We start from the raw sequence: 144179 nt of genomic DNA, 5'->3' as shown, positions 1-144179 counted from the left end.
TCACAATCTATGGGCGAGGCAGGCTGCAGCTTGTGCTCCACTGGGTGGCATTTATATAATACTTTATCACTAAGATATATGGCGATGCAGTGTTAGACCTTCTCAGGGTATTACCTTTGTTGATGTACAAAAATGAAAAGAATTAGTTAGACGTGCAGGAGGGATAATGATGACGGCAAATCATCCAAGAGTGTGGACGTCTTTTGGATAAACGGGGTGTGTTTTCTTCATGAAATAATAATGTTTAATGCCCTTTAACGCAAATGCAAACATGGTAAAGGTACCTAGATGTCTTCACCTTGAAAATGTAATTGTGGATTGGTTTTAGACGAGGTCAATGTTTAAAATTTAGACTCAAATAAAAGGAGTACGAAGCGATGCCCTACATTCTGTTGACCTCCTCGTGCTGTGAACTAAAACCCCACACAATCTTCACCTCCACTCCCAATGCACACAAGTAATAATTCCAATAGAAAAGTCTGCCAATTTCCCAGTTGTTCATCCTCTCTGGCTCATAATGTAGCTCAGTTATGAAAATATATTATATCATGTGAGCAGTGTTATGTAGGCAGGGATGGGTATGGTTCAAATTATTTAAAAGGTACTACTCTTTTTATTGATACTGCTGATTCAGTAGATCTGGCACTTTAACAGTATTGGTTCTTTCTGCTCCTGCTAACATAAAATATCTGAGTTGGAGGGGACACACACAATGAATGCCTGAATGTGATGCACTTCAAAGTAAATGTTTGATAAGATTAGCACCTTTAGAAGCAAAGGTTTTTGCTGCACTTGAACTAATGACTATTATCAGCTACAATCCTGGTGAAATATAACCAGACTTTAGAATTCAGAGGTGGACTGAGTCTCCATATGAAGCTCAGTCCCACCCCCCAGGCTACAGCCAGACATTATTGGTAGTCTCTTTCACTCTGCAAGATTAGGAGCAGCAAACATCCATCATAAACAAATGGCTTCCTTTTGTCCCAATATGGTTACCAGTGCCGTTAAAACATCAGCGCCTATTGATACTGTGGCTCACAGCCAAGAGGAAAGGAATTGGGGCTTGTAACTGGAAGGTCACACGATTCAAATTCAGGGACATGGGGTCAAGGTCTGGTGTTGCCCCTGAGCAAGGCACAGATAAAAGTGCTGCTCCTGCACTGGTTTTGTACGTGAATGGGTTAAATGTAGAGGTCAAATTCACCCGCACGAATTGGTGTAATTCTCATTAAAACTTTAGCCCTGGGTCGATAATGCGATTCCTACAGTTAACTGTGTTAACTATTATTATTATTATTGTTATTTCCCTAATCACATTTAATTAATTTCTGCAGAAACGTATCATAACACCCAACCCGTAGTGAAGAGATAAACAGTAAAATATCAATCAAGACAAAATGCCTGGTATCTCATTTGCACAGGAGCCGATGATCTTACACGGAGTCATTTTCCTCTGTTTTAATGAAGATTGAGGAGAAAACATTGACGTTAATTAGTTGTCTTATTTCCAAATTGATATAGTTTGCGCAGAAACAGGTCTTGAAAACACAAACTAACCAAAAAGTCCTTACACCAGGACAGGGATGGGGATGAGGTTCTTGAATTCAATCAAGCAAATCTGTTTAAAAGAGCTGATCCACGCAGAGAGCAGGGGTGATTAAAGTAGTAGTGCTGTTCAAACAATGATGGAAGTACAGTAGGTATTGATTTTTGGTTATCCAAAAGGTGTGAGGGCATCTCCTGCTGTGGGGGCTAACGCTGACGAGGCAGAGATGACTTTTTCTTGGCCACACCAAAGGGACAATCGCTTTCCCCGAGCAATTTGGCACTAAGCGGCCTTGTGCAAATGTAAGTAATCGCCTCATGTCTGGCACCCAGTTATGCCATAAGCATTTTGTCGGGACGGCGTTTTCCTGGAGCGGACTCAACATTTTAACCACAGTCGTGAAATAATTAAGTTGAAAATGCAAATTTCAGGAACCATGAACCAAAATAAAAAACATAACCTTAATCACTTTCATTCACAACATTTGTATGACTCATTCATTGAGACACTAGTTCACAATATACTGACTTGGAATGTGTTATTTCACAGATAGCAGAGTCCATTTAATAAAAGTTCCTTTTTGTTTGGTTTGCAATTTGGGTTTTTTGGTTATGAATAAACTAATTGTGTGTTTTACAGCAGTTGGCATTGGTGAATCATTTCTTGCCTTTCATGCATGTATTAAATTACTTTTAATCAATTTCCTGGCCGCTTTATTTCCTCATTCATTCACTTTACTGTGTCCATAATGCGAGGCGACATATGCACATAATTCTACTTTTTAAACAAACCATAAGTGCACTCCAGGATCAAGGTTTTTTTGTCAGAGGATTGATTGCAGGTTGGCATGAGGTATAAAAGGTGCATTTGTCATTGATGAAGAGAGCGCTGATTCAGCAATAATTCAGAAGGATAAGATGACTCAGTTCTAATGGTACCAATGAGTGTTTTATTGCTATAAGTTTTAAAGACCATAAAATTAATGGATGCAGTGAACTGCAGTGCATTGTTTAGAGGCCAAATGTTATACAACTGCAAATGATTACAAAATTGTTTTGTAATCATTTGCAGTTGTATAACATTTAGCTTTTCTTTTAGAATACATGATTGTTGTGGTTTAATTTTGGAACCATTGCACCAACAGTGCACAGTCCAGCCTCTTTAGAAGGCGACAGTATATGACCCATATCACTGCTGTCAAACGAGTGACCTCATTCATCGGTTGCAATAAAACCCGTGGAGGATGGCTTTTATGATGTCAGCAATTTTACATAAAACATTGCACCACAGTTTCCCCGACAAAACTTTTGGAAAGTTTACACTGATTGACAACAAGGACGCCTCATGTCAATTTTAAGCATTTTTTTAACCAGATAAAAGACCCACTGAGGGTGACCTGGTCAAGAAATGCAGCAGTACATTGTCATAGTTCACAAAAACGGGGCATTAACAGCTACAAAACAAAGGCTGAAATATAAAAGTTAAAGCATGAAAGAGTATAAAGGATTCCCGTCATCAGGTCTTTTAATGATGGATGAAGCGCTGTCCGTGGTGCTGAAACAACACCCGCTCAATACAGTGTATAGAATAGAGTCAAGAGTTTGTGTAACAAATGAGGACTATATGAGATGCACTTCTGCTTCTGAATAACTGTCCCCTTTACTGACCACGTCTACTTGCCAACGTGGAGACCAAAACCTGGTCCTGAAACCATGTGTACTTGTAAAATGTTGCCATTCTTCAGCCTTCCATCCGTCTCGAATGGTTTTCCCTTGCTCGGCTGGTTCAACTTGAGCCCTGTGGGTGTCAAGTTTTATCGATCCTGGCCGGAGAAGCAGATTGAAAGCTGCCAGTGACACCGTGCGACACAGACTGTGCAGCTTAAGCCTCTTTGTCAGCGCCTTCCTTTTTGTGGACAAGCTGTCTGATGAGCGTACAATTAAAGTAACATATGTCGGAAGTTAGGAGAGGAAAAATAAAAGGCTGGGACCAAGGAATGGTGAGGTAGATGTTAGGGGATACGATTAGGGTTTGTTGGATCTGTCATTTCATCACAGCACAATAGTGAGGGGAAACAGTGCTGGGCTTCTGCACTGCAATACTGACTTCATAGAGGACACTGTTGAAATTATTCATAATGAGTAAGTAATTGTTTCTTTCCTTTTAATTTCTCAGTCTGCTGAGCATGCATGCCATTTTTGACAAATGGCTGTTTTCTGTGTCCTGTGTTTTCCCTCAGTCTCAGTCAAGTTCTCCCTCCTCCCTCTCTGGTTCTGCCTTCCCACTGCTCTTTAATGTTCTGCCATGCATCTTCTCTGTGATTTTCCTCTCCCCACTTTCTGTGCCTTTCAACTCCCACCATAACTTGTTCCCAAACACATTTCCTTATTTGAATATTCAAACAATTATCTGCAGACGTTTGCCCCTTGATTACAGTATATTGTTGAATTTAGATGTTTATTGTAGTATAATCTAAATGTGGTTCTTTTTAGAGCTAAATTATGTTGGAAAATTCCTTTTTTAATTATTATTCTACAATGCCTGAAAGCTTACAATGGCTACCAAGTACCAAATAGTCTTGACATGAACCTGAGCTGTGCACAGGGAATGATTTGCTTTACGGAGCCAGAGAACACACAGCACAGCATCAACGCTGCACTTGTAAAACAGGAATGAAAACAACAATAAGTGCCAAAAATAAAAGTTCTACTTCTTAAAGAAACTTGGATGTTCATCAGTGTGATGTGAACACTTCTTTCAAGTGTTCTATCGAGGAGAAACACCGGCAGTGTTTCGGTAATTACTCCAAAAAAATGTATTTCCTCAGAGGCCGAGAGAATTTACGCTGCTTCTGATTTCACTGCTCATTTGCTCTGCCAAATATTGAAATCACCTGTTGCAAGTGTTCATTTGGATGAGTGCCAGCGTTATAAAACGCCGCTACGTCTCAGTAATGTGGGTAACTTTCACAGCACAGAAGCAAACCAGTACCCATGTTTATCCACCCAACGGCACCACTGAGAGTTCACCAAAACAACGATGTTCTGTTTTACACGCGTAACAAACTCATTAACTTGAGACAAACGCCGTTTCATCACATCAGAATGGATAACAAACATTCTGCTAACGGCCGGTGTGGGAGAACAGATGTATTATAATTCTGCAGATTCAGCTCTTTCTACCATCTCCTGAGGTTTGAGGGTTTTTTTTCCATCGATCACGATGAGTGCGGCCATTTTCTTCCACTTTCAATTACCTGATCCAATAACCGAGGAAAGGTTATCTTTCCAACACACAGATCTGCCATACATGTCCTGAGGGTAAAGGGAAGGACACCACTTAGCAAACACGAGGTTCCACTCAGGAGGTTCCCCCTGGAGCAGCAGTGAATAAGCAGCAAAGGAAATCTAGCTACAGAGGAGTAAATATACTACTCAAAACCTAATTGAAACATCTTTAGGTTATTTTTGCTCAATATCTGCTCTTGTTTTTTGTCAAACACTACACATGAATAGCTTAGGAAAATATAAATTACTTTCCTTCCAACACTAATAGGATGAATGCTGGGTCAGTTGTTCATAATATCTGGAGGATTTGTCTCCTGGCCATTTCGTTTGTAGTTGTGCCCCCTTGGCAAAAAAAAAAAAAAAAAAAAAGGTTTTAGCATCTGGTCTGCAGAGAGCTGCAGTGGTGATAAGACAGAGCAGCCATTAGATGTGGTTAAATTCACCCACAACAACAAAACATTCAGCCAGAGTCGAGTTCATCTATAGGTGGACCCACAGGGCCTATATTCTCCCCCACTTTCTGGTCCAGAAGTGAAAACTCTATCCAACAATAGTGAAAAATATAAAAAGGACGGGGAAGCTGTAGGGGGCTGCAAGATTTCACTGGATATAATAACATGAAACTCGATGAATGTTGGCCTTCAAACAGTCTTGAAACTTCTGTTGCTTGATATGATAAGGGGAAAGTGCTTTCCTGTTTTCTTAAAAATCAAAAACCATTCATATGAGTTAAAGAAATTAGTAAGCAAGGTAAATGTCCAACAGAACCTCCACCAATGTCGTGTCCTATTGAACCAGTCAGTGTCTAATAAAAATAACCAACAACGATGAAACAACGACAAAAGCTAAAATAAGCTAAAAGGGCACAGAATCCAAACAGGGGTTTTGTGTATTAACATCTGCAGAATTTATGAAATGATTGAATATATCCAGAATGAACAGAAACTGTAAAAATCAGGTTGAACCTCATTCACTTTCCCCACTGTTCGATCACAGCCATTACTGAGGGATAATCACAGTCCACTTGTGCTGCAGAGATCAATGTGGGATCAGTGGAACACTTGGCTCATGCCCCCAAGATGAACACTTATATGAATATCGAGCTGCTCTGTTTTTTTTCTCATTAAAAAATTTAAAAAAGGGGTAGAGGGAGAGTTGAAAGCAAAGTGCTGCTTTGAATTCTCTTTCCATGCATTCTTAAGTTTGCAGGATTCAGCACCCCGGGTGAAATCATGCACTCGAGGCCAGTTTGTAAGAGCTGTGCTGCTGATGAGGTTGCATTATTGCATACCCATGCATGCTTTCGAGACTTCCAAGGATGAGCCGCTGCTTATGTGGGAAACTCAGGGTCAAACCTCTCCCACAGACATCACACACACACACACACACTGTCCAAAGCTACCTTTGAAAGTGGATTCCACAAACCGCGTTCACCTGAATGCAGGTGACTAAAAACAGGCGCCCACGCACCAACCTTCCCTGATTAAAATTTGACACCTTGCTTACTGCTCTCCTCTTCTTCTTTTTTCACCGTGCCCCTGTCCATTGATTTCCCTGGCCTAATCTAATCCTTCATTCATTTCACATATAACTGAGCATTAATTAAAAAGGAAGAAAGAGCAGGAGAGAGAGTAAGTAGTAGACGCAGTATTTTCCAAGGCTTTGAAAGTGCAGGTTCAAAGTTAGATCAAGGGCCAGTTGATAGAAAAAGATGCACAGAATCAAGTCACTTTCTCTTCCTCACTCTGCCCCCTCCTGATTTTCCTGTCGGGGGGTTTGGACCTAAAGTGACATTATCTCTCACTCTGGAGTCTCTCTGGCAAAAGCTCTCTGGTAAGAGTCTCCTTCTGCCTTTATGTTAACTTGATTGAAGAGAGTTGAAAGAACCCCGACTGCTGTCTTGGGGAAAGATGGGGGAGGATGAGCCCCTGAGTTCCACACCACTCACAGTAAAAGGGAAAAACCCACGCCCATCTATTTTGCCATTGCTGCGTGTGGCTTTGCCTCCATCTACTGGGCGGAGGCAACACTGCAGGGAAGGGCGGGAAGGGGAGGGTCAGACGGATCTCACGTCGCTTATTTATCATGCATCAGTGCTGGTCTATTTCAAATCAGCGCCGAGGATCATTGTAATGAGCGAGTAACTTGTGACAATTACAAACAAGCGAGCCCATCTGTCTGCTCATCATCTTTCACTTCCTGCACTGGGACTCACTCACAACAAAGTTTGCTGAACTCGGTCTCGTTTATTCTGAGGATTTCAAATTTAAATCACAATTTGAAAACGCAATTAGCAAAGGGCATTTTATGCAGTATATCTGATGAAGGGTTTATTCCCTAATAACGGTTTCGGAAACTGTCATCTTTAAGTCTTCACGCTTCCATTAGTATATAGAGTAGATAATGGTTAGATGGTATCTCACGTGGTAATGCTTCACAAAGTTTTAAATCCATTACCAAGTGAATTTTGAACTGAAAAAGAAAATCGTAAATGAGATCGCAATAGCCCGTCGTTTCTTCTTCTTCTTCTCCTCGCTGTGGCTAATGCTCCCCCTCCACTGCCCAAATCACCACTCTAATGAATCTTAATTGGAGCAAAGACAATAATTCCATAACTGTGATGAGAACATCACGACAAATCGCAGCGCTGTTAGCTCCACTGCTACACGACTTGTAAATAAAACGCTTTAGACAAGAAATGAATTCGCCCATTTGCGCTCATTACAATGAGAGTAAATTGCTAAGTGTGGCGTTGTTGGCTGCCCATGGGCAAAAAAAAAAAATAGAAGAGTTTCACATGGATTTTCTGGTTGGCAGCAGCTGTCTTCTGCCAATTAGACACATTTGTGCGCGTGTCTGTATGTGTGCACTTATTCATCTCCAGACAAATGCATTGCAGCTCGCCTTAGCTCGCGGGCAAATGCTGCATGAGCCTTGGCATCCCCTGCTGACAGTGCACACACACACTTGCATCAGATGCCCCCGTTTCCCCCTCCCCACAAGGCCCAGACTCAAACACACACACACACACCAACTCACCCTCTAATCAATTCACATCTAAATATGGAACAAATTGTGGTGCAAAAGAAAAGGGGGAGAGAACAAAAGGGCAGGATGTGATTGAAAATGAAAGACCAGGCAGACACAGAATGATATTTCGCATGTGATGAAACACAGTAGGAACATGAACATCCGCTCACACTCACTCTGAGAAATCACTCACTGGAAACTGGATCTTTTAAACAATTCCAATACTGACATAAAAACATTATGTTAATAACCCGACGCTCCGGCGTTGTGATGTCGCGTCTATCTGCATCACATCGAGCACATCATCACACCAACAGCTGTTTATGTCGTATATAGCACTCCCTCTGCCTTTTCTACATCGCTCTCTCGTTGACTGTTCGTTCACTTTGAATTAGAGCCTTGAGCGACCACATAAAACCAAAGCAAAAAGACTGATAAAACATGAGCTTTTTCTTCTTTTTCTTTTTTTTTTTTGCTCCCTCGTCTATGATCTTCTCTGCTTCATTTCAGTATCAGCGGGACACTGAGATATATATGGTACAACTGTGGCAGTCGGAGTTCTGTGTACTGCAGGAGACGGAGATGTGTGAAACTATGGCAGGTCAAATGACTTATTATTGATGTTTACGACTAAGCAACACGCATTATAAAGCTTAATATTAGACAGACATCTTTAAAATCTACTCTATATCGTCGTCTTTCCTCGTGCAATACGATAAACGGGCAAATATTGAAGTTTTAATGAATAAATTAAGGCTAAAACATCGTTACTTGTCATCTTCCCACGGCAGTTACCTGGCCAAAGAAGACGTGAGTTTACTGTGGGATAACGGCGGAGAAAGCTACGTTAAAAGATGCTCTATCCACGTACTTTATGCACTTTGTTCTCCATGTCGTGAATAAATAGAGAAATCCTGCACTTTTAACTTTTCACAGAGGTTTTGTTTTTGTCAGACATCGTGATGTATCGCTATATGATTGTCGTGCAATGTATTGAATATCACAAAATCACTGTATCGTGGATCATGTATCGCGTATCGTGAGGTTTATAAACCATTCAAAAGAGACATTTGAGTTTAAATTATCATCATTTTTTTCTGTCTCCGGCCTGCACAGAAAGAAAAAAAACAACCATTTTTAAGTCTCAAGAAGAAATAATGGATAGGTGGATAAAAGCTTGAGTGCTCCGAGGTTCCAGTGTGAGCACACAACCTGATTACCATAAGGTGAGTCAAAAGAAAAACCTCACACAAGCAAACATCTGTGCACCAGTAAGTACTAATAAGAATGGTGTGCCAGTTTTGACAGCTGTGCTCGTGTTAAACCTTTGGGCATTGAGACCTTAACCAGGCTGCCTGCCCATCCCAGCTGTGAGCCTGGCTCATCCTGACGCCACACACTCACAAAAAACACACACACTGGCAAATTAAGTACACATTTTACAAGTAACCTCCTGCTCTCAACGACACACTAAAACTGAACATGAAATCATGAACTTTTCTCCCACTTTAAAACACACGATTATTGCCTACAAATAGAAAAACCATCCACCATCTCACATGACAAAAAGGGACCAGAAAATGACAGGAATCTCCTGGAAGGTCACAGCCAATGGTGCACTATATTTCCATTTGAGCTTTTTGGCAAGACGATCTGCTATGATAATGGCTGCCCAGAGGGGGGAACTCGCTGGATGGATGGAGCCATTTTAATCTCAAAATGGCAGACCTCTGTGACCTTGTCAGGAGGTGTCCTACGTCTGGGTGACTGACGAGATTCCCCACAGGCGCATGCACATAGCTGGGGGCACATCGCGCCTCTGATGCAGTGGAGAGTGGTGGCCAGAAAAAGATGAGATGGTGGTGGTGGAGGAGAGGGGGGAGCAGGCCGAGCTCTGATACAAGGAGAAAATAAAGCAGCGGAATAGAAAAAAAGTCTCGCATAGCACAACAGGAATGAGTCAGAGGTACAGAGCGACTCGCATCTCCAAAGTGAGGCGCGAGTCAGAGCTTAAAAGGCGGCAATTAGGGCTGAGCGCGGCTGACATCTGCTGCAGGACTTGCAACAGGTTGTTCACAAAGTGGAAGGTCGGTCGTGAAATCACCAGCTTCTATGTGGTTGATGAAAGCAGAAAAGCACTCTGACGTTTTATCAGCCACTGATGAGTTGATTGAGAACAGACAGTGGTTCTCAGAAAGTTATTTTTTAAAAATAAACAGGCACTTCTTGGAGCTACACGATGTAATTTCTGCCTATTTCGACCTCTGCAAGTGACAAGTCCAAATAAATCAATGGGACTTATTTACAAAAGTTAAAGCCTTTCTCTCTCTCACACAATACAGTTCATCGACTACGACAAGGAAGAAAAACATCATCTTATTCTACCTGGGCTTTAATATACATATACTTTGGTCATTGGAAACACACTGGGGGTGTCACGGTATGAAAATTGAACCTCACGGTTATTGTGACCAAAATTATCGCGGTTTACTGTATTATCGCGGTATTTTTTAAAAAGTGTGTGAATATGTTCAGAAAGCATTGATAGTCCTAAAAGCTATGCATTTTTAATATGCTGGCGGTGGGCGCTGCAGCTGAACTATCATGTTAACATTATTGACACAGTATTGTGGTTCTTAAAACCATAAACTTTGTGTTTGAATTAAGGTTGTTTTATTGCTGTGAATCACTCCTAGTTTGGGTGTGGTGATCTCACATTCCAGAGCTTTTGTTGCTTTTTCAGCCAATCAGCTGACGATCACGGAGAATACACATGGCTAATTAATATGCACGCAGAGAGAGCGAGAGAGAGGGGAGGGGAGAGATAGTGCCTGGAACTTTCCTGTGCTTATGTGTGCAGTGTGTGTGTGTGTGTGTGTGTGTGTGTGTGTGTGTGTGTGTGTGTGTGTGTGTGTGTGTGTGTGTGTGTGTGTGTGTGTGTGTTTGCAGTGAGAAATTAAAGCGTGATTGTCATCAAAGCAGTCATCAACAAAAGCTTTGTTTGACAAAGGAAGGCAAGGAGAACATGACACTAATTGTCTGAGGCTGAACATCTTCACATGGACAGAGAAAGCACAGAGACTGCTGGTGTGTGGACTGTTAGCATTTTAAGCTAGCGAGCTTTATGCTAACGTGTTAGCAGACTTCATCGTCACAAAAACAACAAACGGATGGATTATTCAGCGGCTGAAAGAGAGCAGGACACACACGGTAGTTGTCTGAGATGATGACGTGACGCCAGCACCGCGCTATACTGTTATGGGTGAGTTTTCATATACGTATTATGTCCTGAGGGCTGTCGTCTCCTCCTTCGGCCATGATTCCAGCTTCGATAAAGTTTGAACATCAGGTTGTAGGCTACAGAGTGCGCCTGCGCGGCAACTTCAGCAGACGGAGACGCTGGAAAGGCTCACGGTGTCTACACCGCGGGTGCGGTTATTCACCGAGATAATAATTTTTTTTTAAATGAAGACGGTAATTATTATCGTCAAAAATGTTCTCGCGGTTTACCGTTACACCGTTAACCGTGAATCCCTAAAACACACACACACACATTTCTGGACCAAGACTTTGCCCCGTGCAGTTCTTAAGCAATGTCTGTCTGGTAATCTGGCGACTGTCAGCAAACACAGCGTGGTGACAAGAGCAATGTTCCAGCCATTCAACCGAGCCCTTGTGGTTTGGGCTCCCGGGGCTTTCATTAGAAAATGAGAAAAGGACTCGGTGGATATTATGGAATGCCAAATGGATGGAAAGGTCAGTTATTAAAATGTTTGACTGATGGCTGTGGTAAACAAGAACACATTTTGTCATTCTGTGCGAGTGGACGGGTAAGTATAAGCAAAAATTAAGGACGCGACGACTCAAAATTCCCTGTAGCACAAGTTTTCTGGGGTTCTTTCCCCCCGTGCTGCATTTGTCACCTGGCACAGCTGTTGCGCGAAGGTGCTGCCAATTTAGAGGTTGGGCTGTGTGTGTTGTCACCATCTCCCACCTGTGTCTACGCTGGCGTGCTGCGTTTGGCACAGAACGCGAGACACTCTCCGGCTTCATGTTTCACACCTTGAAAATCCTGCCTCATTTGAGAGGAATGATTGTTCCAACTGTGCAGACTGAGCAATATATGGCAGATAATTTTAGAACAGCGCAAGTGCAACATATGAGCCAAGTTTTGTACATCAGTGTCATGAAGAATCTACATTTATTGAATCAACAAACATTTTTAACCTAAAAAAACAATGAAGAATCGTCCTTAATCCAATTAATCAACCTATAACCAGTTGGAAATCAACCCACACACGCACAGGTTTTTCCTTTAGACAAAGGCCACTACATCCAGTTCCAATCATTAGGACAACCTAAACAAACCTTAAACCTTAGCTAATGACAAACCCTTACCTTAAAATCTTAGCCTTGCACTGATCCATTTCTTCAGAAATGAGATCCTGCCTTGTTAAGAACAGGCTTGGGTTTCCGTGAGGACAAGAAGAAGTGAAGTGAAGAAGACCCTAAAGAAGTAAAAAAGAAATCAATACTGTTAAACCTCTAGCCACTGATGAACACATCCTAACAAAAATCCTACACCGTCCACCTGCCGACCCTGATCCAGAGGCTGCTGGATGACAACAACAACAACAACAACTCCTGCTGAAAACCAAGGACACAAAGAATAAACACTGCATTTGTGTAGCACAATGTATTTTCACGCATTCATGATTTAGACTTCAGAGAAGACTTGGAAACAATCCGTTCATGTTATTTCCAGTGTCAAACTTTAGCACACATGCTTTATATAATCGACTTACCTTTTACTGATTTATATAGAGTTCTCACGATACAACATTTTAAATATGCCAGAATGGACACAGCAAAAATGACACATATGACAGTGGAACTCACTTTTGCTCGCTTGATCGTTTACAGGCCGACCGCTCAACATTTGCTGCAGTCATCTGAGATGTATCATCAACAAGCCTTTCTCGTTACACATAAGCAAGATACCAACGTCTGGAGAATCTTATCACATGCTTAACAAATACCCAAACATATAAGAGTCAGAGTCAAGAGGCAGAGTCAACTCATATCAATGAGATTTCCCAAAATCACAAAGCAAAGTGGAATTGAAGCGATGGCAGCGCCTTCCTCTTCCTTACCTCCATGAGTATCCTCTTCCACCCCCATCATCCTCCATCCCAGCTGCCCACAGTACAGTATTTATCACGTTGAGGAACTGGTCTGCATGTTGAGGAATGCAAATGAACCAAAACGCAGCCATTTTTAATTTAATTCATCATCTGCACCAAAAAGGCACCGAGCGAGGCCATCCATCAGTACACAGTGACTCTATACATAAACATCACATGGAGACGTGGATAATTTTCCCTGAACAGTACAAAACCCTTCATGTTTATGCAAACACGTGGCACAGTTCCATATCTGTACATCATGTACATGCAGAACCTTTCCCTGCTCTGCTCTGTGTGTGCTGCTCAATAATCCAATCCCATTAATTCTGCTCAAGGTTAATTGTTTGCTCGGGCAGACAAAAACGGACTTGTAAGTAAGATGTTTGAACATGTGTGTGTGTGTGTGTGGGGGGGGGGGGGGGTGGGTGTGTGTGTGTGTGTGTGTGTGTGTGTGTGTGTGTGTGTGTATGTGTGTGTGTGCGTATCTACCTCTGACACAGTAAATCAGCATCACAATTAATGTCAAGATGTAAATATAACAGGCGTCGGTATATTTATCCACATACACAGCATTTGTAGTGAGGACACACCCAGTCCAAAGCCCCTTACCTTTACCACTACTAAATACTAAACCCTAAAACCAGGTCTTAACCCCTAAAAACACTTTTAAGGGGTGCGAGAATGACATTTTCTGGTCCTTACAAAGACACCCTTACAAGAACACACACACAGACACACATACAATGTGTTGGCAAACACTCAGCAGTGTTTTTGCATGAATAAACATTCAGTCTATGTCAATCAGTCAAATGCAGAGACCCACCAGGAAGAGATGAAACGAATAAACAGCATATACATCGAATAAATTACCATCAGCAGTGATTTGGCAAAAGGAAATCAAGTGTCAGTGAAATGCTAAATAGCAGCAGATCTGTGTTTAAATGCATTTAAAACCTCAAAACCTAATAAATACAAAGAGACGTTAGAGTCAAAGAACAAAATCTAACCCGGTGACGTCCACTACGCAACCAAACCAGCACATTACATAATATACGTGTTTATTTACTTCACAATCACACAGAAGCAGCATAAGCTAAGGTGTAGCTTGTTTTTTGACTGCTGAGTTCCAGATTTAACAAATACTTTAAGTATAAACATGTTTCCTTTCACTTCAACCTGTCTAGGCAGATATAGGCTATATGAATAATAATAATATTACTATCTTAGTATAATAATTGCTATATGTATTATTATAATAATAATATGATATATATGATATTAGTATAATCATATTATTATACAAATAGCCATCTGCCTAGACAGGTTGAGGTGAAAGGAAACATTTTTATACTTAAAGTATTTGTTAAATGTGGCACTCAGCAGTAAAAAACAAGAAGAAAAAACAAGTAAATAAACATTTACTTGCTTTTGTTAGAATATGATAAGGTGTAGCTCATTTTCAGGTAAACTGTATTGTTTGTGTTGACTGCTGAGCGCCAGATTTAAACAAATAAACAAGCCCAAACTCAGGCAAGCGTGCACATACACACACACGACCACACGAGCATGTCAGTTATGACAGCCATGCTAGGCGGCAAACCACTTCAGACTCTTTCACCACATAAATCACACTGCCCTTTAAAGCCATTTAGTCCTGGAATTAACTCCCTGCTCGCTCTCTTCCGTACCTCGCTCCATCACCGACTTCATTCTCTTTGCCACCACTCATTTAATTTTATGACAGCATTTTTCTCGTCGCCTCGCCTTCCCCACTTCATTCCCGTCAGTTCTGGGCATTTAGCAAAAAAGCCTATTTGGGCCCATTGTCTTTCAAAGAGCAATGGCCGGTCCAAGCGGCACGGACTAATCAGAGAGCAGGGAATTCCTCACAATCGTTGGGGGAAGAGAGAGAGAAAGAGTTGTTGTTTCTTTTTCCTCATGCTGTTCAAGAAGCAAAAAAACACATAGATCAACTAAAGAGCTCCGCAGAGAGAAGGATTCAAGGAGCAGCACACTCCCACAGGCATATAAATTCAACTGCCACGCTTCCACAAGCAGCAATCAATCATGTTTAAGCTTTCCGAGCATCGCAAAGCAATTGTTCTTAAATTGCTTAATGATATGCTGGTGAGAGCCGGAAGCCAAGCAGGAGGCAAAATGAGGAAGTAACAAAAAGTCTAAATTTGGGAACAAACAGGTAACTAAATTAAAGAGAAACAGACAGGAAATTCAGCATGTTTGTGAACCATGAACCATCATTCCTTAATTCAGTCATAGAGACAGCCACTAAAACAACTTGTTAAATCTAAATATCTAAAGGGGGAGCTGAGTGACACAGCACTTTGTCTTTGTTTTAATTACAGGATGCCAAATTATTTTTCATTACAAACGTAATTTGCTCTCGAATTTCATTAAAGTGAGCTTTGAACCAGAGAATGGAAACCTTTTTTTTGTTTAATCGTCTGGAAAACACAAATACTTTTTAGATTTTGTGAAAGACCCGGAGGAGCTGAACTTCTTCTTGTTGTTGGCTTTTACGCCAAGAAGTTTCAAGAAAAAGGTAAATTATGAAGCTACGCAAGGAATAGAAATGATCACATAGGCTCAACCAAACACAACCAAGATGCAGTATCCGGCTCAATCCATGTAGGAATTATGTTTTATGGATTACAATGTAAAGTAATAACTGGTTGTCAATGCCGACATGCATTTTGACACATGAATGATCCATGATATGGATCTGTAGTCCATTGGTAGAGTCCATTATATCAGACATTTTAGTCGATCACACTGATTCAGTTTAAATTTCCCACATGGCAGCAGCCAAAAAAAATCATATTAATTGTAGTAAGTGTTTCTTTTAACTCATGGAATAGCATTTTACAAGTTGAAGCTTGATTTAAAATTATACATTTCCAAGTTATCTTATCTGATATAGAGTCCTAAGTCATTTTAGCACACCATGACAACTCAGTTGTTTGTTTACTGAAAAGCATTGTTTGAAAATACAAGTGTTGTTTATTTCCAAAAAAAGTGTAGTGTGTGAATTCACACATGGAAGATGAACGCAGTGTCCATCCTGCTTTATGTGAATATTAGCTGCACAGCTGATAATAATCAACTTAATTAGCATGTATTTTAGCTCTGATTTAAACTGATTAATTATAATAATAATAAAATTAATTAATATCACTTAAAAGGCACAAAATAAGTGACTAATGATGAAGCAGAATACAACTAAAACTGAGGGAATTCAGGGAAAATGAAGAACAGTGAGAGTATTCATCTGAAACCACCAAAAGTATCAAAATATTTCAACTTAAACTACTTTATAACATTAATTTGTTCATTTAAATTCCCACTACATGGTCAGTACACATTTCAACAGCCATACAAATGCAGAAATACAACAAAATAAAAAAAGAAGAAGCACGTCCAACAGAGGCTCAAAAGTTTGTTTGCTAGCATACAGGACAAGCACATCATGTAGCACATTATGCTAGCCTGCTAATAGGTGACAAACCTGTGAGCAGAGGCAGAGAAATACTTACAGGTGTTCTTCAGTGAAGTGAAGCAGGTGAAGCACAGTTTAAAATCTTCGTTTGACAGACGTTTGGGTCCAGATGAGAGTGATTAGCTGGGTTAGCTAGGTTATCTGGTGAGCTGGGTTAGCTGCTGAGCTAGGTTAGCTGGGTTAGCTGCTGAGCACCTGTGGAGGCCCCTAATTGCTCTTCCTCATTCCACTTGCAGTTGGTAATCAATGTGAATGGTGAATTGCGCCCCCTTGTGCTTCGGGGGTGAACCAGAGATTACATCCACACTTTAATATTTAAAACCCACAATCTTCCTCAGTTATTATTCAATGTTTATATATTTTCTGGTGTTTTATTATGCTTCTGCCTGCTCCTTCTCAAATGCATAGTTTTTCTTTATTTTCTTTATATTATTTTGCTTGACAGAATTGATTAATCTGCTATATTTCTGTTTGTTTTGTGTATTATTTTCTGTCACAGTATGTCTAGTGTTAAATAAATAATAATAATTATTATTATTATTCACTTTATTCATAACTTAGTTTGTGAAAAAAAAAATGTTATAGCAATTAATACTGTGGTTGAAATTTGGATCAGGATCTAAAGTAATGAAAATCAGACATTAAAGAAAAGTTTGATTTATTTACGTATCTACCATGGTGATGGTGATGATGCTTTTGTGTTGCTTTTTTTTATTTTTATTTATTTATTTTAATTATCTTCTCCTTTATTCGTCAAATTCAGACTCAGAATAAACACTAAAATGTTCTTTCTATCACATTTGACTATTTAGTCTTGTATATGTTGTTACAACTGCACAGCCTCATATATATCTGAGGGCTCCTTAAATGTGTTTTTAAAGTTGTGTTAAAGGTTTTTGTAAAGGTTTATTGTGTTGCGTGGGAGCTGCAATTTATATATTAAATATTAAATGGAGTGGCTATTATTTAAGTGCTATTTTGTGAGGATCATATTAGAATATGAAAAAGTAATAAAAACAAACAACAGTAAAATGAAATTAGTGGAAGAACACAGGCATTTTTTCATTATTTTTGTAAAAACGAGATTACTGAAAACTCTGTTTCCTTCCACGTTGACTGACTTATTCAAACATCGTGCACAAACATCTAACAAGTTAGACCATGTCTTGTTTTTACCTCTGCCGAGTCACTCATTCATCATTTAGGCCACAATAGAGAGGTCGAATTAGTTCAGAAACAAAAATGTCTCCATCCGCACTTGGAAAGGATTTGTTTGAGTATATAGTACATAGTACACGATGTGAGCCTGTAAAACAGATGCACGTAAAGCCTTAAGGCTGCACATGTGATCCATACAGAGTGGGAGATGTGAACTCTTGACACCTGCGTGGACACTGGAAACTTTCTGTGTGCAAACTGAAAAGAAACCTCGACAGGGTTTTGTCCAAAGGGCACAAAGAAGACGATACGAGTGCGATCAATAATCAATAAAGAAGAGGGAGGTGAAAGGTTTATAACTCCACTCGGCGTGCACATGGCGATGACTGGCGTCTTTCCGCAGTGTGCATACTAATGAGCCCATTTCTCATTTATGAAGTGGAGTCATGCCTCAGGCAAACACATCACGAAGCACATTATTCCTCATGTGGGGACTGACTGTGTTGCGGTGATTCAGTGGGAAAAGGGCAGAGCGTTAAATGCTGCAGAGGTTGTTTTTTTCGACAGCGAGGGGAGAGAGAGTGACACGACCGGCGCTCTGATGTGAAAGGAACATGAAGAGCGATGACGCAGGTGAGCGACGCGGGAGCGTTAATTGTGCCATGCAAAGTCATATTTGACTCACTTTGGAACACGAAGGCAAACTAAGGATAAATAAAACATAGTAAACGCCCTGCAGGAATACAGTAGATCTAGACGGAACAGAGTATGTCACTATATCAAATAGTGTAAGCTCTGTTGTTGAGGAAGAAATAGGGAAACCATATGCTCACTTATCGAATCCACCCACGTAATCATCTTTACATTGAAGTGGAAAGATATTATAGAAAACCTCCTCTCAGATTGCTTCATTTGAGAAATGTGCTTCCCCACAAAACATTGCTGTTCACACAGTAAAATGTCCTTAAGCACAATCATAATTAGGGTCACAGGAGGGATTAAGATTGGACAAATTACTCTTTTAATGCATCAAACTTCAGACTTTATTGCCTCTCGTCTCATTTATGCACGTATCATGTCTTACTTATGTGCAAAAAAGTGGAGTTTTCACTCATCTTCTATCGCTTTATCCTCCACATGAGGCGTCGTGGCGGGGGACGCTGGTGCCAATCCCAGCTACTTACTTATTCATGATCAGTGCTAAAAAAGTCCCCACACCAAATAATCCTGAACTTATTCCAACAGTACAAGGACTGAGATAGCGTTATGCACTATGGTTGAGTTCCTAAAAATGTTTCTTGGCCCCCCCCGGGGAAATTTCTTGTGGTGAACCCCAGTTAAAAAGCAAAAGGCAAAGAGAGAGAGAAAATATTATCATATTTGTTTTAGATATTCGAGCCCTGTGGCCAGATGTGTTCATGAGACAGTAGAGTAAGCAGCTCTAGAGCTTCTCGGGGGACACTCAGCCTTTTCTCACTCGTCTTGCTCACCATCCTCATCTCAACCTACAGGGTTAAGTCTCTGTTTTTGATGTTTCTGCCTCCGTGTGGGTGTTTTGTGGACGTGAGTGGGCTGAACCACCTGCAGCGTTCACACCGCAAAGGTTGCAGTGGACTCTCAGAGGACGAGCGCTTCCTTATTTTCCGTGCATTTGTCCGATACAGATGTAGAGGTGGTTGAACTACAAACTACCAAGACGTGCAATGCCTCTCCTGTAGGTGTTTCTGAATAAACACACAAACACCTGTAGCAACAGTAGTGAACCAGCATGAAGCACCAGTCAACGCCACAGGAGACCTTCCCTTCCCAGTGGCCATCAGCAGCTCCATCAGAAGGGTTGTTGAACATGAATCATGTGATGTGGGATAAGTGGACGGGGAAAATTGGTGCAGGATGTCGGCTGCAGGGAGGGAAGGCGAGGTTCTAACGTGGTTTCTGTGATTGGCAGGTTTCCCTGTGAGAAAACGGGGTTGAAGAAACAAGAAGAAACATGCCGTGCCGTTTCGTGCCTTGCTGTGCCCTACAGTGCCGTGCTGTGCCGTACAGTGCCGTGCTGTGCCGTACAGTGCCGTGCTGTGCTGTGTTGTGCCGTGTAGTGCCGTGTTGTGCCGTACAGTGCCGTTACGTTCCAATCCGTGTCGTGCCATGCAGTGGCTTTCCGTTTCGTGCCTTGTCGTGCAGTGGAGTTCTGTGTCGTGTCGTGTCGTGCCGCGTCGTGCCGCGTCGTGCCGCGTCGTGCCGTGTCGTGCCGTGCCGTGCCGTGCCGTGCCGTGCCGTGTCATGCGGTGGCTTTCCATGCCGTGCCGTTCTGTGCCTTGTGGTGCAGTGGAGTTTTGTGCCGTTTTGTGCCGTGCCGTGCCTCGTCTTGTCTTGCCTTGCCTTTGCCGTACAGTGCCGTTCTGTGCCGTGCCGCTACACCCTGTTCCGTGCCATGACGTGCCAAGCTACGACCATAGTGGAAAATGGCCCAAAAAAGCACCTGAGAGAACAGTCTTTCTCTCGTTCTTTTCTGTTTCATTAATGTGTTGCACAGTTTGCATGATGCATTGTTTTATGTCTTTATTTTCTTTTTTATATCCTCTGTGTGGCACCGAAACTGAAGCTTCATAATGAATGTGATCACCTTCAGATTTGCTGGTTTGACCCTTTTAGAAGCCGTCACTGCACGACTGAGCATCGCAGACAAACGCAAATTTCAGCAAATTCACAAATAACAATAACTGGTTCGAGTCAAATCACGTCCCTGAAAACTCAGTCCCACTGTGATCTGTTAAAGGAATAAAAACCTGCAGTTCAGAATCCATGTTGCAGTCATGAGGCTGGAGGCTGTGAGCTTTCCGTGGTGTTGAGACGATATTGAGGATGATGCAGTGCTATGCAAATTTAAACAGGTCATGTTTAATCAAAGCAGCCAAAGGGGGCCGCCAATCTTCAGATTAGCTTCACGCTTATTTTTAGGCCCGCCGCTGTTTTTGCAGCTTCCAATTTCTGGTAAATGCAGAGTGCGGAATTGTGTCTGCGACGTGTTTTTCATTAAAATAAATTAAGTCAAAATACGGGAAAACAACGCAACGTGGTAAAAACCTGACTTGACAGATTATGGCGTTCATAAATCACGGCGCAGTAGTAAAAGGCTGTCCTTAAACATTCGGGGCATTTCTGTCCTGCTGCTTTTTAAATTTACAGACATTTATTACGTTTCAAGGACGTTTTTTTTTCCTTCACGCTTCATTAGTTTTGGGCTGTCAGCCATGGAGCAAACTTCCCCTCCTCCTGAGCAGGTCTCTGGTGTCTCACTCAAAGCATCTTTATAGTAATGTGATATGGAAAACTTTCTCTTCTCCCCAAGGTTTGAGACTCTCTCACACACACACACACACACACAGTTCTTTGTCATTATTTATTCAAAGGAGATCATTGTTTAATATTCGAAGAAGTCGCCTCGACACCTCCTGACTTCTTATTTGCCGGGTTTAATAATGGCGGCGTTGGCAGGTAATGATTTCAAACAAACACTGTTATGATTGCTTTCTTCTCTCACTCTCACATTTATCCCAGGTGAGTCATTTTCCGTGTATGTCTTCCTTTTAAATGGTTCTGTCAGGTCATTTTGAAACATAGTGCGCCGATTCGCAGAGTCATGAATACAAATGGCAGCTGCAGACAAACGGAAACATGCCGGTCAAATGCTGATCGGAGACAAACGGAGAATTCAATTCCAGTTTGGACGAAACACAAAAGCACAAACGCGGCGAAAACTACAGCGAGCTCTACAAGCTCGGATTTTTTACGATTACGGCTCGCTTTTTAAAAAAAACTCATGTCGTGTTTTCATTAAACGGTGTTGTTTCTGGAGAAAACAGACGCTTTAGAAATCACACGGCGTCTCTGCAGATACTTCACAGTGACCATGGAAACAGCAGCAGCAGCAGCACTACTTTAAATCATGGATCACAGGACGCTGTGGCTGGAGCTGGAGCTGCACGGCCTGCTGGATGTTCTCTAAATCCTGAGCGTGACGGACACACAGAAAGAATGAGAATGAGTGAATACTGAGTGTGTCTGCGTCTGTAATTAAGAATCCTCATTTATGTTATCAGGCCAAACTTGTAATAACTTGTCTTTCAACCTCATATCCCAAAAGTCATCGTGTTTTTGGGTGAGATTCAGTCGAAAAAGAAAGAGATCTATTTGACGATTTATCTGCTCCAGAAGTCATGAAATATTGAGATTTTGCAGATTAATAAACTCGCACTTTTACTTGACTTAATCCATGACCACTCACAACACAAGATGGACGCCGCGCATGGACGACCGCAGATGTGTCACACCGTCGCTAACTGGCGACCACTAAGTGAATTAATCATCAAACAGGATGAGACACCACTGGCATGAAACGCAGTTTAGCCGCTGATGATGATGAATAATGTATTCTGAAATTAAAATGATGTTGACCAGTCGTATTTTTCTCAGCATGAACTTTGACCTTGGCAGTATTTTCATCCTCCACTCTGATTCATCCTCCACTCCACTGTTGTTTTAAGGGAAAATGCCACCGTTTCATCAATTACAGGCACCAGAAACGACCTTCTCCTGTCCAGTAGCATCAGAATTTTAGGTCTGCGCGATGCATGATTGACATCATAGTAATACTACAACATAAAATATTGATTATAGCCACTCTACCACCTTTCTGCTGACTACAAAATAATCCATGAATGATCCAGGAAGCAAAACCTAGTAAGGAAATACAAATGTCTGTCTTGGGCTGACCTCCCTCACATCCTCGCACAGGCTCTCCTGAACAAACTGTGCTCATTTTATTGGATCGCCTTGGAAAATTCTGCACAAATCGAATCAGTAATAAAGAATTATTTCTTCTATAACAGGAGAAACACAGCGAGAGGTGAAGGTGGAAGCAGAATAGTGGGTCATCTGAGAACATAAGTTATTTTCCCACTCACCTCACATGGGGTTCGTGTGAGCGAACAGGAGGTGAGTTAATGGGCTGGAGGGGGAGTCACTGTGAGTTTATTTGCATTTTCCTTGAGCCAAAGGATGAATTAAGCTTTAAACCAGAAGGGATGAGCACGTTTTCAACCGAATCAGTGACGTACGAGTCGTACTGAGTCGCTGTTTTGATGATTAACAAACAAAGTCTTCCTCAAATGTGACCTACAGCCAAAAAACGTGACGATTTCAGTAAAAAATCTAATTTCCACTGAGCGACAAGCACCATTAACACAGGTATAAATGAATTATGATACAAGCCCAACTTTTTGCTGCTCAGGAAAAGCTCACAGACAGAAAACTAAGACTTCTTGACACGCTGTCACTGAGAACTTTCTGTTTCCGTCTCACACATCCCTATTTTTGCCCGCGGGAAACATGGAAGCCTCACACACACACACACACACACACACACACACACACACACACACACACACAACTTTCCACCTAGAGTCAGGAGAATGAATCATTAGTCATCACCTCTTCCGCTCATTTTGGTCAAGTTCACGCCTCTGCATTTGTTCTCCATTTGCGACGACTTGTCTACATCTCGTCATAAATGTGGAGAGGTGAAGAAAAGTCGTGTTTTTGAGCTGCATCGCAGACAAATGCACACTCTGGACTGATGACTTCACACTTCTTATTCCTTTATTCCTGTTAACTTATGACTCGTTCATGTATGAATGAGTGTTTCTGCAAAACAGAGGCTGATTTTCAAACTCTAATTTTCCCCATCTTTGAACCAAGTGTTGCCTCATTGATTCATATTTATTTATTTCACTTTACATCACTTTGATGGTATAGAGCCGTTAAATCTTTAATTTCAGAGCCATTAAACAGTAATGCCAGTCTCTTTTAATTCTAACGCACACGTTATGAAACAGGCTGCGTGTGCGGATATTCTGCAATATTCTGGTGGCCTGGTTTCCTTGATTTCTCTGTTGTTTTATCTACCTCTTCTTAGTAATCCCTGCAGATTAGAAGTATAGAATCAGTAGTCAGGGACAGTTGTGTTTACCTGGATTTACCTCATTAGTCAAGTTTGTTTAAGACGGGGGAAAAAAAGAAAGAAGGCAGGGTATAGGAAGCACTGTAGGCTTATATGTGATTAACCTACTTTTCTTTATAACACGGAGTAAATGGGATTACAATTGAAAGTAATTGATGACATTGCTGTTACAGTACTTTTATAGACTGTATATAAAAAGAAGAAAAGCCGCTTAGAGTCAACTGCTACTTCTATTCTTCTTTCTGGGCTTCATTTTTCAAACTTTAAAGTTATGTAAACTCTTACAAACAGGCGACAGATACTTTGCCTGTTGCTTGTTGTGGAGGTTTTTGACCTCTGCCCAAAAAAGCGCATGTTTCTGCAAATGTTCACGTCGCAAAAGTCGCAGATTTACAAAAAAAACAACCTCATATCAGAGATGACTGATTAAATATAGCACAAACTCAACCGTGTTAAAACCCCTTAAAGCTCCCATAGAGTGCTCCTATCGCACATATATGCTTACATACATTAACTTGTTTTTATGGTCAAAAACCTCTTGATTGCTGGAAACGAGCCGATAGAAATCTCTCCTCACTGAAGCTCTCAACTGTGTTGTGATTGGCCAGCCAACGACAGCTTTCCCAACTGTCTTGTGATTGGCCAATACGTAATCAGAAGTGACGTAATAAGCACACCAGCTCTCAGAAGCGCAGCTCCCCCTTCTGGATCGGTGGATGCACTGCTACTCATTATCAAAACAGTGTTTAAAAATGGCTTTCGTCACGTCCCCACGCCGCAGTGCCTTTTACGACCTTTGACCCGGAGTCGGAAGACACTTTCGCAAGCGAAACACCTCCCCAACGCACGTTCTTCTTCTTCTGCGGTACAATGTACGCAACCGGATGTGCCCGGACTAGTGCCCGGCCTAGTGCCCGGACTAGTGCCCGGACTAGTGGGATCCGCTGTTCAGGAGAAATGCTGTTTACGTAACCGGACCAGGTTTTTTCAGAGATCTCGCTGAGCCCGAGATTACAATAAAACACAAAGTTCTCAGCAATGGCTGAACTTTTTGTTTGGAAACTTCAGGGCTTATTAAACGAGGTCATGGCGCAGATACACACCAAACAAACATCGTTAATTGGAACTTCCGGTCCAGGTCCGCTTTAATGTCCCTTAATTGTCTTGTGCCTCTCTCTCTGTGTGTGTGTGTGTTCTCAATCCTCCAGGTAATAACATCTGCAGTTTCCACTGTTCGCCAGTGAATTCCCCAGCAGCCCATGTGACCACATCAAACACATGTCCCATTACTTCCCCATTAGCCTCGTTCACTCTCAGTCCCATGTCTCTCTCTCTGTCTCTGACAACACATCGTCTTTTCTATTTATGGATCTCAGACTTTTTCCTCTGTTGTCCATCACGTCCTGCAGCTCAGACTCTGAGCTTCAGCGTCTCAGAGGCATCAGCTGCAGTTTAACGATTCTGTTTATGGAATAATATTGTGATAAAAAGAAACCTTTGTAAGCATTACAAACGGCGACAGTGAAATCAGTATTGTAAAATCTATAATCTGTATTGTTTTATGGTTCGCTTCGAAGGCATCAGCTGGCTCGCGAGCGTGGAAATCGTTGTTTGGTAATTGCTGATCCGACAGCGCTGTAAAATGATGCGATGACATTATTTTACATTATACATTTATTTTAACAGCGGTTTAATGAAACGACAAAAATGTTATGATACTGCATATCAAAATGGTTTAGTTTAAACACCCTTGAAAGGGGCAGTGTCCTATACGGTTTGAATTATTGGGATTATTATTCAGGGATTTAATTCCTATAACTACCGGAGAATAATCTGTCTTTAGGAGAGTTTATAGAAGACACGGTTGATAGCTTCCTTAAAACCAACGTGATAATTAAAGGTCTTTGTTGTGTCTCATCATGCATAGATCTGCCGGGGCAGGTGTGAGTCGACAGCTGCGTAAAAACCTGTCCTCGTTTTTCAAAAAATAGGGCAATAATTATTTAAGCTGCTGGAGTAAATAAAGCAGAAAGGGCCCGTGAGTGTAGATGAGAGTGTGTTTTTCTCTCTCTCTGTGTGTGGTTGTGTGTGTCTGTCATTGCATTAATGAGCACCTTGAAGGCAGGTTGCTGCGATGACAACTGGTGCTCTCCTCTCCACAGAGAGAGGAGAAACAGTGGTGGCAGCCAAAAGTCTAATTATAAAGTGGGTCTAACAAAGCAGGCCTGGATTTTCCTCTACTTTTATTGTTGATTTTGTTGTCTTTTCTCGCAGCTGAGTTAAAGAAGGAAAGATGACGGCTGTTGTTCCTCCTCCTCTTCTTCTTCTTCCACCCTCCTACGCTCTGGCCGCTCTCTTTCATGCCTGATATCTTCTCCCCCGTTTTTCCAAGAAGTAATGACATCACCGATGGGGTTGTCATGGTTATTAAAGTGTAGACTCAATCCTTTCCTTTCCTTAAAGTGTGTTCTAAGGAAACTCGAGCAAGAACTTTAAAGGACGACAATGTAGAATGTTTGCTTTCATTCACCAGCTCCGCCCACTCATATCTGCATAGCGAGCCGCTAAATAACCTTGTTTCCCCGGCAGGTTTTTAGTAGAGGTGAGTTACCCCAGAAGTGAAATTGGCTTTTCGGTGGCCAGGGAGTTGTGAGATGATTGGTTTTCAGGCTGGTGCAACCTCGTGATGAAACAATCCCTTTAACCTGTGCTGTAGGTTTACCCAGGGTCATCGTAAGAGAGAGGAACTCGGCCTCAACAACTCAGTAAATACCAACTGAAACCGGTTTCTACAGTGTTCTTCACTATATCTTTGTTGACAAAGGACTGATAACTCAGCCACGCAGTCCTACCCAAGGTCACCAGACTTCTTGACTTTTCCTCTTCTACTTCAAAACCAAAGATATACCTTAAAGCGGACCTAGACCGTAAGTTCCTATTAACGCTGTTTTTTAGTGTGTATCTGCATCCTTACCTTGTTTAAGAAGCCCTGAAGGTTCTAAACAAACAGTTCAGCCACTGCTGAGAACGCTATGTTTATTGTAATCTCGGGGCTCAGCGAGATCTCTGAAAATCCCGTAATAGTAACGTAAACAGCGGTTCTCCTGAACAGCAGATCGTCCTGCTCCGGGCACTAGTCCGGGCACATCTGTTTGCGTACATTGAACCGCAGAAGAAGAATTAACGTCCGTTGTGGAGGTGTTTCACGAACGACAGTGTCTTCTGACTCTGGGTCTGACTCCGGGTCAAAGTCATAAAAGCGACTGCAGCGTGGGGAGTCGTGAAGAAGCTATTTTTAAACACTGTTAAAACAATGTTTTGATAATGAGGAGCAGTGCATCCACCGTTCCAGAAGGGGGAGCTGTGCTTCTGAGAGCGGATGTGCTGAATAGTACTGGCCAATCACAAGACTCTGTCTTCTGGGGGTGAAAGTTCACTCTGAAACATCGCGGCTGACGAACACCGTCAGAAAAGAGGATTTCAATCGGCTCGTTTACAGCAACTAGGAGGTTTTTGACCATAAAAACAAGTTCATGTATGTAAGAAGACCTCCATAACTAACATATATGTGCAACAGGACCACTCTATGTGAGCTTTAACCATGATTCACTGGCAGAATGACCGAAGACGTCCAACTGTTTCAACTCTCAACTCATCACTGACTCCAGAAGCTCCATCCTTGGTCGTGAAGAGGGCAAAATGGTTTCCCACACTTCCTTATTCCTGCATCAGGGGATTCCAAAGTATTCCCAGATTGGATGAGACATGAGACATGAAATCCTCCCTCCAGGATGTTCTCAGTACTCTCTGGGTTCTTCTTCCAATGGGATCGAGCCTGGGACACATCCTGATTAGATCCCTCAACCACCTCAAAGCCCTGGTCACCAGGTCGAGGCTCCGATGACTTTCCTTGGCGACTGCTTCATCTGTTGTCGAAATGGTTTTTGTGCTTGGCGAGTGAGGCTGAGGGAGCTGTAGCATCGTTCTCTTCTTCATTGGAAGGACCTTCAGGGCCTTCAGTTGACACCGTTTGACATGAAGAGGCCCCACTTCCACTCAGAGCTCCAAACTCTATCTAAACCACTCTCTAACTAATTAGGTAGTAAACAAAAATAATGGACCATTTAAATTCTCCTACAATAGTTCGAGAGACATTTCAGCCATGATTAAAGTGGTGGACCAATAACCAGTCGACCCACAGATGACTAAAAAATATAAAAATCACTCTATCTTGCTGCTGAGACTTTAATATTCTGTCGCTGATGTACAGTCGGCTTCATAAAGGCGACATAGATTGTGCAGAAGAATAGCTTTTGGGCCTTGACATGCAGATTTCATACATGAGCACAGTGTTATTGTTCCGCGCAGATAATGAAAGTGCTAATAATTCACATAATGAGTTAAATTTCCCCCCAGACTCGGCACAAGTCAGGATAAGTATAAAAGAAAGCCCTTGCAGGTATTGCTGCTGTAATGATATGTACAACAGTGGACAATTAGCTTTGCCGTAATGATTATTATACACTGGGTGGTTTCCACCGAGCAATCTAACGCCATAAATTTTAATTTGTTTAATGCCTGAAGAAAGCCCTCACTCAATACTGATTAGGCCTAAATTTAATTCTTCACCCAAGGTGCAATACAACAGAGAGAGTGATTTAAATGGAAATTTGCTTATTCCATTTTAAGCACTTCTACGAGACCGGTGATTTAAATTCACTTCAGAGGTAACAGGTAATTCACCGTCGCATGACTCAGCCGAGTTAGCAGTGCAACCACATATTTATGGATATTTACTGTTTGGTTTTTTTTAGGCTATAAAGTCCTTCTAAAGTACTGCTTGTTGATTCTTTTTTCCACTATATCAGCAAAAGGAGAGTTGTGAAGTCTTGCGGACACAAGGTTAAATCCAAAGGCAAACATCCAGAGGACGACAGAGCGATTACAGAATCAAATGTCAATGTAGACAGAGAGAGAGAGAGAGAGAGAGAGACGGCAAACACAGCTGAGCTTGTGATGCAGCTCTATCTCATTCTAAAGCTGTGTTTTTACAAACTCACCTATGACTGCTGTGTGATTCAAAGTGATTATGTTATTTGTCAGACCGCGGTGAAGAGTCACTGTTGGAATAAATGAATATTATTTCACCTGAACACAGAGAGAACCCTATAGTTCTTTTTCCCCCGTGGGTGTGTGCTGTGTTTAATATCCAGCAGCCCATCTGGGATCCTGTTTTTAGATTATCGCAGTATTAAGATAGGTTTAATATAAAAGAGCACAATCAGGCGGAGAGTCTAACGCAGACAGTGAGCGATATTAGTTTCTGGAAATTCCTAGGCAACTACATCTGTGTGTGTGTGTGTGTTTCCACACTGATTTTATTATATAATATATTATTTCTGCCTTTCTACTCAAGAGGAGGGCTTTTGTGTGACCACACTGCCCCCTGTTGAAAGAAGACAACACACACATGTGTGTGTGTGCTCCTCTGACTGCAGAAACACTTACAAACAGCTTTTCCGTCACAGTCACAGAGTCCTTCACAAAATCTATAATATCCTAAACAAGAATAATCTCAGAGCTGAGATGGAATGAAAGCAACACTGCAAAGCTGAGCAAATATAACAACTTATATGACATTATATATGACATACATGCAGCCTACTTACTTTATGTGAGTGCAATTTTCCCTAAATCATCATTTAATGAGTGTTTTCTGCATATTTTCTTGCATAAATGAATGCTCTGCTTATCATTATAGTGTTTCTATTGATTTTAAAATGGTTTTTCTGCCATATAATATGACATGATGATTTTTGATGATAAAAACATGACTTGGATGAATAATAAGTGTCTGTTCTTAACATCATGTGAACAGGCCTCTGTCTCCCTCCAGTGGCAGATGAGTAGACTATATATAAAAACCTACTGGATATTAATTATGACTGTGTCAGCTGGCAGGAAGTCAGCTGATGTGCCTGAAATGATTCCAGCAGCCATTTTTATGGCCACCTTCCAGTCACCCCCCTTTTCCTGTATGTGCATTAAGGAGTCAATAAGTGCAGAACACACATTACATTCTGCTGCTCCAGGAAACAGCTGCTAATCTGCTTAAATTGTTGTTGTTTTTTTTACGGTACTTATGCAACAGATGCTCGTGGCAGAGCCGGCGAGGCCAAGACATTTAAATAAAACAGGGACTCTTCTGCATTGCTGCAGTGGAAATGGATATGTCATTACAAGATTTGGTCTTTTTGCCGGATTATGTCACTCTTCAGCGATTTGGAATATGGATTAAAACGGGGTTAGAGGTCTGATGTGTGAGAATTAGTGACATCTAGTGGTGTGTATGCAGATTGCAACCAAGGGAGCACTCAAATTGTGTAAACATGCCAAAAACTTTTGACGTTTGAAACTTTTTGGAAAAAAACAGAAGCAAGGGAACTCACGAAAGTCATTAGAACCCCGTCCTTTGTGTGAGTTTGCGGAACCATACTCGAGAACCAAGTCAAGAGCTCTGAAGCGAAGACATGAAAGACAGAGACAGATTTGTACCACGGGTGGCGTCGTCGCCGTCGTTAGAACGCGGCGTCCAAAAAGAGAGGCTTTGTGAAGATTCTCAGCAGCCTCTGATGAACTGAGAGTTCACACACATGAAAAAGTTTGTCTGAGCTGATGCTGAGACAGCGACAGAGCTGGAGAGAAGAGGAGGAGAGAGGAGGAGAGCGAGGGCCTCAAAGGATAAAGAGGACAGAAAAAAAACATCAGATTTTGCCCTGCAGTGCCGTGATCAAAGTCAGAGATCAGACGTGACTCCAGAAACATAATGTGCTCAGCCGAGTGAACAAAGCAGTCCTGACAGGACACAGGAGTTGGTTCAGGGCTGACATTGATTTACGGAGCTGTGCACAGTGTTCTCTGTACTTTTTAACTTATGACCCACGGGGAACGAGGACAGTTTTGGGAACGTGAGGACTTTTTTTTGGCTGATCTTCATGGTTCTGTCACCTATTTAAGACTTGGTTCTAGGGTTAGGGCTCAAACTATCACTGACACAGATTTATAAAACGAAGCTGAAATCACTCCAGCGTCAGGCTCTGTCACGTGTTTTTATCTCCTGTCGCAGTCCAACTTTGTCTATACGTGAATTCCTTTTGAATAATTCAGTGTTTAATGGTCTTTATCGTATGTGCATATTTGCCCAAGAAAAACAACATTTATGCAGGATGTCACTCTGTTCCCAGGACACTGACATAGAGCTGAAACAATAAATCAACTATTTTGATAATCGATTTATCCGTTTGAAGCTTTTTTCATGGTTAAAACAAGATTTCTGGTTGTTTTATCTTCTTAAATGTGAATATTTTCTTTGTTTCTTTGCTCCACATAACAAAGAAATCATTCAAAGTGAATAATTTTGGTTTGTGGACAAAACAAAGACATTCGAGAACATTGTCATTTACAGGTTTAAAAACACTGATCAACGTTTTTTAACGTTTTTACGGACCTAACAATTATTGGAAAAAATAATCGACAGATGAATCGATTACATAAATAATCGTTAGTTGCAGCTCTATCAATCATGTAGTGATGCATCACCATATCTGTCTAACAGAAGAAAAACAGAGTGTTAACTTGAAAAGTTTAAAGTTAAAAATGCAGGATTTGCAGGAGAACAAAGTGTTTAGGTTTGACTTTAGAGCGCCTTCATTTGCTAATTAAAATAAAGATGAATGATTATTTGAATCGCACGAGGGAGGACCCCTCCTCTTAATGATCAATCATTCATGTTGTTTAATTAATAAAGTAAACATTGCTCACTTGCGATGACATAAGAGAGTTAATTGAGATTATCAGTAATCTCTGTTGCCACAAACAGGGTGAGGACATATTCAGAACGGTGCTGTTACATTGCAGAGTTTGCTCTTTTTACGGGATTTATGGAAAATTACAGAATGTCACTTTAACCACAACGATTTGGAGCCAAAAAAGTTTGTTTTTCACCTGCGGGCTCGAGGCAGCGATGTCGCCACGGCCTAAAAACAGATCTGAAACAGATGTGGACTATTGGGCCACAGCTTCATGCATATCAACAGTTTACGTCGTTGCCAGTCAGATTAACAGCTTCAGATTACAGGGAAGAGACATGTATGCATGGAACCATGTGATGCCCAAGGACAAGGACAAAGATATGAGATGATCTGAGCCCGAGAAAGTTTGATATTAACCCTCATCAGTGATTTCATACAGGACACAGTCACTGTATCTCTGTATGGCGTTCTGACCCTGGTTCACTCAGACAGTTTTATCAGGCAGCTGCATGAGGTGACTCAGGGTGAACGTAGAGAAACACTGGATGTTTGTTGCCTGGCGTGGTTTTAGGAACTGTGCGTCGTCTGTACGTGAGCTGCACGGCCTGAATAACACGTCTGTTTTCAGGCAGAATCCAAAAATATCAGGTTTGAACAGGGTGAGAGAGAGAGAGAGAGAGAGAGAGAGAGAGAGAGAGAGAGAGAGAGAGAGAGAGAGAGAGAGAGAGAGAGAGAGGCTGCCAGGAATTTGTGAAGCAAAAACAAATCCCTGACTGTTGAGCAACAAGAAGAAGAAGAAGAAGCTCTGAGGAATAAATGAAAACAGGAAACACGTCAACACCGTCGTGTGATACATGATCGCTGAATAGAACAGGATAAACGTGGTAGATGACACATTTGCTGCAGATTAGGTGGAGCTGAAAGACAACAAACCATTGTGTTTTAAAAAGGATTGCAACAGTGGCCTGTGTCGCAATCTCAGATTAGATTCATTATCGGTGCAGATGGTTCTGTTTTTAAGGTGCGATGCTCTGTCGCACTCTGCTTTGCCTTTAAATACCAGCCTACACATGCAGTGTACACTGTAATACTTTAAATTATGAATTATTAAACTATATTAGCTTCTTAACAGTGTGGATTATGGACCCTCATTTGAAAACCAATGTGTTAGAGAAAGCACAATTTAAGATAGTAATAAACCCAGATCAGGTTCAGTTATTCTTTATCTTTAATGCTTCAAATTATATACTTAATAAATTAGTTTTTCATGAACTGCTGTTTGAAAGGACCCACGATTATTTACAGATTATTTTTCTTGTTGTTGTTTTGTAAGAATGTGTGATCTACGTTTGTTTGTATAATAATTAATGACATTTAATGATGAGACTGCAAGAAAGCGCACCAGGGGAACTATGGTGGCCTTCAGTGACCATGTACAAGTACAGTGGGATTTTCTTTTAAAATAAAGCTTTTTAAATTGTTAAAACAGTACTTTAACATGCAGTAAATTGTAAACAACTGGGAGATTGTGAAGGTTTTTCTTGAAAAATGGGCAAAAGCACTTTGAGGCTTAGGTGTAAAGGGTTAAAACATTATTATCTGCTGTTTAGGTTTATTTGTTATTTATTATCTGTGCAATAAAATGATTCAGTTCCGCGATTCAGTCTGTTTATGTTTGCCTGTTTCCTACTTTCACTTTTCCTTTTCCTGTGACACAATGGTCCACCCACTTCTGTACTGTCATTTCTGGTCTGTGGACAACACAAAAACACGTATTATTTGCTTCTATTTCACAGTTGCATTAAATGAAACTGACAAAAAGTCACCAGAGATTGACAAGGAGCAAGTTATCAGTGCACAATATCAATAAAAACAGAAAATTAAGACAAACTTTTGCATATAATGCAAATACCACTACACCCAGACATTGTTTGGCCGATTAATGAGTAGGTTTTTTTTTGCCGAGCTGTGCAATAAAATGATGCAGTTCTACGTGTACTGGAGAGTCAAAGAGGTTCTGCCAGCCTGAAGATTGTGTACAGCCTTAATAAACAGCTTTTTTGGCTGTTTCTGTCATTTCTGCATACGCCACTGGTCTGTGAACAACACAAAACACATATTATGTGCTTAAATTTCAGAGTTGCATTAAATAAAACTGACAAACAGTCACCAGAGGTTGACAAAGAGCAAGTTATGAGCGCACATTATCAATAAAAACTGCACATGAAGACACACTTCTGCATAAAATGGAAATACCACTACACGCAGACATTGTTTATGCAGATTAATGAGTTAATTAAGATTATAAATGTCTGTAAATAAGTCAGTAAATGTGTCACACACACAGTTGACTGATAGTCTTCCATTTCCAGTGAAAAGCTCGACCATTTTGTGTGCAGGGTCCCGTATGTCTGACCCACTAACACATTTCTATGGATCAGACACGTAGTGACGTCACGGGGGGAGGCGGAGCCAAGGGAGCTGGGGGGGCGTGGACTCCTCACAGATTTTCTTTTTTTGTGCGTCGCTGCTTCCTGTCTTGTTTTTGCGCTTATTTCTCTGCCTTTAGCGCAGTTAACGCAAACACTGCGCGCCTTTTAAAACACTGCCGACTCGTTCTTTTAGTCGCTCGGTGGAATAGAATGCGGCTGTTTGGCGGAAATTCGTCGCAAAAAGAGCTTTTTTTGTTCGGCGCTCGTTTCCTCCGCCAGGATCCCGCTGTTTGTTTGTTGTTGTTTACAGTATATATGGAGTACGTGTAAAGTGAGAGGAGAAAACAGCCGTTTAAATGCCCGTGTCGTCGAGGAGAGTCACTGCGTTTGAAGACAAAGAGGTAAGAAACACACAGTGTTTGTGTCTGCAGCAGCAACAACAACAACTGTGCAGGAGTGTGTTTCTGCAGCAGCTGCAGATCGTTATCCCGCCCAGACTCTGTCTGTGTCTGTGCTTCTATCACAATCTCACACAACACTGATTTTACTTTGCAATTTGCATCCACATCTGCTTTATTTATCTCTGTTTAAAGTCTGCAAAAATGGCGAAAAATGGAGACGGTTTTTGCGTCGCCAGTTTCAGTTTCCTGCTGCATCTTATTTCTTCTCCACAAAGCTGAACAACAACTGTGTCTCATGATATTAATTTTATTATTGTGCGTCAAAAACAGACCCAATAAAGGACTACTATGAGACTTTTTAGGGAATTCATGATCATGAAATGTTTTTAAGAAAACACATGAAAGTAAAAATTGGGCTTAATGTTTTGTTTTTGTCTCATCTAATCTAATCCAGGCACCCAGGGTCACTCCGCTTCCCACAGATACACTTTACCATCTCACACTCTTTAATCTTATCATCCTTAGTCTTCCTTGGTCACAGACACCCTGAGAGTCCATTGTTTACTTTCTGATTTGTGTTAAAAACTCACTTCTTCCTCCTCCTCGTCCAGGTGTGTGTGCGGTGGCTGCAGCCTGGCCTGTGCCGTGTTGGCGATGAAGAATCCAGGATCTGCTGGGAGCCGTCGGCTGATCGCCTCGCTGGAGGGCGCCCTGGTCCGAGAGGCTCGCTTCTGGAAGGTGCCCGTCTTCAAGAACGGATGCATGCAGGTGAGCGGAGGGGATACACGGTTGTTTGTGTATCCTTGTGTATCATCCTTGGTCACTTTTTTGTATTTAATCATTCCTTCTTTTCCTTTGTTTTGACCACCACACAGGGCGCCGACATCTCTTCGTCCCAACACCAAGAAATGATCCTGTGGCTCGGAGAGATGAGCAGACTGTTCCAGTTCTGTCCTGAGACGTTTGCACTAGGGGTCTGTGTCCTCAACCGCCTGCTGTCCACGGTCAAGGTAACTCAACAGTGGAGTTCATTTACCTGTAGGTTTGACTGTCTTTCCTTTACATTATCTCTGCTAGGACTGAGCAGCTGCTTTAACTCGATTACAGCGGCAGATCTGTTAATCCTCTGCAACCTGGAACAAAAAAAGCACTATAAATGTCCCATTAAAATCCTATTAAAGCTTGAATGTGCTCGCTTCCCAAATCCACTTACCGATTAAAGTTCAAATCTGCTCTCAAGTTAACTTCTTCTTCTTTGTAATTTCTCCACAGGCCCAACCAAAATACCTGAAATGCATCGCTTTTACCTCGCTCGTCCTTGCTGCCAAAATCAATGAAGAAGATGAGGTAAATAAAGCACACACTTGAGTTGAATGCTATTTGAAAAGAGTGTATGTTTTATTTGCATCCCTTGGTTTTGTTTGTGAACAGGTCATCGGTTCGGTCAGAGACCTGGTCGTGCAGAGCGGCTGCAGCTTCTCGACGGCAGAGATTCTGCGCATGGAGAGGATCATTCTGGACAAGCTGCACTGGGACCTGTACACAGCCACGGCCGTCGACTTCATTCACATAGTAAGTTAGGACTTAGACAGGCAAACACAATTTTTTTTTTACCGGACCTCTGGCCTAAAACACAGTTGTACAAAAGCACACATCATGCTTCTTGCATCAAGGTGGCGTTAAGTTAACACACACATATACCCTCCATCACCCCTCAGTAAAGACTTGGTCCTAGTAAAGACTGTGCATTTATCCCAGTTTTGACTCTTTGTGCCCTTTTAATATAATAATTATAAAATACAGAGTATGTCCTTCCCTTTTTAATGAACACAGGAGCCATGAATGAAACAGAAAATCAAAGATTAGATGTTGATTTACATCAGAATAGAACCAAACCTTTTAGAGCTGAAACAATTACGACTGTTTTGATCATCGATTAATTAATTAATTTGTTTTTTTGCTCCATACAACAAACGATTCAATCGGTTAATAATAGCTCTATACACTGTACTACAGTGTCTGCTCTCCTTTTTACGGCTTGTTCCAGGTCTAATTCAATGGAATAAAGACTTAAACCTTTAACGTATGTGTTAATAATCTATATATTTGAACAGCTACCAGGAGCCAGAGATTGTTCTCTTTGTTTGTAAGATTTGGCCGTTGTTTCTTTGTGAATAATAACTATAATATAGGTGACGTAGGGAGGACTCAGGAGAATCTCTGACAGCAGCTTTAAGTCGAACATAACCCTCATAATAACCGCTTTAAATCGTGTAATTGGCAAATCACCGGAAATGTGAACTAGAGATTCCTCTCGCCAGGCCAAGGCACTTCTAACTCTCACCCGAACCCTGATGCCACCAGAGGTAACGACGCTATCAGACTGCGAAAATGTAGAACAAATGGACGTTTTTATCCATAAACATCTTGTGGATTGTGGGCTGTAATGACAAGTTTATGGCACAGTATTGTTTCCTTCTCTGGCTTGGATCTGTAACCACGTTAACCGTCTCGCCTGTGGCTGCTGTGCTCGGATCCATCTGTGTTCATAACGACGGTGTGACGTACGTGAATGTCTGTATTTAAATTGCAAAGGGCTGCGGGGCATGAATGTTATCATCTGCAGTGCATCCAAAACTATCTGTGAAAATGTGGCTTAAAATGAGTCATAAAAAAACAAATATTTTCCATTCAACAAATGCAGAAACTATAAAACGAGAACAAAAGTGAATGAATGAACGAATGACAGAGACATAATCGCTGCTTTGTGAACGCAGCGCCTTCATTTTAACTGACATAAACAACGCTCTGTATTGATCCGCACGACTGGAAGATTACTAATCTGAAATATTCCCAGGCCTTGTTGTAAATCAATAAATTCAGGATTCAAATTCTTCTTAAAGCCACAAACCATCAACTGTTACCTGAAAGGATTTGGCACATTTAATTGATTCAAAAAGGAAAATGGCACTTTTACCGTTTTTGTTAGACTGACACTGGTGTGAAAAGGTCTCTCTAGAATTGTCCTCACTTCTAAACTAAAAGTCGTACAAAAAATCCAAGAGTTTTTAAAATAAAGTAATAAAAGATATAATAAAATAAAGACATTTTTCCTCTCTTTTTATACTCTTCAAATAAATACTTTGTCAAATAAATATCTGAACTATTCTCACATTAAATACACGACTTCTCTCTGCGTTCATAAATAGTAGAATTCTTCATTGTCTATAAAACAACAGCGATTCATTCACAGACGCTCCACAATGACACGTTGATATGGAATAAACAGGATTTACAGCATTTCTTCTCAATCTCTTAATCTAAAAACACCCGTGTGAAGGTGTCGAGGGGCAGAATCAGCTTTTGTGACGCTCGCAAACCTTCACTGTGTTTTAACTTCTGAACTGCACGTTTCCACTCCCTTCAGAAAGCCATGGCTTGTTTTTGTTGCTACAGCTTAAAAAGAGGATGAACAAAGCGAAAAGAATTTGAGCACATTTCTGCCCCCCTCAGGTTGTGAAGTGTCTTCTCCCTTCATACGGGAACACGGGGAAAAGCACTGCACGATAACGACACGATCACATGGTCACAATGATTCCTCAGGGTTTGGCTCTAATCTGTCGGGTTAAAGGAAAGAGAATCACAGACGACTGCTGCTAACATGGATTATATGAAATCAAGACGCAGACGTTGTTATGCTAACGTTTCGGTGTCCTCTCCCTCTAGTTCCACGCCCTGCTCGTCTCCGGCCACCCCCACCTCATTCCGTCCATCGGGCTCGCCGCCGGCGCGAGCTGGGACGCGGACGCCGCCGACCCCGTGGATGTGCCGTGCGCGGCGGGGCTGGGGCTGGGGCTGGTGCCGCGGCATCAGAAGAGGCCGCCGGGCTTCCAGGTGGCGTTGTGGACCAGGCAGGTGCAGCACTGTATGGCCTGCCACCAGCTCTGGCAGTTCAAAGGCTCCACGCTGGCCTTGGCCATCATCACTTTGGAGCTGGAGGCGCTCACCGCCGACTGGTTCTCCGTCTTCACTGACCTGCTGAAGAAAGCACAGGTGAGAGGAGCGCGGAGGTGGAGGTGGAGGTGTGCGAGTGGGAATGTTGTATAATGAATGATAAGGAACTAAATAAATCTGACATATACTCTGTCAGATGACCTGTTAGGGTAGGAGAGAGGTGGGATGGAGGGGGAGATTGATGAGATGGATGTGCATAATTATCATTTTCATCATCCCCATCCAGGATGCAACATTTCCTCTTCGCTCCCAACGTCATCTGGGATTCGACCCTCAGAATAGGATAATCTGTGGATTAGGGGCCTCAAACTCAAAATGACCTGGGGCCAGTTACCTTCTAGTCTCAAGTGTCACATGATGAGGGTGATGATGCAAAAATGAATCTATAAATAACAAAAAACAGGCAGAAATAAAACAGAATTATCGATAATAACATGGAGACAATTATAATTAGTTGTATATAACGATAATAAAACATTGAATATGTCGTCACAGGCCTCAAGTTTGAGACTTCTGCTGTAGATGAAGGATGGATGACAATAATAATTATATTAATAGTGAAACTAAGTCTGGATGTTGACGCTCTGGAATCAGGAACATACCTGTAAAATAAGAACAGAAAATGTGAGTATATTGAGACGTGGGGAGGCAGAGAGACAGAGAATAATGGATGTTTAACCCCTGCAGTCTGGGCCTATTGCAGCATAACTAAGCTAGGGTTCAAAGGTCACTTAGAGGAATGTTTTTAAGTTGAACTTTAAATGTAGGGCTAGCGACTGCCTCCCTGACCCCAAAGTAGAAGCTGTTTCCCCCCCCCCGAGGAGAGGAATATCTGACATTCCTGTAGCGCAATTACTGTCATACTGGCGTAACAATGACAATTTAGGTTGTGTTTGTTTTTAAATAATCTGGACGAGAGGAAACATGTTGTACAAGATGAAAAGAACATTCATCATCTACATGAACAAACTGGTGTCTAACAGTTAACAGTTCCTTTTGATTTGGTTAAAATTAAAAAAGGAAAGAGGCTATTTTAATGCAATATGAAACAAAACAATTAATCAACGACTACATCCATTTTCCCCTCCCTTTCTCCCGTCTTACAGGTGGACAGCGTGGAGTTCATCCACTGCAAAGAGATGGTGGACGAGTATCTGCACAGCCTGGAGTTCTCGCTGCCAGCCAACGCCGTCTACATCTTCGACAGCAGCCAGATCCCCGAGGACGAGCGACTGTGGAGCCAGGCGGCGGCCAGCAGGGGGCGCAACAGCAGCAGTGGCGGCGAGCAGGGAGACTGCGACGAGTATTACGACGGTTTTCGATGCTTGTACGACGAGGAGACGAACCAGGAGGCGGAAGGAAGTGACGTCGGCGCGCAGCAAAAAGACGCGTCCCCGTGTCCTCCTCTGCATCCTGCTGTCAACTAGAGCGAGGCTCGTCCACACGACGAGTTAAGATGAAGTTAAGTCAGCACATTAATCCTCAGTTTAATAAGTAACTAAAGTGGTAGATATGGTTTAATATCCCATAATGTTACTGGTAAAAAATAGTGGTCAAATTTTGGTTTTAGAGGCGATCAGTGCACGACTTTCGAGGAGAGATGGTCCGGAATCTCTGAAATGTGAATGTTGGTCCATTTTAAGTTCTCTACCTTTTTATTAATAACGCCACTTCTTCACCTCTTTTCTTTATCTTCTTTTAAATCCATCACACCTTGTGTTTGTAAAGGATGAGAATGTTTGTGTGTTTTTTATAAAAGGTGAATTTCAGGCCGAGACCGTTTACGTTTTCTACGTTTGAAAGTCGATCCTGGTTTTGTTTGCGAGACGTTTCGGTGCTCGGGTTCCCACCATAGCACTTTTATTATTATTATTATTTTTTTATTATTATTCAAATAATGATATATATTTTTCCATATTTTATTATTTTAATCTTTTTACTTGTACTTATTAACATCGTCTACTGTTTTGATGACTCGTTCTTCACCAAATGAAAGCTTTAATTTCGATGACTAAATGCTGCACATTTCCTTTTTTAATATCTTTAAAGCTTCAGTCTGTAATGATTTACTTTTTATGCAACAGTTGTTACATATCAAACATGAGCAACCTTTTCAGAAAAGGAGTTCAGTTCTTAACAAACATCATGTTTATAATCAATAATTGTACCTGAAATGTCAGTGTTTCATTACGTTACTGAATTTTTGGCTGATGTCTGGATTCCCGAGGCTGCTGCAGTCAGTCAGTCCGTCTGTCTTCCGTGTGTTCAGAGGACGTCTGAACCCGGTACTTTTTTAAAGAAAAAATGTGAACTGGGTACTGTCGATTTATTTTCAAAAAGGATAAATATGCTGCGACTGGTCCAGTCGGCGTCTTGAGTTTGACGCTGCACCAGTTTTTTTGTTGTTTTTGTTCTTGTTTTCTTTCCATTTTCCTCCAAATACTGAGGCAGCTAATCTCTCTGACTGTTTTTGTTGAACACAGAAATAAAGCTATGACTTCAAAAGTCAACAAGTGTCATTGTCTGGATTGTCAGAGGGTGGAAGGAGCTTCCATATGATGTTAAAAAAGACGTTTTTATATCCGCGAGAAATGCGGATATTATGGAATCGGTCTCGCGCGTCCGTGTCCACGTCCGCAGATTTTAGCCATCAATGCGATAACTGGAAAGGCGTTTGAGATTACATTTTCTTATTTTTTTTATGGGTCACATACCCCCTGTAGATTATCCCTATTGATTTTGAGCTATCTACCATTATTATTAATTAATTAATTAATTAGTTAATTAATTAATTAATTAATTAATTAATGATATAAAAACCATATTTTCGCCTGTATCTTCCAAAGTATTGCAGGTATTGGCTTTAAATTTTGCATGGGCATCACATACCACCTGAGAATTATCCCTATCTTTGTAGCTTTATTATTAATTAGCAAATTAATTAATTTATTATGCTAATAACACACTTTGGGCTTTATCTTCCAGACTGATGGAGATATTGCCTTCAAATTTTGTACAATGATTCATGTAACAACTATCTACAAGTACAATCATTATTACTTTGGCTATGATTGGTAATAGTTACATAATAAGTTAACTAGTTAACTTATTAGTGAACACAGAAAAAATAGTTAAGGCATTTTTTCTTTATTACATTATAATATAAATGTATTAATCATCATATAAAAAATAGTTAAGCCTCCATTTCTTTATTAATGCATTGAATGGAAAGTTTGAACATATTGTATGCTTTTTCATGACATTTGGACACTTTGAAGATATGGCAGGTGTGGTTAGCATTTTAATATTCATAATATTTAACAAGGTATAATAGGTTAACTAGTTTTATTAAAAACTAGAGAGAAATTTATGAGTTCAGGTATTGTGTGTTCAATATCGAGTTTATATGGATACTTTGAACATGTATAAAGTGTAGTCAGCATTATATCATAATATTTAACAGTTATTTTGTTGAATTTATTAATAATTAATTAAAACAGTTAGTGGCAGGTGCGAGTGCGTATACTTTGGGTATATTGGAAAGTTGAGGATTGGACAAGATCGCGGATATACCCCTTGCTGTCGGCCCCTGACAGAGTAGGCTAGTTATACTTTTTATACTCGTTTCTGACCCTTTGGTGATTTTTGTGTTCTGGTGCAACACATCCATGAGGTGTGAGAGCTTACACTGTAACTATTACAGTAAACGGAACACTTAAGAGAGGATGTCCTCAATACTGCACTTTCACGTCCTCCTCCACACACAAAAAGCATACAGTTTGAAGAAGTGACGTCAAAATTCTGACTCACATTTGCCCCAGAAAGGATAGAAAACTGCAGGAAGAGGAAGATTCATCTTAGTAAATGCTTAAGAAACCTGTAACTTTGCAATAGACGGTTGAATAACATAATAACAGGAATAATGCATGGATATAAAACTACACACTGTTGTATAAGAATTCAAAGTCTAGAATTTAAGAGAAGAAAGCTTAGGGTTAGTCGGGATGGGAACTTTTTGCTTTTTCCTGATTGTCAACCAGTTGAAGTGCAAGTTGAAGACCTTACAAACACAAAAAACAGTAAGTTTTTATCGTAGTTCTTGATCCTTGAAAAGGTAACAGTTAATAGTTGAGTGAGCGCATTATGAAATATTAACACAAACGATATCAGCGCAGAGAAATTGCACGAGTCATTCTTGACCGTTCCTTAACCAGCTGCAGTTTGTGTACTTACACACCACTTTGGCAAACACGCACACACACACACTGAGCTAAGGTCAGCAGTGCTGTGATGAATGCACAGAGAATTATGTGCTGACTCAGCAAACATGACTCAAATCACCAAACACAGGAAATCCTGTGTCCTCAAGCAGCAGACGACCCTGTACGGCTTTATCAGGACCGACGACGACGACAACAACTTGTATAAAACACAACTTAAATACGGTCACAACAAATCAAAGCACAAAGACGGCGGCCATGATGGTGGTGGTAGATGGTGACTGCATTTATTTCCAATAACAGACAGTAAATGCAGCTGCTCTGCGAGGCTTGTGTGTTTTCCTGGATCTGTGTTTATGTGTGTATACATATACATATACATATATATACATATACTGTATATATACACACACGTATATAAACACATGTAATATATATATGTACTGGCTTCATGTTTCCGTGTGTTCCATGTGCTTCTTACAAATATTATGGTTGACAAAATGAGTACACATTTGCATATTAATCCGGGTAAATCTCTAGAAAATATTCACATACATTTACTGAGTTAATAGGAAACAGCACCAGAATATTGCATAAGTTTAGTTATCATAAGATTTAAGACTTTAAATGTTTAGGGTTGTCAGTACCTACGTATATGCAATAATAATAATATTATATACAGTATACAGGTACTCGGTTTTATTGCTACTTATATGGATTATTTGAACTCTTAATATAGGGATTTGTTCTACTGAGAGATTAATTATTTTAAGTCATAAACAAAAAGGTAAACAGAGACACATCTGCATAACAGATCAAGTTATTATTATTAAAAAAACAAAAATGTTTTCTTTAAATATACACTGAACTGTTTCATATATTTGACTGTGGTTCTAACCTCTTGTTTCTGTGTAAATAATCACAACAAACAAACAAATTGCATATCTATGTCAGTATAAAAGTGTCCAAAACAAACCTGACTCGACATATTTCCTCTTTTTTCTTATTTTAATATATATATATATATATATATATATATATATATAACTCTCACCATCTGTCACTCTTTTCTCCCCCTGTGGCTTCATCGTGATCATCATCATCCTCATTGTCTTTGGTCCATGTGCACAGTGTGAGATGGAATGTCAAGAAAACAACAAAATAAACAAAAAACAAACAAAACAAAAAAAAAGTGTTGTCGTTGCTATGGTGATGGAAGACAAATCCATGGTCGTGTGTGGGCGGGGCGTACAGCGCCCATAAATTAACTGAAAAACAATGACAAACAAATAAAACAAAATAAATGTAATGAACAGACAAAATGAAAGAAATCATAATAATTAAAATAATAAAAAAAGATAAAAGACAGACAGATTGTGTTAAAGCAAAGAGGAGTCGTGTCACTGTGAGTGTTAGTGAATTTATAACGTGTTAATAAGCAAAGAATAAGTGGAAAAATAAGACACAAAATGGAAGATCAGCGTTCTACAGCTGCAGTAGTAGAAATGCCTTTGTGTTGCCACAAGGGGGAGCCACAGATCCTTGCATAAATCCTTAGCTTCCTACAGTAGATAGAGTTATGATGACTACAAGTCACGTGCAAATCAGTGAAAACATTTGTAAAAACCTCTGTATGAACTAAAAACGGCTGCATCCAGCTGGATATTCAAAATATAACTGTAATCTTATCACACACATACATTCATACTTTACAACCACGTACACCTCAATCCCTGCTGTCAACTGCATCTGCACTCACAATAAAGCACAAAAAACATCTATAACATATAAAACGTTTGGTATGAAGTGAAATTAGGGCTGCAAATAAGGATTATTCTCATAATTGAGTCATCGTTTGGTCCAGAAATATCGATCAGTGTTTCTCAGATGTTCTTGTTTTTGTCCAAAAACCAAAAAACGATTCAGTTTTAATGATTTCTTTGTCGAACGGAGCAAAGAAACCAGGATTTTTTCACATTTAAGAAGCTGAAAAATCAGTAAAAAGTTGTTTTAATTCCTTAAAAACACTCAAACCGATGAAACGATTGTCTAAATAGTTGATGATTCATTTAGTAATGATTAATAAAATTAATTTTACGTGCACCTGTTCGAGGTAGGCGAAAAATCAGGGTATTTTTGTTTTTGATGAACCGTTTCTTGTGTCTAATATTTAGTTTCGGGTAAATTTACAGTAGATTAAAGAGACGTAAACAGATTTCGCCCTCCATTATCAGTACGCAGCATCAGTATAAACCTATTAAAAATAGCCTTTTTTTGTTTCTGCCATTTAAAATAGCAGCAGCAGCAGCAGCAGCCATTGTCTCACAGAGAGAGTTCTCTGCCTCCTCACTGGACATCCTGAATAATTAGAGCGCAGCCAAAGAGAAAGGAGTGAAAGAACAGGAAATGTTCAGCCTGGGCAGGACATAAAGGCAAGTTTCCTCAGCTCATGCCAGGCTGGAATACTTGCATGTTGGAGATAAGTTAGCAAAAAAAAGACCCAGCAGAGGTTCATTAGTGTGAAGCTTTTGTCAAAAACATGCACCTTAAAGACTCAGAGAAGGAAAAAGACAAAGTTAACAGAGTTTTAACTGCATAGAAAAACTGGAGAAGTCAAGTGGATTAGTCAGAGAAAAGGAAGAAAAAGGAGCTTTCTGTTAAAGAAGAACGACAGAGAGAGAAAGAGACGAGCGAGTGCCTTACTTTTTCCTGTCCTTGTCCTTTTTCAGAGGCTGAGATAAAGACAGCGTCTCGGCCGCCACCTTCTTCCTGTTGAAGGCGTTCATCTCCTCCTCCAGGTCCCGCCGCTTCTCCTCCACCTTCCTCTTCTCCTCCTGGTGCATTCGCTTGAGCTGCTCAAACTTGTCGTGCAGCTGCAGAGGGAGGAGGAAGATGATGATGGTGGGTGAGGGACAAGACAGAAGACGGGAGACAAACGTCTGATTACGGCTGTTTGGCACTGACCTCTCTCTCCTTCTCCTTCAGCTCTGCTTCCGTCTCTTTCACTTTATTGACAAACATTTGTCGCATCTCTTCCTCTTTACGCTGCAGATCCCCCAGGAACTCTTTCCGCTTGGCCTCATACGTCTCCTGCAGACTGAAGGGTAGAATAAAACATTAATAATAATTAGAGAGGATATCATCTGTAGACAATAGAAACTCTGTGTCTCCGCCTCTATACCTGAACGGCTGACTGTCAGGGTCTGTGTCTTTGAAGCCCATCTCCTCCAGCTTGCAGCGTCGGTACAGCTCGTAGTGGCGAGCGTGGGTCTGCTCCCTCAGGTCCTCCATGTTGACCCGGATCAACATTTCTCTGAGCTTCACAAAGTCGCAGTGGCTCTCGTTCTCCACTGTGGAACAAACAGAATATATTGATTCACAGTGGGTAAAAAAAGCAGGACGTAGGACCGAGAGCAGAAGCATCGTTTCCATTCAGATGAAACATTCCAAACCCATAGGTCACCTCATTTAACTCTGCTGCTGCAACACTGCACCTAAAATTAAGAGGATGAAAAATAATCTGTGCTCCGTTTGAGTCTAGAAAAGAGGTCAGTGTGGGCTTAATCCATCTGTCCTTAATGTGAAAAATGGTTAAAATTGTTGTATTCAACTCAATTTAATATCTTTAAAGGGCATTTCTGTAGAAACCTGATGTCGAAACATAAATGTCCCTTTTCTGTTTATCACAGCTCTGCGGTTTGGTCTTTCAGGGGCTGAAACATATGCCATAAACCAGGTGCTAAGCAGCGGAGGTTGATGGGATGCATGGTGTGTTTAAATACCACCGCAAGCTGAGAGAAAATGGCAATGCTCAGTTAGTTTCTGCTCATGGAAAATGTAGTCAAAGACGACCGCGATGGCAAAACCACGGCGTGTCAAAACAACTCAAACATCCACATCGACTGTAATAAGATTTTCTGTCATAAAGAAGTTGAATCACTACATTCTTGGACCCAATCTTTTAAATAAAAGCATGAAGTGATATTGGAGATGCAGCTGTGGTAAAATCACTACTTTGCCGGCGAACCACACATCAATTCAGCGAGAGAGTTAAAAAGAGAAATCCGGGCTGCTGCATGTTCATTTAGCATCAAACAGCCTCTTTGCATTGTCTCCCCTGCTGAGAGCTAAAAGAGGACCAGTCCTCTGACTGACTGACTGCAGCATGCAGTGCAGCTCTGCACTACGCCCTCAGGAAATCTGAGCACACACAAAAACACGGCTGCGAATTGATAAATCAACAGCATTATTATTAATTAAAAGAGAAAATTTAGTATTTTTGCACCTTCATGACTTCATATACTAGAAAAAACAAATTTCTCTGAGAGAAAAAAAAAATCTACTGACAGTGTGCAGATTATATAAATGTGTTGTGTATATCCCAGATGTTCTCAAATGTCTTGTTTTGTCCAAAAACTATTACGTTTTAATTAGTTCTGTCATCATGGAGCAAAGAAAGCAGAAAATATTCACATTTAAGAAGCTGAAAGATCAGAAAAAATGGTTTCTTAAAGGTGATAGTATAACCACAAGCTGTCCTGTTAGCATTTTGAAATAATTAAGAAGAAGAAACATGAGTTTGCCGATACACCCTCTTTGGATCAAACCAAAGAAGAAAAAGATAAACTCTGAGTCAGCGCACAGCCCCGTCCTCTGGAAGTTTCCCATGGCTCTCAGAGAGGTTACCATAACCCATCTCCATGACATTTGGCACAGACAAACATGTTTCCAGCGACACACAGAGCCTTCCTTTCAGTTCAGGCCGAGTGTCAGAAAACACACAGATGTCTGTCTGTCTGTCGTCCTCTGGCCAAAGTGTGGTCTGTGGACAGCGAGCCATCCGTTTACAAGTGTGCCCGACAACGAGCAAAGCTGTCATCTTCTGTTACATCCCATTAGCAGAGATGGATGATGTGATTCAAGCCCCGATCTCTTTATATGTAGAGTTTATAAAGGAATAGAAAGGTTATAAGGAATGCTCCTTTCACTGCAAACTGAGACAAACCACAGAGAAATGACAGGAGATAATGTCTTACAGATTGCTCTACAGTCACTGTGATGCTGGAGCCTCCAGAGGGGACGCATCCCATTATAAATAACTACAGCGTCTTCTGAGGATTGAGGAATGAGAGTGGTCAGTGGATGAACGAGAGAGAGAGCGGTAAACAAATCACTGAAAGAGTCTTACTCCCATCTGAGCCATTTATTTATATTCTCACGGCACCACTCCAAGACTCTCTTTATTAAATTAAACCGTTTAATTTAATAAAGGCACAGACTTATAAACACAGGCTGCATCACACGTTTGTTTTCCTTTAAAAACATAGACACTCGCCCTTCATTTCACTGTCACTGCACACATGCAGTCACACATTAGCAGCTGTGCAGGGCAGGGTGCTTCACACTGAGAGGGTGAGGGTAAAAATAAAACAGGGAAATCAGAGGACGACGTACACTCCGCGCCACTTTGCCCGAAGCAGGAAACATCTCTCACCATGGATACTGACAAAAACAGATCCTACAGCTTTATCGACAAAAATCAGTCCCACGTTTTGTGCCGTATAAAGAAAATGTCAAAGAATTAAAGCAGCAAAGGTGCTAATTTAGTGTTTGTCCATTCTCTTGCACGCACGTTCTGCTCGTTTCTTAACAAATTATTTGGATATCTCGACTTAAAAAATTATATGAACCTTCTACATGAACATGAGTAAACAGAGTATAAGTCCACAGAGGCTGGAAAAGACTCTGAGCATCTATTTCCTCCCAAAAAATGCCACACCCATGTACCACATTTAAATCCCTGTAGAACCCCGACACATGATGCAATCTCATTGTGCATTCACTGGTTAACTCTGGAATAATATAATAATACTGTGCCATTACCACATAGTAATACTCCACACTCCACCCCAGATTATGTGCCAATGAAATCGCCGCCGCCGTCGCCGCAGCAGTAGGTTGTAAACAAACTAAAACACCAGAATGAATTACAGCAGGGCAACAACATGACTTACATTTTCATTTCTAACTATAAATCTAAGGATTTTGGTGGTTCCGTGGGCAACGATGATGTCAGATTTATAACCATTCATTACCGGATCGCCGTTTGATTGATTACATAACTGTTTTAAATCCATTTAAAATGGTAAAATGGTTCTCACCTTGCACAACGCCCCACGGATACTGCCTGGCCCTCACCGTCTTGTTCCCCACTTTGACCTCCTCCACGCTGCCGACCACAGCGAACGGCAGATGAGCCTGAAACAGGGGAGGAAAGAGGTCAAGAGGTCGCAGAGGTAACAGAAGCTTAATTCAGTAAAAACAACAGGAGAAATCTGTATTTTTTTATCGTCTGAAACACTGTGTTGTTGATGTTTTGATTAAGAGGAACACCCTAGTGACTAATATTCCATACTGTGGAGAACCTTTTTTTCCTCCACTGAGGCCTTCTCTTATCTTTGGCAACCAGACCACACCAAAGCCAAAGAGGAACCACGCTGACAAATGAGCTGCTGCAGAGCTCTGTTTTTAACTCTAAAAAGTGACCGTGTTGTGGCCGCGAGGCCTTTTCTGTTGCAGTGATTTAGCGCGCACACACACACACACACACACTTTTTACTAAGAGCTATGCCTTGACGACAGGAGCGAGGGGAAAAGCGCCCGACGAGAACCTCAAAAATGAGGTGGCGATTTGTATCCAGCTGGCTGTTTACAGCTCAGAGGAACAAGCTGTCGAGTGTGTGTGTGTGTGTGTGTGAGGGGGGGGGATACTGAGTCTGTAACAATCTTTTTTATCCTCTTGAGAATTTACCGTTTAAGCATTTCAACATGAACTTATTTACAATAATCTGTGTGTAACTGGTTTATTTTGACAAGCAAAAATACACAATACACATGAAGCCAGATGCAGAAAACTTGATATACTATATATATATACATAAAATCACACACACATCATTGTTGAGAATAGTGTTTTTGACGTGTATGCAGTGACAGATTTGTGTGATTTTAAAAAGTGTCTAATGTGTTAAAAAGCAAATAAAACCGTGTCAACACACACTGCCATTAGCACATGTTTAGCACATGTTTAACACGTGTGTGTATGCGTGTGTGTGTATGCGTGTGTGTGTGTGTGTGTGTGTGTGTGTGCACGTGTGTGCACGTGTGTGTGTGTGCTAACACTCACGTTCATGGAGCCGTTGATCTCGCTGACCGCCTCGTCGTCGGTGGGGAACTGGTAGATCTGCACGCCGTTGCTCACCAGCTCGCTCATGATCTTGATTTTGAACTTGTGCAGCTCGCTCTTGGAGATTGTGTCCGCTTTGGCAATGATGGGAATGATGTTGACCTGAGGGAGGAAGAGAAAGAAGAAGAAGGAAACATTTAGGTGTGGCTCTGGACTGAGGATTTGTTTTCGTCGTTCGTTCTACTCTCGAGGAAATAAGAACACGAGTGCTTTCTTTTTGTCTGGAGTCTATGATCCAGGGAGTCTGTGAGAGCAGATTAATACTATAATAGTTCTTTAATATGAAATTAACTATTTCTATCTGATTTAACTGGTAAAAACACATTCTTAAATGTGTACAGTCACAAAAGCAAGATCCAATTAAGACCCAATGTACAAATATAAACCAATCATGTCTCTGAAAAGCATACAAGCCCATCTGCAGCAATGCAACACATAAGCACACGAGCACAGTCACAGCTCTAAGTGATTAAGAAAACAAACTAGAACTCCACATACAATAAGCAGCAGATGTGCAGAAATAAACAAAACAACAGCTTTGTTAGGAGTCAAATTATAGGCTCATAATCCTTAGAATAACTAACTAACATTAATAGCATCAGTTTAGTTCAATGCCAGTGACGTGGAGAAATGGTCAGTGAGGGAGGGAGGGAAGGGAATATTTGAGCGATATTTGTGATAATTTCCCATAACTGGGTTTTTCCCAAAGTGGCCTGAAGAGTTTTCTTAAATAGCAGCGAGTGTTTGTTCAGAACAACCACAAAAAATGCAGCTGTAACCTCATCAGAGCAGCTTCTGTGAGATAATCACACACACAAACATTAGGGTTAGTTTTTGTGTTAATCTTACATTTAATCACACAGACGAATGGAAGTGCAGTTCCTGTGTTTTACACATCATTCTGTCTTAGATAGTCAGTTTGCTGTGGACCAAAAGTTCTTTCTTTAAAGAATCTACATTCAAAACAAAGGGCACCTCTTTCAATCTGCTCAGTTCAAATATCCTCTGTGAGGAGGGGGGGCGGTGAATCGTCCTCAGTTTACAAGAAAAACACCATTGTCTCGTCTTGACAACAACAAAAAAAATGCTCCTTCTCGTCAGTTTCTTTTGCTTTTCCTGTGACAGACGGGACAATTCTCCTCATTTATCTGCCGTTTTCTAGACTGAGGCTAAGATTTTGGCAAATGAATGCTATCATTATCATTATCATGGATGTAATTTAGGGACAACCAGTTTCAAAAGTGCCTTATTATTAGATGAACTGGACTGGTTCTCGTCCACCTGCAGCCACTTACAGCTCAGACAAACAAACGAAACACAGAGAGTGCAGAAAGGCTGATTTGTGGAGCAGCTGCTGCAAATATTCTACAGAGAAACCACTCTGCGTTCATCTCCATCACGGCCTGTGAAAGTGAATATCCACAGTGCGGTCGCAGAGCACTGGCTCAGTTTCTGATAAAACAGAACTCTTCGGGCAGAGTCTCTGAGGTCAGACTGGTGTTTACTGTGACCACCCACTCTGTCCTTTGTTGCACTGACACTGTTACTGTAAATCCTCAATGTGTGGAAGAGAAGAGGCTGTTTCTAACCTGACTGGAATTTAAGAATCAGCAGTCACAGTGGAGGGGGGTTTGGATGAGTTTAGTCCATATGAAAGAATGTGCTTTCACACATGAGTGTGAGACCGTCGCATGTAAGCCAGAAAACTCTTTCAGCTTCTGTGGTTTATAGAAAAAAAGAGTAGGAATATCATATTTAGCAGCAGGTAAGCTTGGTTCAAAGAAAGTTGGCTGTATGTTTGCTGGAGCTGTAGCAGGAGACGTTTGGCCGACGCAGGGGTGCCAGGTTTTGGTTCCGCTCTGTTCTCTGCTGAAGATTCTGGATCCAAGAACCTTTTCTGTGACGACAGAAGGCTATTCTGGTTTTCTCAAGGGAGGTAATTAAGAGCAGTGGAGGTGTTCCTGTCATTGTTGTGCTTTAAAAACACTGGCCCTGGTGAATTTTGGGGGTCTTATCTATGACTGCTCACCCTATGTCTGCTGGGAATGTCACCAGCGACCATCATGTGGAGGATAAAGCTGTAGAAGATGGATGTAAAAGGCAGTTTGGCAGAGCTTTGCAGTTGCATGTGTGGATGCTTGGCAGAGGAACGCCAACCTGACCATCTGCTCTGTTGTTGATTTATTATCATAGCAGCAGTGACATCATGAGTGCATGTACTGTATTTATACAGTAACACAGAGTGTGGAGGCATTAGAACTAACCCTTAGTGTCGGGGAAACAGTAAATCAGTGCATAGTAACGTGATTCAATAAATGAACAGTCACAGTTTTATGGGTGGACATAAAAAAGAAGCATACGCACATTAAATCATACAAAGTAGAACATGAAAAGGTCAAAGCTGATCAAAGATGATGTTTGCTCAAAGTGAAAAAAAATGAGGAAATTGCTGCTAATTCTAACCCTATTATGTCTTTAAATAATAATTCACAACTTTATTTGTTTACATACAGCTTAGAGTTGCTAGAGCGGTTATTAAGTACGTTTTTTTAAATTAAAGTAGATCCGAAAAGTACAGGAAATTAGGAGGTTTATTAATGGATTACTAAATTAATCGTCAACTATTTTGATCATAGATTATCAGTTTGAAGCTTTTTTCATGATTCAAACCAGATTTCTGATTGTTTTAGCTCCTTAAATGTGAGTATTGTCTTCGTTCCTTTGCTCCACATAAACAAAGAAATCATTCAAACTCAATTTTGGTTTGTGGACAAAAACAAAGATGTTCGAGAACATCGTCATTTCCAGGTTTGACAAACACCGATCGACATTTTCTGACATTTCATGGACCAAACGATGCTGCTGTCTCACTTTAAAACCTTGTAGAAACTAAAACGGGGCTGAAATGTTTGCATTTCAGTGAACATTCCCAAATTCCTCGCGGCACTATTTTTTCCATTATTGCCTTCATAAGCATCATATTTCCACTTTTGAACAGTATCCTGCACTCGAGGAACATGTGCTCTCCACATTTTTCCACACGTTGACACATGACTGAAGATCAAACGGTTTCAGCTCGTGTTTATCACACTCCAAAGAAACTAGTTTATCGAAAACCGTCAACGTGATAAATGTATTCGAGTGTGTTCCACCGTGCGGTGTAAATACACACGACATGTTAACAAATGTGTCTCAGGCTTCAACAGAAACATTCAACGCGACGTCTGGTAAGAATGAGACCATACAAATGCAAAGTTAAATTCCTTGATGTGGTTTCCATGACTCTGTGCTGCTGCATTAACCCTCTCACCTCCTGCCCTTTCTTTCTTATAATGGCATAGAACCACAAACCAATAATCTGAGTTGAAATACTCACAAGAGAAACTAAATTATTAGATGGTATGTCGCCGTGTGTTGACCTATGAACCAATCGCAGAAATGCAGAACTACGATGAGTTTGCTCATTTTGAAAGCATCTTTTTTGTAGTACACATTTTTATTTTATAGAAGAGAATCCAGAGAATGTGAAAATCCTGTGTTTAAGTGTTAATCTTTTCATATGAAGGGGCTCAGCAAAGAATCTCAACCTCAGACTTTTTTTCCCCACAGAAACAGCCAAAAACAGTAAAAAAAAATGGCGTGTGTCTTGATATCTTAAACACGGAAATGGGACCCTCACACACACACACATTTTTTAGACTCTTTTAGCCTTATTCTTTGGAGACATAAGAGTCCACGCCCGTGCACAAGTATCGGGGATCTCTTCGTCTCAGTGACTTTAAAACCGGCCACAGAAAGACGGAGGTCAGGTTTCAGAAACACTGATATCATTCACAGACAATTGGAGTGTGAGAGTGTGCTTTTCAGCCAGAGGGGACACATCTACGTCATCCGTATTGTGTTGATGTGTGTGTGTGTGTGTGTGTGTGTGTGTGTGTGTGTGTGTGTGTGTGTGTGTGTGTGTGTGTGTGTGTGTGTGTGTGTGTGTGTGTGTGTGTGTGTGTGTGTGTGTGTATGCGTGCGTACCTTGCTGTCCAGTTTCTTCATGGTGACGAGGTCCAGAGACTTGAGGGAGTGTCCCGTCGGAGCGATGAAGTAAAGGCAGATGTGGATCCTGGTGTCGTGGTAGTTGAAGAGTGAGCGCTTGATCTTCAGCTCCTCCTGGAGATAGTTCTCAAACTGAGTGTCGATGTAGTCCACGATGGGCTTGTAACTGCGAGGGTTAGAATTAGAGACACTTGAGGACTTGAGAAAAGCACTCGGAGAGCACAGACCTCCGCCAAGGCAGCTCAGTGGCTACATAATACACCCTGCTGGTGTGCAGCGTCTACGGATCACGCCCAAGATGTAATCACTTGTTCTTGGTCCCATTGCGGACATTTACTGAAAATTTCATCCAAATCCATCCATGACTTCTCGAGTTATGTTGCTAACAGACAAACAAACAAACAAACAAACAAACAAACAAACAAACAAACAAACTCCGGCGAAAACATATAGAGACAGTTATGTCTCTATATGAAATTCAATGAAAAGTCACCTTCCAGAGATTTTCCAGGACTCCTGATTTAGAAAAACATGATCCAACGTTACATATTGGATGAATAAAATATTTTTTCCCATTTGGATACACTACTAATAATCAAAACAGTACACACAACTGGAAGCATCACTGCAGCAATTATCGAGTTAAACTGTGTGGAAATGAAGTGAAATAATAAGAATAAATCACAGTGAATGATGCACGTTCACGCAGCTTCACAGTTTGTTTCCTGAAGCCTAATTAAGTGAGTCACAAAATCGGTTTGAGACGGCGTTCACACTGAGCTCGTTTGGAGAAGTCGTGGCATTGTCACAATGGTCAATGGTCACCTGTGATGAATTCTGTTGAGATAAACTGTGCTTGAGATCTTTCACTTAACGTATTTACTGTGCGCTAATTCCTGCAGGCCAACCTTGAAATGATGGTTTTCCCACAAACACTACGATACTTTCCCCAAGTGCATGATGCTACACAACTCCATCACAAGAAAACACGCATGTTTTAGCTTAAATAAACCTTACAAGTAAACCCTGAGTGAGAACCATGTATTCCACATTCTCATGTTTACAGTCCTCTGTTCTCTCCCTCCTTCACATCCATCTTCCATCTCCTCTCTGTGTGGAATGCACATGACCTCTGACCTCTGTGAAGCTGGCTCTGTGTGCGTCTACAGTCTGCTGCAGGAGTCTTGTTGGTTTTGTGCGCCCAAGAGACAGAGAGACAGAGTTGCTATGAAAGGGCGTGAGAGCGCTGTTCGCTGGGCTCCTCGGTCACGGCGAGAACACACAAGCCATTCCACAGCTGAATGTCAAAAAGGCATCCACTTCCTCTGTAGCTGCCGTCCTATTTTCATCCTACTGAGAAAACTAGAATGTGCGGACGTCTGGAGCGATATCAGCTGGTGTTTAAGACACTGTGCGTACCTGTCCTCTTTGTTGATCTGGTCACCAAAGCCAACTGTGTCCACGATCGTCAGCTTGAGGTGGACGTTGCTTTCGAGCAAGTCGTACGTCCGCGGTCGCAGGTACACGCCGTTCTGGTAATGGCTGGCCTCCTCGTTCTCAAACATGGTGTTGAAAAGTGTGTTCATTAGCGTCGACTTGCCGATGCCGGTCTCCCCTGTGGACGGCGGGAGAGTGAAAGTGATTCATCAGCTTTTCAGACAGGGCTTTTAACCTCTTATTCACGGAGCAGCATCACACGCGGCAACAAAAACGTCATAAAACCATGTCTAACTTTAATAAACACAGGCATGCTGCATACCCACAGAAAGGTCAGAAAGTCAGCTAAAAGCGAATTAACATTTGACCAATGTTAATAAAAAAGTAAATGGGTTTTAATAATTTGGTACCTTATAAATCTCAAATGGTGCCAAACTGTGCCAAACGGAACGCCTCGACATCTCTTTACTAAAACCTCTGTCATTTTACTCTGCTTCACTTCAGCAGCATCAGACTTTGCACAGCTAATGTCCACGTGTTGTCACATGACCTCCATGCGTTTTTAAGCTCCGAGTGCATATTTTAGAGGTGATATTTGCTTTAAAATGCAATCTTTTTTTAGGCGAGAGAAAAAATCCTTCATTTATGCTGTGTTCCATGTGCATTTACTCTGACACAGTGGCATCTACAGTGAAACTTACACTTTCTGGTGGAATCTCACAAGTGTTATCTTTATTTTGATACCAAGATAATCCACATAGAGCTTGTAACTGCAGAGATTTACTCTATTTGGTTTGGACATGCCATTTTCGAGCAGGGACTCCAAAAAGAGGGTCAGGGAAGAAGAGGTGAGCCTGCGACACCTCAGGGACAAACATGCATGTACTCACCGACACAGAGGATGTTAAAGCAGAATCCCTGAGTGACCGATTTGCTGACCAGTTGGTCGGGGAGGCTGTCGAATCCAACATGGCCGCCCAAACTCAGGTTGCGCTTCTCTTCGTTCTGAGGGACACAGAAAAAACAGTGAGGAAACCACAGGAGGAAAAGTCATTAGTGAAGAGCTGGGTGGTGCAGAGGCTGAAGTGTTCACATTCCTGCGCAAATGAACATCAAAAGGGCCATGATGTTAACTGTGCAGATGTTAAACTCTTTTACCGACATCAGCAACGGCCTGAGCTTTAAGAATCATCCTTCACTTCGACACTTCCACACACTGAGAAGACTTTCCTTTACTCTAACTTTCATCACACACATGGTTCACACCACACAGTCACAACAAGCATCAGCAAACAGTGTGAAGACACGATAAGAAACCATTCATCTTGATTTAAAACCAATTGTGCTGTCATCACATCACACTTTTCCAAGTGACGAGCAGCACCACTCAAAATCTGTAAACAATAACGACTGGCAATCACCGTGGCAGCTACTGTAGTTTATTACAGACGCACAAACTGAGAAAGACGACCGTTTATCTCCCTTTATCTCGACTGAAACACAGACAGTCGGTGGGAGGAGGAGGAGGAGGAACAGACATCACCTTGAGATGGATGAGGCCACCCGAGCTCGTCTGGCTCAGCCATGAAGGACTGCATATTTGAAGGGTGATGTCACGGCAGCCAGAGCTCAGCCGAGGCTCTGCATACGTCCACGGTGAGTTAGAAGCCTGAAGTAACTGTGCAATATAAGATCAGCACATGTATGTGTTGGTGTGTGATGGAAAACAGAGCGGAATAATCTGACCTCAGCTGACAGAGGCAATACTGAGCTGACCTGGGACAGTTTATCAAACTCCATTTACACGTGTCCAATTAACACGAATCCATACACGCTCTACATCTGCTGGAAACGTCACTCAACGTGTAAGAGAAGCAGGAAAATAAAGAAATGTCCTGAAAGTTCCAAAAACACTTCTATATCAACGTATATACGATTTATTCCTGAGCAAACAACAACAGCTCACCTGTTTCTCACGGCTTCAGTCATTCAACGGCTGGTGTTTACCCCTGAGGGCAGAATAGGAGCCAGTGGAACATGACACCTTCTAGATGTTTGGATTCCTATAAGTTAATCTACAGGCCATTTTAGCCCATTTAATGCTGAAAAACTCCTCTAATTCTCCTGATAGCGTCACTTAATTAACTTGTGCATTGGTAGCTCTTGCAATACTGTAATAAAAATTACAAAATCTTGGACTGTTTCTGTGGCGTGTTACATGTCACTAAAGCGTTGTTTTTATACGGGTGATTCAGACAGGATGTTGTCAGTGTCAACAAAGCGCTCGTCAAACAGTGAATGTATGGTGTCATTTGAAGGAACCTCACTAAATGACATAACAAAGCTTAAAATGCACAGATTTAGTGTAGGAAGAGGACTGTAAAACAGCCTGAGTGATTCCCTGTGGTATTCAGCCGACGCAGATATTAAGATGGAGCACTGAAGAAAGACCAGGAGGCGGAAATGACCTCTTCTTGTATCTTTCCAGGAAGGAAACCATGTGCAATAATAAGACATAAAAGAGGTGTTTAAGATAATACAAGTTATGTCAGAGAGGATGAATAAAGAGCGTCACGCTCATTCATCTCCATCTCCATTCAACACTATGTTTGGTGTCCGTTTTCACATGTTTCTTCATGCTCAAGGGCACTTTGACAGTATATTATGTCTAAGTGGGAAAGTTTGAGGTCATGTGCTTTAGTGATGTATGGTTCCTCACATTCTTCACACAGATAAATGAACACGACTAAAATGGAATGAATAGCACAGCTATAGACTTTAGACTAAAGATTATTGTTAACTGCAAATAAACCTTTCCAAATCTACTTGATTTTATCAACAATAGCCGACATGCAGCTTCTCTTTGTTCCTAATTTGAAAAGAGAACACACCCATGTGCACACACAGGATGTAAAACCAACAGACAGGAGCAATTAGGGCAAACTGCGAGGAATTTGTCTGCCCTCCAACCCGAGCCACTTCAGAAAATAGGGAGTTTAGCAGCATGAATTATGACAGGAATGACAAGCTGCTGTCATTCCTTACCCCGCCTTTCATCCCTGTGTTGGCTAGGATTGGTTAGTCCCACGACCCTCATGTGGAGCATAAAGCTGCAGAAAAGCAGCCTCGTGGTGAAGTAACGACACAGTCCTCAGGCCACTGTATCACTCACCACCACACCAACAGGAAATGAAGTGCACTGAGAGAAAATGAGCCACGACTCACGTGGGCAGCATCACACAACTCTGTGACACGGACCACGTGAGCTGCGAGTCTGTGGGCTGCGTCGCACAGTTGTGCGATTGTAGCTCACCAGATACTTGTCAGCATTCTGTAAATGTGGGACAGTGCGATGCAACAGAAGAAAATGCAAATAATAATAATTTCAAAACGCAAATCAACTTCCAAATTCCATGTAGCTGACATACTTTAGCTCATTTATTAGCCTGTATTTGTTTAAAATTTGGCAAAAGCACGCTGAATTAGCTACAGCAGCATGTTATGTGGGTTTAACCTGACATCTGAGTACAGAAGCAGGATCAGTGTATGGAAAAAAGCTGTTTATATATTTTACTGTAAACAACCCTGATACGAGCTGAAAACCTCCTGAAGTCATCTTTCACCACACTGCGGTTGTTCGTCAGTCACCTCTGCAGCTTCTGGCCTCCGTCTCACTCTCTGACTTGTGTCTGACCTGCGTTTTTGCAGCTTCTGTCTACACACACACACACACACACACACACACACACACTGCTGCAGCTGAAGCCTTGGTGCAGGATTCAAATATTTACAATAAACTGATGTGCACAAAGTGTTGGCGTGGGTTTGCTTTGAATTTTCCAGATTAAATGCAATACATGAATTCCATATTTTTGAAAACTTAAGTGAGCTTATTCTTTCCTTAAATTTATATAAATTGCATATATACATGCTTTATAATTACAATGAATGCACAACAAATGCATCAACAAATCTTCTGCGTGATTTTAAGCTAAAGTAGGACAAATAGCTTCACAATCTCATTTAGAGCTCTTATTTTGAAATTAAAATATTTTTTATGTTATCTCACAGCAATGGAGCTAACTATTTTCCTATCTTTGAATCTGAGTGGACAAAAATACAGACTTAAAGAGCGAGGACAAACTAAAAAACGGAGCTCGACGTTCTCGCCGCGAGCAAAAAAACTTTATATGGCGTCGTAAATAAAGAGAAAGATGCTTTAGGCGTCTGTGAGAGAAGGAGAGAATGTTATAAGCCAAGTGTTAAACCACATATGAAGTGGACGATGATGATGCTGCTGCTGCTTCCTGTCCAAGTGTGAATGTGTGATGTTTGCAGTCTTTACAATGCAACCACACCTACAAGTTCTGCCCTTATCTGCAGCCACATGTGTTGCAATGGTATAAAATGTTGACGGTTGAGATGAGGGAGATGATGTCTGGATACCGATGCCACTGATATAAGTGTTGTCTTATCAAGTGCGTTGGCTCTCTGTGGCTCCTCCCACACTCTTTGACCACTCGCCTACGACTGCACGACAGACACAACAGACAGTTAAAACAGACAGACGTAGAGACAGGAGCCATTTTTACCACGACTTGTCTTCACGGGGCGTTTTCTTTACTCTCACATTTCAGTCTCCTCCTGACAGTTACATGATAAGAAGAAGAAGTCATAAACGTATTAGTATGGATTAGAGTAAACTATTCTCTCTCACGTGTGTGTATAAGGCTTTCACATATGCCAAGAAAAATGAAAAGCATTCTTCTTCTTCTCACATCAACACGATAGTATTGCACATAACAGAAAACTGAGGGTCACAAACATGTGAATTCACTTAAACTCAGCAGTATAAAGAAAAAACCTGACTCTATATGTATTATATATTATATATATGGTTTCTCTTTCTGGCTTATTTGCCAACATTTGTTCCTCCCAGCTAATGCTGAGTCAGATAAATGCGTTTTAGGCAAATAAGCTCAGACGTGACTCGCCAGGATTCGTGAGGTTAAAAACAAGCATAATTTTTACATTTTACAGCAAAAGCAACTCAAGAAAGTGATTTTTTATTTTTAAATGGAGCAAAGAAACCAGAATTTATTCAAATTTAAGAAGCAGAATAATCTGAAAACTTACAGTTTCATTGAGTAAATCGATTAATCCGGTGATTATTTCAGCCCTAAATACAACATAAGGACCTCTTTGAGCTGCTGTTAACACAAAACATTTAACATGTCCACATGACTCACTGCTGCTACAGGGATCTAACTTGTGACCGACAGATTATGCGACACTGCTGATTCAACAACATGGGCTTAAAAAATCTCTCTAAAAAGCTCAAGGATGCAACTTCCTTTGGTGCAATGACATCGAAACTCTCTGTTAAGCTTTGGCCAAGGACTATTTTAATCTGAGAGCATCACAATTCTGAGCTCCACACACACACACACACACAGGAACGTCAACATATTCTAAAGATGGATATTGACTTATCACCACAGACCACAGAGCTGAACCGTCATTATACTGCATGTACGATACCGGATTTAACAAACCTCGCCTCGAGGCAGCGCTGGCCTGCGTGTTTATTTGCAAAGCTAACAACACCGACGACACACGGCATTAAAAACTAAAAAATCTGACCTGATCGACATGAAACAGGACACGAGCAGTATGGGGAAAAAGCAGGGATTATGGTTGAAGGATTAGATGAGAGGTGTTTTTAGTCACAGGGTGTGTTTAAATATTAACCGCAGGATTATAGCGATATAAGAGCACAGTAAATATATATAAATACAGTACTTAAAGGATCACACTCAAACAAACCAGCTCATTTTAAGTTCAAGCCTTGAGGTAAAATCGCTTTATTTACAACTGCATGCACTCTAACTTGCCTTTAACACTTTATGTCACTAATTTAATTATATGCATGCAGTGGACAATGATCTTCAGGGTCAGTGAGCACTGCACATGTGTCATTACATAAGCGTTCCTTCTTTTTATGCTACACACTCCAATTCAAATCAGTGGGTGAAGAGGGAAAAAAAAAAACACAGAACAATCAAAGCTGTTGGCTGTATCGATCGTCTCGTGCAGCTCTGGCCTAGAAACTTCTCCCAAAGCTGCAGCTTCCATTTGGATGAGATTGATGTGGGAGCTGACCACACATCCCCGTCAATATCTGCACATCATTAACTGCCGTTTCCCCCTTTTTTTTACTAGACTCACATGAGCCATGAGCGTGTTCAATGTGGTCTCACTTAGTTCCCAAAGTTAGACAGGAAGTCAGACTGTCAGGCAACTATGCTGCTCCCAATGACCGGGCCTGTTCCACTGCATTCCCCGCATTTTTCCTCATTAATCAGACATTTTAGAAAACCGCTATAGGCTGCACTATCCTCTGGAATAAATGCTGCTGCTTCTTTTTGGATAATTTTTCTTTGAGGACACGATGTGATGCACCAATAAGTCGAAGAAGTGGCTTTAATCTCTTTGTTCTGTCCACAGATCAGTGCTGGTCACTGTACAACTGCACCAAAAGGTTTACTGTGCTTTTTGCATTGTTGCTATATTTTTGATTTTCCATGACAAATGCTCTGTTGGTCTAAGAAACGATGAAACACAACAAAAAGTGTTTTATTATTTGCTCTTGCTTGCATGCCTCACAGTTTATCTTAAAGTCAATCATCACAAATCCTTGAATGTTTACTTGAATACTAACGTTTAAGGAAAATGACAGTCCATTAATATAATGTGTAAGCCACAATTGTGGACTTTAACAGTTAAAACACCTTTTTAAAAGGATATCAAGTGAAGCCCATTAGGATTTTCTGTCATAATCAAACGTCACTGTTTATTTTCAGTGATGATCAAATTGGATTTGAGTGTCCAGACAAAGCCAACCAATCAACAATCAGCTTGCACACATGAAAAACTCACTCATGGAGGAAACTGGTATATATTTACAGTATATTCCAATATTCTGTGCTGCAGTCATGACCAAGTTCCACCGTGCAGAGAGGGAGTGTTGCATTAAAGAAAGTGTGACGCAAAAGACGACTGGATATCTGATTTAGGGCGGCCAGATCATTCCCACTGAGATGAATATGCAGATTTCAAAATACCTCAAAAACAGGTTTTTTATCTTTTAGAAATGGCTGCAGCCTAACATGTTAAAAATCTTATTAGATGTGACAGTAATAGCATTAAAGTAGTAAGGAAACGTTGTTTTGTGCACAGATGAATGTGAATTATTAAAGTGTGACTCACTCATGCAAAGTAAAAATGAAACTACATGTCAATAAAAGTACACGTTAATTGTACTTTTACACAGCAAACGTGCAGTTCTTAACATGTGTGGGGGGGGGACTGTTTTCTCTGTGACACACGCGTGACTTTTTTATGACAGAAAAACATCCTGTTGTTTTGACGTTGTTTTACCGTTGCTAGCTAAGTGCTTTTATGTTAACGGTCGCATGTTTACAAAAAAAAATATGGAAAATAATAAAAGTGTCACGTGGCACAACATCTAAAACAGCAAACAAGAGAAACGTTGTCTTCAATATTTGTCCAAATCAATCAATCACTCCCACGACACCTCGACTGAGCCCATTAAACAGCGGGGATTAGCTACATACCCACGCACAGAAGCAGCGGCAGCTAACACCCCCCCACACACACACACATACACACACACACTTTTACTAATCACAGCCAAGGCAGAGTCCTCAAAATTAGCGTTAGCAATAAATGACCGTGGCTTTTTTTTTTTCACCTACCGAAAACACGTCCACGTCCGTGGCAGCCATGGTGCGGAATGTGTGCCGTGCTGAGCGGAGCTGAGCTGTAAAAGAAGGGGTTTAGCAGCAGCAGCAGCAGCCCGTCCCTCCGTGCTAACCTGCCAAACTGCGCCTGACTGACCGACTGAGAGAGCGGCGCTGTGACGGAGCAGTGACGGAGCAGCACGGGGGCACAAGACGGAAGAGGGCTGCTAGCTGCACGGGGAGGCTAACGCGGCTAGCCAGGCGACAAGATGCTTCCCCGCTAGCCCGCTGCTCATTCGTTTGCATCATAACTAGCACCCATTTCACAGTTTTGAGAATAAATTAGCCCTGTTTAATTAACTGGACGGTTTACACACGTAAAATTAGTCCAAATACACGGTTTAAATGCCGGTTAGGATTGTGTGTTGAAATATCGTGAATGTAAAGTCACCCTGGAGTGCTCGTAGAGTTTCCGGGTTACAGTCAATCGTTTCCACCCGTACGGTGGGTAACTATCTTGATGTGCCGCTGATACTCTTTGTGTGGGACAGTGAGTTTTCCAACATGGCCTCATCTCAGGAACTCCCATTCAGTCCAGGAATGTCGTGCTGTACTGGCGCTGCAAGCCACGACAGGACAGTAACTATCTGCAATGTCAACATTAAATACTAGTTATTTTAACACAGATAGCAATTTTTATTTTATTGTTTATTTGCTTTAAATATGGAGCCCTTTATAAAGCCAGTGTGTGTATGGTACTACTACTATAGTAATACAAATAGTGCTTGAGTTTGGTTGTGATAATGATAGTGACACAATTCAGATTTGATGTGTTACAAATCATTTAATTAACGTAAAACAATAACAGAACACAAATGAATTATTATTATTATTATTATTATTATTATTATTATAAAGTGATGATATACTGATGTAAATTCAATTTCTAACCAATAAACTCTCCTGAATGTTACACACTGGACTTGACATTTTAAGAATAAGTATTACTGATAATAACAGATAAACAGAGGACTCATATCAACTTAATAGTATACTGTATAGGCCCACTGGTGGTTATTGGTGGTATTGCAGGTGGGCCTCAGACAGATTTATTTATTTAATTTAAAGGGTTCATTCATTCATCAAAACCTTTTTGCTGTTGTTCTAAATTAAAATATATATGAAAATATAATGTCTCATTTGATGTAAATATGTTTGGTTGATATGTTTACACAACACATGGCTTAGTTAAATCCAAGATATATAGCGATATTATGCAAACTAAGTTTATTTTAATCAATATTGTGATCATGGATATATATGGTGCAGATTATTGGATAAATTAAATGTTATTTTGTAGTGTTGAGCTACAATCAAACAGTGTTGTAATGTAACAAATGAAGTAGAAATACTTTGTTACTGCACTTAAGTACAAAATAAATCACACATCCATACTTTACTTTGTTATTTATATTTATAGCAACTTTTACTCCACTATATTTCCTCTAAATATCTTTTTTTAATACTTTTATTTATATCAGAAAATAACTTAAGAACAATAAATGTCATAAACTTTAAGACTTTTACTGAAGTCATATTATAAATAAGTGACTAAGTCATTTTCTGGAAACTGTAAAGTCGTCATATTTTATTCAGATTGTTTCCACGTCTGCAGTTTTTTTTTTCCCGGAAAAAGCCTCCTTCAGGTGGGGAGGAGGAGGAGGAGGAGGAGGAGTGAAGGGAGCAGGTGAAGGAGTCATCAGAACAAAGCACGAGACACTGAGGCACGGACGCAGCTGCGCGTGCTCTAACTATACATAATAACTTAATAATAATAATAATAAGTTATTATAACAATCATTGAAATCATGGCTTTGACGCAGGAGTCCGTCTTGTCCTTGCTCTTATCACAGGGAGGACGAGTGAAGAAGTCCGAGCTGGTGAGTCGCTTTAAAGGCGCAGTGGACTGCGGCGATCCCGCGCAGAAAGAGCGCAACAGGGAGCTTTTCAAGACGTTCGTCAACAGCGTCGCCTTCGTCAAGGAAATCGACGGAGTCCGCTATGTTGTCATGAAGAAAGTCTACCAACATTTGCTGGACAACGCGCAGACGGAGGCGAGGAGAAGTGAAAGTGAAGAGCGGTCCGCAGCAGCAGGTGAGCAGCAGCGCCCACCTGCGCCAGGTGAGGACACTGAGTGTCCCGTGGATCCTGGAGCTGTGGAGGACACATCTGAGGACACATCTGGGGACACTTATGGAAACCCTCTGTCTCCTGTGCAGCAGGCTCTGAGGAGGAGCCAGCACTCAGACTTTAAAGTCAAGAGGATGCTGAATTTTGAGGTTCAGGATGTAAACCGCGGTGACCTTTCACCTGCAGCCTCCAAACCTTACGCCCTGCCTCTGAGGACGCCGCCCTGCGCCTCCACCAGGGTGGAGATCTGCAAACTGAAGAAGGAGCCAGATGATGCTCCTCAAAGCTCCACACAGCAGAAGAAGAAGAGATCAGTGGAGGAGAGGACCAGCAGCAGCTCGCCTCAGCTGAGGAGGGCCTTCAAGAGCACCAAGGCGTCCGAGGAGACAACCAGAGACGCCTCCACGGTTCCTCTGGAGCAGTCGGAGCACGAGTGGCTGGTGAAGTGTGCCGCGGGTCACTGGAGCCAGGTCTACGGCCTCCTGCTCAGAGACACTCAGCTGGCCGAGAAGAGGGACTTCATGTCAGGGTTCACGGCTCTGCACTGGGCGGCCAAGTGTGGCAACAGCGACATGATCGCGAAGATCCTGGATCTGTCCAGGAGAGGAGGCGTAGATGTCGACGTCAACGCCAAAACCCACGGCGGCTACACTCCTCTGCACATCGCCGCTCTGCACGACCAGGAGTTCATCCTGAACCTGCTGGTGAGGGACTACGACGCCGACGTCAGCGTCAGGGACAACTGCGGCAAGAAGGCCTTCCACTATCTGCACAAGGGCATCTCCAGGTCTGTGAGGGTGATGCTGGGTGAACCTCCAGCCTCAGCCTCAGCCCTGCAGCAGCAGCAGAACCAGAATCAGGTCCAGGAGGAGAAAGAGGAGCTGGACCTGTTCCCAGATCTGTCCAAGGGTTTGCATTCAATCAGCCGCCTCTTCCAGCCTCACATGACGGGACTCAAGAAGAAGCAGAAGCAAAGGCCAGGGCTCTTCTCCCTGAACGACGAGGACAGAGAAGACAGAGAGGACAGCGGTGGATTCAGACAGAGGTTACTGTCTGATGTCTTTATGTGATCATCTGATCTTTAACAATCATGACTTGAATCAGTTCCTTATTGAGATGATTCATCACGTCTGGATCAGTGGAGTCCGCCTGCTGAATTTGCTCAAATTCATCCCACATCATGTGTTTATGTTTCCGTAGAATCTTTTAAAACCCCTGCTCTGTGCAGTGTGCACTAAAACCAGCAGGTCGCAGCACAACAAAGACCTTTAAACATCACTGAGCTCATATTTATTAGGCTTTAACATGTTCTTTTTGCATTTCTAACAATGACTATGTCTTTGTACCTGATTAAACACATAGATTAAGACTTGATATCGATGTTGACTTATGGCTGAATCAACTCACTCCTTCAGTGTTTTAATAATACACACAATCAGTGTGACGTTAGGGGGAAAACAGCCACTGAAACGCCCTGTAAATCTGTCTCAAAGGTCATCACACGCAACATGAAGATAATAATAATACTAATAATAGTTATAATGTGTTTAATTATATGGCAGCTTTGAGGAGGAGGAGACAAAGACAAGGGACTGACAACGACGACACAATCAGACAAAGACAAGTCTGAACAAATGATAAACATCAGCGTCAGATAATGACTAAAAATAGCTTAGTCATGGTATGTGTCCTCTTCTTCTCCTCCTCCTCCCTCTGTCTTTAGTCGTCTTCCCTTCTTCCGTTTCTTACTCTGTGACTTTGCCAGCAGCCTATACGTTATATTTATATTTATATTTATATAGTTATATAAAGATGTTACATCTCCAGGCCTCAGGGTTTCATTAAGGAAAACATGCTGCTGCTGCTGCTTCTGTGAGGTCAAAGGTCAACACACACACACAGTCAGACTCAGTACATCCTGTTCCTTTAGAATTAAAGACACAGTGACGCCATGTTAGGATTCAAGTATAGTCATTAAATAGACACTCACCGGCCAGTTTATTAGGTACAGAAGACGCTGACGTCGCCCGTCTGTGTCCCAAGGTTCAGATAATAGAGTCGTCTGCAGACCTGTTTTTTTTTTTTTACTTTTGCTTTTTAGGACCATTCTCTGTAAACAATAGGGATTTTAAGTCGTAAATCATTATCATACCAACACATAAAGGTGATTATAGTTCACGAAAAACAAACAGCATCTTTTGTAGGCTTTTTGACACACAATACTTATTATTATGACCTTTTTGCATCTTGCACCTGGCAAATACTTCCTATGACAATAAAAAACATAAAACTAATCATTAAAAAAGCATTTACAAACAATAAAAGCAAATAAAAACGAGCAAAATAATGAAAAATCCCAAACTTTTATAACCATGCCACATTCAAGGTCACGTCAATGACCTTTCCTCTTATTCTGAGGCTTGTTTTGAATTTTCCACAGACGACCTTGATGTCGTCTGAGTGTCTGATAGTAGTTTGCAGTGTAGAATATTTTAGTTGGCGACCTTCAAGAGTCAAATATCATCAATTGTTCATCGATATCCGCGATGAGACGGTTTAGTTTGATTGAGCGTGACGTGGCTGTGGCGCTGTGTAAACGTCCTCAAGGTGAAACTGACAATGCAAATCAGGTGTGGACGAGCACATTAAAATGATTCATGCAAACCTGGAATCACACACACACACACACTCACTCACTGTGTCAGTCTTTATAAGGCTGAATAAAAAGAGGTAAAATCACGTCTCTAACCATGACCTCACTGAGATAACAGGTTCATGGCCGAATGTCTAAATAACTCAACGTGAAGACGTGATAAACCATTATCCAGTGTGTGTGTGTGTGTGTGTGTTTGGGGGGGGGCAGGCCTTTAATTAGAGGAGAGCTGAGATATAAACATCTGCTTCTACGTAGAAGAAGAGCGGCAATAAATCATGACGATTCACAGGAAGTGAAGCTTTACAGTCTCTGTGTTTACAGTGGATGTGTGTGTGTGTGTGTGTGTGTGATGATAAGGTTGCATGGAGCAAAAGTTCACACTGCAGTTTAGAGGGAAAAAAAAAAAAAATGTTTAAAGCCACTAATCCAAACACCTGGCACTGAGCGTCCTGTACAGTACACACACTCTGTTTATTATTATTATGACTATTATTTCAGCGACTACTGTGTGTTCACTCATATTCTAGACTGATTAAAGGTGCGGTATGTGACATTTAAAAGGATTTACTGGCATGAACTGCACATATAAGTTATTTTTGACAGTTTATAAGCACTTTTTGATCATATTGAAGTACACAAACAAAGACAAACAACATATTCTCTGGTCTGTGACGTCCACTGTAGTTGTATCGGTCACAATCTGCAGTCTCACCATGACACGTCACCGACTTTAGGTCATGGAAACGACATTTTCTAAATTACCTTAATCCAAACTTTGAATTAGCATCATCTTAAAACATGTTCTGTATCTTAATCAGATCATAATGTCCTGTTGGAGTTTCCACAGCAGTTATAATAACGAGTCTACAGTCAAATACTATGTCAACAGAAGCAGTCTCATAATTCATGTTATTATTCAGTGTAAGAACTGGAAAGTGGAACAAAACTAAGAAAAGTCTAATACAAGAATAAGGAGAAGGAGAGGGAGAGCTTAATTTATTCACAATATTACAAACATCACAGGAATTTACAACGCCAAACCAGAACAGGAAACAAGTGTGAAGAGAAAGTGGATTTTTAGAAATGTGTCTGCTCTCGTCTGGTCAGCAGGGACTCACTCACTCACTCACTCAAACATGGTTGTTTTTCTTCTTTCTTTACGTCTTGGAAATGATACATTGATTCTGTTTGTATATAAAATCGCACAACTATAGGCGAAATATAATCCTACTTCAAAAACCTCTGCCACTGTGAAATGTTTGCTGTAGGAGGATTTATCCACGAGCACATCCTCTCTGTCCAGAACGGTGGTCGGTCTCTTACTCGCATACTTGAGGAATTCCAGCGACACAAAGCTCTTTCTTTTCTAAAGCCTCGGCTCTGCGTCAGCACAAAGGCCCAAAAACAAACACACGTGTGTGAAGCAAACGGAGCAACAAGAGGCGTCCAGAGTAGAGTAAATCTGCAGAGAAATGTTATTAGTGGTGATGATGATGATGATGATGATGATGATGATGATGATGGAGAACAAGAGTTTTTCCTCTTTGCTTCAACCGCAAATTTGTGTTTGTCAATAAATACACACGAGCGACGACACTGGATCACTTTAAATATTAAGAGTATTTGTTTCATAATGTTCTGACTTCCTGTTTACACACACACACACACACACACACTCACACACTCACACACAGGTTCAGACAGATCAGGGCAATGATGACAAATAACACAACTATCAGAAATAATTACAAAAAGATGTGAGATGACTTTGTGGAGAGTGTGAGTGTGTCATTTTGGGCTTTTTTTTCTTTTAATTATGACTAACATGTACATTTATGGACATTTAAACTCAGACGGGGGAGGTAGTGAATACAAAATGAGTTTATAAGACACCTGATGTGAAGATTGTGGACTTTCCTCTTATTATTTAAAAAAAAAAAAAAAAAAAAAAGAAGTATTTCAAGTATCATTTGTCACTTCTGCAACAAAAAGGGACAGATTTATAAATTAATAAGGGCTTTAAACGTTAGCGTTGTGGTTTAAAATAAGTGTTTATGGAAGGAGTAAATCAGTATCTTCTGCTTGAAATTAGTGTGGGAAACAAAATCTGATTTGAAGAAATGTGCATTTATGTATTATTAATTACAAAGTGCTTTTTTTTCTTTCATCTCATTCACCTTTTTTTTTGGTTTTTAGTGCCTTTCATTTGAAACATTAAAAATCTTTCTACATGATACAGTCGCCCGACATCATCTTAAAGCTTGTCATCGTTTCCAGTGCACGCGCAGCACTACCGAATAAGAACTCTAACAGGGGGAACGCGACGTTTCCACGCGGATTCTCTAACGGAGAACGTTCCATAACAACAAAGGCACACGAATAAAACAGAAAAGATGTTCTGTTTGAAGTCACAGGAAACAGAGAGTGCAGAAAGAGAATGGCGTCGGGCAGACGGTGTGTGTGTGTGAGACAAAAGGCAAACGAGCTTCAGTTTCTCCTGTAGTGCTGTCAAACTCTTTAAAAAAAAAGGACCTTATCTTGTGTCTATAAAACTCTCCACACACATCCTCCTGGTCCTTCACAGGACGAGGCTGGTGGAAAGAGCCTCCAGCTGCTCCTCTCCCAGCCGCTGCTTCTCCTCCAGGTCCTTGTGCTGGATGAGCAGCGACGCCTTGGTCTGCACGAAGCGCCGGTAGTCGTGGAGCTGCGCGGCGGACAGCTGCCGCGACAGGAACGTGGACACCAGGCTCTCTCTGCGGTCCAGGTTGTCCTTGAGGTCTTTGGCGTCCTCCCACTGCTTGCACAGCAGACGGTGGCGGCTGTCCAGAGATTGCTGAGGAGAGAGACGCAGAGAGAGAGAGGCTTGATTTGAAAGACTTTAAGAGTTAACAGGGGTTATATTTCTGCTAATAGATCACTGGTGTTGTAAAAGTTGTTCGGATCATGTTTCAAACAGCCACAGGTCAGGAGGTGCAGTCTTTCCTTGTGTCAACAGAGGGCAGGGTAGACGCAAAATGTCATCGAAACTCCAGGGCTGGAGTTTCGGTGAGTCAGTGTAAATACCAGGGTTACTGATAACAGCAGGAAAACAAATGAGCCTCTAACAAGCCTTCAGTACATATATATATGTATGTATATATACGCCGTCATGTTTTACAGACGGACAAACCAACAACGAGTCCATTCACGGATGAATCCAGACACAAAAACTTCTTCTAAGAGTTTAAAATAAAGATCTATTTGAATGAAACCATTTCAAATGCAGCTCTGTCAAAGTGCAGGAACTAAATCTTCTGACACAAACAGAAAAAGCTAATAATGACCAATTAACCGCTCTGATAAACCCCGACAGCATTTTTTGAATTCCACACAGTCAGAAAAAAACCTTGACTCCGACTCTGTGAAACTTGCCCTTCAACTTTTCCCCAAACGGCCGCTGTTTGCTCGCTTTTTCTAACACAAACAGACGTCTGAGGGCAGCGAGGAGAGAGCAGCAGAGCAGCTCTGACGACAACACGTGGTCTTTAAGCTCACCTGAAACTAAACAAGCTGCTGCTGCTGCTGCTGCATCGTGACGTCTGCATGGCAACGTGAAATTACCTCCCCTCAGGGAACGCTTAGTGTTACCAACACTCAGGGGAAAGAGGCAGGAGCAGAATATGGTGGTGCATTTGTAAAGTGTTTTTATGGACTTTTGGCTGATGTTTAATCACATATATTAGCCATAGGAGCTAAATTCTCAGATTTTTCAGCATCTTATAACAAAAAACATTTGGTTTGTGGGCAACTTTTGGACGATCACTAGATATTTTTGTGTTGAAAACTGGCAGCGAAAAACGTTGCAGTCATCGGAGAAGAGAGAGAAAAACAAAGTCCCTTATTCTCAGATAACTATACACAATTACAGCAAGGAACTTTTATATTATTACCATCTGTTCCTTCAACAGAAAATCAACACATTTAGGAAGCCACAGCTCCTCTGGTCCCCCTCCCTCACCTTCTCCTCAGCATCCGTGTGCTGGTCCACGGTGCTCAGGGCGTTCTGAACCCTGGCCAGTCGAGCGGAGAGGCACAGCAGCAGGCTCACCACCCTCTCCAGGTCTCCGATGAACAGCTTGTATCTCTCCAGCTCCACGGACTGACAGCGCTCGCTCACCAGCAGCTCCAGAGCTTCCCCTCGAGCCGTGTTCTCCTGGATGTCGACCTGGAGGTCGTCCCGCGTCTTCTCCAGAGAACGTAAACGCTCCTGAATGCGTGACACTAACAGCTGCTGTGAGACCAAATGTAATGTGTAAGTTTAGATACTAATGAACATATTTACATTACCTAATACAGTAATAAAAGTGAATGTTCAAGGCAGTCAGGGGAAAAGGGGAAGACTATTAGCAAAGCCAAACATGAGATAAGAGGCAGACAGTACATCATGTGATAAGGAGGCGCAGCAATCTCTGCTTGAACTGAGTCACTTCAGGCCAAATAGCATCCAGATGGTATCCATATAAAAACCTATGAGGCCACAGCTAAAGCATTTGTTCACAGTTTGTCTGGTTTATCATTAACCTCTTGTTAATAAAGTTATGCTTAGTTTATTTTTTCTTTATTTAAAACGTTCTGAGTTTGAAATGAGGAACTTGGTAACGGCAAAAAAAATATATATACATATGTGCTGTGAGTTAATAATTACCTTCTTCTCAGGAACATCACTTCTGCTTTGCAGGTCTGTGCACTGACGTTTATGAGCCGACTCAGCGCCTTGGACCACTTCAGGACTACAAACATAAAAAGACACGTTTAAGGTCTGAGGAAGTCACATGACGCTCACTCTGCACAAAAACCCAGGGTCATTTAGTCATTAAACAAACAATGCACTGCATTTGCACATTCTCCGTGTATCTGAAGTGAGATTACAGAAGCAGAAATCTGCACTTGTGGACCTCAGATGATTAGGATTTCACCAGGATCACATTCCACGGTGGTGAAACATTAAAATAGGCCTCAACACACCACTAACATGTACCTTTGTGTTGCTCCTCTCTGCTCCTGCTTCTTCTTGTAGTGCTCCTCCATGAGCAGCGTGTCCTCTGACAGCAGCTGCTCCATCAGCATCAGCGCTGTTTTGCGATCGGTCAGTGGGTAGAAGACTCTGGTCAGCGATTGGTCGATACTGACCATTGCTTCTACAAGCTCAGCCCACTCTGGTTTCTCACGAGGCAGCTCCACGCTCTCGATCTCTCCCTCTGGAGCACCTCTCTCCTCCACCTCCTCTTTGTTTTCTTCTGTCTTGTCCTCCTCTGTTTCCGTGTTTGTCTCCTCGTCCACTTGCTGAGAGACGTCTGCGTCAGAGACAGACGTGGGCGGAGACGCAAACGTCTCACTGGTCTGTGTTTGAGGAGCCGAGCCGGTGGACTCGTCCGTCAGCGCTGCAGCGTTCTGGACGTCCTCTTCGATCTCTTCTTCTGGAGGTAGAATCCACAGGGACGGATCTGTGGTGACCCCGCAGCTCAGAGACACTTCGTCGTTCGGATCAGGCGGCAGCGGGAAGTCATCGCTCGGCTCGTCCGCTGACAGCTCTCTGTGTGATGGAGTCACAGGAGGAGACGTCCTGACTCTGCTGGAGGACAAACACACACGGTGATTACACTTAAATCATCAATAATCAGTGAATAGTGAGGGAATCTAAATCTTACCTGAAGCAAGGCCTGAGTTCAGATGGAGGATTTGTCTGGACTGGAGTTGTAGGAGTGGATTTGACCTCCTCACTGGTGTCCGGACCTCTGGGCGACGGCGTCTCACTGCTCGACCTGAACTCATCTATGACAGGGTCGGCTGGAGAGGTGGATCTACTTGTACTCAGTGTCACACCCACCTCTGGTTCCAAGTTCTGCTTCAGTGGCGTCTTTTTCTGGGTTTGGTTTTGCATCTGTCCCTGAGTTCTCACCTGACCAACACTTTCTGCTTCTTTCCCCACTTGCTCTGTCAGATATTGTGTCTTCCTCTCTCTCTCCAGCCCCTGGGCTTCTCTGACATCAGTAATAAACAAAGAACTCCTCCTGTCTACGTCTCGGCCTCCTGACCCAGTCGAACGTCTCCACAGTTGATCCAGCTGCTCGGAACTTTTACTTAAAGCCGAGGGTTTCGTTAGTTTCAGAGTCCCGAGCTCTTCCATGGACTTTCCTCTCTGTGCGACCACACGGACGCGCTGCTGCTGGCCGCCCGCTAACATCGGCTTTACCGAGAAATCCTCAGTGTTGTTTTTCTGGGGACTGAAACAGACATAGTAATTCATATGAAAATGGTGAATTAAGAAAAGGAAATTACATTTAATAAGCAATAAAATGTACAGTTGGCACAAGATGTTTGAACAAAATGGGAAACTCCCCAAAAATGTCTCAGTCAATGATTCTTCTGTTCGCCGTTGTGCATAATTCCTCTGAAAGGAATGCTGCTTTGCTGGAGCAGGTGGGTGTTGTCGACCTTCCAGTGCCACAGTGAATCAGCCTGAGATTTAAACTCTGTGCCACAGTGCACACATCACTGACACACAGTAATAATCTGCTGACCTGCTGTCATGGTACATACCTACAGGTCTCCATCGCATTGATTGGCGATGGCTCCTTCTCGTACTTGTGAGCCTGCAGAGCATGAAAAACAAATATTAAACCACCAGATTAGTGTGTGTTTGTGTATGAATTACAATATTATTATTATTAAATTACATTTAGTCAGTTGGCAGATGCTTTTATCCAACTTGGGATTGAATGTCTTGTCCAAGGACATATCAGCATGTAGACGAGCAGACTGAAAGATGACCCACTCTACTTCCATATCAAGTGTCAAGAAGAAATGTTTTACCTGGAATGCCTGTGGTGTGGATGTCGACCTGTTCCTGTAGAAATGAGGAGGATCTGGTTGGTCCAGGAGACTCTCAGCTGAGGCAGACTTCCCCTGACAGGGGCCTTGGCTCTCCCTGACTCTGGGCTGATTTGCCTGGCCAGCGTACTGGCCTGAACACGACTGTGCTGAGAAGAACTGTGCATATCTGTGTGAAGAAAGTAGAATAAGACAAGAAAAACACAAAGCATCAACATTCATCTTTGTTTCTCTTCCTTACCTGATGGAGCTGTTGGAGGAATCGAGGATGCGACCTGCAGAGTGAGGTCTGTGATGCTTCTTCTTTGTATTCTTGCCTTCAGTATTTCCCGACAGAGGCCTGGGGCCCCAGTCGAATGGTTTCTCCCCCAGAGAGTGCCTCTGCCTGGGTGGAGGAGGTACCTGAGGAGCTGCTTGCTGTGGCTCGGCCACTTTCTGGTTCGTCTTGCGCTCCATGTACTCCACCAGGGCCTTCTGCTGCAGATGTTTCAGGTCTGTTTTTGAGGTGCTGGACGCTGAAAGGGCACGACCTCTCGTCTCAAACAACTTCCTCCGGGCGGCCACGAGTCCCTGCTCTCCTTGCTGCTCAGGTTCCTCTTTTTCACATTCAGCCGCAAAGAGGCTCTCGCTTTCATTGCCAAACGAGTGGCATGCAGAGTGGACGGGGGTTCCACCGAGCAGATTGAGCTTGTCTGGCTCAGAGAAACACATCTTCTTCTGCCCTGGAGTCAATCGCCTCCTGCCGCCAATGCGTGGCACTTGTGGCTGAGCCACGTTTGCTGGTTTTCCATTTTCCTTTTCAGTCTCGCCGTTTGCCTCCATGTGATCCTGCCGCTCCTCTTCCTTTATACTCGGCTGCTCCATTTCCTCAGAGATCAGAGAAGGCGTTAGCGTTTCTGTGGACGTCTCAGAGTCCAGTGAAGTAGAGAAAGAGTGGATCACTGTGGGCCTGAACTCAGGTTTTTGCCTGATACGGTGTGGCCATGACAGCTGCAGGTCCCTCCTTTTAAAAGACGTCTCCCTGAGAACTTTAGACTGCGCATCCTTCAGCTTCTCTTTGTAGTACTTTTTAAAGGAGTCGTCGAGTGTGTTACAGGCAACAGACAGAACATCCCCTCTGTCGTTTTTCCTCATGTCATCTTGTGGAGGTCTCTCGTTGTCGTTTATTACCACATCATGACCTAGTTTGTTTAGAATTGCTTCCTTTCCTTTAATGCTGACATCAGAGTCCTTCTTGGGCTGCAGAGCGATCCTGTTAGCTTCAGTGAGGTGATAGAGAAGCGGAGTCGTCTCTTTGTTTATCCTCTCACTGGCTACATCCCCTAAAGGCTGCCGTTTGCCTCTCTTTGGCCGCTCTTCTCTCTTACAGTAGCTGGGCGCTTCGTTGCTTATTAGTGAGGCGACTTCCTTGGTTTGTACTGTAGAATGTGGGAGGGAGTTTCTGTCGGGTCCACAGTAGAAGATAGGGTTATTGGCAGTGTGGCGGCCGATCTCTCTATTCTCAATCATGCTGATTTCATCTAAGGTGTCAAAGCTTTGAGAGGAACGCACTGAGATGAAGGACGGTCTGTGATTCTCCTGATCCTGACTTCTGCAGGACATGTCTTTGCCCTCAGAGGTGAAAGCCTCTCTCTCATCTGGAACTGTGTCGCTGGATGTGCTCGAACTGTCATGGTGAGGTCTGAACAGATTATCCAAGGTGCTGTGGCTTCTTTCCTTCTCTCTGATTCGGTGCTTCTCCACCACGGTGGAGCCCTCGCTCCCAGCATCAGAGCCGCACACAGAGGCACCGTTTGTCCTTGTGTCAGAGTCGGACAGCTTGGACAGCCCTGTGACAAAGTAGAACTGACCCTTGTGTTGGATGCTGCTGTTGGTGAAACTATGAGCAGCATTTCTCGCAGCAGGAGTCGACTCTGACCCGAGACAATCTTGAGCGGAGTGTGCCCGTTTACGCTGGCTTTCAAAATGACTATTGCTGGCACTGCTGGTCGAGAGCTGCCTGGGTTTGATGTGCTCAGGCTGGCTCATGCCTCGGGGTGGCGATCCACTTGATTTGCGCTGCTCAGGAGCAGCTTTGTTATCCATGATGAAAAGGTATTCTGGATTCAGAGGCACCCTCGTCTCATTGTGATTCTGAAGGTGAGGACGGAAGCCTGCTGGCTGAGAGGCTTTCCAGACTGTAGATACAGGGTCAGACTTGAAACCTGATTTGCCCGTATCTGAAATATGCTGCTCAGGGTGGAGTCGACTGTAAGGTCTGGGCTGTTGATGCTGGGGTTTAACCTCAGAACTATTGTGTTGTTGGACCCTGGTGTTCTCCAGGTTCTTTGTGGCTATGAAACTGTCCATGCGTGCTGGGATTGGAGGAGGATACACAGGAGCAGGAGAATTATGGGTTGGAGCCCCCAAAAGTACCTCTTGGTTAGAGAGTGCTTTGTTGTTGTTATGGAACCTGTCATTGCTGATGTGTTGGTTTACATTGGTGATGGCACTGTTATGATAGTTTTGAGAGATGGCCTCCACAGAGCGATAGAGCTGGTCCATGGTCTTGGGATCAGACTGCAGGACGTGGCTGGGATGGTAAATGGACTTCACATATTTGAGATCAGCATAGTGGCTGAAGGAGCTGGAGTGGAGGTCATCTGGCAGGAAGGGGGAAGGGTAGTCTGGGGCATTGGACCCACCAGAAAAGGAGCTGTACGCAGAGTCACCTTTGCCGTGTTGGTGGTGGGCGAGTTGCTCGACGATGCTGCTGCTGGACTTGGCTGGGGAGAGCCGGCTGACGGGCAGGCTCAGAGCATGCAGGTCCACGTTGCTCATTCTCTCAAAGTGGAAGTTGCAGGAATCCATGGAGGACCAGGACAGATGGCATGAAGGAAAGGCCAGGGTTTGTCTGTGTGCCGTATGTGTGTGTGCACTGATGCATGAGTGGGCTTTTGTTGGTGAAATTGGGTAAAGTACCACCAAACCTTTTGCACCAGGATGTCAGTCACTCATTAGGTCATTTTCCTGCCTCCTTTTTTACTGATTCCAAGCCTCTTGGTAAAGTCTTCTCAGAAGCTCCTGTGGGATTAAACACAAACAGAAAATAAACTTGTTAGCAGCCTGAAAAGTTGACTCTCATTAACTATTACGACAACCTTTTCTTTTGTTTGATAAGACGGACAGAGCAACAAATTAAAACATGTAAGACTACATCTTGTTAATAAAACCATCCATGCAGAATAAATAAATGAATACATTAAGGTGCCAGGAGGCAGTCATTCATCAGTGAACAAAAATCCTTGTCTGACATTTCTAGGTCAAATTCCTCCAGAGAGAAACTTTGTTCACAGTTGAAGACAAATGATGCATCACCACCACCACCACATTTTTTTTCCAGGAAAAGCTTAGAGTAACAGGTTCAAATGTTCTGCAGCATGAAGATTTTAAAACTTAAACTCAAGGTTTTTAATCAACATATAATGCAGATTCATTTCACAAACATTTTACGGCTCTATGAAACTGGAGAAGGAAAATAATAAAAAGTTTAAAAGGCTGTGTCTAAATAGTAAGAATATTCAGTATATACGTGGCTTTGTAGGTCACTACAGTTCACCACCTGCTGAAGGGAGTTTGCCGTTTATGCATCAGCAAAGGCCCCTAATGACGGGCCATGAGGTCAGCGGTGCACGCTGCAGCACACGCGAGAAAAATGTCAGGAATTCCATATGGATCGGGCAAAAATATGTGAAGATTAGTCATGTGACAGGTATAATGCCTTGTTACACAGCCCTCTGGTCCATGAAGGATCGGCTACCTTTTACCCAGGTTCTTCAGACAATGAAGCAAAGACAATTCTTATTCAAACCAACATATTTCCAGGTGAACGCAAGTCAATGAATGGCACAGTTAATGGCAGGTTCAGATTTTACCGCAGACTCTAATGACAGAGCAAATGGCCTGTCTCTCTCTCTCTTGTGTGACCTGCATGTCGTTCAGTGTCATCGGGTTGAAGCAGCATACCTGTCACGCAAACAGAAAGGTCAACGTTGCAACTGAAACAAAGACAAGGCAACCAGTTCATCCACTCTCTGTCTCACCATTGTGCTTATTATTCCAACTTTTGGATTTTTACCAACCAAAAGTAACTGACTGAAATGTCCTCAGGTTTGTTGACCACGCTGACAAAGATGATACTGGTGGTCGTTTTTGCATACACACAAAAACCCACCTCCCAGGAGCCTTTCAAACTACAGTACTGAGCGGGATTCCATGTGTTTATCACGGGCCTTCTGATCTATGGTGTGTCTGTGAGAGCCTGGCCCTCCACAGAGGGGTTCACCAAAAAGGGGGAGCGCTCAAGTGGAAGTGATGGAGGGGACAGGCAGTGACAAAATGTACAGAGGGGAGAGAGGGAGGGAGGGAGGGAGAGAGGGAGAGAGGGAGGAAGGGAGGTGGGGAGGAGGTGATCGGCCCAGACAAATACCCTCATACACAAACCACAACAACGGAAGACAAGAGACAAGAACAATGACAGCAGAAAAGCTCAACACAAAACTGCATGAACAGTCAAAACAGAGAGGCCGACTGGGAACCATGAAACTTGGTTTGTAAACTTTAACTAAAAAAGAAAGTCAGAGAAAAAAATAAAATGAATAAAACTCACCCAAACTTTGAGGCCTTCCTAGTTTCCATAAGAGAAATAAATATGCTTGCTAACTTTCAACTTAACTCAGGATAAGCCAGATCATTTCCTGCCCTGTTTCTCATTTCAAACATCTTTCTTACTCTGAAGAGAGACTGCACCAAGTAACCAGGAGAGCCAGATATTAGAGGGAAGACTTCTACTCAGTCCCTTTCTCCCCCCACAGAGACCCGAGGCTGCAGAAAGGGACCTGCTGATTGGCCAGCCTATGACGTCCGGCTTTTCTGATGCACAATGAACCCAGCGGAGGGAATATTTCACTGCCACAGATAGCTGCGAGTGCTGCCGGCAGCCTGATCAACAGAGGGAGAGAGGGGAGAGAGAAAGAGAGAGAGAGAAAAAAAGAAAGAGGCCTCGCATTCCTGGCTGGCTTCAAAGACGGAGCAGAAACCGGGGCGCCATTCATTCCCAAGGCCCTGAGCCGGGCACATGGAGACTAGCCAAGGCAGGAGGGAGAACACAGGAGGGGAGGGGGCAGTGAGTGGTGGTTGGATGGATGACCTCCCAGCCTACACAGCCCCTCCCCAAAAAAAGAACAACCATCCCCGCCACCATCACCCTGATTTCTCCTCATTAGTCTCCCCTAGTTTACTCTAACCTGACAGTTAAAACTACCGTCGTATGCCGTCAGTGCAAACACTAAAACACACACTTAAACATTATTTTGTCTTTTGCATGGATCAAAAACATGGCCTTAATGACCCCCGTCCACTTTCAGAACACCCTGTGTGACTGTCTATTGTCAGACAAAGGCCGTCCCTGCCTTCTCTATTGTTTTCTGTTGTGGCTGACAGAGGTGGAGCGAAGCTACGGAATTGTTTTTTTTTGTTTTCCTTGTAAGAACATTGTCAGGCAAACTGGTGCAAAGAGCTATAACCAGGTCCTGTGGTTGGTTACTGTCTCTAACTGTTAAAAACACAAGTGTTTGACTCATGACAGATCAATGCTGGACTGAATGAAGCACGAGTTTGATTTATGTCTTTGTCCATAACAAGTTGAAAACAAACGAGACACTCCTACTCATACCTGGAGAGGCATTTGCCAATAATGACGTCTAAATGCTTTGGGGAACAAAATAAAATGATTTTAGCTTTAAAATCATTTCCAAACTAAAGACACACATGCACACACGCACACACGCACACACTTGATTGAGATGTTGTTGTTGTTTCCCCCCCCCCGACATCATCGGCATACAGACGCCAGACGAGACCAAGAGGCATCTGAGAAGCCGAGGGGAGACAAAAACAGAAAGGAAATGACAGAGTGAGTGTGGAGGATGACAGAAACAGGGAAGACAAAAATAATTAAGAGAGAGACAGGGAGAGAATAGCTGTTGACGCCATGCCAAAACCTATAGTCTTGTTAGCTCCTCTGGCACCGCGGCAGTACATCTGCTGACAATAAAGGGCTGACAAAGACCTGGGTCTGTGTGGAGCTACATGGATTGGTTACCGGCACAAAGTTTCCCAAATGTTTGTACTTGAATCTTGAATTCTAAATATAAGGAAATTATCCATTTTGCCCTGATGCACTTTGACAGTGAGCCGACTTTAGTCTAAAAAACAAAAAGTATCACGGAATGACTTGAAATTTACCATCATAATAGTTGGCATCGCCCTGAACAAGGAGAGTCTTAAAACCTATCCAGTATAACTCATGTTGTAAAACTAAAAGAAATGATTCAGCAGACATGTTTGCCTGTTGTAATTAATGTGATTACCGATCAGCGCATACCAGCTGCTGGTTCACATATCAAAGTTTCAGAAGAATTTTCACTCAAGCAATGACTAATGACACCTGCGTTCTTGACTTGTGGTTTCCAAACAATGCTGTGTGACCTGCAATGAGAAAGAGCAGAATTCCTGCCACTTATTTAAGGCAGCCAACTCCGCAGCTTTGTACAGCAGATAAATTCAGAACTCTGAATATTTGCTCCTTCCTGGGCAATAAAAACAAATAAAACCATAATTTATATCGCCATTATAACGCTTTTTTATCCTAGTCAAAAAGTGATTTAATAGACAGCACAATGTACCATGGGAGCAAAACAATGCTTTTCTAGAAAGCATTCCTACTTTGTTAGGTTTAGCTGCAACACAACCGTACTTAGAGTTTAACCATAAGATTAAAATTGTTTCACCAACCTTTTAGCACAAGAGGGCCTTGATTTATTGTCACAATGTACATTTGACATAATTATATAACCCTGTACTTTAACCTTTTAAATGATTTCAAAGCCTAAAGCAGACGGAGGAGCCCTCACAATAGCAACAATGCTCAGCTCTGACTTTACTTCTGGGGGTCATGTCTCCCTCAGGACCTCAAAGACATCAGGACCATTGTCTGTGATGCAACAGAAACAGAGAGGAAGCCGTTTTTTGAAAAGGTGGAAGTGCTCGGGTGTCGATTACCGACAAGAGCAGGGCATCGAGTGGCGGGAAAGGGAAAGCTGTGATGTCCTGAATCATTTCTCCTGTGTCGAGTAGAGAATGCTGCTTGTTTGACAATACACACACATCCACACAGCAGTAACAGCAGCAGCAAGCTCACTGAGAGTATATTAATAATAATTTCCTTTTCCTGGTCAACTATTAACCAGGAAATGGTTAAGCAGAAAATGCTGGTGGCAGCGTTCATTTTTACACAAACTGAACACAGAATGAACTCTGCAAATGATAAACATCGGAGAAGACAATTATTTTCGTATTAAGGACCCCCCCAGAGTGCTGCAATATGATCTAGTTACAGTGATTTTAAACGGACACGGTGGAGGAATTCCTCCAATCTCATATAGTAAATGGCTGCAGATCTTTTGTGTCCATATGTATGTTTGGTTTGCACATTACAGTACCAGAACATACTAACCTGGGTCAAAGTTAAAAAGTTATTAAAGGGCAATCACGGAGGCATTTGCGCAACAAGGAAATGCACACCACATAAAACGCTGTCCAAAAAAAGTTACATCACCAGCACCTTAGTCAAAGAATGACTTTCCTGATGTAAGGAGGTCGCTATCAGAGAGCATCTTACATAATATTATCAACAAAGCAGGGGATTACCTTATTTAGAGCAAACAACAAGGGACTCACGGTGACAAAAGGAGGGCCACGACAAGGATACATGAGTAGATATAAAAACACAGGTTAGTGAGAGACTTGGCTTGGCAGGAAGCTGTGGACAAACACCACGGGGGAAGAAAATGATCCACTTCCTGTTCAAAAGGTGGGAAAAATGCTTGTTGACTTCATCATAATAAGAAAAATATCTTATTGAAAAACCACAGCTTTTGTTCCTTGTGTTCCCAGTGTTTTTGAGCACAACTCGTCCTAAAACACATATCCGACCGTCACTGAAGTTTTAGGCCTGACCATACGTGTTAGTCTCTCTGACAAGTGCTTTGGCAACAGTTTTATCGCTGATTTAACATCAGTGTCACGGTTCCTCAACGGGAGAGATCAACCTGCGATTATCTGGAGTTAATCGAAGGACGAGAGGACGCAGAGAAATGATGAACCGAGCAAACGACCAGTAATTCTTTCACCGTGGATGAGACTTTCCAATGCCAGCTCGGTCTATGGTGGTGTCTGTCCTGCCAGGCTGCATATACTGTATACCATCTCTGTCTCTGTTATATAATGAGCTGTGTGGCGCGAGCAGCTGACCGCAGACACGTCAGATGGAGGCATTCACCCGTGGTGGCCTCCAGAGCTGGTTACTGCGACAGCCGTGACACACTGCAGCAAGACTTTGCACAGAGACACTGACTTTACAGTGTGTGCGTTGCCCTTCATTAATATAACCAATTATTATTACAACAAAAAACAAGTGAGGTTCTGCATATTTGACTTCAACACCGCAGTGACCACATTAGGACAAATACCACCATACAAACACATGAAGATGATCTTAAAATATCAGAATGTGACATTAAAAACAAAGCTGTGTGAACGGGCAGCAGAGAACAATGACATCTCTGTGCGCGCGGCTGTACATCGTCACATCGCGCGTCTTTAACTGCGCTTCGCTATTCATGGGACGCATTAATGCTTGAAAAATGTGATGCAAAAGCTGTTAATAGACTTACACAGCGACAGTGGGGTGGTGTCACTCGAAGGCCACGTAGAATATGACCTAGTTGTCTGTACATCGTTTTGCAGCATGACTTCACACATAACGTAACGGAAATCTAACAGCTATAAGGAAGCTAACATAGAGTAAGAAAAGATCCATCTCCACAGGTCAGAGACCTGAAACACCTGACACTTTATGGCCGTGTGGCTGAGTTGCTGAGAACCTTGCAAAGACAGAAAGGAATGTGTTTGGTAAGCAACCAGAGGCAGGTACAGGTACATCAGGTACAGCAAAGAGGTCATTGTTCCCAGTGCACACTGCTGTCAGTCAGTGTGACAGCGTCATTTACGCTATGCAAATGTTATTTAAAGACGGACGCTGTCAGCGACATCATGTTCTATTTATCTAACACAGCCACATGTACACATCAGAGTCATTTCACCCCTGTAGCTGCAACAGATGGGGATACTTGGGTTATTGAATAACAGTTCCTTCCATGGGAAAACACATCCCGATCCTTCTGCAGCCACACAAATCCTAAACCTCCACATCAACACACTATCCTATTCCTATGTAAGACCCTCCAGACGCCATAATGAGAACTGGGTGTTTTCCCCATCACAGTAATGACTGGACCTCCTGCAGTGGTTAAAGTCAGGTTACAGTCACTAAAACGACCCGCTGAGCTCCGAGATAACAGAATTCCTCGTCTGGCCTTATTGCTTTCCCAGAAACCATCTCATATGAGGCAATTAAAGCCGGAGGATCGTATTTTCTGTTCTATTTAAACAAAATATCGACCTCTGTGTTTGATAAGCACCAAACCGGAACCGGAGCAGCGCTCTAATACCATGGTTCTCAAACTTTGGGGAAATTTGACCAGAGAGTGCAGAAAATGAAGCACAAACAAAGAAATAAGCTTTAGAACCACGGCTCTAATATATAAATACAGAAAACACCTGTGTGGATGTGCAGGGCACACTCTAAAGCTCAGTAAAAATTACATTTAAGACAACATTAAATAAAAACCCAATGATGTAAGTGGATTTCAAGCATCTAATTCTTAATGGGCCTTATTCAAACATCCCATAAGTCCCTGACATGTGAATTAAAAGCTATACTGCAATATTCTCTGCAGGAGTCATTCACACGTGGAAGCTCTGCTGTTCCATGTGCATCTCAGTGACGTCATGTCTGGTAAAGAAGTAAAAAAACCCACCTAGAGGAAACTGGATCATAGTCCACTATTAAATAACACATTTTATACCTGTAAGGCTGCCTTGAAAAGCATACAAAGGCACGGGTACAATAAGGGACAAGGAAACATGGGCAACACACATTTGACTTGCAAACTAACCCTGCCGGGCAGAGAGACGCTAAGTGAGGATGGGCAAGTGACGCACGCTCAGTGACATCAACGTAGTTGCAGATAAAAGTCAACAAAAAAATTACCCACTGATTTTAGAGGTCAGAGACCACTTGACGTTTATCATGTAGACTTTAGCTTTAAAGTAAAGTAGTAACATATAAATTCTGATCTAGAGCAGACCACAGCAAACATTGCCAAAAGCACACACAAAATGTCTCAATTCAAGCCTCATAAAAAACACATAAGGCAAGTTTTACAAGAGCCAAACATCTGGCAAACCATTAAATTCACCTCCAGTCTCCTCTTTCACACTCACACTCTCTCCATTTCCATGTCAAGTTTTCCTTCCTCTTAAACAAACCCAGAATAAATTTGATTTAGTGAAACAGCGCAGCGCCAGAAAAGCAAAAAAAAATCTGCACCATAATAAAGTGCAGCTCAATGGCTTCTCCACACACTGACTGTTACAATTTTTAAAATCACACCTGTGACTGGCAGTTATTAAAATATCCTCTTTCAGCCGTCGTGTAGACATGGAAAACATCTGGCTGCTTTTTGTATATATGTAATTAATCTGTTCCAGGTGAACATGGTTGAGTCACGCTCGTCTACACGGTGCAGTTGTCCCAGTACACGAGCGACGAAGGGGGGGAATCGAGTGTGTCCATCTGCACAGGTCTGGGTTTAGTCGGCAGAAGCAGTCTCTCTCAAAGCTCTCTTTCAAACTGAGTTATTTAAAAACAGCCGAGAAGTTTTCTACATAATAGACATTAAAGACAGTTATTATGTCATCTCGAGTCCATGAATCCATACCACCTCTGTCTGGGAGTAATTTCAATCCCAAAAAACAGAAGTGGGAGCACAACTAAGAGAGAACAAATGAGTGTCTAATGTCCCGATAATTACAGGGATCCTCCTACACCCCAGGTTACACAGGTCTACAGATGATCTCCCATTATACGGACGCCTCAGTCGGGCGCTAACTTCACTAACTGCCTCGCTTCTGGAAACATAATCAGTAATCTAATAGCACTGATCATCATCACGCTCAGGAGCCAAGTGATTGCTAATCTCTATTGTATTTCCTGGAGTCTGCCACCATACAAAGTAGTGCAGTAAGTTTCCTACTTGAGTGGAGGAGGGTGGTACATGGTCATAGTGGTGGTGAAGGTGGAGGTGTTGGAGCTTTAGGCTGTAAAATAAATCACACAAAAGATTAAACTTCACCAGAAAACAGCGCAGCACACTCTGGACTTTGCAACCCAGGAGAGAAGAATGCAGTGTGGTGGTCAGATGTGTGTGATTATTGACAGGGACCATTTCTCTTTCCACGCCCTTTTCTCCGGTTCATATTTTTCTTCTACGACTGTTATTATTATTTTTGTACTTTTTCCTGTTCTGACTGTTTGAGTTGGCTCTGTTAAGTCTCATTCAAAGACTTTTTTTGGGCACGTTCCAGACAGTTGATTATTGGACTCAAAGGTCGTCTTTTATTATAACAGATTGCTAAGTTAAAAGTACAAATGTGTGCAGACACGATCAAAAACAAGGCTGAAACCACCAACTGATTATTTGTTCTAATAAACGTTGTAAATGTCTCGTCTACTAAACGTCAAAAAAAGGGGAATTTCTCAGAGATCAAAATGATGTCAAGTGAAGGTATTTACTTGACACTGAAATAAGACACTGTAAACGTCCCAAGCACAAGGTTTTTACTTGAAATTGTGTAATTAAGCTTGGACCAAAAGGTTCCAGTGTAATAAATCCAGGTGTCCGGGCCAGATCTGTCTCTGTGGACACACACAGACACACACAAAGACCAAGACATCAAGCCTCTACTTCCAGCTCAATGTCTGACAGCTGTAAATGCCTCTTTTATTAGACAATATTCACCATATTACCGCGTCTGTGGGCACAGCTCGAGTCCCGGTGACAAGGCTTCACCAACACTTTTTCATCAGGGGCTATGAAATCTGAGCTTTACTGTTGGCACAGTGGATTATGGTCGTGTAACACACACACACACACACAGCAAAGTCCGTCCGTCTTTCTACATTTCCCCCCTCAAACACAAACAAAGGATGAATGGAATCAGGAATGGCTTCTAACCACCACATTTATTCATAATTTCTGCCTCTGTGTATTAGAACACGGATACTCCGACTGGGCCGGGTCAGGTTAAGACAAAAATCCCATAATGACGGTTGGACTCGGGTCACGTCAAGTTATTTTAGTGAGTAAAATGGGGGTAAAATCAAATTGTTGAATTGATTTTTAAATGGTTTTACTGAAATACGATGTAAACGTTTCATAATTGGATGTAAAACAAGTAAAAATACCCTGCCCCCCTGCCCATTTGCTGCCCCATTTATAATAGGGCTACAATGATTAGTTGATACCGTCTGCAGAAATTGATTATAAAATGAATTGTAGAGGATCAGGATGATGTGGACATGACTTGGAAAGATATTTAGCTTGTTAGTAGACATGCAAGATATTGGACTTTTTGCCAATATGCCGATATTTTGGAAGTACTTGGGCTAAAAGCTAATAGTTTTTTCCATGTGTCCAACTGCAGAGGTCATTTAGACTCTTCTGTAGTGAAATTAACATGGTATTTTACCTACTTTACCCAAATAAATAGCTGTAATCATATCAACAGATCCTGGTGTGTTTGCCAATATCTGCGGATAGCGATATTACACGGATAATATCATTCAACCCTATTTGTTAGCGAACTAGCAGACTATATAAAGATAAAGCTATCTTGGCTTTTAACACATGATATAGTGATAAAGAAAAACGTGATCCTCTGCTCGCAAACTTCACAAGAGAACACTGTCAATTTTACACCTATATAAAATACACGCATGCGACGTGATATGCACCAGTTTCCAGTCACTCATAAAGGGGCAGTAATGCAAAAAAGAAAAGAAAATCCAACCATATAGGGGGACTACTACACCAACGCTACACACTACATGACATACGACACTACCGTGTCACAATAAGAGTCCAACAGAGCCATACAATAGTGAAGGTGTGGTCCTGACAGATAAACAAAATCTGACAGACAGACACATAACCATACACACTTCCCCACCTGCCCTCAGGATGGTGGGTCTCGCGTGAACCACTGATAACCTTTGGCGGCCGTTTGTCTCCTTCACATCCATCTGCTTTTATAGGACTTGAAGAGGCCTTTCTACTCGTCTGACAAAAGAGGGGAGGAGGAGGAGGACGAGACAATATCTCACGACAGCAGACGAGCGAGCGGTCAAACCTGGAGAGGTAAAAATAAAACGCCCGTGTTTGTCAGAGGCAAAGACAAAGAAGAGAAAACTAGAAGTAAACCATACCTGACTCAGCACCAAGTAGCCCGATATTAATGATATTTATCTTCCCACTAACTTCTGAAGGAAACATGCGGCTCTTTAGATGTTATTGTCCTGCTATTTGCTAACGGGCAGGTACAGTAGAATACAGTCAATATTTAGACCTTAAACAGCTGCAAACAACACTCGAAACCTCGAAGCATTATTCACCATGACCTCCTTATCAGTGTTTGTAGGAACCTTGGAATGATGCCTGTATGATGATGACACACAACATGAAGTCAACCTGAATACAGGGATGTTGTAATCAACCATGCATTCATCAGGATATTAAAAAGAATTATTAACTAATGACTTTTATGTTCTTTGCTTCTTCCGGTACCTAAATAACTGCAGTTTCTTCATATTTTAAGCCATGTGCCAGTAGTTTAAACTTCATTCCATCCACGAATAATCCTTCCACACATCCGATTACACACATTGTGAGTCAATCCTTTTTTCTGTTCGAATAAATTACAGCATTCTTTTCATTAAACCATTTACTTCACCGGCTTCACGAAGATAAGAAGTACTTATTTGTCCTGAAAACAATAATGTCAGTGAAGGCATCACATGCAGGTCCTCATGTGTTGAGACTATCATCACATCGCACTATTGTGGCGAGAAAATGTAACCAATGCAGTTAAGTTAAGAGTAGAAAGCAATGATTTATACCTCTGTCAACTTCCTGTTACATCTCACTGTGACACGTCGCCGCTGTGAACAATGTGATAATGATTTAATAAGAATAGGATTACCTCATCTGAGAAAGATGTCTGATTGATTCTGAGTGAGAACATCATTAACAGTTACCTCGCTGTTGCAAAAGGTCACTGGAAGTCTGCAAACATCTGCAAACATCTGCATCAGAGTAATATAATATTTTTAATATAGTCCCATAAAGCTAAATGAATGAAATGAATAAACAAGAGCACAACAGCTGTTCTGCAAACTGACAATGCGTAATTCTGCTATTTCTGCAGGAAAACATGTGTATATATATATATATATGTATGTGTGTGCACATTTGAGTTTCTTTTCAAGGACAAAGACAGACGGAGACAGAGATCAGTTTACATATGGCCCATGGCTTTGTGACCCTTCTCTATTTTATATCCTGCCCTTCTTCTATTTGCTTCACGTCCTTTGTTCTGGCTTCCTTTCCTCTTTAATCTTCTCTCACACACAAAGGTTTGCAACGCTATTCTTCCTACGACGCTGCTTTGACTTCCATTCCATTTATTTGGACAACGAAAACAAAGCACCCCCTCTAACCCCAGAACCAGTTTATGCCTAACCCTTACCTTACTTCAATTCAATTCAAATCTTAGCCTTTAACTTAAGCAGTTTAGTCTCTGTAAGGTGTTTTTATGCAGGAAAAGGACCTAGAAACTAAAATGTCAGTACTTAAGTGGACATCTACTGGTGCATGACTAAGTAATGCAACCTTAGAGGTGTTTATTACTGTGACTGCTTTTTTTGCTTATCAGTTTCTGCCTCTCTTTGTCCAAGTACTGTATATATATTAATATATTATACACGTGCATCGCACTTCCTCTGCAAGAACATCTGTGTGAGGTTCTGTTTGCAGCCTCCATCTCAGACTCTGTGGGTGTCGCGGAGTGGAGTCGGGTCAGCACATCAGCAGCAGCAGCAGCCTGAGCACACAGACAGGGAGGCCAGTGTACTGCTCCAGCTCCCACCATCCGACCAACGCGCCGCATGAGTGCTTCAGTTTCAGGCCCAGCACAAAACACTAGTGTCTGGTTTCTCCCCGAGCAGCCCCTGCCATGGCCGTGGTGCCTTTTGTTCCCCAGTTTAAATAAAACATACTCCAATCATTAGGCAGAAAGGCCCTCCTGTGCATAATTCAGGCTCCAGGTATCAAATAGAGGGTGAAGGAGATGAGGTTAAGGAAGGACACATAAGTGGTCAACAACAACAACACACATCAGTGCATCAGTAATGGGCAACACAAACTCTGTATGGCAATGTTGTGATAACGCGCGGCGTTTCACACTATCCATTACACAAACTGCCACAAACAAACAGGTTTATCACAGACTAACTTGTCCACGGTGTTTTCCAGGGACAAAGGTTTGTTTTGACTTTGGTTTGGTTGGTTTGTTTGGTTTGATTTTCTTTGTTTTTTTGCTCCACATAACAAAGAAATCATTAAAACGTAATCATTTTTGGTTTGTGGACAAAACAAGACATTCAAGAACATCGTCCATTTCCAGGTTTGACACTGATCAACATTTTTTTTTAGCATTTTCTGACATTTCATGGACCAAACGATTCATCGAGAAAATAATCGACAGATTAATCGATTTCGAAAAATAATCGTTAGTTGCAGATCTATATGAATTAGATGATTAGTTTCACTGTTTGATTATATTTCCATAGTTAATATTCAAATAGTGTCATGTGCTTATGCTATAACTTAAAAAAAAAAAAAAAATTTAAATGTAAATTAAATCAAATCTCTATGTCATGTGTTTTAAGGTGGAACCCAGGATGAGCAGGAATGCTTCAAGGCACAGCTAATAATGTATAATTCTAATAAATATACAATTAAACAAAACAATCGCAGTCACAATATATCAGAAAAATCGCAATTCGATATTTGACCCATATCGTCCAGCTGTAGTTTAGCCTGCTTACGTCACACCAAGACAAATGTCACGTTAGTAAGACATAATGACGAGTTAATAGTCGATTGCTTGTATATAATAAAGTTGTTACTAGCACATTTGATGGCGATCGACTAATCGATTAATCAGGTCTTTATGCAACAAAATTAGACCAATTATAGCATAAATATATATATTTTTAACTCCAACATCTACTTCACGACCTAGTAAATAATAAGTTTAACACAAATAACTAAGATTATACTGACAAAAACCAAAACAAAGACCGTGCTCTTCGCGGTAAAAGTAAAGAATAGTGTTGACAGTTGATGACCGAAACCGAGCTATCACAGCGATACTGGATGCACCTGTTGCTACCGGAGTCTCGTACCTGCTCGTCCCCGACCACTTTCTCCGTCTTCGGCCTTCTTTGAATCCGTCTGTCGTCGTCCCGGGTGGATGAAAAACCACACACTCGCGTCTAAACTTCACTTTGAACCGCTTCGCTATCGTGTCTTGAGGAGCTTCCTCGCCGGTAATGAGCTTTTCCTTTCTCCTCCTCTCGCACAGTTAGCTTTACCTCACTCCTCCACGGAGCGAGACAAGCGGATGAGAAGGTAATGGAGGACCGCGTCGACCAATCAGAGGCGGCGGGGGGCGGGCGCACCGGGGGAAACACGACATCCTATTGGTTAATCCGCGTTAATGGTGTTTTCATGGAGGGAGTAAGTGAAAAGAGGAATGTCCGCTTTTGTTTTCATGCTCTTTTATTCCATGAAAGAGAGGAGGTTTACATCCAAACTCACTAGATTTAAGCTTAAATATTATACTTAAACCTTATGCATATATTAAAGCAGCCTTTATGGGGCCCTACACTGATTTTGATTTGGAGGCCCCAAAGTTATTGTTACCTTAAAGGGTTATTAACCATTTAAGGTACGCACCAAGTAATAAGCAAAGGAAAAATTATTAAATAAAATATTAAATACTTATTTGCATTTTTAATTATTTTATTTACTTATGATAACAATAACGGCAATCCATATATATATATTTTTAATTAGACCCTACATTATTTCAGATACAGGCCTCTGCCAAACGGTTGAGACGTCTGCTCATAATAAACCTGGTTTGCATAATTCATAAAGTACAACATTCAGAACAAGTCACATTAAGGGTTAGTGAGTTCAGCTTGATGCATTTTCCAACGAGATGTAGTGACTTAAAGTGTGGTCGACGAAACCTTAAAGGGTTAAATCGTAAAAAGTGGCCTAGTATTAATCTGCTTGAATGAAACAAGTAAACCAGTTTAATGACTTAGAACAGATGTGCAAAAAAAAAATAAAATAATTTAAGCTGAACACTATTTAGATATCTAAATATGTCTGGATTTCTTTAATATTTTAAAATGCCCCTGCCAGTTGCATTACACTATTATTATCATTATGTAATAAAGTGCAACTGTTAGTTAAAGTGGAGGTAAATCTGTTTTTTTGCTGCCAAAGTAAGAAATGCCGACTATAATTCCTGTATATAAAACTACAAATGACTACGAACTATGTGACAATGACGACATATCAGTCCACAAAAGGGTTAATGTTCTCGTGGGGGCAGCACAATGTGGATTGAAAGCAGCTAATCATTCCTAAGAGGCTCTGCAATGCAATGCACTGCAATGCCATGTCAACTACTTTGAATACCTTTGCTTCTTTGCACATACAGATTAACAGAGTGACAGGAAACGGGTGGACGACTACACGAGGACGACGGCGACAGTAGCCGCTCATAACCACATGGTGGCAACTTCTCCACAGGTGTTGGAACAAGTGATGCCAACACAGAGTGAAGGGATATGAACACACAACGCGTCTTATATCATACTTCTGATCTTCTGTATCTCAGATTATACTTATAATACAGCGGCTTTGCAGATTATACACACAAGCTCTTTAAATGCTGTTGAATTTACACCCGATATACTGTAAGTATTAGTTTTCTGACAAAGCTCTTCTCTTTTTGAACTCAATGCGACTTTATTTTGGACCAGGTTTTGGTCTCCATCTCTGTGTTTAGCCCAGAAAGTGTGCAAACAGCCAACAAACAGAACAAGCCCGTTAAACATATCCATATATATTTTATTCTCAATACGGCAAAATACAAAGAATATTCAGGACAGACTCTCATTAGTCACAATTAATACTCACTTCACAAGAATGCTTTTTAACTTACATAACCTAAGTTTGAAGATCAAACTCAATGAGTACCTTTAATCATATTGCATCGGTCATATATAGTAACTCTGTCTTCAGCTCTCTTTAAACTCATCCAATGTTCGCCTATTGTACATAGTGTGTCTGCTGCAGGTCTCACTTGAGAGTTGACGCTGTTATACGACACCGTATAAACGGCTATGACTGTTTGGATGTGTGGAGAAATACCTCTGTCGCAAAGGACACGTCTGACCAATTGTTCAAAAGGGACACGTCGTAAATACATCTGTCGGGGAGGATGAAACAGACGTGGTTTTTACACGACAGACTGTAAAACACCATCCATCCATCATCCATCCATCCATCCCATGAGATCAACATTATACAGTTCATGAAAAGTACACGTGTCTCCGTATCAAATACAGAGAAGACAAAAAGGAGTTCGCACTTGGATCTAGAGACGTTCATGATTATGTGGCGAAATCGTTACTGAGAGACGGTGAATCAGAAGACAAGTCAACGAGCACGGTAAGAAAGACGAGTGAAAAACCAACGTGATATACAGCGTTACAGCGTCTGTAACGGCGCGGAGGAAGAGGAAGAAGAGAACAGAACAAAAGCCCACAAAAGAAAAGGAAAAAAAACAAAACAAATGTGCATAAAGTATCTCACAAATGTATTTACAGTATTTTTAAATTTAATAAAAATGTCGACCTGTAGTAGAAATTCACCCTTAAAGAAATGTTATATTTACAATTTATACATGTGTATTTAAATAGAAACATGCAAGCGTTAACATCTTCCTACTGAATGTCCAAAAAAAAAAATCATCTTACCCTGGATTCTTCAAAGTTAGAATTTATAATAATAATAATAATAATAATAATAATAATAATTACAATGAAATCTCATCATGAACAAACCCCCGTTACATTTACATCTTCCTGTTTCAAGAAAATGATCATAGAAAAAAAAAAAAAAAAAAAGGTTAAGCAAAAGGGGCAGAAAAATAAATAAGAGTGAGTAGCAAACAGTTAAAAACAATTCTAATAATGCTAAATTTGTACATTTAAACTACAAGAGGCGCAGACCTGTACTTAGAAAGTGTACCAGTGTATGAAGACATTGACTGGGCTGGCAAAACCCACAGAAGTATTCCTATGAGAAAAGTGGCCTCCAGCTTTAAGTACAAAATGGCTTTAAAGCCATTCATGTTTGGTTAGAAAAACAGATCTATATACACATTTATATATTTATACATATATATACATATATATGTATATGTATATATACTAAAACCAGTACTGAAAATTGCAAAAAGCTAAAGGCATTGGACACTTGAGTTTAAACAGGTCTCTCACTGAGGCGGAAACAAAAAAAAGTTGGTGGGGGGAAAAAAATCCCAAGCCTAAAGACAGTATTTGTAAAAATCCTGCATAGATTAAAAAATAACACCTCCTCTGACTTTCAAGTGCAAGAGGAACTAACAGTGAGCCCCTCCTAACAGAAAGGCCAGGAAGCCAGTGGGAAAGGAACAGTAATGCTCGTTTCTGCTGAGATGAAAATGGTGAAAAAAAACTTAAAAATATGTTTTAAAATAGAGGAGACGTGCAAGAAAGTTAAGGAATATGAATCTTTAACAGTCTGACTCTTCAGATTTGGCCAAACTCATCTTTCTGTTGACAAACAAAACAAAAAAGGGGGGGGGGAATATGTTTCCAGGAATACTACATGGTCCAGGCTTTTCCAGCATGGGAAGTGGATTTGATAAGAATAAGAAGAAACCAGACAATCCTTCATCTCATTCAAAACCACTGCTAATTTTGCTTAAACGCCAAACTGACTTAATCTGTCGTCTCTTCCCCACCTGCTGAACCACATCCACGTCTAAAATTAAAAAGGTTCTCATCTGCAGTCGTGTTAATACAGGCATGATGGAGGTTTTAAAATTTAAATAGAGACAATTACATTATTACACATACATTGCATCTTAACCCCCCCCCCCCAGTTCAACCCTGTTTTTACACTTTTTGAACCCTCTGCTCGGGGGGGGGGCAGAAGAAGAAAGAACTGCTCGGTATATAAATATAATCTATATTGGCCATTAAACTCCTTATCTGAAATATATAATCATAGATTTAAATCTCTGTTTCTATAAATGCAACACTGCTAATCTGCATCGCTAATGAGTTTTCTTGCGTCTCCAGGGATTATCTTTCCGTGCAGATATGTTTCGCTCTCATTTGTTTTGTTGTCGTCGTCGTTTATTAATTCTATAAACTGCAATGTGACTGTGACTGCGCTGTACACATCGTTGGATATGATCTACAATACTTTTGAGACCTTCCCTGCTGTTTGTCAGGGAGAAAAAGGGGGGTGGATTGAGCAAATGAGAGGGTTAAAAAAATAAATATGGCTGGATATGAACACAGAGCCATGAACGAGGTTGCTATGACGTTCGATTTAAAACATTTTATAGGAAGAGACGCTCGTTCTGGGGGTGCGGCGAATCTCTTCTATAAAGTATTATTGATGTGATCACTTGTATTAAGGCCAAGAGACACATGAGCAGCCCCTAGAGGCCGTGCTGGGCCTCACACCCAACAGGACCAAAGTCATTTGAACAAAAACATCATTTTTAAAAATAAAAAAAACACACGGATCAATGTGTCACAATCTGAGACTTGAAGGGAAGATCATTCAAGTTGGTGATTAATGTATTTAAAACCTATATTATTAAAGTGTTCAATAAAAACAGTTGTTGTCTGCTTCCATTCATTATTTGCTGAAACAATGCATAAAATGACAACTGTGGCTACAGCAAAAAAAATAAAAATTTTAAAAACAAAAGGAATTCATTCAGGCTTGATGACGAGTGACCATTTGTTTTCCTGTAGCTCAAATACAAGGCACAAAAATGATAAAGAGAAACCTTCATTTTAAAGCACCTTTGGTGTTCATGGGAGGTACTTTGGTGAGACAAAGTCAAAGCAAAAGAAACGGTTAAAAGCCAAAAGTAGCCTCGAAACCAAACCTTAGTTTTAGTGTATTGATAATAAATAATTCATCCAGCATTTCCATGCCAACAAGATTAAAAACATGGCGTTCAAAAAGGGTAAGAATGCCGATATATGACGAAACGCTGTTGTTGTTTTCCCCGTGTAGCTGTGTTTTTAAAAGCGTTTCCCTGTGTGTGATGATGATGATGATGCTGCTGCTGTTGAAGGTGTGAGATGATTCTGAATTGCTCAGTGTTTTTGGCAAGCTGGTGTAGGAAATGAACACAGTGTTGGAGATAAGTCTGAGAAGTTCTTCACCTGTGTGTACATGAAGGACCAGAGGTGGACTGTGTGTACGCATACAGTTCAGAATTGTGTGTCATTGAAAGGACATGCGTGTGTGTGTGTGTGTGTGTCTCTGAGCACATGTTGCTGAGGTGGCGAGTGTGTGTGTGTGTGTGTGTGTGTGTGTGTGTGTGTGTGTGGAAGCAGTGGGGCTGGGAGAGCCAGTCCTTGCTAGGGAATTAGCTTAGCGTCCAGACGCAGCCAGTGGAGGCCCTGCCGCGTGTAACGCACCAGTTCTGTCATACTGCTGGTGTTGAAGATCAGGGGACCCATCACCTTGTCCAACTCCAAGAAGAAGTCGGCTAAAACGAAGACACAGCACGAGAGGGGCGGTGTCAGTTAAACGTATTCATTATAATATATCATTTGGAATAGAAATCAGTGCAAAAATGGGCATTAAAAACATTAATAAGTCAATAAGAAGTGACAATAAATCATAAAAAACGACAGTCGTCACATCTGAGAAGTCGTAAAACTGAGGGATTTCGCCTGATAAACGGAGTTTGGGCCATAAAATGTCCGAAAACCTGGAAATGACGATGTTCTCGGTTCAGTTTTTAATGATTTCTTTGTTTTACGGAGCAAAAAAAAAAAGCTAAAACAATCAGAAATCTTGTTTTAATCATCAAATAATATCAAAATAGTTGATGATTCATTTGGTAATGACCTTCAGTCGGAGGAATGCTGATAATTATATGCTAAAAATAATTTCCCATAATTTCCATTCTTTTCTTTCAGAGTAGAGCCATAGCGACGGTCTCACACAACAACAACAACACGCTCCCAGGTTTTAAATCAATATAACACGGCAAGTTAATAACCAGTGTGCACCGTTTAAAGGCCTGTACAAATGTTGCGGCTGCTTTAAAGTTCCCCTAAAACATTCCTGACAAAACATCACGACAGATAATTAAAGCACAACTGACTTAATGAGGTTATTTTAGTAAATGCACGATCGATTCTTCGTAGCCAACCTTCATTTTATGGAAGCTAACGCGTGCAATGACTGCTTTTGTTTCTTAATAACAAAAAAAAACATGGTTCACCTTTCTGCTCCTTGGACAGTTGCTCGGCCTGCTCCCACACCTCGGTTGCGTACAGGAAGTTGGAGGTGACCTGGACGTAGCTGGCAGCCATCTGGTGGATACGCTGCGGTATCGTTACCGACGAGCTGGCGCTGCTGCTGCTGCTGACCGACGAGTAGCTGCCGGCTGTTCCCGGGGACAGTTTGGGAGACACCGGAGAGGGCATGCCCGCTGCCTTACTGCGGGGGCAGGAAACAGAATAACTCCGGTTAACTTCAAACTATTCTTTACGACGTGATGGTTTGTTCAGCAGAAAATGAAATTCTAGAAAGGGAAAATACAAAATGTCTCCTTTCCAATTCCTTTTAACCTCCAAAGAGTAAAAACAAAGACATGACTTACTTTCCCATTCCAGGAGAGGGAGCCTGGGTGTTACTCAGTGAATTCTGACAAAACAAAAATGAGGGGAAAGAACATTATGTACACAGAAAGGAAGCAGGTTACACATTCACAGAGCGTAACTACATTCATGGAATTTATATTGCCTCTGTGGTCATGAGAGTTTGCCAAGCAAAACGACATATCAGGGGTTTTTAAAATGAAAAAAACAAACGTACCTTTAAGTGTTCTGTGAGTGTTTTGGAGTATTTTAGTGCGCTGTCTTTCCTCAGCTTGAATAACCGCAGGTAGAGGAGGGACTGGCATCGTAGGCTGGAAAAACAAGCGATGATTATCGATCGAAGACAAGCGCAACGACTGCATCTATGTAAACAACCTTCAATTACATATTAAAGAACATGTCGACCACATCAAAGTGAAATCCATCACCTGATGTCAGTCAGTCAGTCAGTGTACTCACCAAAGCACAGCGAGCCTCTTGTCTGCAGACGTAGCATCAGGAGCCATGTAGCTTTTTAACTTCATAGTGTATCTGAAAACACACATTTAGTTTCAGCCATTAACAGATAAATAATGTACATGAAACTAAACTAAAACACCACATACCAGTTTCTTTTTCAACGACTTTTATGAGCCTAGAGGTAGAATGCAAAATCATGTTTGTCCTTACTTGATGAGCTCCACGGTTTCAGCGTACATGGGGAAGGGAGACTTTGCCTCCTGGGCACTCTTCTCCAGAGCGTTACCACATTCAATAAAAGACACCACGGCGTCCAGGTAGTAAACGGCCTTCTCAAAGCGGTCCAACTGGAAAACAAGGAAACAGAATATGAATTTTAAAAGCTTTGGTTTCAGCTGAGTTGACTCACGTTTAATCTGACAAAACTATAATGAACAATGATTGTTCCCTTAAAATGTTACATAACTAATGTTGGTATGCAGTGTATGAAGAAGATTATAGAGTTAGAGAATTGAAAAGCCTCTCTTTGTTATGTTAGATTGTCTTGGCAAATAATTTGAAACAATCTACACAGAGTATCACGCAATCTCCAGGTGAGCGACTGATACTAAGCCGGTTAAATATAGCCACCAGCTAATATTACAGCCAGCAACGTGACAAGAACATTCATGTTTTGAGAGAAGAAAAGGCCGGGGGAATCCCAGATATATTTCACTTCAGTACAATAAACACTGGTCATTTCACCAATAAAAGAAAACCAGTGTTAGGCGCCTTGTAAAAACCTCACCAGGACGCAGTTTTTGCATTAAAAGGTCTAGACCGTGTTACCCTACACCATGTGGCTTTGCATTCAGCAACATCTCAATTACACATGTAAATAGTCTCACCAGTGCATCTGCGTTGTGTTTCAGTTTCTTGGCCTCCTGTAAGTAGTGATCGGCTGAATGGACCCTGAAGCAAAGAAACACATCTCATTACTGGAACTGTACAAATGTACAATATTTGAAAAAAACACTGCCGCAGCTCAATTGTCAAATTAAAATTCAGGAGAAATAAATACAAGCAGCAAGGCCGTGCTCGTTCTTCACTATCATGAAAAGGATAAGGATTTGCAGCAGATAATCCTTTAAAATGTAAATGTATGTCACCTTGCATAGTCACATCGTCTATCCATGACAACCCCACCCTCGCACGGCTTTGAGCATGAAAGGCAACTCTGGGCTCGCCACAGCACTTCTTTTTTTTTTTTTTTTACCCCACTGTGGGGTTATTCACAGTGGAAAGAGCTCCTCTTACCTGTCCTCAAACACCAGCTTGGATCTCTGAGACTTGGAGCCGTCCATGGAGAGCGGCGGCACGGCCAGCTGGTTATCGCAGCCCTTTGAGGATTTCTCCTGCACGGGCAGAAAAAGTGAGAGGGAATGAGGTTTCAAGACGAGAAGAGAAGAAGGCCCGAGTGTTTGAAGTCATGAAGGAAAGGGCAACTGTGAGAGAGCGGCAACGCTGAAACCCAACTCTGAGGATATTGGACATAGCATGTATATATAGATGGGAATCAGACACATTAGAGCTTTTAACCATATCTAAGTGTGACTAAAATTCTGTTCATTTGTAGTCAGCGCACACACACACGCATCAATCTACGTCATCCACCTCTGTATCCTTTTTACCCTACAGCCACATTTTTATTTTTTTGCTGCCTTTGTTATTCAAGTTCCTCCAAGGGACAAATACTGCACAGTTGGCAAACATGATGAAAGAGTGGACTCATACATCGCAGTATCCTCAGCGTTTGCCAGCTATTCCCATGTGCAGCAGTAGATTCCTCACGGTAAAGCGTTCGTCCCTACCTTGCCGTCGCGTGTGCTTCGTCCCTTGTCCTCTCCTTTTCTGTGTTTGGAGGTTGAGTTGCCTTTGGTGCTGTGGCTCCCCTCCTTTCCACTTCCTGTCCCACTAGACAGAGAGGTGGAGGACTGGCTCACTGTCCTCTTTCGACTCGGATGCTCTGCCTTGGGCGTCCGCTGCAGACCCGACATGGATGGAGAAGGCACTGGCTCCTCTTTTTTCTCCAAAGACCTCTTCGACCTGACGGAATAGAAGTTAGACTCAATTACACATCTATTTAAAATGACTTGTACTGAAGCAGTAGTTTAATCTAAGATATTAGGACCAAAGGACAACATTCTAATCATCATCAAGGACAGAACAAAGACATAAAGGTCAACATTTAAACGAGTATGATGTAATAAACAAGCCATGAGTTCATATTATCAATTGTACAAATATCCAAGAAGTGTGTATTCAGAGGATTTACTGTGAAGGTGCAAAGGAAGAATACTCACTCTTTACTGCTGTTTTTATGATGAGATGAGACAGTTTTATCCTCCAGCTTGCATCGCTTGCTCTCTGGCTTGGTGCCTTCTTCTTCAGTCTTTAAGAAGAAGATGAAAACATCACAGGACATTAAAGCAAAGACACATTAAAGGCCAACTTGCATTCACTGGTATGTAGGAACCGATATGAAGACACTGTATCTTAGCACGTTTGATGTTCAGGTGAGTACGATCTCTGTCACTATTAAGATAATATAATATGACAAAAATGTTGTTTGATGTTAACTCAACTAAAACTAACTTTAAAAAGTAAGGGATTTAGATGATTAAAAAAGGAGTAGTGAGGTGAAACAGTGTTAGGTTTATTTTACTCTCCTGAAAGTGAGAACTCAAATCCAACAGGATGTACTGGGGAGAAAAAGCAGGGAAAAAGCACCCTCTCTCTACCTTGTGTTTCCTCTTGGCCTTGCTGGAACTCTTCTCGGTCTGCTTGCTGAAGTCTTTGCTGTCCCTGTCAAGCGAGTCGTCCCTCTCCACTTTTATCTCTGCAGGCTCCTTGTAGGGCCGCCCTGGGATCCTCGATAGCAAACTGAGATCTATGGGAAATGGGAAGGAAGGGGAAGGGTAAGGGTACGTTTCAGCCTGGTCCAAAGTAAAGAGAAGCTACAGCAGCGAGAGCTCCATTTCATCAAATTTGCACAGAAAAGTTATAGAATAGGCTCATTCGCCTATTGAACTCACCTATTTTGACTAATAAAACCTGCTGCTGTGGCTGCCGTGCGGGGTAGCGCTCCTCCGGGTCACTCAGCGGAGACAACAGCTCTTTTTCTTCCATTGGAGAAAACACACACACCGGCGTCCTGATGCTCTCGGTGTACTTGGGCGTCTGCGACGACGACGGGATGCTGTCGTTGCCCTCGGAGTCCGACGACGACGAGTCCGTGTCGACAAACTCTCGAGACTTCTGCTGCGAGGTCTTGGTCGGCGCCTTGGGCTTCCGTTTGTCGACAGTGCTGGTGACTGCAGCTGTGGTGGGCCTCGGCGAGGATTTGGGCTCTTTCTTGATACTTGGTTTGCGGGAACCCTTGGTAGCAGCTTTGGGCCGGTGGGGGGGTATCTCGGGAGCCGGCTCGCTCTCCACCCGCAAGCCTCCTTTGGGTTCCTCGACCACTGGGGGCTTCTCCGATTTTTTGGGCTGTTTTTTGCCCACACGAATGCGTGGATTTGCGCCACCCTCACTCTGGGCAGGTGATTTTTGCCGACCACGGCCACCCTCTGCACCTTTCTGTGCTGCCCGTAGGTCCCTGCTGGGGGTGGGTGCTACTGAGTCTTTGGAGCTGCCTCCCTGGCTGCCATAGCCACGTCCTGAGCCGTTGTCTCTGCCTTCTTTCTTGCACTTTGTTGGAACATTATTGTTGTCCACTGGGGAAGCTGGGGAGCACTGTTTGACTTTCTTGAACCAGTTGTCCAGCTGCCACTTATTGGCCATGGGTTGTTCAGGCTGCAGGAGAACATGAATATGAGAAATTGTCTTGCAAGCATCATAAAATGTACATTAAAATATACATTTAGGGCAGGAGACAATGTATGGTACAAAGTTAACGGTTAAATCATTACTTCAGGAGAGGCAGGCCGCGGGGGCTCGTTGGCTTCACTGTCCGTCGTGCTGCTTTCACTCTCGCTGTCGGAGCACGAGCTGCTCTCCGAGCCGCTGTGGCTGCTTGAGTCGTCCCGCGACTGCTCCGCTCCTTCACTGTTATTGCTGTTGTTGCAGAAGAATAGAGAGTCAGATAATATTATATCGAGAGAAGTTTAGCTCAACAATGAAAGGGCAGCTTCAGTAACAGGGGAAACATCTGTTGAGACACCACGCCGCTCTGATCACTTTGTATGGTTGTACAGAGGGCGGCAGTATCTGTAGCACTATATGACTGATTTGAACATGTGTTAAAAGTACACTACACTGCACAGAGCAATGTTTTTTTTGTTGAAAAATTATAGATTTAAGCTAAAATACCACTCCAGCCTCAGAAGTTTAATCTGAGTCAACACCTCCCTAACACAGTCACAAGAAAAGCTCAAAATTCATCGTTTCATAGAAGTACATTCACTATTCTCCGTTCTTTACCTTGCTGACGTGTTCCTTGAGGCATTCTTGGCAGGGTCCTGTTCTACATCACTATCTTCACTGCTGCTCAGCTTCAGGTCATCTTCGAGCATACTGAGATACAATGAAGCATGATTAAAGCTATGTATTTTATTACAGCAGTGTAATCGCTGCAGATTGGGAGTGCTGGATGGGTCTACCTAAGCATGTCTTAAGTTCTCCTAATTCATTATATAAATATATATATTTATATTTAAGTATCCTGCTCTCTGGTGTTTTGGAAAAGCTAGGGAGGAGTGATGAGGAAGGAGTCGAGAGGGAACGGGTGAAAGACTTACGTGGGTTGGTCATCGCAGGCTTTGGACTGGTGGCTGCTGGAGCTCTTGGAAGAACTGCCTCGCTCTATAAAACACACCAAAAAGTCTCATGAACAATATGTAAACATAAGACAGTATATATGATATTAGAGTTTCAAAGTTTGGGTGAGAAACAAGTGCAATACTCACTGTGTCCACTTGGAAAAGGATGAGAGTCCTGAGGTGAAAAGAAAACAACATTAAGGATATACATTATTTATATGATAACGTTGTCTGACACGACTTGATTACAGGCCGTGAATAAGTTAATGAATGTCAAAAACTTTCTATCAGATTAAATATGTACATCTATAACAAGTCCCGTCTATTTATAGCCACCACTGTGTCGCAGCGTACATAAGTCATAAATCATTAAGCCGCACAAGTCAAAATACAATCGCTTGAATCTAAGAGTCAACACTGCCACTGATCCAACGCTGACCTTGGTAGGGAATGGAAACTTGGAGGGCTCTGTTTTGCAGGGGGTGTGGATGGCCGTCAGTGGAGGAGGCCACGACTGAGTCATTTCCTGAAAGAAGGACATGTAGAAATTAGTTGGAAGGTGTGAGTAATGTCAAATGCCTTTTCAGTGACTTTTCTCTGAGCTTTTAAGGGAACACTAGTATTTTGTCCGTACCTTAAGAATTTCATCGACACAGTTGGCATCACCGGTGCCCTAGAGAGAGAGAGAGAGAAACCTCATGCTCAGCACTTATCCTCATAAACAACATGATGTCAGTGCAGCAGGTGAGAGGTGGCGTCCATTTTGAGAGCCATGACTCATTCTCTAGGCGTTTTATTACACGTACAAGTTCAGTCACAACATGCAGTGACGTCATTTACTGCACGATTACATCAATATGTAGAAAGACACAGAGTGAAAACTGGAGGCTTACCTCTACAGGCTGAGAGGGGATCTTGAGTTTAGTAAGTGAGGCCTTGCCGTTGGACTTCATCTCTCCCATAGTGCTGCTGTGCGACTGGCCGCTGTAGCTCTCTGCCTGTGAACTCTTGGGTTCTGCAGTTTCCTGGCCGTCCATAGGACGCACGTAGGCTGTGGGCTTCTGCAGCATGGAGCCAGGTTTGGACATGAGAGATGGGGGAAAGGCCTGACTGGAGTGCTGTCCACTCGTGAAAGAGGGGTGAACCCGTGAGGGCGAGTCCCAGTTGGCCTCTCTGTCTCGTGGAGACTTGGAGCGGTAGCGCTCTTTGCTATGGTGCTGCTCTGCAGACAAGGAGTTCCGCGAGTGGCTGTTGCTGCTGGAGGAACTCAGCGAGCCCTTGGCCGGACTTGATGTGTGTGTCTTTGAGTGGTCAGAGCTTCCGCTGTGTTTACTCGATTTCTTTTCCCGCACCTCCCCTCCGTGTCTTTGGCTAACGCTGCTGCTGCTGCTACTGCTACTGCCACCGTTGTTCCTCTGGCTGCCGTGCCCACCCTGGAGTCCTGAGCGTTTCTGGGATTGGGATGAAGATCCACCTGCTGCAGGACCAACAGGAGTCCACTTACTGCTCTGGCCACTGCCACCGCTACTGACACCACGCTGGTCCCCGCCAAACAAAGGTGGGCCTGATTTCTCCTCAGAGGAAGACGAGCTGTTAGAAGGTTTACCACCAAGCTTTGGAAGTGTGTCACCAATCGGTTCTTTCATCTCGTCGTAATTGCCCAGCATGCTTTGAATACGGCTGGACAGTTTATCTTCCTTGCTGGACTAAAAGGACAAGCAGAGAATGGAAGGAAAGGAGGTGGGGGTAGAGGATAGTGTGGCGATAAAGAGGAAAAAGGGGGCAGAGAAGAAGAAGAAAATGAAGGAGAGAAAAGGAACAGAGGGAGAGCAGAGAGGGTGGGGAGAGAAAACAGTCACAAGTTCAACACGTATGTTAATTACTTTCTAACAAAAATACTGAAAAATCAAATAATCCAAATGAGAATTATTGAAAATATAAAGACAGGACGACCGAGGCCTAATCATCACAAAGTTGTACAGCGTGCTTGTTCAAACTGTTGTCAGACCAGCCCCACACTTCCACTCATAGTTCCCACACCATAGTTTATCAATCGCTCTTAGAGCCACGGGTTCCAACCGCCTGGGACAAGAGTCGGTGCGAAGTGATCCAGTTTCACATTCAGACTCAGATGACTGATTCACACAGAAGGTGAAGAAACTGAAGCCGTTAGCTGTTGGCAGGAAATGTCACTAGCTCGGTCACAATGTGTGCTGCGCCGTTACCCCCTGCTACCACAGCCTGGCTTATGTGTGGAGCATCCCGTCGTTTAAATGTTTTCCCCCCAAAATCAACTTAACAACTAATCTAATTGATCAACGAACAGAGAAAAGTAAGATGAAACGACACACTTTTTGATTCTCCTCAGAAATCCAATATTGTGTGGCTCTAATTTTAAACAAATACTGTCACAGTCTTCATTTTGTGCAAGCGCAGTCGTAAGTGGGTGAACTCGGCACCATAAAAATGTTACTGCTGGTCTACATCTGGGGAGGCCACAGCTGCAGCTGCGTGCACACATGGCCTTTAATGCAGAGCACAGTAAACTTCCACTTAGTGGAGCATGACAGAGGAGGAGGGGGGAGTCAAACTGAAGCTTACATAAGACTCAGACAAGAAGGAGACAAGAGATGCAAAGTGCAGAAAAGCCAGTTGTGTTTTTTCCACATGACAACAGATGAACAAACGTGTGCAATAAGAGTTTCTGCGGCAAACTAATTTGTTCCTTCTGCAAAAGGTCAACAATTTTTTCCCTCTTCAAAGTGAGCGTTTACCCTTTCACTTTGTTGTGGTCCAAAACACACGGGCCAGCACTCACTCTCCTCTGCTAGCCTTTCGATTACCAACCTGTCAGGACACATTCCTGTTTGCTGCTTTGATGCGTTACTCTGAACCAAGGAGGGAGATGGCACTTACCTCTGCTCAAATCTGGTTAGTGGCAAAGATTAAACCAGTACAAAGAACTCAATCCTCTTTACAATTATACTGACAGAGGAGGAGCAGCGAGCTGGCTGGCCTACATCTAAGTGTCTGTGAGCAGAAGATGAAGAAAACACAAGAGGTGCATTCTTGTGTTTCCTTTCCACCACTAAAAACCTAAACATGAACATGTGTTGGCAATTAAAATCGACTGTCAACAGCTGACAATCGGATCATAATTTACTTGAAGCCACAATGTGCACAAATTACATCTTTAAATTTGTGTGAGATCATCTCGATTTAGAGGAGGAGGAGGCCATAGTGTGAAAGCATTGTTCAGCCAACTTAGAGGAAACTTTGCTGTATTTAAAGCACATCTTTCCCCATTTATCTTTATCAACGGTAAACAGAACCCAGGCCGAGCGACGCTGAAGGTCACTGTCAAAAAGGAATAAAAAGATATTTTCTATTGCATTAAAACATCAGACTACGCTTCAGCTCTGGGCTAAATTCATTGCAGGATTTCAGAAATTAAAAGCAAACAAATATGACATAAAGCATGCATGCACACCAGGAGATAAACAACAGAAGACAGAGGGTTTTCTTTTCTTACCATAGACGCCTGAAGCTACACATTCTTTTTTGCCGTTAAAAAAAGCAAAAGCAATTCCATATTGACAGAAATACTGCTGGTCGAGTGAGCGGCGCTCACTTCCTGTCACAGTTACAAATTCCTCACAACTGACTGAATCAATTACTGTCAACAGTGATCATGAGGTAAATTAACTTACCACTTTGTAGGGTTCAGGGAAGAGAGGGGAATTTGCTGGAAAGGCCTCTCCTCCTCCCTGCTGGATTTCTTGATTTCTCCTTTCTCTTTCTTTCATTCGGAGCACATTCCGGTCCTCACGGTTCATGTTGCTGAAAAACACAAAACACAAAAAGTCAACATCTTGAGATGGAGAAACCTCACAACACTGAGAATTTACCTGAACAGCAGTTTTTTTTATAGTTATTACATAATTTGGGAAACAATGCCGTGTCGTTCAACTCTTCCCAGTCATGTTGTTGATTATATACTCCCTCTGTTTTGAAGCACAGTTTTTTTGGGTGAGCCACAAATAAGCCTGTAATTAGTGAAACCCCACACATTGTAAACAGGATGGGTCCACAGAGATGACCCGCAGAGCAAAGAAAAGAGCCTCCAGTAAACTCAGGCGCTCTGCGCACCCATTTATTTCGACTGCAAACAACCTCCCTCTGCAGACCGTCAGAGTCAATTTGTATTCCGTCTTAACTGCGTGTCATCTGTATTTAATACAATTGGTGAAGCTGTCAGTTCAGGGAAGTGAACAGAAAAGTTATTAACACCTCATACAATAGTTTTCCAGGGCAAAAACAACACCCTTATTAGCCTTTCTGTGCAAAATAAAGCAGCCGTTTGAGGACAGTGTCCTTTTAAGTGAAGTCTGGATTGACACACAGCCCGAGTCCAACCACAACATTTGAAAAAGGGCATCAAACTTAAGGTAAAATGCTCTGCTGGCTCCCATATGCAGCATCAAAACACACATGGGCATTTAACTGTGTGTTTATTGGAGACAGTGAACCCGCCAATAATGACTGATGTCAACTGCTTTCTTAGATATTGTTTAAGACAGAACAGTTTTCTATCCAGAAGGAAGCGAACGATCAGCCAGGCGTGTCACCTCTCCCTGGTCGACAGCTCCGGGCTCTGCCAGCAACAACAATGATTTTTTTTAAGGCTGTTGACAGAGTGTGATTATGCTGCAACCACTCGGGCCTCCTCCTAGATTATAAACACAACACACAGGGGTGTTCAATTTCAATTCTTGCTAAGAACGAGTGAAAAGATGAAAAGACGGCAGATAGGAAGCACAGGGATGACAAACTCGACTGTGTATACTGTGCAGGAAACTAAGGGGGGGGGGGTTTCCTAGAAGAAGTTGATCTGGCTTAACAGATCTCTTAGTAACTTTCAACACTGTTTTTGCAGCACTTGACTTTAGAAAAACAAAACCATTTTCAAATCAGCTACAGCATGACTCATGACATGTAACAGACACAGTGGTTTGGCCTCCAGGCTACACTCAAGCAACCAAGGCTACGTCGACTCAAATAAAAACATACGCTGAAGATTCTCCGTCATACCGGTCATGCATACAGAGGAAATGACAGATCGACGAGATGAGAATGATAATTTGAGGACACACTTCTTCAGTGTTGGCAGATGAGTATGCAGACACAGGCATCTAATGTTTGTGGCGCCGTGATCAAATTCGCCGCCTGTCACCTGCTTCATGTAATGGGCCGTACGCAGTGAAACCAGTTCTGAAGAATCCCCTCAACTTTGTTTGTTTTTGTGATTATTATTGTTGTATCAGCTCTTAATCCGCATGACGTTTCTGGAGCCCTGGAAAGCTATTTGTGGAAAACGGGTCACACAGTGGGGAAAAAAAATCTCAAAACGCCACCCTTGCGTTTTCATGTTATACAAGCAATACTCTACTTTGGGGAAATTACACTGTCATAGTCCCACCTATCGCCTGTTGTACAGCATTCGCCGCAATCGTCTGCCTCATCTGTATTTTGTTTTCTGTGAACATTTCTGCCCTTACTTCCTCTGGCTTGGTTGGTGATTGTGTACATTGTAATGCATATACAATCACTTTATGTATTTATTTTTAAAGTTTGGAAACGGCGTGGATTGCTTTGACGCACACGCTCTACGCCTCATTCAGGCCTGGCATATGTACGGCAGCATTTTGGGTGGGTTTGTGCGAATGAAGACAATTTTTGAGAATGAAGAAGAAAGTGATTGTGTAGAGAAAGTTCTTTTTCCGTGTGGATAAGGCATAAAGGCCACATTTTACTTCTCCGACTGCGTAATGCGTTATCCGACTGCATCACCACGGAGACCCCTCGAGCCTTTATACTTCTGTGTCGTGGTGACGGACACGCGCGGCAATTTCCCGCCCGATCAGTAGGGGTCGCTGCGCAAGGTTGTTGTGCTTCTGGCTACAGTGAGCAATGGTGTCCGAGAGAGAAAGAGAGCGAAAGACTGTTGTTGTTGAAACAGTGGCCGTTTCTCACTGTTCTGTGTGACAGAAGATAAGATAATTTGAGGCGAGAAATTGGCCATTTAGAGTCTAAACATGTGCCGTGTGTGTTAAGATATGACGTATTCAGGGGCGTTATCGGCGGGGATCAGCCCCGCGTCTGTGGCAGTCGGTGCGCACTGTGAGCCGGCTCAGATCAGCTTCGCTCGGCCTGTCCTGAGGACCAATCGTAGCTCTTGCCGTCTCCGTTGTCCCTTGACGGAGTGACGGACACTTAAAAAATATTTCGTGCAGTCGGAGACGACGCAGAGGCTCTCTGACAGGCTCTGCGTCGACGCAGAGGCTCTCTGACAGGCTCTGCGTCGACGCAGAGGACTCTGCGTAACCTACGCAGAGCACTTTGCGCAGAAGTATAAATTAAGCTTAAGTGCCTTATATCCTGGTTGTTCTAACGTCTGTTGTTAGAGTCAAAACCTGTGAGAACATAGGTCTTGAAGAAGAAAACGACATGTTAACTCGGGTGTCATGTTTACATTAGTGCAAATCAAAGCTTGAAGATGATAACAGATTATGTGTCCATTCACTGGACAAACAAAAGACGGTTGTTATTTAACTTCATGAGCAGTACAGTCTCTCCTCTGCTGGTTCTCCACGTACCAGCTTTGTTGTTTTTCTGTCTGTCAGATTCTGTAATCAGAGGCATTTGGATCGGAATGATGTTGGTCTTGAAGTTGTGTGGGGTTATTAGCAAGCTGTCAACATGGTGTTGTCGAGCAGGTCTTGTATAAACTTGGTGTAATTTACCTTTTTTACAGCAGATATTTGTCAACATAGGACATGTTTTACCAGTGACGTTTATCGGGGTTCCACTCCAGGTTCAAGAGAGCCAGTGCTAAATACTTGGCAGATTATTTTCCATGAAAAATTAGTCATTTCGAAAAGTCTGTCTGTGTTTTCTGAATGTGTTCCAATGATGTGACTGAGAAATAATAATAGTGTATGATGTCACTTTTGGAGTGGGGCTGCTGTTAAACTATCAGAAAAACCCCAGGCCAACGACAATTCGTAAGCAACGCTAATGTCAGTTCCACTTAACCGACGGACTGATTTCTTTTCTTTATTATTAGTTTAATTAGAGGCCACACACTGACATACTGTGGCGCAGCACTCAAGACAAACATGAGACAACAAGTTTTGTTGATGATGGAGCATTAGTATAACCAGGTGCAACAACAAAAACTATTCTGAATTGATTCTTAAAGTCACTCCAATACTCTGCGTTTCCAAGGGAATTAAAGACTAAAATCATTTGTTATGGTAAAAGATGCTCGTTTTATGATCCCAGATCCCACGATATTCCCGTTAAGAAGACACCTTGCGTTTCCAGCTTAACTTGTTTAAACTGAACCAACAATCCTGCGTAACGCCACTCCAGTATGGGATTTCAGGCAGCACCAGCCCGCTGTCAAAAATCAAGAGGCCCGAGGATTAACACAACATCGCATCTGCATCTGTTCCACCATGCTGGCTCTCGAGTGAGGCAGAATTGCTGCATCGAATATGTGGGTATATATAAAAAGGGGCTTGTGTTAAACACAACCTTAATATGATTTATTAACTTATGACCCTTGATTTGCCACATTAGACAAACAAAAGGTGTATTTTGGGAGCCTGTTTGAAATGAATCACATGTTTGACTAACACAAACACACGTGCACTGTTTACAACATGGTGGACAAGCGCTTGCGTTTGAGCATGTCAACATAGGAAAATGCAATTATTGTGCAAAAGTGTTCTTATGCAACGGAGAAAGTTTTGGTAACAGGACAAAAACAAATGCTCCAGCATGGTCGATGAGCTGTCCCTCATCTTAGTCATAATAATCCATCCACCCATCCATCTTCGACCGCTTTATCCCAAGAATATTCTAACGCGCTCTGTAAGACAGCCTTTGCAACTTACTCTCAAGTTCAATCTCTAATTTTCTGACATGAATATAGGCCTTGTCCAATTAAGTCCAGCCCACACGAGCATGTTGTTTATTTCTTTCTAAACCTGCGGTTTGTACAAATAAAATGTGGCTCAAAAACCACACTTTACTAGAGCATTCAACACAACGACAAGCCCTGGTTATGTTCCAATATTGGAGACTGTATGGAACATATCCAGAACAACCCATAATTTATACTTTTAGAGGCACAGATGATAAATGTGCCTTGACCCAAGCAACACCAAGCCCACCATTAGCCAATGTAGCATGGTAAAAACGACTTCTTACATAACGTTAAATTAAACTACATGTATTCTAATTAAAGTGGGATAGCCAGCTACGTTTATTGCAATCCTTCAGACATAAAAGGTCAAAGTCTGCCGAGTTGCACCAAAATTAATCAGCTCATCTGCCTCACGCTGGGCCACAACATAACAACCAGGCCACGTCTTTAAAACACAAACAACAAGAGAAGGCACAACTGATGGCTATCTGACCACTGTGAATACAGGACTCTGACACAGTCAATCAAAACATTTCAATATGACTAGTAAACGCATGTCGTGTCCACAGACAGCCGCAGATAAAGACAGAACTACTTAAGTGCTCACTTTCTCCTGAGACAAAGAAATAAAGTAAAGTAGCCGCTTACTCGTACATGTCTTACCCTGACTGAGAGGCCATGGCCCCATTCACTGAAACATTGGGAGGAGGAGGAGGGGAGGAGGACTCAGAGGATCTCCCAGGGATTCAGAGGTATGTTCGTCATGGCTTGTCAGCCTAAATTTCAACACCAACCTCATTCCGTGAAGACAGCCCGGCCTTTGCCTGAGAAGTGTCTGTGGGCGTCCAGGTGAAAGAGCATTACGGCAGATTCTTCACTCCACTCACTGCTAACTATGCATTTCCTTGGACTGGAGAGAAATCTGACTTAGTAAGGGGAGGCGACTGCTCGTTCTCGGGAGATACCACACGAGCAAACAGCGGGGGGTGGTCACATGTGACGTTAAGTCATGAGGCAACCGCTGCTTTTGTTTGCCTGCGTGTGGTAATTGTAAGACAGAGAGAGGCATATCGTCATGCCGTGCCTCACGTCTTAACTTCCAACAGCAGAGAATACGCTCGTGAAAGAGCAGATTCATTTTTAACTTGGCCTCGATACAGACTCAGTTACAGCAAGGACAGACAATGCTCAATATGGGGGGAAAAAATACTTTTGCTGATGTGGCATTTAAAAAACACCCGTGGGGCTGCAGAATTGATTAATAACTGGTGTTGGCCGCTCTCACCTCTCTCCTACTGTAAAAAGTCATCATTTTAAATGACAATAAGCCTTTAAAATTTACAGTAACAAGAAATCAGAAGTAAAAAAACACATCAAAACATTGGCTATGAGCTGTAAGAATGTCCCATAAAAACTAAGTGCACATCATAAATCACCTCAGGTGCAAGATAGCCAGTTCTCCGAGAAGCCGTTTTACACAACTGAATTTTTCACATTATCACGACCTCAGGAGTACATGAGCAGGCAATTCTGATACTGAAATGAATTATTACATCATTATTAAATAAGTATTTTCCTGCCAACTACCTTATCTGACAAACACTTTAGTGCATTGAATTGTAAATAAAAGCATAATGTTGATATATTACTGATTTAAAAGATATATGATTTGTACTAGACAACAACAGAACTTGGAGAAACCTAAATATAAGTTATTAAGTCAAAGGGACACAATGAGAAAACATTGAGTTTATAACACCTACACAAAATTAAACTGACAAAAGTGGTTTAAGAAAAGGATCAACACAAATATAAATAAATGAGACTGTTTTACCGCAACGTTAATGTACAACTCAGCATCTGAGGCAATTAGAGAAAAGATCAATTAAAAGTAAAACAAAAGTGAGGAACATGTTAAGAGGAAAATCTACCCTTTCTCTGAGAATGGAACAGCCTGCCTTGTCCCATAGAAGGAGATGTTATTTTACACCACAGGGCCTCTCCTCCACTGTGATGTCACAGCCCTCAGTCAATTCCGGCCAATCAGAAGACAGCTTTCCGTCAACATCCTCCCTCCCTCCCCCATTATGCCCTAAGCACAGGGCAAAGCACCAGCACAGTCTGTTAAAGGGACAGAGTACAGTTCCCGACGTGCCGTGCGTAACAGAGCGGAGACTTTTCATCAGCTACATGATGACACATGCTGACAAATGTGTTATCATCGTCACGTGGTGCAAAGTCGTTCTGTTTTGTGTGTGTGTGTGTGTGTGTTCTGGTACAAAAACAGCATCCCAAACATTTCTTGCATTGTATTTAGCGGGTGTTTCTTTGTCCTGATCAAGGCAGGGGGAGCTACTTTATTTACATTTACATGTAAATGAAGGATATAGTCACTCACACAACTAGTTCTTAACATTGTCGGGTCTGACCGTGTCGGGAATCCAGTGTGTTTGAGGTCATTCTTGAACACTCCAGTGAACAGCAGAGAGAAACACTGGCCTTCACAGAAAGAAGAAAAAGAACAATATGATTCAGAACACCACAAATTCTCAATACAGACACACTCCCACAGATGTAGTTATAATTGAAAATGACTAAAACAACACCCTGTTGACTAACTGATTACATGGGCTTGTGTAATGACTTGACTTGGTCTGGCCCAACACATTTAAGCCACAACAGTTTTCTTCTCAATATCTTTATCCAATTTAATTTAATAAAACTTTCTTGTGCTCGATTTTGAGCGTGAATGTTTGCTTTAGCTGGGCAACTCGGGAATCTTTAACACCTATTCATGACTTTCCAGGTCGATTTTAATCGTGCTGATGTGCTGGTTTTTTTGTGGTCACATGTATCAGATAGTACTTTAAAGTGAACGACAGAAAAACTACCCTGAAAAACCAACTTAAACTTGGGAAAATCCCAGTTGACAAAATGTCACGATGACTTTGTGACATTTTTTAAAATGAACAGCTTGTTTTTTCGAACAGGGCTCATGTCCAAGTTATTTGGTTTTCTGAAGAAAAAAGAAAAAGAAGAAGCAGCCTATCACACTTCCGTCTAAATAAAGGCATTTGTAGTTCAACTGAATTTCTAACAGCAACACTCTGCTCCACCCGCAATCATCTAAACTGGATATTAGAAATGTAATACACCTTAATTTTGGTCAAATATGACAAACCAGAAACTGTCATATGTGGTTTCCCCGTGTGTCACCATGCATCTAAAACAGTAACAGGAGGTGCAGATGGGCAGCTAGTGCCACCACCACCACCCCTGGTGCTTTTGAAGCAAACCTGCTGACTGGAGGAATTCCAGAGGGGTTGTCCATTCAAATGCTGTAGACCTGCCTCATACAAGCAGCTGTTTTGTTTTTAAATCACAAGAAAATGACTACTCCTATACAAGAATAGCAGGAAATGTATTTAATACTTTAAAAACAACAAGAAAACTATGAATAACCCTAATTTTCTGTGTATTTAAATCCGTTTAGGAGTGTTTGGTTCAATCTTCAGTAAAAACCCCTTCAATATTTCTACACAGGCCTCGGATCAGCTCCAATTAACATATCAAAACAAGACTCCTAAGTCTTGATTGACATGCTCTCTCAACACAAGCTTTATATCCTTTCTTTCAGGCAGGTTTGAAGCATTTGAACTGATTAACTGACTGAAATGCCTCCACTCAGCAGGCGTGCATTCTCTGAACCAGTGGGAGCCGGTACAATTTACCAATCACGGCTTATTGCTGCGACTGTGCTGCCTTTACACACCAATTTATCGCATTCACCGGTTTTTATATGCGACGTCCGGCAACAGCTGTGAGACACAGTTAGTGCGTATACATAACATTAGAATAAAAATGTATTATTATTGTGCTCGTCCGACTAAAACCGGACAGCTCTGCTACAATGGAAGAGAAACATATGTGGAGACAAGGAGTCACGCTTTAATTCATTTAGCCCCAAAGAGCGTAGTCGATGAGCACAGAGGACACTTAGAAAATCGCTCCAGGGCTGAAGTGGTGGAAAAACTTCAGATGTTCTCCAAGTCTCCAACACACACAGGAACCAGGCTTTTGGCTGGTATTTATTTACCGACGAGTCGTTTTCAACAGCTTCACACTGAACATATGCTACTCTGCTACTCATTTATACGCATTTAAGAGTGCTTGTGTGCTGCTGATAGAAATCGGTGTTCCTTGTGTGACTTAGCTTTAGCACTTGCTATACACCCAGCCACTTCAGCAGGATAACCGCTATTGAACATTTGCAGGTAATTTACCGTGTTCTCCATGAACACCATTGTGACGTCTTTTACGCGAAGATCATTATAACCAAATATAATGGCCAATGAAATATCATCTGCAGAGCTGTGTCTTGCAGCTTTGACACAAATAACACAATGCTCAGGGAGTTTTTTTTTTTTTAATGTGTCACACATTGTTTGTGGAGCATGACGCAGAGCCCTCGGTTATACTGGAAGAATTTCCAAAGAATGGGCATCGTATGAGTTTGGCAATGAATGCACACATAATGTTTATCGAGGAGACTTCTGTCCCTTTGCCATAAGGTCTTTACTTTACTTTATTTGAACTATGGTTAAGATTTTAAGCAATGTACAAACCTGTTGGGTCCACGATGTCCCCTCTAATGAAGCTTTTATAAACAAACGGTAATCTTTAGAGCTGATAAAAGTTGTGGGAATACAAACAATGTAATACTGGATTACCCTGCTCAAACAGCCAATGTCAATTGTTTGACTAACAGCCTATAAGGACATAAATTAGCTTGGCTTTATCATATATCAGGCAAAAGGTAGTAATATCTAGCTACTGTACACAAAATATTTTAATAAATGAAAAACATGTTAATTGCTCCATCCTTGAATTTAACTGAATTACTCCTGCGTTAGTCACGTTCACCTTCAGCGCCCTTTGACGTTGATTACCCAGATGAAACATGACCTCGGCCATTAAAAGAAAATGCAGGCATATGCACATTTGTACTGCGCCAAGATTAACTGTACACAATAACACTGGTCAATCATCAGCCCACAACTTCAAATAGGAGCCAAGAATGCCTTAGGTGGTATATTTGTGATATGTCATTTCAAACTGTCAGCACTTTATTTGAAACCGTTTGTTTGTGAGTAACTGGATGCCTGTTACTAGAAACGTGTTGAACTACAGCTTACTTACGATGTTGAACCTAAAATTAACCTCTTCCTCTGCTGAGACTTTCACATGTATACACTGCCAAACATGTGAAAGTAAAAGTAGGAACACGAGTGTCTTCTGAAGCCCTTAGGAATGCATTACGTGCTGTAGTTCTCGTTTTATTCATCCACATCCACCTCAATCTCATTTATGCAACTGATCCATTACTTAGTGGCTGCAAAGCACTTCACCTAGTTTGAAGAATGTTCCACTGATGAATTTCACTCTTGTTTTAGATGAACTGCTGTGGCGATAAACTACAGCTGATGTTATCATTCCCTGGACACTGTGATGAAGCGGTATCTCACCGCACGGCTCTGTCTCAAGGAAGTGGCTTTAATGAGCTTTACATCCACAAGACGACATAGAAACATGAAGCAGCCTAATTCATATTATCGTGGGGAACAAAAGCTGAAGAACAGACGCGCGAGGTCAGGACACAGTGAGCAGACTGTTCTGCTGTGTGAGCAACAGAACTGTGGGATAAAAAAGAAGAGCTGCTGATGTCCGATTAGATTCAGGCTAATTAAACTGGCAGACTCAGCAAGAACCTCCAACAACCCTGTTTTTACAGGCTTCTCTTGGTAAAAAGGAAATAATATTTGATTATAAATTTAGAGATAACGCGGAGGACATTTCTTCTTTTTTGGTTGACTAGGGATAGAATAAAATATAGAACAAATGACTGAAACAATCACACAAATAACCAAATTATCAGCAGTCTTGTTGTCTGAAGAAAATTATAGTTTTCGGGATGAACCAGTCCACCACCGAGCGCTAATTACAAGCACAACATACAATGGATGTGTCAAAGCCAGAGAAAACAAGCACCCACTCCTCTCTGTCTGGACTGGACAAACAAGTGCCCTTTGCTGTGCTACATAAGAATCAGTTCGACTAAAAGCCACGGAGCAAAACCAAAACAGGAAATGAAGAGGATTTCAAAGCAGGCTGCTGCGTCACAGGGAGCACAAGACGGAGAGCAGAAACCGCTTATCTGCTGTAACCATTCAAGTCGATGGCCATAACGCCCTGACCACGTCAGTATGAACGTCGTCATTCGCTGTAAATTACGGAAAAAAAACACCAGTATTTCAGTTAACAGCCGGCACATCATTTTGGATTCACCGAAATGTACCCAAAACTGCAAAACTACACATATCTCTAAATTATCAAATTTTTCTGCATTATGCTGTGCAAGAACACTGATAAAAATATAGATACGATGGGCTACTTTCTATGTACTGATAAAATCGGGTGATCAATATATGCTGGACTTCAAATGTTACTGCTTAAACCGATCACCCACAACTTTAGAATTAATTTCTGGTTTTACAATTGAGGCAGATGCGTTTATTCTATTTAAGTATTCAACCCATAAATATATGTAAAATTTCTGAATAAATAGAAACTTACATTACCGGTACAGGTTTTAATGTTGGTGCTGATCGGTGTATAAGGAAGCACATACAATCCAACTTTATTTATAAAGCACTTTAAAAACGACAACAACAGCTGAAACAAAGCGCTGTACGTCAGAGATAAATAAATATACAACCGTGTGACACGAGTGACCTGAGAACAAACAATAAAACAATAAAAATACTGAAGAAAATATAATAACACAAATAAACAGGTCATACAATAAAACTATGTATAAAAAAAGAAAAAACAACGTCTCATACTGGGTTGAATGTCAAAGAGTAAAAATGGGTTTTAAGATAGATCGTGAAACATTAAGACTGACTTTAGTGTCATGAAATTCTGCGACTGTATATTAAATAAAGCTGACATGTTCAGTGTCAAGGAAAGAGTGAATACGATGCAGGTCTGACAACCTGTATCCATATTTCTAAGTCAGACAGGACTTTAATCCATGAGTTACTTCGGAAAAAATGTTTCACCCCCCCTTCCCTCCCTCCAGCCCTCCATGTAAACACTGCCATTTGGGTTACTGTCTGAAAAGGGAGGTGTTCACTCACAGTTTATCTGAGCATGAAAGAAAAAACAAACAATCATTCATGTACGTAAACTCAACTTCACAAAGTGCAAACTGTCAACAACAACTACACCCAGAACTCCAACATCCTGAGCACAGAGGTGGGTGCTGCTACTTCACAGCTACCTGCCCCAAAAGAGTTCATGACCTGAGGCCTCCCCCACCATGACGTGTCACCCAAGATAAACAAGCCGATCGGCCCGTCCTTGTGTCTTGCTAGGTGTAGTGATAACTGCTGCGACTTACTCTGGACTTATGATGCATTTTCTGGCCCTTCCCCCTCGACTGTGGCACGTAAAATGGCTTCCTAGAAAAGCACATCAGCTGTCCCCTTTGCCGAACCATAGCCTAACACATAAGGTACTCTGTGTTACCTTGGTTTAAAGGCAGCCGTGATTTTTAAGGGGGAATCATTGGGGCTTTAAACTTGGTACAACACAGAGAGACACTGGATTGTCTCACGTACATAATGATAATACGATGCACTAAACATCGACAGGGCAAACAAAACAAAGTTTCTGCGAGTCACTGCGAGCAAAGTGACAACAGTTGTGGGCCACGGATTAACGAAAACGATGCGGTTCATGCTAAAACTATTGCCTGGCTCTTTAGCACTTGTTAGCAAACTTCGGTGTGTACATTATGACAACGACGGCGAAATAGAGAAAACATAAACATCCGACGTCATGACCTGTTCGTTAACATTACAGGGGAACACAAACAGCAGCGTTTGCGTTTACCCTTCGACAAAAGTCTGCCTCTCCCCAAACCATTAACACATGTTAACATTCCAATAATCGACATCGGCTCCTGCCATCGGAACTCAAGAGAACAAGGGCGAGCCATTTAAAAACAACCCGGACTCGTTATCGACAGGACTACCTGCCTTTTCGCTAAGCATATCGTTGGCTAGCCGAGTAGCGTACTGTGGGGCTAGTGTAGCGGCTAGGCTAGCCACGAAAACAAGAGAAAATTTCCACCGAAAATCAAATTAACAGTCGCTCCAAATGTCAGACAACCACCAAGTGTAGTCAATCACCAAATAGCGTGTGTTATGACATTCGGCATCCTTACCTCTCGTCTTCCTTTTAGGCCCAAACCATTCTAGCTATTGGAAAGCTCCTTTCTCTTTGTCTTTTTTCCACTTCCAGATACACGCAAAATGGACTCGGCAAGACGCCGTAACAGCTAAAATACTAAAACTAGGTGGACGGTGTCCGTGTTTTCCTTGAAACGCGACGGCAAGTCAGGCGGCGAACAAAAGGGGATCATCTTTTGTCTATCGTTCATTTAATTAATCCGTAACAGAAGTGACTGATAGGTAAGGCAGCTAGCTAAGTTAAGTAGCCAGCAGGTACCACAGACAGGACTGGATGCATGGACGGCAGCAAGCGGTGCTGCCTTCACTTGCCATCGGACATATTTCAAACCACCCACCTAAAACTAGTAAACACGATTGAGAAGTTAGTGTCTCCTTAACGTCCATGACTAATTTCATTCTTTCATTTAGGCAAAACGATCATGGTTGATTTAAAAATAAACTTTTTTTAAAGAGATTAAAGAGAATCATTCCCAACTTAAAAAAAATAAACTTAAACTTATACTGTATTAAAAAATGCGCTCATCAATATTCCAAAATCACTTGTCAGAAAGTCCAACCCAAATCCCGTCAATCATTTGCACGCCAGTGACAGCGTGACCCTTTGTCATTCACAGCGACAATTTGAAGATTTTAATAATTCCGACGTCCTCTGAATGCAACGCCTCTCTGACGCACAGGTTGTTCAGACCTTCAGACTACAGCGGAAATCACAAACGACCATTCAGTGTTTCCTCTTGCAGATGATTATTTCATCACACATATCACATACACATAGAAAAGTCAATTTAGCTGATAAATAGTTCAGTTTTAAACATTATTCCATCACAATATACTGTATATTCCACAAGGATCATGACTTAGTGTTGACAGAGTGGCATCAGGATCCATATTTATGACAACAGGATGTCTTGTTTCACTATTTTCTGGCCCTTATTGTTAAAAACATGGTGGCGTCTGCAGAACTGGACCAGCTCCTGATAATAAGAAAAACAGCTCATACCATCTTTAAAGTTTAGAAGTATGTTAATATTTAATACATATCATATTCAAAATAAAACCATCAAAAAATAACCGGCAAATCCACCAAGGCCCCTTTCCTGGTGATTATAGATTTATGGACCCAGGCAATTTACAAAAACACCATAACACATGCTTAAACCTTTCAAAACAAAACTTGCATAGCATTGGCTTAAGGGTTATATTTTATTTTTATGCATTCTATAAACACTTATCCTAGGAGACAAGAGCATGTGTAACTTTAATGAACGAGTGCAAGACGCTGTTAATATAAAACATCCTATCTGTAAAAACGCTTTATTGCAGTTTTTTGAGAGCAAACACAAACAAGTCCTCAGAGCAAACACAAGCTGTTTATTTTTCGATTAAACTTTCACAACAGTACCCCTTTCTTTCACTTTAAAACCATTTTTAACTTTAACAATTTCTTCCCCAGTTTCCTTAATGTCTTTTTATCATGTGGCGTTCCTATATTAAAGGTTGAAAGCTGTACACGCTCAGTTTGACTAAAAATATACTTTAGTAAAAAAATCACAAGATTCAACATGAATGAGCACACCAGTTTTCCTCAGATCTTACATATATATATATATATAAAGATACTGTTCAGTAGACCTACAATCTGGAGAAAATATGTTTGTAGAATTAACCGGGGAAACGAAACACAGAACACAACAGCCAACTCAAAAAAACCTCCTCGTTCATTTCCACTAATAAAACTGTACACATTTACGCAACTCTGGAATTCTCACCCCCTCAGATGTACACATCAGGGGGAAAACGACCAAGAAAACCTTTCATTTCTTCTTTTTCTTCTTCTTTGGAGGTCCTTGATCTGAACCACTGCTGCTCCCCGAGTCGGAGCTGTCTGAAGACGACGAGGACGAAGACGAGGAGGAGCTGCCTCCGTCGTCGTCGTCACTGCTGCTGTCGCTGTCGTCTGAAGAGGAGCTGGAGTCGTCGCTGCTGTCTGACGATGAGTCACTGGAGGAGCTGTCTGAATCACTGCTGCTGCCGCTGGAGTCTTTGGTCCTAAGAAGAGGTGAAGTGCGATAAAGACGCACACAGAAATCAGAGCACAGCGTGTTGTTGTGAGACGCTACACTGAGCTGCGGTGGAGCCAGAGACACCAGTCTTTTGTGAAAGAACTATAATATGGCATTATTGTTATTATTTTACCATTTAAAAGTTATTTATGTTTAGGATGTTTTCTTTATCAGTGTTTTCTGCCATCCAGGGTTCATTTGAAGCACGTTCATTTGAATGCTCAATTTGTGAGAGGCTCTATTTTTTTTAGCATTCGTGAACATTGAGTCGGCAAAGCTTAAAAAAAACAGTTTATTTTCTACTTGGCCTAATTGTATTTAATCAATTATTATCACATATGAAATCATTGTCATATGTGGTCAATAATGAGATACTAACATTGAATATTTAGTGGCTCACAGCCTCCACTAGAGGGCAGGGTTTGCACCAAATAAAACTGAACTGAAGGAACTTGTCGGACGACATCTTCAATACCTTAAATATCTTTTACAAATTTTAAGTGTATTACAGGATTCATTGTGGAAAAATAGAGTAAAGTCTTGAGGCATGTGTTTAATTTCCACTTTGAAGCACTGCTGCTTGCTTATACCAATATAGTTTTATTGACATTAATATGAAGTGAATTACTACTTACTACTTTCTGTCAAGTGTAAATAAAGACACAACATACAGTATATTGTGTGGTGGCAAAACATCAAATAATTCACTTACTTCTTTTTAATTTTCTTCTCGTTGGTTCCTTCACTTCCTGGTCTGTAAAGAGAAAACAAAAAAATAATATGAGTTTTACTGTTTTTGTGTGTTTTATTCCATGTAAATAACGTACTGTCCAATGTATGCGAGACACCATCTTACCCAGTGATGCTGAGGGGCTGGTTTTCAACCTCCTTGAGTTTCTTTTTCAGCTCGACGGTTCTCGTCGGTCTGTGCACGTATTTCCGTTTCCCCGTGCACTCGTAGGTCCAGTGTCCCATCTCCAAACATTTCTGGCAGCGCACATGTTGTTTATTCGCCTCACTACATGTGATGAAACACAAGCAAGTCTGAATGTGTTGCCCTACATGATGATAACCAGTACAATAAAACTGGAAAGAGGAGACAAATTGCCACTGTTGTTTCTTTGTTGTCTGTTATTTTGAATTTTAAAAAAGTAAGTAAGTAAAACCTCTCCTTAAGGAAGATTGTCTGATGTCCTTTTTTCTTTTACTAGGTTTAGAAACTTAATGTGGTTTGTTTAAGATTCAAGTCATTATTGACTTTCTGAAAACATCACGATAGGAGGGAACTGACTACATAGAAAGTAGAATTGTATCCATGCCTCCAACCACATGGACCAGGCTGGGTACTTCTAAAGTTCTGATGGATAAAATAAAACATTGATCTCATTAAAGTTTGAGTTTTCTTCCACTGGATACACATTTCAAACAAAAGAAGATTCATGAAGATATTGGCGAGGAAAAACAAAGTCATCAAATAGTTGAATCCATGCATTTGCTATGCAATTCAGCATCTGCAGGATAGCTCTATAATCAGCTGTGCTTATATGTTTGTCCATTTGTGAGCAGCGTAACTCTTTTTTGATGGGATTTTCTGGGGATGCAGATTATGGTTAAGGTTAGGTTAAATGATAAGACATTACATAACATGCGTATAGACGAGAGATACACATTTAGCGGCAATACTTCATGTAAATATTGCAGTTCAAAATTGGATCGCATCATATATTTTTGATTACACAGGTGGATTATTGCACAGGTAAGTGGAAAAGAGGCAAAGTTACCCTTCAGTGTTTACCCATGTATTATTGCTACAGCCCTGGGATATGTGCTGTGTTTGTCTGTTTGTTTATGGCTTTTATTTTCGTGCACAGCCTTCCTGAAGGTAACAGCTGAAAAAGGTGTAATTTCCAAAATGTACCACCCTCTGTCACCAATAGAAGAAAATGTTATTTTGATTACTTCGAGTTCAAGACTTATATTCCATATTCAGGGGAGATAAACGGAGAACCCCCCATCCTTTCCCCCGTTTTTGTTGAAAACCACGTCTCTCTCATTTCTTAGGATGCTACTAGAAACGCTGTAAAATGCTAAAGGATAGACCGTAAGTCATCATTGACGTGATGGTTTTATCCACAAATTCGTAAACACATCACACGCTAACCTCCGTGCAAAACGTCGGCGATGATATCAAAAGGTTTTTATCGTCATTAATTTGCTAAAAACACCAAACAGTAATTCATTTTTGTTGTGAAACAAAGGGGCGCATCGGTGACGCCATTCAGCCCAGCAGCGTTTGTTATTCGGCTCATATCAGACGCGAAGAGCCGCTGCTGTTTTTAAAGAGTGTTGAAATTCACCAAATAAAGAGAGAAAAGGCAGCATTGATCACATTTAACACTATAATACTCACGCCTGTCTCCTCGCTATGAGTCTGTGCATGGGAGTCGCCATGTTGCAGTTTACTTTTTCTCTTTCCTTCGTTGCTTTCTGAGAAGCCTGTATTTCCGGTGGGTTTAACGCAACCAGCGCCCCTGGCTGGTGTATACGGGGTACTGCAAGTATGCGTTTTTTTTCTCCAAGAGTGACTGTTTCGAGCCATGAATCCACAGGGTAAAGTAATCGTGCTAATACTTAGTAGTATATACTTATACAAATACTTATAAAACAAAACCAGTCGAAAAAACGGAATGGAAAAAATATACATACATTAAATTAATAGTAAATAGTGCCAACAAAATGTATTGTTCAACATCTATATCACATAACCACATCATTGGAAGTAACATAAGAGTCGTGGAAAGTCATTGTTACAGAATACCGAGCCTCTGTTGGTTTGTTTCAACTTTCAACAAGTTTAATGGTGGGTTTAATTATTATTTTTAAATTAATTAGTTGTGGGTGTAAAATATCAGTAGAGTAAAAAACTAAAAATCGTGAGCCGTCGTTAATAAGTTTGAAAATAAATAATATATAAATATAATATATAATATATATATATAATATAAATATATAATACATTTTCAAACGTCAAACCTGCTTTGACGTAATATTTTAAAAAAATGGAACTGGAAAAATCCTAAATGTCTTCATTTATTCACATAACTCTGGAATTATTTTAAATATTATAATATAGTAGAGCTGAAACAATTACTCCAATTATCGATTACTAAATGAATTGTCACCTATTTTGATCATCGGTTTAATCGGTTTTTCATGATTAAAACAAGATTTCTGATTATTTTAGTTTCTTAAATGTGAATATTTTTTGGTTTCGTTGCTCTATAAACAAAGAAATCATTAAAACTGAATCATTTTGGTTTGTGGACAAAAACAAGTATCTATACAATATATAATATATGTATTATGTATATGTAGTACTTGTGGGACTGTTACAGTGTTAGGAGATTTGACAGCCATAACTCTTGAGAGCTGCAGTGCGGCGGCATCTTGTGTTTAGTGGCAGCAAATAAGCTCAGAGATTGCCGATTTTGTCCATATTCCGGTCCCTGGCTTCCCTATTTAACATATCCCGGTAAATTCCACATCCTTTTTGGGATTCTTTTTTCTTTCACCCAACTCTGCTTCTTCTCCTCCTTCGACTTGCTGTTTGTTTACATTCGCGAAGCCATCAACATGACCGCCACGTCCCAGAATGCAACGCGGTGCTCTACTACGGTGGCCCTGAAGTGCAGATCACCAACACACAATGGAAAAACGCAACAACATGAACAGAACCACAACAACCAGTTTCAGTCATTGTGTGTCAGTCAGTTGTTGTTGTTGCTATCGTCATGTTTTATTTGACGTTTTTATCAGTTTCAGCGGTGCTGTATCCAATTTTTATGTATATCCATAATCAAATCTCGTTGTCATGCTCTTAGCTGACGTCATCTCCGTGCGACCGCGCGCTAGCTGTCGTCATCCCATTGCACACACACACACACACCGCTATGTTCGGTGTCAGCGTAGCCTTTGTGTTTACCGCACCAGGCCGTTGAATCGTGGTGTGTTTGTGTGCGCACCTTGAATTGTGTTCGTGTTCGTGTGTGTTTTGACCAACATGGAGACCGTGGAGTCCGCCGAGGAGAACACCGGAGCTCTGTCCGCGGCGCAGAGGAGAGCGGAGATCCGCAGGAGGAAGCTGCTCATGAATTCCGAGGACAGGATGAAGAGGATCGTGGGTTACGCCAAAAACGAGCCCGAAAACAACGGTATGAAAGGACGACGACTCACGGCAGTGTCGCATCTGTCGACAGTGTCTCCTCCCTCACCCACTCGGCCGCTTTAGCTTTTAGCTTCTCCTGCAGACAACACCTTAGTTTTGTCTTCAAGCAGCGTTCAAACGATGCTATACTTTCATATTCATGTTCAGCACTATCTTGTTAGTCATCTGTAGATCTGTATCATTTGAGACAGTTAAGTGGTAACCAGTACTTTAGCTAATGACCATAAATTAGCACTTTCCTAGTTTGTTTAATGTATTCAGTCAGAGAGAAAAGCACTCAGAAAGTGTATACTCTCATCAAGGTCTGATAGTATTGCTTGACAGCCAATTTTCAGTTGAAGGATGCAGCATATACAGTGAAATATCGGATAGTTTAGTGGCAATCTTATATCACTTTAAGACACCAAGTATTGATTTATTTAGCATATATTTTTTAAAGATGCATTATGTAAAAAATCTAAAGCAACTGGCCATAAAATCCTCCTAATATGTCACAGAGATGCAGGAATAATATTCATATAACATACTTAACTCACCAACAACAGTACAGCCAAAATATTCGCATTAAAAAATATATTTTGCAGATCGCAAATCATGTTTGTGTTTTGAAATCATGTTTTGGCATGTGGCGCCACCTACCGCTGTCTGCTAATCATTGCAGTCAGTAGAGTCTGAGCTGCCTAGCAACCACGGGTTGCCAGTTACGCCTGTGCTACGATGGCGGAGAAAACGAGACCTGAAAAACCTCGGTATTTTGAATTTGAGTGTAGTTACTGTTTTTGGCCACATTCTGACATACGGCGCCTTTAACTAACGTTACAAATAAACATTGAACAACTTTAGTTCACTAAATGGGGCCAAGTTCTCACTGGAGCTGTTTTGTGAGTATATGCAATGTATGCTTTTTGTAAATACTCGATTTACGGTTTTTGATAATATCATGGCGATTCCCATCCCTAAAGGAAAAGTAACAACAGCAAAAATCAGCCTTATCAACATTTGTTGACGAGTAAATGATGTTGATGACTGATGTTGTTCTACTTCTTTAACAGGTGCGTCTCGGCGTCCCGCAGAACCCCGCTTCCACCTCGATCTGGACCGCACAGAGCAGTGGTCCTCGTCGTCATCTTCACCCAGACCGTCTCCTTTCCTGCCCGAGGCGTCGGTGTTTGGCAGTCGCTCCCACAGCGCCACCCCAGAGAGACGGGGCTCGCCCCTGCCGGGCTGCAGCGACTCCCCCGCAGGCTCCCTGGACGACGACGGAGGAGGAGTCCGGCAACGGCCCAGGGGGGAGCGGGCGTCGGACGACGTCAGCGGCTCACCGCGCCGAGGCCTCCAGAAGTACCTGTCACGCTTCGACGATGCCATGAAGCTGCGGGGTCAGCTGGCAAATGAGAAGCAGCCACAGGACGGAGAGTGTGAGGCGGAGGAGTTTGACCCGTTCAGAGTTTTCAGGGTCGTCGGCAGCATCCTCCTCGCTGTTTTCGTCAGGGTTTTTGTTTGCAAGTATCTGGTGAGTCTGCTGTTACTGTGATAACTGAGGGACCCACACATAGTGACCACTTGACAAGGTTTAGTGGCAGAAAAATGAATACTTGTATTCTGTGTTGGTATCAATGATTTTGAATCTTGTTTCATTTCAATCCAGTCTATATTTGCTCCCTTTCTGACCCTTGAACTGGCCTACATGGGATTGTCCAAGTACTTTCCAAAGGTGAGTTTGCACTTGGTGTTTGTATAATTTGGATGCAATTTCTTCTGTAAAATCATGACTAAAATAAAAGTAATGATCAATGTTATGACTGCAGAGCTTCAGTAGTTTTATTTTGTGAACTTCAGACATAGCCAGGCTCTTAAATGGCCGCCCTGACACAATTAATATCAGTTTAAAATCCTTGTATTGTTGCAGGTGGAGAAGAAATCTCAGACCACTGTGCTCACTGCCGCCCTGCTGCTGTCTGGCATCCCTGCCGAGGTCATTAACCGCTCCATGGACACCTACAGGAGAATGGGCGACGTCTTCGCCGACCTCTGCGCCTACTTCTTCACTTTCATCCTCTCCAACGAGATCCTGCTCTTCGTCGGCTCAGAGACTCCCTGACGGAGCAGGAGGGACCTCAGTAACCCAGCGCTTCTTCATGTTCACCCTCCTCCTCCTCCTCCTCCTCCTCCTGTCTGCAATAGCAACAAAGCATGCTCATTTACACCTCCTAATGATTGTCGAGAATCTGCTAAATCAAATACGATCGGTCTCAGCTAACGTGACCAGAGAGGTCCTGTGTTTGTTACAGTTAGTTTTTGCTCTGTGCGGGAACAGCGTTGTGTTTGTGTGCCTGGAGAATGTAAAGGCGCTTATTTATTTTAAGAAACTGCAACATGTTATACCAAAAACAGTGAACATCAGTACAGTTGATACACTATAAGTCACCGAGCTGAGAAATTGTGGACCACTAATTCTGCAACGTATTATTTTTCTTTCCGCAAACAACACTATAAATGCTTTTTTCTTTATTCAAGGAGGAGTTTGTTAATTGTAATTTCACAGACCTATTTGTGTTCAAATATACTGGGTTCCTGGTGTTTTGACACAGTCTGGTTCTCATAATGACTCGCATTCAAATGAATTGACCTCAACCTTTTCATGTTCTTGATATTATGACTGACGGTTGATGACTGGTGGTTTGTTTATTTATTAGAGCATTTAAAGTGTCATATGAGATTATTCCTAAGACTCTGAATTTTTGGTTTCACTCTCAGGATTCTGATAAAAATCATTTCTCTCTTCTCTGGAACATATGTCAGTCAGTTTGCTCCTGATGATTTTAATTGGTGCCTCGGGAACTTGAACTGTCCTTTAATTGGTGGATATGAATCTCATGTATATGCTGTTGCAGAATTCCCACAACAACTGCAACGCCTTCACCTTGAAATGAAATACACAGTCAACGACATGACCGCTGTATCTGGGTTATGACATGGGACATATGGGGGATGTTTGGAGGTTTTACAGAAGAGTGCTGTCACTGCTGTGCCAGATGGGACGTAATACACTTACTGTGCGTGTGCTTCGTAAAAACAGTGATGTGTCCTGCTTTGCTTTCTTCGGGCCTTGTTCATACAAACGTTATAGACTATACTCTCTGTGTACTACTTAGCTGTTAGTTTCCTTCTGACATAGTTCTAATGTCATCCAAATTAATTTATTAATATGATGTTATTTTCATGTGAAATATTTTTTTGGTGTAGCTTTTACAGCATCATACAAACGGTCTGACCTACTTGATTGTTTTTGACAGTGTTTACATCATAACTGTTTTCCATGGCTCATGGCTCTTGCATATTTGATGTTAAGGAGCAAATTAAGTGTTGACATAATGTAAATGGTTTCTGCGTTAAATAAAAAATACATATGAATCAATACTTGGACAGTGTTTACCACAAATACATGCTACCTGTGTCATGAGGTATGGGGATGGCTGGATATATAATAATAATAATAATAATCTAATCAATAATAATTTAAAATTGTAATTTTATGATATTGCTAATATTCATTAGCTCCAATCGTGACTTATATTGTGAATTAGATCGCTTTATTTTGGGAAGCACACTGCCTTATGGTAGAGTATACTGTTGTGCTCTAACCTCCCACCACAAGGGGCGCACTACGATGATAAGCGCCTTGAACTGTCGCAGTTTTCCTTCCGTGCAGGTTCAAAGATACAAACAACCACAACGCACCACACTCGCAAAAACAGACTGTGAACTAATTTCCACTTTTTGTGAAGTCCAGACTTTGTTGAAGAAATATGGGACGTGAATCGAGGTAAGTTAGTGTCACCGGGTCCGTTTAATAGATTTGCGTCTGTTGCTGTGTGAAATGTAGCTGTTTTAAATCACGTTGGCTAACATTAGCATGCTAGCTGTTGCGTCCAAATCGGTGCGCATTAGCCAGCGTAATCTCACAGAGCCGTGGAATATGTGCTGTAAAACTTAGTGCTTGTTCTGCCCGGTGTCTTTAGACACTACAGGAAGCGCTCCACGTCTCGGGGACGGTCAGGTAGCCGATCGAAGAGTCGCTCCCCGGACAAGCGCTCCAAGAAAGACGACCGGGACCGAGACAGAAGCCGGAGAGAGAGGTCACGGAGCCGGGACCGCCGCAAGTCCCGCTCCCGGGACAGAAAACGAGCAAGGTGGGTGCAACATGTCAGAGAGGCGTATGTTCCATGTCGTGGCATCTTTTGCCGTTTAATTTATACTAACATTCACAAGAGATATGACAATTTGGCGATAATAACGTGGTACTAAAATGCAATACTTAAATGTTAGAAGTAGTGAATAGTAGTAGTTAACATGGTACAGTATGATTTGGTGTTGCTTGTGTTACTCTTGTGTTTAATCTATAAAATTATTGAGCTGAAGCATGACTTTGAAAGTTCTATTGCAAATTGTAAAATGTAGTGTTGTAGCTGTTGGTAATGTAGCTGGTTAGTGAGATGCATTGTGATTGATTGAGCTCTGGCTCAAAAGTTCAGCTTTTGTTTCTTTGTAGAAAGAAAATTATTTTAGATTTTATACTTTGGCTCCAGTGTGTTTCTAACCCTCAGAAACCTTTGTTTTCTACTTTAATATATGGCCATCGGTCTTTGGCTTGTGAAGATTTTAGGTTGGAAAATGTGTAAATGTTATGCCTGATGTTATCCAGGCGGTCCAGGAGCAGAGACAGGAGGAGGTCGTCCAGAAGCAGAGACAGACGGAGGTCAAGGAGCAGGAGCAGAACCCGTAGGTCTCGATCCAACAGCCCCAGCAAGAGCAGAAAAACAGATGAAACGTAAAGCTTCATTCAGATATATGAACATTCTTTACATGTTCTGGGAAAGTTAACAGTGATAAGGGTTATGTTCACCTTTCTCATTATTTGGCATGTTCCATACAGGTCAAGGAGCAAAGAAAAAGACAACATTGATCCTTTATCTGACAAGAAGAAGGTTAAAGAAGAGAAAGAGGAGGAGAAGCTTGAGGATGTAAGTGCTTTTGATTAAGTTCTTACCAACCACCAAAACATCACCACACATTAACGTGTGTCTTTCTTTGTCTCTCGCAGCAAGACTTTGACCAGAACAAACTGGAGGAGGAGATGAGGAAGAGGAAGGAGCGAGTTGAGAAGTGGAGGGAGGAGCAGAGGAAGAAGGCCATCGAAAACATAGGCGAGATCAAGAAGGAGCTGGAGGAGATGAAGCAGGGCAAGAAATGGAGCTTGGAGGATGATGATGGTGAGAAAGCACAGCAACATTTTGTGTAACCTTATTTGTTTTATGACGCTGTATCTAATTGTGAATGACTCTTCATTGACTCTCCAATTCAGACGATGACGATGATGGTTCAGCACCGATGGAGGCAGACGATGACGAAGATTTGGAAGGGAAAGAGGAGGGGAAGGAAAGTGAGATAAAAGAGGAGATGAAAGAGGAGGGGGAGAAGGAGATGGAGACTCCAGAGGTACTGGAGGCAGAGGAGGACGACGTCGATCCTCTGGACGCTTACATGGAGGAGGTGAAGCAGGAGGTGAAGAAGTTCAACATGGGAGGAATGAAAGGAAACGATAAAGTGAGTGGAAGAGACAAATCCAGCATCGGTTTACCTTTGAGACAAATACATTACGATTCATTTTTATTTTCTTTTTTATTCTTTTAACAGAAAGGAGCCATGACCGTAACCAAAGTGGTGACTGTTGTTAAAACAAAGAAAGGACCCCACACTCACAAGAAGAAGGGTGAGCTGATGGAGAACGACCAGGACGCCATGGAGGTGAGTTTGTCCTTGTGTTAAAGTTGACAAGGTCACACATTCAGGTGATTGAACCGAGTACTGAGTTTACTTTTTGTTTTTGCTGCGTGTCAGTTATTTATTCATTCACTAATAGATTCTCCCGATGTGTTTTGACAGTACTCGTCCGAGGAGGAGGAGGTTGATCTGCAAACTGCTCTGACAGGTTTCCAGACCAAACAGAGGAAAGTACTGGAGCCTGTCGATCACGGGAAGATCCAGTACGAGTCGTACCGCAAGAACTTCTACGTGGAGGTGCCTGAGCTGATGAGGATGACTCAGGAAGGTCAGTAAATGGAAAATTGTGAACAGACAATTAACTCTAATGCCACCCATGACACTTTTGTAATATGACACAGCATGTGGACTTATACATCTGTCTGTTTTTTGTTTGTTTTTCATCTATGTAGATGTGAACGCATACAGGTTGGACCTGGAAGGCATTACAGTCAAAGGCAAGGGCTGCCCCAAACCAATCAAAACCTGGGTGCAGTGTGGGGTCTCCATGAAGATCCTCAATGCCATGAAGAAGTAAGTCTGACTTATTGTGGCCCTTTGGAGAAGAATGTGATCCATTGTGACCAAACAATAACACTATTGTGTACAATAATTGTACCCAGGCACAGCTATGAGAAGCCCACTCCGATCCAGGCCCAGGCCATTCCTGCCATCATGTCCGGCAGAGACCTCATCGGCATCGCCAAGACTGGCAGCGGAAAAACCATAGCCTTCCTGTTGCCCATGTTCAGACACATCATGGACCAGAGGCCCCTGGAAGAAGCCGAGGGACCCATCAGTAAGAAAGAGATGATTTTATAACTGATAATAACTCCTGGCTGTGAATAATCCCAGACCCTTCCTAATATGAAGTCCTTTTCCTCTCCCTCCCGCAGCTGTCATCATGACTCCGACCAGAGAGCTGGCTCTGCAGATCACCAAGGAGTGTAAGAAGTTCTCCAAGCCGCTGGGACTTAGGGTGGTGTGTGTTTATGGCGGCACTGGTATCAGCGAACAGGTACAGTTTACTTTCTCATTCATTTCAAACGAAGTAGAAGTAGTAAACACTCCAGAATAATGCACAATGTCACCGATGTAATTACATAGATTCTGCAATACACCCATAATGTTTGTCAAAAAGTGATAATAAATCTTCACAGACAGTTCTTAAAGTTATGTTGATGTAATTCACTTGCAGATTGCTGAGCTGAAGAGAGGAGCAGAGATCATTGTGTGCACACCGGGGAGAATGATTGACATGCTGGGGGCCAACAGTGGTGAGTTTATACGCAGCAAAACGCTTCATTCTGATGGCATGGAGATTTATGTTAAGACCTCTGTAGCTGAGCTTTCCAGTCATTAGCCTGCATGGAATTAATTAATGATGGTGAAGTATATAATGAACCAAGTCCATAAGCCACTTACTAAACTCTGAACATTATCTGACCACCTCTGGAATCAGTCACATCTACAAGACACTGATGTGTTTCCTGAAGAGCAGGGCAAGTGCAGGTAGGTGAACCTGGTGCTGCCTCCACGGTTCCTCAGTCTGCAAGGCAAAGACGACAAGATAATGTTCAATATTATAATATGAAAATAGATTAGTCAGAATCTATTTTATGGTCTTAGTTTGAATGCTCATCCAGGGTTCTGTGGTTGTGTTGTTTACATACATTTTAAATGTATATATACCTATATAATGTGTTAAAACTCCTTTAGAGGAGATAAAAGGTGCACATAAGCTCCTTGATAGACCAAGTACACAATTCTCCACACCCTTGTATCTGAGAATGACTGATATCACAGAGCCCTGTAAAAACACTGAGCGTTCACATGGAAATGTTTTAATGTTTTAGAAGGAAATACTATTGCATTATAATCATCTGTTTTGGGTTGTTGTTAAAGAACAAGGTGGTTATTTGTTGTTTCCACACATGCGCGGTAATCTGTAATATGTTTCCCTTGTAGGTGAAAAGGCGCGTGGTCAAGTAATGCTTGATGGGAGCGTCATGTTTTGTATCTTGAGGCTGTTTTCTGACTTTTACAGGTCCCTCATGCCCATGAGATGGTACGCAAGAGCAGAGTAAAGACGGAATAAATAAATGCATTCAAATACAAATGAAACAAAAATCCTGACCACTGGAAACTAGACTAGTGTCATTTTCTTTATGTTTAGTTTAATGTGTTTTGAAGAAGGCAGGATGTGTGTGTGAAGATGGATTTTTCCTGATGTTTTTCCTCATGCCGGTCTTCTCTTGGTTTATAGGTCGAGTCACCAACCTGCGCAGAGTGACTTATGTGGTGCTGGATGAAGCAGACAGAATGTTTGACATGGGCTTTGAGCCGCAGGTGAGTTTTGCCATCATTTATTCACTTACCACGCTCAGTGTCCACAGGTTCATATGAAATATTTACCCTGTCTTTGTTCTCTATCAGGTGATGCGTATCGTGGATAACATACGTCCTGACCGCCAGACGGTCATGTTTTCAGCGACCTTCCCCAGAGCCATGGAGGCCCTGGCTCGCAGGATCCTGGCTAAACCTCTCGAGGTGCAGGTGGGCGGACGCAGTGTCGTGTGCTCCGATGTGGAACAGCATGTGGTAAATCATCTACATTTTATCTCACAATCGATAACTTTTGGTTATTTGCTCAGTGCCTAAACAGACTCTACAAGTGCCTCTACTGTCAACAACCTTCTTTTCCTTATGTGTTTGTAGCTGGTGATTGAGGAGGACAAGAAGTTCCTGAAGCTCCTGGAGATTCTGGGTCACTACCAGGAGAAGGGTTCGGTTATTATCTTCGTGGACAAACAGGAGCATGCAGACGCTCTGCTCAAAGACCTGATGAAAGCCTCGTACCCGTGCATGTCCCTCCATGGAGGTAAGGCACGATTGAGCGACACGTGGGCATCCTCCAGGCTTTAAAGAAGCAGATTTATATACCTGTATACCTGTGCTTAGGAATTGACCAGTACGACAGAGACAGCATCATCAACGACTTTAAGAATGGAGCGTGTCGTCTGATGGTGGCCACCTCCGTCGCTGCTCGAGGCCTGGACGTCAAGCAGCTGATCCTTGTGGTCAACTACAACTGTCCCAACCACTACGAGGACTACGTCCACAGAGCCGGGCGCACGGGCCGAGCGGGGAATAAGGTCAGTCACTTTAATGGCAGCTCAATGGTTATATATATATATATATATATATATATATATATATATATATATAAAAAATGTGTATATATATATACATATATACATAGTTGTATAACTATGGTGTCTCGGACTCTCAGGGATACGCCTACACCTTCATCACAGACGACCAGGTCCGCTATGCCGGTGACATCATCAAAGCCTTGGAGCTGTCGGGTTCTCCTGTGCCGCCAGAGCTGGAGCAACTTTGGGCCACATTCAAAGACCAACAGAAGGCGGTAAGATGAAATGACTGAGGTGTCCAAAAAACACTTTTCTAATCGTTGTTTTAAAAATAACTCGGGAACAGAAAAAGGCACAGTTTGGTTGTGGTTGCCAAAGGCAAACAACCTTGAGGTGCTAATTCTAGTTCAGTCTTCATTTATTTAGTATTGCTACTTCATTTGTGTGGAGATAACACTGATTTCCCTCTTTTCATCCATGCAGGAGGGTAAGGTCATTAAAAGCAGCAGCGGCTTCTCAGGGAAAGGCTTCAAGTTTGATGAGACAGAACATGCTCTGGCCAATGAGAGGAAGAAGCTGCAGAAAGCTGCTCTCGGGCTGCAGGACTCTGATGATGAGGACGGTGCTCTGGATGTGAGTAACTTTCTCTTTTTTTAGTGTCCCTTCTTCCTACTTTTCAAATTAAGTAATCATTAATCTCTTCCCCCTCCTTTCCACAGATTGAAGAGCAAATCGAGAGCATGTTCAACTCCAAGAAGAGGGTGAAGGATCTGTCTGCTCCTGGAGCGGCCACCGGGCCTGCAGGCTCTGTTGCCACCTCCACATCAGCAACCTCAGGAGGAGGACTGCCAGGTCTGGGACCCACGTCTGCAGGAAACATCCAGAAACTGGAGATGGCCAAGAGGCTGGCGCTGAAGATCAACGCTCAGAAAAATCTGGGAGCAGAAGCTCAGGTATGCAAAGAACTTAATAGTGCAGGAGGGCACTGAATTCTCAAAATGACCTTTTGTGTTTTTCCCACGTCATACACAGGACGTGATGCAGCAGGCCACGAACGCCGTCCTGCGCGGCGGCACCATCATGACGCCCTCGGTGTCTGCCAAAACCATCGCGGAGCAGCTGGCTGAGAAGATCAACGCCAAGCTGAACTACACCCCCGTGGAGAAGCTGGAGGAGGAGCGTCAGGCGGCGGAGCAGGCAGAGACTGTCAGGAGATACGAGGAGGAGCTGGAGATCAACGACTTCCCTCAGGTCAGCGACTCACAGCCTCGAGCACTGCTTAAATATTCAGTAGATTACAGTTTGATCTTCTGGTTTTTTTAATTGCCATGATTTCATTCCACTGTGTGACTGTAGTTCAGACCTGCACATGATATTTTTACATTATAAAGACAGCTATCGTCCTTTTTTCCATCAGTTTCCTTCTTTAAAAGTAGTGTTTCTTTTCTTCCCCAGACGGCCAGATGGAAGGTTACGTCTAAAGAAGCTCTGCAGAGGATCGGTGAATACTCTGAGGCTGCAATCACCATCAGAGGAACCTACTTCCCTCCAGGCAAGGAGCCAAAGGAAGGAGAACGCAAGATCTACCTGGCAATCGAGAGTATGTGTCGCAGCATCGAATCACGTCTCATGAGACGCTTTCACACGTTCTAAATGCGGCTCCCACTCGTCCTTTTGACGGCCGTTTATTGATTACTCTGAATGTGAATGCACCGGTTTTCTTGTGTTTGATAGAACTGTGTTGTGTTTTGTTTTCCAGGCGCTAACGAACTGGCCGTGCAGAAAGCCAAAACGGAGATTACGAGGTTAATCAAGGAAGAACTTATCAGATTAGTAAGTATCTCCTGTTTCTTAAAATCAGTAACCAGTGGTGAATATTCTCAAGGTTGTTTCCTCAATAAGTGTCAAGAAAATGTGTCTGATTTACTTTTCTTTTTTTCCCCCTTTTAGCAAAATTCCTACCAGCCAACGAGCAAAGGTCGGTACAAAGTGCTGTAGAGGAAGAGACCAAGGCTCACTGGAGGAGTTCCCATTTCTCATCTTCTTGTCTGTTCAATCTGTACTGGTTTAAGAATATTTTGGTCTATATTTTTAATAATGGGTGCCCATGTTGAGTCTCCTTTTCTAGTTTTTCTCATTACGTTTGACAAAATACCAAAATGATCAAACCGTCACACAAGCTAAATACAACATGTCTTTAAATAGACATATTTTCACTGGTGTTGAGATGTTTTTTGGGGGGGTGGGAGGGGTCAAATGTCAGTACTGTGTAAAAGTCTTCTCAAAATCAGGCTTTAATCATGCGTTAATACCCATTGACAGCCTGCTAATAAGTAAGAGCAACCTGATAGACTTTAACACAGTACTGTCTGTTGTATGTTAAAAGCCACAAACCAGCCATTGTCTTTATAATGAAACCCTCAGATTAAAGATGTCTTTTTTTTTTTTTTTACTTTCCCTCGAAATAAAAAAACGATGATGTTGAATGTGAATGTTGTTTATTATTCAAAAAGTGTGTTGTTTGTTTATTAACCAGAGGTCTGTTTGCTCAGCAGTGAAACTGGTTTAATGGGAACGGTTCAGGTTGATGGTGTGTGTGTGCACACAGCTACTGTCCTCTTCTCCCGGTGTACAAGCACAAGTCAAGAGTGTCCACCTATGCTGTCCGAGGAGACATTTGTGTCACTGTTGACAAAACCATGCTTTAATCAGGTCTTAGTTCTCCTGTCAACCTCTTTAAACAGACAGTATGTGTCTAAAACTGTATAACTGTTAGTAACACATAAACTTTTTCATATTTTATCATTGTGTGAGGGCGGCGACAACTCTGACTGTAACTCAGCTGTTGTGTGACTGTGTACACCTGTGATTTTTTGGGTCAAATTGAACATCAATATACTTCTAGAAGCACAAAACATTTGAACATTTACATCGGTGTGAGAATTGAATCGTAACTGTGCAATGTGTCATGAGAACAAACCCTTTCCCAGCTAACAAGTTTTGGTTCCCAGAATGTTCTGGGAACGTTCCCTGAAGGTTCGCCTGTGGTAATGTTAGCTTTTGGTTGCACATTTGGTTTCCCAGAACGTGACTTGTCCACAACCTTTAGAGAACGTTTCCTAAAGGTTCCCAGAACGTGACTTGCCCATAACCTGTAAAGAACATTGCCTAAAGGTTCCCAGAAGGTTGTTTTTCTACATCCTTTCGAGATCATTCTCCAGAATGTTCCCCGAATGTTTATTTATAACATTTATAACAAGTGTATGAAACACTCTTAGAAATAAAAGGCTCCAGGTAGAGCCTTTTAAAAAAAATAAAAGTTCTACCTAGTTTAAAGGGTTCTCTGGATCAAAATGGTTCTTACTGGAACCTTTTCTTATCAAGAACCCTTGGTAGAACCTCAGCCCTTGTAGAAGGACCCTTTTGGAACACTTATTTCTAAGAGTCTACATTAACATGACAGAATTCTTTATATGAAACTAATATTATTTTAAAATGTGTACATTAATAGACATAATTAGTGATAGAATTAAAAGTTTTATGTTCAGTGACCCAAAATATATGAAATAAGAATATAATTGAGTCAGAATGGAAAAAAAACTCTAAATAAAATATGTGCCCCATATAAATGAGTACCTCTGAAAACCTGCACTAGCCCTTTAAGACTCATTAAAGGGACAAACACACACACGCACACACACAATGGTTCACGTTCACATTGTGCTTATTAAAGAGTGAAATCAGTGATCGGATGTCGAACAGGTTTTTAAAGGGGGGCGGCTCTGCGCATGCGCAGACTGCGCTCCCTGTCTTATTAATTTTTAATGGAAAATGGCTGCGTTTCTAATCCAAACCTCTGGAGCAGGGAAATGAAAAAGCCGTCGAACTGAGGAGAAGGAAAGCGTCTCGTGAACCGTCCACGCGCGTCCGTGTGTCCGTGCGTCCGTCTGTCCCCGCGCCAACACACCGATGTCCTGTCGCGAGGACATATTTGGGAACATGGATGGTCTCGCGCTCTGAGGGATGAAAGATCATTTTTCTCTTTAACCCTTTCCGCTTCTTCTCTCATCTGCGAACAATCGAGGTACAGTAACGCTGCTGGCTGTGTGTGTGCGTGTGTGTGTGTTTATTCTGCTCTTCATTCAGATTATAATCCGCTCTTTTAATCTCAATTTTTTTTTGCCTCTAAAACCGTTATTCAGGCCAAAAAAAAAGGAGAGGCTCGTGTTGTTGTTGAGGGTTACACAAGAGCAAAGTGACAAGGTGTTTTTGTGTGTTGTGCACTCAACAAATACACACAATCCGCATCCTGTGTGTGTGTGTGTGTGTGTGTGTGTGTTTGTTTGTGAATGAGGATTACTACAGACAGTGTGTGTGTGTGTGTGTGTGTGTGTGTGTGTCAGGTCCACACCTCCTTGTCTCCTCTGTCCTCAGGAGAAGACAGCAGCAGCAGCAGCAGACTCTCACTACTGTGCTTTGTTCAAATGTTTATAGCCTCTAAAAGGGTAATAACTTAAAGTAATAGCTATTAATGGTTCGTATATATGAAAATATCACTCACTAATGCTCTGTAGATTCGTTAATAAGCTATTAAAACACATTTTTGATCACCTGTGAGGCCAAATGTCTGCATTACAATACGATAATGTGTTATTTTGCAAAAGTTGTTTATTCAAAATACAAAAGAAAACAACAGAACAGTAGGGATGATGGTAGGGATAAACCAAAACAAGCAGGGGGGGGGGATTTATTGTTGCACATTATCATATATGGAATAAAAGAATCACATAAAAAATGTATTATTTATATACAAAGGGCAACAGGAAAATATAAAATATCATAGAGGTTTATAAACACTTCTAAAAGGAAAGTAAAAGCCACAGAGAACAAAGTGATGACTTTGACCTTTGACCTTTGACCTGAGACGGGACTCAGTAAAGGTCCAGTGTGCAAGTTCTGTCTAACGGTCAGAAAGCAGATTATAATACTTTAAATTAAAGTTATAAAGTGATTATAAGGTGTAGGATTGACGTCATTTATGTGGAAATAAGAAATATTTGCATTAAAATGTGCTGTGTATCAAAAACTTGCAGTTTAATCGATAAATAACCATAAATAACATCACTGTCCTCCATGTTAAAGCCTTTAAAGAGATTATACTCTATTACTTATAGCTTGTATATTACATTTCTGTCTATAAACCTTGTCATATCTTATAAACTGGACCTTTAAGTGTGTAAAAATGTCATTTTATCTTTGTCACACAGCTGATTTTCAACTCCGCAGCAGACGATGATGCGCCAGGTGACCAGCAGTGACTTCTGCATGAGCGGCAGGCCGTCGTGCCTGGCCGAGGACGGCCACCACACCACCGCCCACTTTGACCTGTGCACCTCGCAGGGCAACAAGTTCTACCCGCCACTGCCGCCGCCGCCCACCTCCCTCCAGATGACGCTGACGCCCATGGCCCTGCCCGGACAGAGCCACAAGTCCATGGCGTGTCAGAGGCAGGACCTGCTCGGGGGCGGCGACCCGCGCGCGCCGGGCAAAATCCCCGGCGTCAAAGGCGCCGAGCAAGCCACGGACGACGCCAAGAAGAAGAACAAGGGGACGGGGAAGACGGGCCGACGCGGCAGGCCTCTGGGCACCACCAAGCTGGCCGGGTACAGGACCAGCACGGGGCGACCCCTCGGCACCACCAGAGCCGCCGGGTTCAAGACGAGTCCCGGGCGACCTCTGGGCACGACCAGAGCGGCGGGCTACAAGGTGAGTCCTGGGCGGCCGCCGGGCAGCATCAAAGGCCTCTCCCGCCTCAACAAACTGGCTTACGGTAGCACCTGCAGCGGAGCCGCTTTCCCGTACCCACTGCCACACAAAGAAATTCTCTGTGAACCTTCCTGCAAAGAGAAGACGACTAATGAGTGAAGGTGCCCCCCCCCACCCTCCACCCCCCACACCCCACCACCTCTGTTTCTGTGGAATAAGAGATGCATGAGTTTCCTGCCAGAGACTTGGGAGGGTGATCTTTTTCCAGGTGATTTTCTATGAATGGTGTCGGTGTCATCTGTGTGCCTGCCACCTGATATAATACTGTTACACTTTCAAGAGCGACTGCTGTGAAGAATTCAGCGACTCACTGCTGTGTTGTTGTCTATGAGGGCGGCGTGGGGGGGGGGGGGGGGGGTGTGTACATCATTGAGCAAGGGGGCTTTGATCTTAGTAACAAGTGTAGCGTAGACGTTCACATTTGCGTTTTTGGAGAACGTGGTTGAGGAGAACGATCGCGTAAAGTCGTGCTTTCCGTGTCACAGACTGCGCTGGAGATTGTAGGGGGAACACCTCGAGGTGGGGAGGGGGGGGGGGGTTCAAGTGCCTTGCTCAGTGGCACGTCACTCATAGATGTAAAGATAACCAGAAATGGAGACAAACCCTGCCCCAAACGTAACACTTATCAAACCTGACACTGAACCTATAAAGAATCAATAATGAGCAGAAAGTGTGTTAAAAAGTTCAAAGTCTCTCCTCACTGATGGACAAGGGGGATTTGTTCTTACAAAAACAAAAGATACACATTTTATTGTCCATCCCTGTTTGTATATTTTCAAAATCAACAAAAAAATAGACGTAAACACAGTCAAAATAAACACTTTTTTAAAACAAAGTATTGAAGGTCAACACAATCATCCTTAAATATGACTTGAAATCCTTTTTTTTTGTTGGTTATTGTGCGCTTATTATTATTATTATTATTATTATTTAATTCTATTTGTTTGAAGACGCCAAAACCATGCTACATCAGAACCACTACTCGTGCAAAACTTAATTACATTCATATAAAAGTCATTTTTTCTTTGTTGTAATGTTATTTATTCTTTGAAGATTTCTATTTATTATTATCATTATTATCATTCTTTTAAAGTACATACATTTGGCTGTTTGGGATCCTGTTGTTTCTGTGAAATGTTGATGTAACTTGAAATGATTTAAGTTCACTTTAACCCTTTTAAACCCGTCATAAAAGCGTCATCTTTACTACTGTATTATATGATTTAATTTCCCCCCCACAGAACACAGAACATTCGGGGCGTTCAGATCCAGAGGGTGAAGACATGTTGTTGACATTTGGTGCAATAATCTGTTTGTGTCTCTTGTTATTGTGGAAATCTTTGATACTATCACTTTTTATTATCGTAGTATTTTGATACCGGTGTATTTTAGGCCTTTTCTGACTGGTTCTGTTGATGTATGTGCTGTGAACGCAGGTCACTGGAATGACATCACATTTCTATCCACCTTTAACCAAAGAAATAATATTTGATTTCGACAAAAAATAAATCTCACAGAAATGAGAAATCACGTAGAAAAAGGTCGTATGATTGTTTTGGATTCATGAAAACCTGTGAAGTCATCACTGCATCAGAAGAGTTTTTCTGTGTGTAAATTGTAAACATTAACGATGTGCACCTTGTTTTTTTTAATATCCATCTGTTATTCTTCATTTAAAACATCTTATTTTATATAGTATACACATGTAGCTATCATTTTTTCTTCTGACATTCATGTTTTTCCATTAGTTTTATTATAATTAAGTATTATTATGGAGCTTAAATGGGTAAAACATGCTGGGAGGATAGATAATATAACAGTTTACGGTGGTTTAATTCGATTTAACTGCTTCACATTAGGTCCTGGTTGTGCATACAACACACTTAGAACGAATCTGCTGTGAAAATTATTTTCTTTATTTTTGTTAATTTGCTTAAAAGGATTAAAGCATAATTTCAAAATTCAACTTTTCCAACACAAAGACTCACGTCGGGGTTTAATTGTTTCATTTTTATTTCACTTTAATTGTTGTATTTCAAGTTAAATCAACAACAGTTACAGTTACACAAAGCACAGTTTTTTTATTCCTGTTTATTTTGAGTGATTGTTTTTTCTCACCATCTTCAGCATTAATTAAAAAAACATGTTCTTCTGATGTCTGTAGATGATGATTTAAAAAAGGAAAAAAAAAAAAAAAAAAGCATTACCTCACATTTTGAGTGTTTTTTGAGAAGATGTGAAAAGCTCAGTTATTCCAAATGTGTGACTGGCGAAAACCCTGTAAAGATTTGTATAATTATTATTATTATTATTATTATTATTATGTTATTCCTGCATGATTGTTGTGGAATGTTCAAATGTGTAATAATAAATCTGACAGTTAAAAACAGTGTTGAAAATGTGCAGTTACTACAATTTATATATGTTATGTATATGTTAATGTTTGTTGTTTTGTTTTCCAAAAATACTATCCAGCCATTTTTAATAGTTATGTGTTTTGTTTAAAATCGTAATATATTGTATAGTTAGTGTTTAAATATTAAATATATTTGAGTAACGTTCCTTTGAAAAAAAATCCCGGAAGTGATGTAATGTGGGATGTGTATTTTGTTCCGGACCGCCACCTGAACTCGTAACATCGGTTCCTCTTAGCCAAACATGTCCTCACATCGCACCATGTCGTGAAAGCAGTTTATATTAGTGTGTAATATATTAAAAAAAAATATGACGAGGTTTTTGAGAACGCTTTACGTGTTGTTTGTCTTACTATTTATTTTTCCTGTGTTTTCTGGTGTCTTTTCGTCAGTGACAGCACAAGGTAAGAGACGACTGCCCGTTAGCTACGCGGAGCTAGCACAACACTGCTAACTGACCAATTGTTTGTTTATGTCAACGAGCTTTTTGTCTTAATTTCATTCGTATGATTGGAATAAACGACTAAATTAGGATGTGTGTGTTTGTGTTACGAGTAATCGTTTCACGCTGTTCACCAGACTCGCCCAATATTAATGTTACACACTGTTAATGACGGTTTTAAATGCACGAATCAATGCATTGTAAAGGCGAGTGATTACACTCACAGCAACGATTACACAACTAACTTAATTTCAGCTTAAAATGTTGGTAAAGAAGAGCTATAAACCGGTGCAGGAAACTAACACAAGAACAGATATATATCATAGATCATGATAACTGAGCCCCAGCTAAAAAATAAATAGTACTCATATCTGCTCCTCCAATATAATTTGTTATTTTTGTCTCTTTTTTATATATGTAGTAATTTCTCATTTTGAACCTACTTTGTGTTGTGATGAAACATTTTCAGAGAGCGATGGATCACTGGAGCTCACGCTGCCCGAGGATGCCATTTCCGACATGGAGAACAGCCCCATGTTTGTGGAATCAGAAGACCGAGAAACTCTGCCAAAGAGACAGTATAAGACGGCCGAGATCGCCGACGCCGTGATGGGCACCGACGCCCCCATTGATCCATCTGACATCGAGTCCCTCATCCCAAAAAATGTGAAAGACTTCCAGTCGGGCTTCTCTCCACCCTGTGACGAGAACAGTGC

General features: G+C 41.8%; 10 protein-coding genes across 10 annotated transcripts in view; 6 read left to right on the top strand and 4 right to left on the bottom strand.

The window, feature by feature from the left end:
* The first annotated feature begins 34251 nt into the window (after positions 1–34251).
* Positions 34252–40885, top strand: ccni2 (cyclin I family, member 2). Its single transcript, XM_083908020.1, has 7 exons — positions 34252–34387; positions 34999–35155; positions 35263–35397; positions 35660–35734; positions 35819–35959; positions 38114–38440; positions 39508–40885. The coding sequence occupies exons 2-7, from the start codon at positions 35042–35044 to the stop codon at positions 39826–39828; spliced, it is 1113 nt and encodes a 370-aa protein (XP_083764146.1). The 5' UTR covers positions 34252–34387; positions 34999–35041; the 3' UTR covers positions 39829–40885.
* Positions 40886–43073: 2188 nt separating this feature from the next.
* septin8a (septin 8a) lies at positions 43074–63243 on the bottom strand. Its single transcript, XM_083908009.1, has 10 exons — positions 63130–63243; positions 56242–56356; positions 55334–55529; positions 53894–54080; positions 49808–49969; positions 48783–48879; positions 45803–45971; positions 45586–45718; positions 45325–45494; positions 43074–43889 (listed from the first exon to the last, which is right to left on the bottom strand). Exons 1-10 carry the CDS (start codon positions 63157–63159, stop codon positions 43886–43888), a joined length of 1263 nt encoding a protein of 420 aa, XP_083764135.1. The 5' UTR covers positions 63160–63243; the 3' UTR covers positions 43074–43885.
* Positions 63244–64982: 1739 nt separating this feature from the next.
* Positions 64983–66374, top strand: sowahaa (sosondowah ankyrin repeat domain family member Aa; the record flags this gene model as incomplete). Its single annotated transcript, XM_083910467.1, has 1 exon — positions 64983–66374. One exon carries the CDS (start codon positions 64983–64985, stop codon positions 66372–66374), a length of 1392 nt encoding a protein of 463 aa, XP_083766593.1.
* A 4164-nt stretch (positions 66375–70538) lies between these two features.
* On the bottom strand, positions 70539–77680 carry shroom1 (shroom family member 1; the record flags this gene model as incomplete). The annotated part of the gene is made up of 8 exons (XM_083910466.1): positions 70539–70793; positions 71958–72230; positions 72645–72729; positions 72978–73571; positions 73648–74223; positions 74540–74592; positions 74813–74999; positions 75072–77680. The coding sequence occupies 8 exons, from the start codon at positions 77678–77680 to the stop codon at positions 70539–70541; spliced, it is 4632 nt and encodes a 1543-aa protein (XP_083766592.1).
* Positions 77681–96692: 19012 nt separating this feature from the next.
* Positions 96693–119627, bottom strand: aff4 (AF4/FMR2 family, member 4; the record flags this gene model as incomplete). Its single annotated transcript, XM_083885856.1, has 21 exons — positions 119488–119627; positions 106915–107044; positions 104098–104910; positions 103839–103877; positions 103644–103730; positions 103352–103379; positions 103184–103247; positions 102867–102959; positions 102356–102500; positions 101480–102239; positions 101186–101334; positions 100748–100836; positions 100256–100490; positions 99702–99799; positions 99293–99356; positions 98616–98752; positions 98406–98477; positions 98164–98257; positions 97949–97992; positions 97568–97785; positions 96693–96823 (listed from the first exon to the last, which is right to left on the bottom strand). Exons 2-21 carry the CDS (start codon positions 107038–107040, stop codon positions 96693–96695), a joined length of 3486 nt encoding a protein of 1161 aa, XP_083741982.1. The 5' UTR covers positions 107041–107044; positions 119488–119627.
* A 1702-nt stretch (positions 119628–121329) lies between these two features.
* On the bottom strand, positions 121330–124042 carry zcchc10 (zinc finger, CCHC domain containing 10; the record flags this gene model as incomplete). Its single annotated transcript, XM_083910128.1, has 4 exons — positions 123989–124042; positions 122435–122596; positions 122291–122332; positions 121330–121564 (listed from the first exon to the last, which is right to left on the bottom strand). Exons 1-4 carry the CDS (start codon positions 124027–124029, stop codon positions 121330–121332), a joined length of 480 nt encoding a protein of 159 aa, XP_083766254.1. The 5' UTR covers positions 124030–124042.
* Positions 124043–125638: 1596 nt separating this feature from the next.
* On the top strand, positions 125639–127904 carry camlg (calcium modulating ligand; the record flags this gene model as incomplete). Its single annotated transcript, XM_083885807.1, has 4 exons — positions 125639–125789; positions 126856–127316; positions 127452–127517; positions 127713–127904. 4 exons carry the CDS (start codon positions 125639–125641, stop codon positions 127902–127904), a joined length of 870 nt encoding a protein of 289 aa, XP_083741933.1.
* A 1608-nt stretch (positions 127905–129512) lies between these two features.
* Positions 129513–136992, top strand: ddx46 (DEAD (Asp-Glu-Ala-Asp) box polypeptide 46). The gene is made up of 23 exons (XM_083885816.1): positions 129513–129629; positions 129826–129996; positions 130509–130634; positions 130740–130827; positions 130908–131076; positions 131169–131410; positions 131501–131611; positions 131750–131915; positions 132040–132160; positions 132250–132425; positions 132523–132644; positions 132825–132903; positions 133893–133975; positions 134063–134227; positions 134345–134507; positions 134588–134781; positions 134919–135056; positions 135265–135414; positions 135501–135734; positions 135814–136032; positions 136237–136381; positions 136541–136614; positions 136732–136992. Exons 1-23 carry the CDS (start codon positions 129613–129615, stop codon positions 136777–136779), a joined length of 3201 nt encoding a protein of 1066 aa, XP_083741942.1. The 5' UTR covers positions 129513–129612; the 3' UTR covers positions 136780–136992.
* A 3081-nt stretch (positions 136993–140073) lies between these two features.
* Positions 140074–140706, top strand: cUnh5orf24 (chromosome Un C5orf24 homolog; the record flags this gene model as incomplete). Its single annotated transcript, XM_083903802.1, has 1 exon — positions 140074–140706. One exon carries the CDS (start codon positions 140074–140076, stop codon positions 140704–140706), a length of 633 nt encoding a protein of 210 aa, XP_083759928.1.
* A 2548-nt stretch (positions 140707–143254) lies between these two features.
* txndc15 (thioredoxin domain containing 15) overlaps positions 143255–144179 on the top strand; it is a 2136-nt gene continuing 1211 nt past the window's right edge. Inside the window, exons 1-2 of the mRNA XM_083904760.1 lie at positions 143255–143425; positions 143933–144179. The exon at positions 143933–144179 is cut by the window's right edge and continues 73 nt beyond it. Of these exons, the coding sequence (XP_083760886.1) occupies positions 143332–143425; positions 143933–144179 (341 nt within the window). The 5' untranslated portion in view covers positions 143255–143331. The remainder of the gene's footprint in view (positions 143426–143932) is intronic.

The sequence above is a fragment of the Microchirus variegatus genome, assembly GCF_963457635.1.
Source record: "Microchirus variegatus genome assembly, chromosome: 2".
NCBI classification, from domain to species: domain Eukaryota; kingdom Metazoa; phylum Chordata; class Actinopteri; order Pleuronectiformes; family Soleidae; genus Microchirus; species Microchirus variegatus.
Note: the sequence above shows the minus strand (reverse complement) of the source record. Positions and strands in the feature narration are given on the sequence as shown.

Bases quoted from the DNA above. Each gene is read 5' to 3' on its own strand.
- ddx46 (XM_083885816.1), top strand. The intron at 132,426-132,522 runs GTAAGAAAGAGA...TCCCTCCCGCAG, and splicing joins AGAAGCCGAGGGACCCATCA to CTGTCATCATGACTCCGACC. The intron at 134,228-134,344 runs GTAAATCATCTA...ATGTGTTTGTAG, and splicing joins CCGATGTGGAACAGCATGTG to CTGGTGATTGAGGAGGACAA.
- septin8a (XM_083908009.1), bottom strand. From the start codon at position 63,159: ATGGCTGCCACGGACGTGGACGTGTTTTCG. The intron at 45,719-45,802 runs GTATAGAGGCGG...TCTACCCTTCAG, and splicing joins CCTGACAGTCAGCCGTTCAG to TCTGCAGGAGACGTATGAGG. The intron at 45,495-45,585 runs GTCAGTGCCAAA...CTCCCTCTGCAG, and splicing joins TGAAGGAGAAGGAGAGAGAG to CTGCACGACAAGTTTGAGCA.
- ccni2 (XM_083908020.1), top strand. From the start codon at position 35,042: ATGAAGAATCCAGGATCTGCTGGGAGCCGTCGGCTGATCGCCTCGCTG. The intron at 35,398-35,659 runs GTAACTCAACAG...ATTTCTCCACAG, and splicing joins GCCTGCTGTCCACGGTCAAG to GCCCAACCAAAATACCTGAA. The intron at 35,960-38,113 runs GTAAGTTAGGAC...CTCTCCCTCTAG, and splicing joins CCGTCGACTTCATTCACATA to TTCCACGCCCTGCTCGTCTC.